The sequence below is a fragment of the Pseudophryne corroboree genome, chromosome 2 (genome assembly GCF_028390025.1).
Source record: "Pseudophryne corroboree isolate aPseCor3 chromosome 2, aPseCor3.hap2, whole genome shotgun sequence".
Taxonomy (NCBI): domain Eukaryota; kingdom Metazoa; phylum Chordata; class Amphibia; order Anura; family Myobatrachidae; genus Pseudophryne; species Pseudophryne corroboree.
Window position 1 is genome coordinate 761,295,226 of NC_086445.1, and position 144,179 is coordinate 761,439,404.

Consider the following 144,179-nt stretch of genomic DNA (forward strand, 5'->3'; position numbering starts at 1 on the left):
TATATATATTTTTTATATCATTATCATCTCTATACTAGCAGACGCAGTACGGTAGTCCACGGCTGTAGCTACCTCTGTGTCGTCAGTGCTCGTCCATAATTGTATACCTACCTGTTGTGGGGTTTTTGTTTTCTATCTTCTTCATACTAGTAGTTTAGGAGTCTGCTGACAGTGTCCAGCAGGTCCGTCATTATATTATATATACCTGCAGTAGTGATATATATATATTTTTTATATCATTATCATCTCTATACTTGCAGACGCAGTACGGTAGTCCACGGCTGTAGCTACCTCTGTGTCGTCAGTGCTCGTCCATAATTGTATACCTACCTGTGGTGGGGTTTATTTTTCTATCTTCTTCATACTAGTAGTTTAGGAGTCTGCTGACAGTGTCCAGCAGGTCCGTCATTATATTATATATACCTGCAGTAGTGATATATATATATATTTTTTATATCATTATCATCTCTATACTAGCAGACGCAGTACGGTAGTCCACGGCTGTAGCTACCTCTGTGTCGTCAGTGCTCGTCCATAATTGTATACCTACCTGTGGTGGGGTTTTTTTTTTCTATCTTCATCATACTAGTAGTTTAGGAGTCTGCTGACAGTGTCCAGCAGGTCCGTCATATTATATATACCTGCAGTAGTGATATATATATATTTTTTATATCATTATCATCTCTATACCAACAGACGCAGTACGGTAGTCCACGGCTGTAGCTACCTCTGTGTCGTCAGTCACTCGTCATCCATAAGTATACTAGTATCCATCCATCTCCATTGTTTACCTGAGGTGCCTTTTAGTTGTGCCTATTAAAATATGGAGAACAAAAATGTTGAGGTTCCAAAAATAGGGAAAGATCAAGATCCACTTCCACCTCGTGCTGAAGCTACTGTCACTAGTCATGGCCGAGACGATGAAATTCCATCAACGTCGTCTGCCAAGGCCGATGCCCAATGTCATAGTACAGAGCATGTAAAATCCAAAACACAAAATATCAGTAAAAAAAGGACTCAAAAATCTAAAATAAAATCGTCGGAGGAGAAGCGTAAACTTGCCAATATGCCATTTACCACACAGAGTGGCAAGGAACGGCTGAGGCCCTGGCCTATGTTCATGGCTAGTGGTTCAGCTTCACATGAGGATGGAAGCACTCAGCCTCTCGCTAGAAAAATGAAAAGACTTAAGCTGGCAAAAGCACAGCAAAGAACTGTGCGTTCTTCGAAATCACAAATCCACAAGGAGAGTCCAATTGTGTCGGTTGCGATGCCTGACCTTCCCAACACTGGACGTGAAGAGCATGCGCCTTCCACCATTTGCACGCCCCCTGCAAGTGCTGGAAGGAGCACCCGCAGTCCAGTTCCTGATAGTCAGATTGAAGATGTCAGTGTTGAAGTACACCAGGATGAGGAGGATATGGGTGTTGCTGGCGCTGGGGAGGAAATTGACAAGTAGGATTTTGATGGTGAGGTGGTTTGTTTAAGTCAGGCACCCGGGGAGACACCTGTTGTCCGTGGGAGGAATATGGCCATTGACATGCCTGGTGAAAATACCAAAAAAATCAGCTCTTCGCTGTGGAAGTATTTCAACAGAAATGCGGACAACAGGTGTCAAGCCGTGTGTTGCCTCTGTCAAGCTGTAATAAGTAGGGGTAAGGACGTTAACCACCTCGGAACATCCTCCCTTATACGTCACCTGCAGCGCATTCATCATAAGTCAGTGACAAGTTCAAAAACTTTGGGCGACAGCGGAAGCAGTCCACTGACCAGTAAATCCCTTCCTCTTGTAACCAAGCTCACGCAAACCACCCCACCAACTCCCTCAGTGTCAATTTCCTCCTTCCCCAGGAATGCCAATAGTCCTGCAGGCCATGTCACTGGCAATTTTGACGAGTCCTCTCCTGCCTGGGATTCCTCCGATGCATCCTTGCGTGTAACGCCTACTGCTGCTGGCGCTGCTGTTGTTGCTGCTGGGAGTCGATGGTCATCCCAGAGGGGAAGTCGTAAGACGACTTTTACTACTTCCACCAAGCAATTGACTGTCCAACAGTCCTTTTCGAGGAAGATGAAATATCACAGCAGTCATCCTGCTGCAAAGCGGATAACTGAGGCCTTGGCATCCTGGGTGGTGAGAAACGTGGTTCCGGTATCCATCATTACTGCAGAGCCAACTATAGACTTGTTTGGGGTACTGTGTCTCCGGTACCAAATACCATCTAGGTTCCATTTCTCTAGGCAGGCGATACCGAAAATGTACACAGACCTCAGAAAAAGACTCACCAGTGTCCTAAAAAATGCAGTTGTACCCAATGTCCACTTAACCACGGACATGTGGACAAGTGGAGCAGGGCAGACTCAGGACTATATGACTGTGACAGCCCACTGGGTAGATGTATTGACTCCCGCCGCAAGAACAGCAGCGGCGGCACCAGTAGCAGCATCTCGCAAACGCCAACTCTTTCCTAGGCAGGCTACGCTTTGTATCACCGCTTTCCAGAATACGCACACAGCTGAAAACCTCTTACGGCAACTGAGGAAGATCATCGCAGAATGGCTTACCCCAATTGGACTCTCCTGTGGATTTGTGGCATCGGACAACGCCAGCAATATTGTGTGTGCATTAAATATGGGCAAATTCCAGCACGTCCCATGTTTTGCATATACCTTGAATTTGGTGGTGCAGAATTATTTAAAAAACGACAGGGGAGTGCAAGAGATGCTGTCGTGGCCAGAAGAATTGCGGGACACTTTCGGCGTACAGGCACCACGTACAGAAGACTGGAGCAACACCAAAAACACCTGAACCTGCCCTGCCATTATCTGAAGCAAGAAGTGGTAACGAGGTGGGATTCAACCCTCTATATGCTTCAGAGGTTGGAGGAGCAGCAAAAGGCCATTCAAGCCTATACAACTGACCACGATATAGGAGGTGGAATGCACCTGTCTCAAGCGCAGTGGAGAATGATTTCAACGTTGTGCAAGGTTCTGCAACCTTTTGAACTTGCCACACGTGAAGTCAGTTCAGACACTGCCAGCCTGAGTCAGGTCATTCCCCTCATCAGGCTTTTGCAGAAGAAGCTGGAGACATTGAAGGAGGAGCTAACACTGAGCGATTCCGCTAGGCATGTGGGACTTGTGGATGGAGCCCTTAATTCGCTTAACAAGGATTCACGGGTGGTCAATCTGTTGAAATCAGAGCACTACATTTTGGCCACCGTGCTCGATCCTAGATTTAAAACCTACCTTGGATCTCTCTTTCCGGCAGACACAAGTCTGCAGGGGTTCAAAGAACTGCTGGTGAGAAAATTGTCAAGTCAAGCGGAACGCGACCTGTCAACATCTCCTCCTTCACATTCTCCCGCAACTGGGGGTGCGAGGAAAAGGCTCAGAATTCCGAGCCCACCCGCTGGTGGTGATGCAGGGCAGTCTGGAGCGACTGCTGATGCTGACATCTGGTCCGGACTGAAGGACCTGCCAACGATTACGGACATGTCGTCTACTGGCACTGCATATTATTCTCTCTCCATTGAAAGAATGGTGGAGGATTATATGAGTGACCGCATCCAAGTAGGCACGTCAGAGAGTCCGTACGTATACTGGCAGGAAAAAGAGGCAATTTGGAGGCCCTTGCACAAACTGGCTTTATTCTACCTAAGTTGCCCTCCAACAAGTGTGTACTCCGAAAGAGTGTTTAGTGCCGCCGCTCACCTTGTCAGCAATCGGCGTACGAGGTTACTTCCAGAAAATGTGAAGAAGATGATGTTCATTAAAATGAATTATAATCAATTCCTCCATGGAGACATTCACCAGCAGCAATTGCCTCCACAAAGTACACAGGGAGCTGTGATGGTGGATTCCAGTGGGGACGAATTGATAATCTGTGAGGAGGGGGATGTACACGGTGATGAATCGGAGGATGATGATGAGGTGGACATCTTGCCTCTGTAGAGCCAGTTTGTGCAAGGAGAGATTAATTGCTTCTTTTTTGGTGGGGGTCCAAACCAACCCATCATTTCAGTCACAGTCGTGTGGCAGACCCTGTCACTGAAATGATGGGTTGGTTAAAGTGTGCATGTCCTGTTTATACAACATAAGAGTGGGTGGGAGGGCCCAAGGACAATTCCATCTTGCACCTCTTTTTTCTTTCATTTTTATTTGCGTCAAGTGCTGTTTGGGGAGTGTTTTTTGGAAGGGCCATCCTGCGTGACACTGCAGTGCCACTCCTAGATGGGCCAGGTGTTTGTGTCGGCCACTTGGGTCGCTGAGCTTAGTCATCCAGCGACCTCGGTGCAAATTTTAGGACTAAAAATAATATTGTGAGGTGTGAGGTGTTCAGAATAGACTGAAAATGAGTGGAAATTATGGTTATTGAGGTTAATAATACTTTGGGATCAAAATGACCCCCAAATTCTATGATTTAAGCTGTTTTTTAGGGTTTTTTGAAAAAAACACCCGAATCCAAAACACACCCGAATCCGACAAAAAAAATTCGGTGAGGTTTTGCCAAAACGCGTTCGAACCCAAAACACGGCCACGGAACCGAACCCAAAACCAAAACACAAAACCCGAAAAATTTCCGGTGCACATCTCTATAAATAACTCCAGAAAAATAATGGGGAACAAAAGTTTTGAGGATAAAATAAGGAAAGATCAAGAACCACTTCCTCCTAGTGCTGAAGCTGCTACCATTAGCCATGACACAGACAATGAAATACCATCAACGTCATCTGCCAAGGCCGATGCCCAATGTGATAGTGGAGGGCATGTAAAATCCAAAAAGCCAAAGTTCAGTAAAAAGACCCAAAAAAATAAATTTAAATAGTCTGAGTAGAAACGTAAACTTGCCAATATGCCATTTACGACACGGAGTGGCAAGGAACGGCTAAGGCCCAGGCCTATGTTCATGACTAGTGGCTCAGCTTCACAGGATGATGGAAGCCCTCATCCTCCCACTAGAAAAATTAAAAGAGTTAAGTTGGAAAAAGCACAGAAAAGATCTGTGCGTTCTGAGATGGTATCACAAATCCCCAAGGAGAGTCCAAAGGTGTCGGCGGTTCCGATGCCTGACCTTCCCAACACTAAATGGGAAGAGGAGGCTCCTTCCATCATTTGCACACCCCCTGCAAGTGCTGGAAGGAGCACCCACAGTTCAGTTCCTGATATTCAAATTGAAGATGTCACTGTTGAAGTACACTAGGATGAGGATATGGGTGTTGCTGGCGCTGAGGAGGAAGTTGAGAATGAGGATTCAGATTGTGATGTGGTTTGTTTAAATGAGGCACCCGGGGAGACACCTGTTGTCTGTGGGATGAAGAAGCCCATTGTGATGCCTGGTAAAAATACCAAAAAAGCCACCTCTTTGGTGTGAAATTATTTCTCCACAAATCCGGACAAAAGGTGTCAAGCCGTGTATTGCCTCTGTCAATCTGTAATAAGTAGGGGTAAGGATGTTAACCACCTAGGAACATCCTCCCTTATACTTTACGTCACCTGCAGCGCATTCATCAGAAATCAGTGTCAAGTCGTAAAACTTTGGGTAAAAGTGTAAGCAGTCCACTGACACTTAAATCCCTTCTTCCTCTTGTAACCAAGCTCCTGCAAGCCACAGTACCAACTCCCTCAACGTCAACTTCCTCCTCAGCCATGAACATCAGTAGTCCTGCAGGCCATGTCACTGGCAAGACTGACGAGTCCTCTCCTAACAGGGATTCCTCCAGAGGATCCTTGAGTGGTACACCTGCTGTTGCTGCTGCTGCTGCTGTTGTTGCTACTGGGAGTCGATCGTCATCCCAGAGGGGAAGTCGGAAGACCACTTGTACTACTTCCAGTAAGCAATTGACTGTCCAACAGTCCTTTGTGAGGAAGATGAAATATGACAGCAGTCATCCTGTTGCAAAGTGGATAACTGAGGCCTTGACACTTATGTTGGTGTTAGACATGAGTCCGGTATCCGCCATTAGGTCAGTGGGATTTAGACAATTGATGGAGGTACTGTGTCCCCGGTACCAAATCCCATCTAGGTTCCACTTCACTAGGCAGGCGATACTGAGAATGTGCAGAGACGTCAGAAAAAGTGTCACCAGTGTCCTAAAACATGCGGTTGTATCCAGTGTCCACTTAACCACGGACATGTGGACAAGGGCAGACTAAGGACTATATGACTGTGACAGCCCACTGTGTAGATGTATTGCCTTCCGCAACAAAAACAGCAGCATCACCAGTAGCAGCATCTCACAAATCCATACTCTTTTCTAAGCAGGTTACGCTGTGTAAGAGGCACACCGCTAACAACCTCTTACGGAAACTGAGGGACATCATCGCATTGGCTTACCCCACTTAAACTCTCCTGGGGATTTGTGATATCAGACAACGCCACCAATATTGTGCGTGCATTACAACTGGGCAAATTCTAGCACGTCCCATGTTTTGCACCTACAATTAATTTGGTGGTGCAGAATGTTTTGAAAAATGACAGGGTTGTACAGGAGATGCTGTCGGTAGCCTGAAAAATTGCGGGCCACTTTCGACATTCTGCCACTGCGTACCGAAGACTGAAGCACCAGTAAAAACTCCTAAACGTACCATGCCATCAACTGAATCAAGTGTTGGTAACGAGGTGGAATTTAACACTCTATATCATTTAGAGGATGGAGGAGCATCAAAAGGCCATTTAATCCTATACATCCACCAACGATATAGGCAAAGGAGGGGGAATGCACCTGACTCAAGCGCAGTGGAGAATGATTTCCATATTGTGCAAGGTTCTCCAACCCTTTGAACTTGCCACACAGGAAGTCAGTTCAGACACTGCCAGCTTGAGTCAGGTTATTCCCCTCATCAGGCTTTTGCAGAAGCAGCTGGAGAAATTAAAGGAGGAGCTAAGGCAGAGCGATTCCGCTAAGTATGTGGGACTTGTGAATGGAGTCCTTCATTTACTTTGCCAGGATTCAAGGGTGGTCAATCTGTTGAAATCAGAGCACTAAATTTTGGCCACCGTGCTCGATCCTAGGTTTAAAGCCTATGTTGTATCTCTCTTTCCGGCAGACACAAGTGTGCAGAGGTGCAAAGACCTGCTGGTGAGTAAATTGTCAACTCAAGTGGAACGTGACCCATCAACAGCTCCTCCTTCAATTTCTCCCACCACTAGGGCTGCAAGGAAAAGGATAAGATTTCCTAGCCCACCCGCTGGTGGTGATGCAGGGCAGTCAGGAGCAAAAGCTGACATCTGGTCCGGACTGAAAAACCTGCCAACGATTACTGACATGTCTACTGTCACTACATATGATTCTGTCACAATTGAAAGGTGTACGAGCCCCGAAACGTTGGTTCATTTGCTGATGTGAATACACGGTTTCACTGCTTAAGTCTCTGAGTGCCGCAGGTCTTTTTTTACCACGTTTATTAACACGTTTCTTCTGGAGGCACCGGAGCCATTTTTCCACGGATGAGAGGAGTGCCGGTCCATGAACAAGTTTATATATATATATATATAAATCATAAGCAGATATGGAGCAACACCATAGCCCCTGTCACCATATTATGCCCCACAGTAATGCCCCTGACAACATAATATACCCCCAACATTAATGCCCTTGTCACTATAATATGACCCCCCCATTAATTATTCAGTACCTGCTTGTGGTGAAGGTCTTGCTTCTTGTGAGTATTCTGCTCTGTCAGTGGGTTCTCCCGCTGCAGAGCAGACTGATCGCGCCTGCCTGCTTAAATTGAAAACGTCCCTCCCAAAATGGCCGCCGCCTCAGAGGAGATTGTTATTAAAGATACTAGAGCCTCCTCTAGTATCTTTAATAACTGTCTCCTCTTAGGCGGCGGCCATTTTGAAAGGGACATTTCCATTCGATTGCTGCGGACGGCGGCGGCGGAAGACAGGGATGGGAGGCTGCGGCGGAAGACGAGGACGAGTGGCGGCGGGCGAACAGAGGTACAGGCAGCCCGGGCCCTCTCCTCTCTGTTAGAGAGGCCGGGCCCAGGACTGCTGTGCCCGCGGCACCCCCCTGATGGCGGCCGTGGGTAGAGCAGTAGACTACTGTACCATACTGATATAATACTGGTGGTCATTGGTCAGCAAAATTCTGCACTGTCCTCCTACTATATACCACAATGCAGCACAGATATGGAGCGTTTTTCAGGCAGAGAACGTATAATACTGGTGGTCACTGGTAAGTAAAACTCTGCACTGTCCTCCTACTATATAATACTGGTGGTCCCCAGTCCCCACAATAAAGCACACTGAGCACAGATATTTGCAGCACACTGAGCACAGATATGGAGCGTTTTTCAGGCAGAGAACGTAGATATTTTCAGCACACTGAGCACAGATATTTTCAGCACACTGAGCACAGATATTTGCAGCACACTGAACACAACTGAGAGAACGCTGCACGTCCTCTCCCTATCATCTCCAATGCACGAGTGAAAATGGCGGCGACGCGCGGCTCCTTATATAGAATACGAATCTCGCGAGAATACGACAGCGGGATGATGACATTCTGGCGCGCTCGGGTTAACCGAGCAAGGCGGGAAGATTCGAGTCTGCCTCGGAACCGTGTAAAATGGGTGAAGTTTGGGGGGGTTCGGATCCCGATGAACCGAACACGCTCATCTCTAGTATTTTTTCAACAAGGCCAAGCTCAAGAGCCTGGGGCTGGTAATGCTTTGGTAGGGACGTGGGCCCACTTAATTTTTTTAAATTATGATTAACTATTTCTAAGTTTTTTCTGACAGAAGCATGTGCAGACCTTGCTGATCTGTGCATACTTCTGTCAAACTCACCTATAAAAAGCTGCTCTACTGTATTTATAGGTGAGTTTTTGGTCATGTTTTAGGTCCAAGTTTAGAACTTAGACCCTATTAAATTGATTCAGTTAAATGTTTTTGTATAGAAAACATCTGGATAAGAGTTTGAACTGTGAGAGTTGCAGGAGACCCAAAAACAAGCGAATTTGCATGTTCTCGGACCACACTACTATGGTGAGTTTGTAAAATGTGCGAGTTTAGCACTAAAGTCCCACATTTTACAAACCCGGATCCTATTACATTTCCCCCATATATGTGTTTTCTGTCAACATTTCTAGAATAGGTGTAATTTATAGAAAGCAGACATTTTTCAGTTTCAAAGTTATTTTGTTCACTAATATTATTGCTTAGTTTCACACTAATGTAAGTTCACCCTAAACGCTGATGTTTTTCATCTGCCTAATAAATATGTAGATAACAGGTACTGCAGGGCCTCAAAAAACAAAACAAAAAACAGTGAACCAGAAAACATAAACATGATTCCTTTCTGCTACTGGAATAAAGAATGTTTCTTAAGGTGTATGGCTTAGCCGGTAAGCAGGGAGGACACAAGTCTGCTGAGCTCCAGCTGCTGGACTGTCTTCCCGGGTTTACACTATGGCCACTGTGTCTGGACATCCCTTAACCCTGACCATGGAGTGCTGAAGTGGTTCTTGGCCATGGCTTTGCATGCAGTCACAGGTCCATTGGCTTCTGGACTGACACACAAAGGTAAGCCATGGGCTTGATTTCAGGAATTGTGGATGCCTGCAGCTCTATCACATTGCTGCTAGAAGGGGTCTGGATACTGACATTGGCATCCAGACCACCAGTACGCCAGCAGTCAGGCAAGTGCTAGAAAACCCCTTGTGTGCTCGCTAAGCTCGCCACACTGCAGGTGCGGTAGCTCGCTGTGCTCACCACAGGTTATATTCTCCCTCTATGTGTGGACACCCACAGGGGGAGAATAGCCTGTGTCTCCAGTATTCCGCCGCAAGCATTATGCCGCTGTGTGGGATTTGGGCATTGGCATTGTGATCGCCAGGATCCTGTGTGGCGGTATCTTAACCGCTTCCTGCTGGAAGAGTTAGACACAGCACTTTATTAGCCTGGGACTTCCACAATGGCCTGAGGATTCCTGTGGGTAACTGTGGGGTCATTTAAATGAGTTTAGTGGACTGAGGCAGCCTTTTTTTTTTAACATAAAGACGGCCATCTCCTCCTGCCTAACTCTTCCTGTTAGTTGCTCTAGGGCTCTCATACAGTAGGTGCCAGATTATATATGCCCTGTACATGTTTGCAATACGTTCCATAAACTAGCCCTGGTTCCCTGCTACCATGAACCCTGCTGGAGTTCCCTTAGGATACAGTATATTTCGCTTTGTTTGGATGTTTTCTATGCATCTCTTTATGGTGTTCATATAGGGTCTTGTGACTTCACTCATCACTTAGTTATGGCCTAAAGCTCTATATTGACCTTAAATTCAAAGGTTTTGTGGCTTGTCTGCTACTGTGTTTTATGAGTCTCGCATTGGCTATACTGTGATGGCCCCTAAAAAGTAGATAGCTTTCAAATCTGTACTCTGAGTGAACCTTTTTAAACCTTTGCCACTGGTATCTGGTTTTGTAAAATCATGTACCAAATGGGATCAAACTAGGTGCAATACTCAAGCTGTTTGATTACCTCCCTCTATCTCCTCCACTGATCCAATGAAGTTCCCTGTGGGTGATGATAAGTCCCTCATAGTTGGGGCCATGAAACAACTTTTATTCTCTTATAAGTCTGATATAATGGTAGATTTTAACGCTACTCTCCAGTCTTGACAGCAAAGTTTGCTGTTTTGGGAGATCACAAAGACCATCTAGAGACCAAAGTGGTTGGATATCTTAACAAGTTAATAGTTTTTCTCATGTAGTTATTTGCAGAGATTGTGGCCTTGAGGGATAAAGTCAGTGACCTGAAAGACAGGTCACTTCGTAGCAATGTTAAAATACAGGGCATTCTGAAATCTGTCCCTTGCTTTTGGCTTATTGTAAGAACTTTACCACCGATTTTGTCAAGTTGCTCATCCAGTTACCCACATATGTGCTTCCTCAAAGATTGTATATACCAACTTTTAAGAGATAAGAGTGCCCTGTATGGGGCTCCTCGGGATATTCATATGCAGATGAATTACTTTCACATTCAGGATGCTATCCTTTGGGCTTCTTGACCCTCTAAGACTTCAAAGTTGACTTTGGGTGACCTTCAGGTCTTTGGTGACATCTCTTCATTAACATTACTCAAGCAGAGTTTATTTCAGTAAGTCATCAGAGCTTTGTGGAAGGTAAAGTTATTGTACAGAAAGGGTTTTAAACTATATTGATTGTGCTGCACAAGCATCCATGGTTACAGTTTCTTCTCTTGATGACTTTAAATTGCTCAGTAACTTTAATATTGCTGATTCCTCCCCTGGAACTGGGCTTCAGCAGGACTAAACCATGTTGGGATCTAATGGGTGATAGCCCTATTAGTTATTTTCTGGAATTTACACCTATAACATACAGTATGTACTCCATTGACTATTTTTTACTGTTTGCATTAACCTTCTTTATTCCAGTTAATTGAACTTTTTCAGTTTGCCTTAATGCTCTTGGACTGAGGCTGTCAAACAGTCCTTATGCACTTTCTGTGATATCCAGCAACCATTGGGACTCTGATAGGACAAACTCTGTTTCTGGAACACTTGGTGCTCTTTCTGTTATATTTTTCAGTGTACTATATGTCTCTAATCAATATACTGTATATGTTTGTGCTTATGCCTATCATGCAGCCATACAATATATACAGATGTAGCCACACTCATCGTTGCTTCTGCTGTGCCATACAGGCGTCCTAGTCGCGCCATATAAATAGCGCAGGTAGGCAAAGTAAGGTGTGATAAGGCACAAGTGGATCAACAGCATGCAATACACAGTTTCACCACTGGGTGGCGATTGTTCCACTAATGAAAACTACAGTACAGTGCTGAATAGCAGCGGATGGATATGGCACTACAGAATACTGAACACTGTAGCAAGCCTGACAAGCGGGCCAGTGCATATTAAATATAGTAGTTCTGTTTTAATACATTAATATTGCAGGGTGGAGTACAAAATCCCAAGAACGGTAGGCACCTCACAACTGTAAGTTCCCCTGGTGTGCTGTATAAAATGATCCCTACATTAAGTAGAAATTTGAACACAGAAAAAGATTTACTCAGCGTCTCCAACGCACTCAAAGCACAGTTCAGAGTTCTACACAGCTCTCCAAAAGAAACAAATCATTACAGTCAGCGATTGTACACACAGCACTATAATTTTTTTTTACAATGAGCGACATCACTATGTAACTGCAGGTGTCAATCAACTGTCTCCCAAGCTCCCTTGACATAATCGTATTCCTGATGGTTTCCATGCCCATGAGGTAGGGTTCAATTCCTGCAAAGGACACACTTGTATTGTATATTTGTGTAAAAATTAGCATCCACAGTTTTTTTTCTAATTTTGAGTGTATATCTGTGTGCATGTTTGAGTCTGCATACAAAGGGAAATTAGAAAAAACTGGATGCTAAATTTTACACAGTTATACAACACAAGTTTGGCTTTTCAAATTATGAGAATGTTATCTTTATGAGACTAAGTTTTGTCAAAGTCAGAAAAATATCTCTATGCACACTACCATATTTGCACCTCACACAGGTCCGTGCTGCGCGTGCGTACGCTCTCCCGTACGTGCGCATACTCACAGTCGCGGGCACCCGCAGGCGCACGGTATGCGTATTTACGGTAGAGTTTATGTGATCGTAGCGTGCGACTCAATCGTTACATATTTTCACTATATAATGTATTTTGTAGATCATGGTCCCTTTGATAGATTCTGAAAGTTTGGTTAATATAGAATGTTCGTGAACAGAGAAATCCCTCTTTGTTTGATACGAAGGGTCAGACTGGAGTAATACAGTGGTGTTTAGTACCCATCGGAAGAGTATTTAATTAGCAATATTCCGGTGTTGGTTTGAAGCGGATTAATCGCTCGTGCGAATAGTTATGGACATAAGAAGTTTATGAACATTTACTGTATTTGCACTTACTCATCCATGCGGCGGGAAACCCAGTTTCCCTCCCACCTGAGCTGTTGGAAATAGTCACGGCCCACCTGTATGAATCAACCTATGACCTTTTGTTATAATGCGAGGAGGAATTCCTGTGTCCAATGAACAATGAGATTGTAGGGACCATTGAATTGTATTGTGTGTGGGGCATAAATAGACAAGCCGATCACATCCAGCTCTCACTCTTCAACGGTTATCATTGCTGAAAATCGGGAGCTGGATGTCCAGAGGCGCATGCGATCGTTTCCTTTGTGCGTAAGTTTTTCTCCGCAACTATATTGATCTTCTTGTTATTGTGGGCCAATTTCTCTCTCTCTCTCTCTTCTCCTCTTTCTCTCTTATTTTCCCTTAAATAGTAATTGTATTGTATTTCCTGTGTAGTTATCTGGTTAGGTAGTCTATGTTATATTGTAGTGTATGATTTGTATTTGTATTAATTCTTTTGCAAGTATATCATTCATAATATATATATATATTAGGCGTTGGACCCTAAGCCCAGGTATCTGTGTATTTCTTATAGTGTTAAGTATTCTCAGAGCGTCGGTGACGCTAGAACAGCTAAAAAGGTAATAAGGTTACACTGTGTTGCATCTACACCCTATCATTACACTAAGGTTTTACTGCACAATGCATTGTTCATGGTTTAGATTTAAAGGTTTAACATAGTGAGCGTCAGCGCCGCTGGTGATCTCCTCGTGGTCCCGAGCATCCGCTACGCTATAGCGAATCATTAAGTTAGTCGGCAGCCAATAGCGTGCCTGCCTGTGATCTCTTGGCCGTGAGCGAACGTGACGCTTGAGCGTCTCGACCACGGCTAAGCGATCGTTACGCAACGAGCGTACCCTTACGGTACTCCATACGTAAATAGCGTACAGTGTTCTTAGACCTCACAAAGGGTTTTATATAAGATAAATATTTAGCTTTATCAATTGCGGGCTCGTCCTGTCCTTCACACATCTGCACTAGGTAATTTCAGCAGACATTATCCAGCAGCAAAGGGCGGGAGATCATATTCCTCATAGTGCTGTTTGGATAAGCGTCTGCTTCTCTTAGTAAAGGGTGCTGAAGGAATCCGGGAACCGGAGGTAAGAACAAAACGATAGTGTCCTTTTAAAAATGTTTATTTCTGTCTTGCGTACACACGCACGCACACATATATATCTGCATTTCTTTTCATTCGTGTATTTTCATATATCACTCTCCTGTTTGCTATTGTATAATTGATAAACGTGCTAAGAGAGATTTGCCGCTATTTTATAGTTTAAGAGTAAAAAGGTAATATAGTTAAAGTATAGACAAACACAGCTGTGCCTGAGAGACAAGGCGAAGTCAGTGTGGTGCGCGGTAGATGATAAAGGATCATCTACATTGATAAACGTATAAATTGTGTTACGGTGGATCTTTGCTTTGCGTACACGTGTCTCTAACAAAGGACTGAGACTTGCGTACGCAACCCAAGGGCCGACGCACGCAGCGTATATTACGCAACGGAGCGTACGGGTACGCCCACGTAACTCAAATCACAAGTGTTAAATTTTTTCAACGCGATAAATAGCGCAACGCGGTAAATAACGCAAGGCGATAAATCGCGCAAATCTATTTTAACATTCGAAATTTAAATTAACAGATCCTTCTCCTAATTTGTAACACATCTGGTCTAAAGAGAAATTTCTGCGCAGAAATAGAAATAGAAACAAAAGTGTATATGTGGTGAGTGAGTGTTTGTTTTTACAATTTTTGAGGTTGAACCACAAGAAAAGTCGAGTTCTCGTGAGGTACATACGTGTAAGTGACGTACATGGTGGCTAGGGAGGCATCCCTGGTTAAAACATACAATTTGAGCATTAGAGTGTAGCAGACCAGGAGGTCATACTGTAACAGACCAGGAGGTCATAGCAGACCAGCAGGTTCAGTTACAGTAGACAAGGAAGTCCGCTATACAGTCCACAGGCACAACACCTAAAAGGGTTGGTGCAACACCCATATAGGCCATACAAGCTCTGGCTGAAGGAATTCGCAGCCGTAATTTTCGATTCCGTTGGTCGCTCAGTACATAAGATTAGTTGCTTATGTGCTGAACGATTGTACCGCATGTAATTGTGTGCATTAGTAAACCTGACCGGTACTATTTGTGTACGAAGGTCATAAACGCTATTTGTACATTCTGACGTGATTTGTGTAATTTTTTATTTTTACAAAGGGAAGTTCGCTGGTCACTCAGGAACTATCCAACAACCGATACTTGCTGGGGAACGCGCCCCAGTAAATAAAGGTTCACAGGGGCCCTAGGTTGGGTACAACAGCTCTGGATACAGTGATTGTGTTACTGGCCAACGTGGGCGAGAAGTGAGTGGAGTACTCGGTAAACTTCACCGCCAGCCTGCCCCGGGCATCTTGGTTTTTGTAAGGGTTCGCTGAAGAAAAGCAACACCTGCAAGTTATGGGGGCCAGTTGTTCAGGTAGGGGGCGATCAACCTCGGTTCGGGTTGATTTAGTAAACCGACCAATCGGGTCGGCCAGGTATGTAATGTGTGAAAAATACGGTTCACACACAGAGGTTTTATGTGATGAATGGGAGAGAATGACTGTACATGACGGGGAGAAATTCCCAAGAATAGGTAGCTTTAGCCCAGAAGTGTTACTAAATCTAAAGAGAAGGATAGGTCTTATTGAACCAGCAAAGAGACGGATCAAACATTATGATTGTTTAAAGTTATGGCAACAGGAAAGTGAAATGCAAAAAGAGCTAACTGACATACCTGACTCTCATCTTGGGAGGAGAGATGTGGCAATGGAGAGGATTATGGTTGCGGAGAAAGGCACAATGTTGAACAATAAAAACGCACTTAGCAACTGTAGTATAGATGATAAGAATAAGTGTAATAAACATAACAATGATAATTGTAATGCTGTTAAATGTACAACTATTAACCCGTGCAAGTTGCACCCCATGTCAAACTTCCCTCAGGAATACGAGCAAGAAAGTGAACTCAACACGATGCCGGCACCACTTCCAGCAGCCATCACACAAGACATCCAGGTGGACGCGACCAAATCGGTAAAGGCAATAATCAAACCCCCTAACGGAGGGTCAGGTGAGGTCGTGTCCACAGGTACGTACAATATTTTATATCACGCACAAACAAATGTACCCCATATTGTAAGACCAAAACAAGGTGATGTAATTGAGTTTAGTCCTGTCAGGGTGATCACAGTCCCCAATGGGAAGACTGGCGATCAGGGAACCATTCCCGTCCAGGACAGTGCAATGCGCTGTCCCTGGTCCCGGACCGAATTGAGATCAATTATGTCCGAATTTCCTGATCAACGGAAAAATCTAGTCGCATGTCAAAGGTTCATTAAAGAACTAGGAAACTCAACAGAACCCACCAACAAAGATTGGCGGACAGTGCTGAGGGCATGTTTGCCCTCCGGTGTTGACTCTGCGACATTTATTACTGATTGTCAATTAGACACAGAAGTACCTCAAACGGAGGAACACAATCAGGAATGTATTAAGCAGATAAACCAACAGTTGGAAGTATATTTCCCTGCCGTTGTCAAGTGGAATGAAATCTTCTCCATAAGACAAAACGAAAGGGAAAGTATCTCCAGTTATTTCAATCGAGCACTGCAAGTAATGGCTAGGAACACTGGGATCACAGACATCAAAACATGCGCACAGCATAGAGAAATAGCGGTTAAGGTATTAATGAATGGTTTAAAGGAGGTATTGAGTACAAGGGTACAGACCACCAACCCAAACTGGAGAAATATCTCGGTGGCCGCATTAAGAGAGGCCGCTATTGATATTGATCGAAATATCACCAGATACAGAGAGTCACAAAGTGATAAATTAATGGCCGCAAGTATACAGGCCCTAACCACAAGACCACTCCAGCATAAGCCCCAAACCCCTGCAAGAAATTTAAATGTGGAAGTCTGTTACAATTGTCATAAAAAGGGACACTTTGCGAGAGATTGTAGATCAAGAAAAATACAAAAGTCATATCAATCCCCTAGACAACAACATAACCATGATATCCAAGGAAGCAGGGAAGCACAGGGAAAGCGGTTGATGGTGATGAGCATCCGAGCGTTTGAGGAGGCATCAAATCAACCAAAACCTCAGGTCACTGACACTTGGAAGAAGCCCCGGGTTTGTTTTATTTGTAAAAGAGAAGGGCATTATGCCAGCAACTGTAATAACCCACATAAAGTCAGACCCCCTAGACCAAGAAATGAGCAAAATTAAAACACACACAATTATAAACAGGGACCATATAGGAAGAATTTTGAACCACACCCATAATGTGCAATCAGGAAAGGTGATCATTAGGACTGATGGTAAGCCTGAGGTAATAGTTAATAAAATTGGGAGGTCATTCCCTGAAGACACAGGAATGACCGGGTGAAACGTTGTAAATGTATCTGTGAAATGTTTCTTTTTCTCTCTCCCCATCTCTGACGAATATTGGTAGGATTCAAACATTGCATATATACTTGGTCTTTGCAGAAGTCTACCAAACCCCAGCATGACCTATCCGCATCAATGTATTCTGGCCAGATACAGACAGTGGAATATGGAAGTGCTGGGGGGAGGGACTGCGCAAGGAAACCATTAGACATGTAGATATGACAGCCTGATGATCTGACAATGTTTTGAAATGTTTTAAAATGTTTGAAAACTGTTTGTTTGAAAAATGTTTTTTTTCCTGTTGTTGTTTATTGATGTGTTATGTTATATATATACATATATGAATTGTTCTCTCTCTCTTTTGTTTTTTTTTGCTGTTGTTGTTTTCTCTCTTCTCACTCATGCTTTCATGTTTTAAAGATGGTATGCCACACCTCAGTTAGGCAAATAGTAATGCAAGATTTTTTTGCTCCTTACAGAAAGATCGCTGGTTTGGAGGGAATATTGCATCACCGGAATGTTCGTTTGGAAGACTGAGAGACAGCACCTTTTTGAGATGACAGCAGAACAAGAAGAACAACAAGACTAGAGAACTTAATTATCGTAACAAGTTTCTCTCCCCCTCTAACTGTTTTCCTGTACCCCCATTACAAATTTCTTCTTTTCTCCTCCTGTAAGATGGACTTGCCCCAAGAGACTGTGATATGGATTTTCCTGTTGACCATGATGTTGACCAGAGCAGTCTGTTTCGGTGAGAGTATCAGTGAGGTCGAGAAAGGATCCAGAAAGGTCCTGATGATAAAGATGGAGGTGTAAATTTCCAATAACAACCCAATCACCAAGCAAAGGCGAGTACCGGAAACGATCCAGCAGCCATGTTATCTGTAAACATTTTCTTTTAAGGATTGTTAGCTGAAGAAAACTGTATCTGTAGGCTCTGTAACAATGTCATTGAGGATTGGTGCATTAAGAAATGCCAATCCAGTTTTAATATCCATATGGACCGGCATCCCTTGAGTGACTATCACTCTTTAGTGGGTAGTGTGTTGAATAAAACAGATTGTTGGGTATTTATTTATTTATTTATTTATTAGCAGTTTCTTATATAGCGCAGCATATTCCGTTGCGCTTTACAATTAGAACAACAATTATAGAACAAAACTGGGCAAAGACAGACAGACAGAGGTAGGAAGGCCCTGCTCGCAAGCTTACAATCTATAGGGAAATAGGCATTGATACACAAGGATAGATGCTACCAGTCACATAATGGTTCCCCAGGTTGCTAGGTTCTTAATGGGTTGTATATAATATGATCACCCAGCAATGTTGGAAGACAAAATGTGAGTTTATGTGGACTGTACAGAGGGGATGTAACTTGATAGGGAAGCTGTGAAGGTTATGTGTGTGGGTCTGAAATTTGGTAGGCTTGTCTGAAGAGATGAGTTTTCAGAGAACGTTTAAAGGTTTGGAGACTAGAGGAGAGTCTTATTGTGCGTGGGAGTGCATTCCACAGAGTGGGTGAAGCCCGGGTAAAGTCCTGTAATTTTGAGTGGGAACAGGTAATACATGTGGATGAGAGACGCAGATCTTGTGCAGAGCGGAGAGGTCTGGTAGGGAGATATTTTGAGATGAGTGAGGAGATGTATGATGGTGCAGTTTGGTTAATAGCCTTGTATGTAAGTAAAAGTATTTTATATTTGACACGGTAGAATACCGGTAACCAATGGAGGGACTGACAGAGCGGATCAGCAGATGAAGAACGTCTGGCGAGGAAGATTAGCCTCGCAGCTGCATTTAAAATGGATTGAAGTGGTGATAGCCTATGTTTGGGAAGACCAGTAAGGAGACTATTACAATAATCAATGCGGGAGATGATGAGTGCATGGATTTGAGTTTTTGCAGTGTCTTGTGTAAGATAAGGGCGTATTTTGGATATGTTTTTAAGGTGCATGTAACATGATTTAGAGACAGATTGAATGTGTGGAACAAAGGACAGTTCAGAGTCGAGGGTGACACCTAGGCAACGAGCTTGTGGGGTGGGGTGGATAGTTGCATTGTCAACAGTTATAGAGATATCAGGTTGGTAACTACTCTTAGCTGGTGGGAAAATAATTAATTCGGTTTTGGAAATGTTGAGTTTGAGGTGGCGAGATGACATCCAGGATGAAATAGCAGACAGGCATCCAGTGACACGAGCCAATACTGGTGGTGACAAATCTGGGGAGGATAGGTAGATTTGAGTATCATCAGCATACAAATGATACTGAAATCCAAAGGAGCTGATTAGTTTACCAAGAGAGGAGGTATAGATTGAGAAAAGCAGAGGACCTAAGACTGAGCCTTGCGGTACTCCAACTGATAGAGGTAGAGAAGAGGAGGTAGAATCAGAGAAGTGAACACTGAAAGAGCGATTAGATAGGTAGGATGAGAACCAAGAAAGGGCTGTGTCCTGAAGACCTAGGGATTGTAGTGTTTGTATGAGAAGAGAGTGGTCAACAGTGTCAAAAGCAGCAGAGAGATCTAGAAGAATAAGTAGTGTGTAATGGCCTTTAGATCTAGCAGTGACCAGATCATTCACTACTTTGGTCAGTGCCGTCTCTGTGGAGTGTTGAGCACGAAAGCCTGACTGAAGTGGATCCAATAAGTTGTGCGAGTTAAGAAAGTGTGTAAGGCGAGTGTAGGCAAGCCTCTCAAGTAGCTTGGAGGGACTGGGTAGCTGAGAAATGGGACGGTAGTTAGAGAGTGTGTTTGGGTCAGAGTTGTGTTTTTTTAGAATGGGAGTAATGACTGCATGTTTAAACAGAGAGGGAAAGATACCAGTAGAGAGAGAGAGATTACAGATTTTAGTTAAGGTTGGGATAAGCACAGGAGACAAAGTTTTACTGACCTGTGAGGGTATAGGATCAAGAGGAGAGGTAGTGGAGTAGGAGGAAGAAAAGAGTGTTGATACTTCATCTTCACTTGTGGGATCAAATGAAGAGAAAGTTCCAGAGGGTTCAGGTAGGGGATTGAGCAGGTCACTGGCTGAGTTAGAGCATACCATTTCATCTCGGATTTTATCAATCTTATCTTTGAAGTAGGAAGCAAGTTCTTGTGCACGGATAGTAGCTAGTGGGGGAGGTGAGGGAGGGTAAAGAAGTGATTTAAATGTATTAAAAAGTCGCTTGGGGTTGTTGGCATGATAAGAGATGAGAGATTGGAAATATGTTTGTTTGGCAGTGTCCAGGGCCTGACGATAGGAGTGGTAGGTAGTCTTATATGTGAGAAAGTCACTTGGATTCTGAGATTTCCGCCACTGACGTTCTACTTTACGTGACAGTTTTTGTAGGTGTCTTGTTGATTTTGAGTGCCATGGTTGGCATCTAAGCCTACGTGGAGTGTGATGGGTAGCTGGAGCCACTTCATCAAGGGCACTCTCTAGGGTCTGGTGCAGGTGTGATACAGCAGTGTCAGGTGTAGTAAATGTAGAGATTGGTGAGAGCAGTTGTTGCAGAGAAGTGGAAAGTTGTTGAAAATGTATATTGTTAGTATTTCTGCGGGTTAGAGGAGGCTTGCTTGGTTTTAGTGTCCTAGAATTTAAAGTAATAGAAGAGATTGTGAAGGTGATCAGGTTGTGATCAGAGAGAGGGAAAGGAGTGTTATTGAATTCGGAAACTGAGCAGAGCCTGGTGAACACAAGATCAAGGCAGTGGCCCTCATGGTGAGTAGAGGAGTCGGACCATTGGGTTAGGCCAAGAGAGGAGGTTAGAGAGAGGAGTTTGGATGCATGAACAGATTGTGGACTGTCAAGAGCTATATTGAAATCACCCATAATGATGGTGGAGATGTCAGAGGATAAGAAGTGTGGGAGCCAGGCAGAGAAATCTTCTAGAAATTGTTGTTTAGGTTGCCCAGGAGGGCGATAGATAGCTGCAACACGCAGAGAGAAGGGGGTGAAAATCCTGATAGATTGAACTTCAAATGAGGTGAATGCGAGTGATGGAACCTGAGGTAGAACAGTGTATGTGAAAAACTGTGACAGTAAGATTCCGACCCCACCACCTTTACTATTAGGCCTAGATGTGTGTGAGAAGTGGAAACCACCATGTGACAGTGCTGCAGGGGAGGCAGTGTCTGATTGTGTGAGCCATGTTTCTGTTATAGCCAGCAGATTAAAGTTGTGAGATATGAAGAGGTCATGGATGGATGTTAATTTGTTACAAACAGAGCGTGCATTCAATAAGGCACATTTTACTGATTTGGAGGGGGATGGGAGACACGTGATATTTATGAGGTTAGATGGATTTCTATGTTGTTTTGAGACAGCAGAGTGTGAGAGGGAAAGGTAGCTGGGGCCTGAATTTGGTGATATGTCACCAGCTAATAAAAGCAGAAGAGTGAGATAAATCTTGGTGGATGTTTGCGAGTGTTTGTACTGGTGGCCAATTGCGGTTGTCAAAGTACTTGCAGAGAGGAAAGTATAAATCTCATGAGTGTTTAGAAGAGGGGAGTGGAGAATAGAAGCTGTAATGTGTACAGAGGGGTGAGTTTCAGGGTGAGTGTAGAATGTGTTAAATTTGGTGAGAATTCCATGAATTGAAATTAGACACAGTAGTGTGATGAGCATGCTGAGGTTGTTTGTGTATTATGGGTTAAGTGGAGGTAGAGTAAGTTGTTAAAGTAAGTTACCTTTTCTTGATGTTTTTCAATGTTTGTTCAACTGTTTTTTTTAACTGTTCGGATAACACACTTATTAATTCCACACTTAAAAAATTCCAGCAAGCTACCCCCAGCAAGCTGACCCCTTAACTGTCTCTAAGGAAATACTGTCTCTGATTAGGAACAGGCCTACCTCTGAACATTTGGTCACCTGACTGAAATGCTAATTGATCATCAAACAAATTGCACAGGGTGGGTCAACAGACTAAAACTACTCTAGCTATTCACAATAAATTCAATCACATACATAGGAAATTACAAGAAAAACATCACATACATTCAAATATAAGATGTGGTTTGTACACAGCAACAGCATGTGTGTCAGTCTGAGCCTGGTAGCATAGTAGCAATGAATTCACATACATTCAAATATAAGATGTGGTTTGTACACAGCATGTGTGTCAGTCTGAGCCTGGTAGCATAGTAGCAATGAATTCTCTCAGGTGCCTCAAGGTCATAGCAAATCAGGACTAGTACCATTTCCTTTAACGTTAGGGGAGGTACTTGAGTTAAGTGGTGGGAGACCGGTGGACAGGAGGTTTAATATCTCCAGCCCTCCTAGTTTGAAGCTCCACCAATACCATGTGGATAGGTCCCTATTATGTTTTAACATCTCCAATCCCCGAAAGCCGGGAAATTGGGAAGTGTCATGGAGTAATCAAACCATGACCTTTTTGCATAGAGCAGATAGAATGCCGACAGATACAGAGCTTGTACGCCACATAGCCAGTAGAGAAAAATCTTTCCGGTATAGGTATACCTTAGGAAATAGGATTACGAGAGTTGGAGAGGTATCACCAGGATACTGTGCACATATCGTACAACCTGATACGTGTACTAAGCAGATGGAAGAATTAGGGTTAGGAGATTTCACATGGAAGGTGTGTAATATGGTCATGTCCTACTCCGTCCCATATGTTCTCCCCGATGATGCATATTTCATATGCGGGAGGAAGGCGTACAAGTGGCTTGCCCCAAACTCTGAAGGATTGTGTTATATTGGAAAAGTACTGCCTGAAGTAATGACTGTATCACATGACAAAATGAAAGACATACACCGTGTTGCCCAAACTCCTTATACTCACACCCATTACGAGCACGTAGTTAAACGGCACCTGATAGAAAGAACAGAGCATCCGGCCTCTGACATGATCCATGAATCCACCGGGATTCAGTTTCTAATCGCGTTAGACATCACTCGCACCGCTAGAGGAGTGTTGAATTATAAATACATATCTGCGCTCGCCAATTTGTTAGATAATATCACTGAAATGTATGATGACACGTTTAGGTATACTGGAAGAGTACTTCAGGCTTATAAAACAGAACTGGTACAGCATAGAATGGTTCTTAATTACCTCACAGCAGTGACAGGCGGATATTGTGTCACACTGGCAACACAATACGGCGTGAAATGTTGCACATATATTACGAATAGCACCGAGGACCCGGTCGAGGTCATAGACCAAAAGATGGACGATATTCTCCAACTGAAGTGGGAATTTTGCAGGAGACACAATCTCACTCTTGCTGCTGTAGGTAATGAGCTGACTGGTTGGGTGTCATGGTTGAACTCGCGAAATTGGTTCTCTGGTTTAGGAGACTGGGCTCAAGGAGTCATAATGGATGTTGGGAAGTTTCTCCTATGTATCTTAGGTGTTATCATAATGATCGGTTTGATATTTAGATGCGGTCAGGCTTTAATGAGGTGCAAACACCGTACCAGGGTAATGAGTTTGAGGAGTGAGGAAACTGTAATTCCAATGGACTTGATTTATGACCCAAATGTAGAAACAATGATGTGATGAAAATGCGATTTCTACGGTCCGTTTCTTTCACCTGTTTTTCCGTTTCCTCCAAGGTAAAAAGACCCACTTGGACGAGGAATTTGATGAGCCGATATACAGACAACAGAGGGATTAAAGAAGAAGTTTTGACAACCTGATACACAGATTTTTGATGAACTATGCCATGGATCCCCAGTTTCCCTAGAAATTTTAAAATTACGCTAGCCCAACACTTTTGTAAATCTATGGACATTGACAGCTTTTGCTCGCACCTTATGGGCAAAAGCACAAAGAAGACTGCATTCAACAGACACCAAACAAGACCTCAATCGACGAATGTACATTTACCTGACATAGAATACCACCGCATTTACCGTAATGATGTCTTTTCTTCATTTCTACAACCCTCAGGTAATGACACACATTGTCGATAGGGAATACAGGCACAGATATCAGCAATCACATATCTCCCCCATTCATGTATCATCAACTAAAATGTGCTCCCCCATTTTGTTACAACCAAAGCTGAAAAGAGCTCGGTAAAGTTTGACAGCCCATCCACAGACCCGTACCACGGGATAAGAAGGAATTCAAATGTATACTTCGCAATACCTCGAAGCTTGATTTAAAACACGTACGGCACGATGATACATGACCCCCAAGCACGGATTCATACACACATGCTTCTGCTATCTCACTAGGTCATACCCTTTTTCCTACCTTCTCCTCTCCTCCCCTACCCAACCATGTAAATGTATTAACCCCTGACATGTATTTTTCTCTTTTTGAAATGTTTTAGAAGGTGGCAGTTATTGTTGACTGCCAAAGGGTGGACTGTCAAAGTCAGAAAAATATCTCTATGCACACTACCATATTTGCACCTCACACAGGTCCGTGCTGCGCGTGCGTACGCTCTCCCGTACGTGCGCATACTCACAGTCGCGGGCACCCGCAGGCGCACGGTATGCGTATTTACGGTAGAGTTTATGTGATCGTAGCGTGCGACTCAATCGTTACATATTTTCACTATATAATGTATTTTGTAGATCATGGTCCCTTTGATAGATTCTGAAAGTTTGGTTAATATAGAATGTTCGTGAACAGAGAAATCCCTCTTTGTTTGATACGAAGGGTCAGACAGGAGTAATACAGTGGTGTTTAGTACCCATCGGAAGAGTATTTAATTAGCAATATTCCGGTGTTGGTTTGAAGCGAATTAATCGCTCGTGCGAATAGTTATGGACATAAGAAGTTTATGAACATTTACTGTATTTGCACTTACTTATCCATGCGGCGGGAAACCCAGTTTCCCTCCCACCTGAGCTGTTGGAAATAGTCACGGCCCACCTGTATGAATCAACCTATGACCTTTTGTTATAATGCGAGGAGGAATTCCTGTGTCCAATGAACAATGAGATTGTAGGGACCATTGAATTGTATTGTGTGTGGGGCATAAATAGACAAGCCGATCACATCCAGCTCTCACTCTTCAACGGTTATCATTGCTGAAAATCGGGAGCTGGATGTCCAGAGGCGCATGCGATCGTTTCCTTTGTGCGTAAGTTTTTCTCCGCAACTATATTGATCTTCTTGTTATTGTGGGCCAATTTCTCTCTCTCTCTCTCTTCTCCTCTTTCTCTCTTATTTTCCCTTAAATAGTAATTGTATTGTATTTCCTGTGTAGTTATCTGGTTAGGTAGTCTATGTTATATTGTAGTGTATGATTTGTATTTGTATTAATTATTTTGCAAGTATATCATTCATAATATATATATATTAGGCGTTGGACCCTAAGCCCAGGTATCTGTGTATTTCTTATAGTGTTAAGTATTCTCAGAGCGTCGGTGACGCTAGAACAGCTAAAAAGGTAATAAGGTTACACTGTGTTGCATCTACACCCTATCATTACACTAAGGTTTTACTGCACAATGCATTGTTCATGGTTTAGATTTAAAGGTTTAACATAGTGAGCGTCAGCGCCGCTGGTGATCTCCTCGTGGTCCCGAGCGTCCGCTACGCTATAGCGAATCATTAAGTTAGTCGGCAGCCAATAGCGTGCCTGCCTGTGATCTCTTGGCCGTGAGCGAACGTGACGCTTGAGCGTCTCGACCACGGCTAAGCGATCGTTACGCAACGAGCGTACCCTTACGGTACTCCATACGTAAATAGCGTACAGTGTTCTTAGACCTCACAAAGGGTTTTATATAAGATAAATATTTAGCTTTATCAGTTTAATGTACTTCTTCCTGGTCCTCCACATTGCTTTAATAGGCAGCCTCCTCCACCACTAATCCCTCCTTCAGTGAGACTCGTGAGTTCACGGACTAGGTGTAATGCTTAGTAAATGACAAACACAACATGCCCGGTACACTACTGCATGTAAATGAATGTCTCCTGCTGGCTTTGGTTGGGGGAAGGGAATCCAGAAGGCACATTCATTTGTAAGGCATGTTAGCATTGTGCATGCAACTAGAGATCGAAAGATGCCTAGCGTAAGTGAGCCATCATTTGCCAGGCAGCTCTGCAAACATCAGGCATCTTTTCTTGCCATATACACCTCACTATGCAAACAGGACTCACAATCAATTTCTGCTGATTAAATGATATGCAGCATGCCTATATTCAGTGTGAGACTATGGATGTATCTGATAACGAAATTCTACGTTTCAGTGTTTTCCGGGATATCACTGTATTGTAGCATTTCATATGCAGATACATCCAGACTCGCACACTGAATATAGGCATGTGCATATCATTTGAATCAGCAGAAGCTTCTTCCTATTCGCATAGTGATGAGTATAAGATGCATTTATGGCTAAAAAGGCGCCCGACATAAGCAGAGCTGCCTGGCAAATGACGGTTCACTCACGCCAGGCATCTCTCAATCTCTTTGTGCATGCAAAATGCGAATATGCCTTACAAATGGGCCTCCTGTGTTCCCTTCCCCCAACCAAAGCCAACATGAGCCATTCATTTACATACCGTAGTGTACTGGCCATGTAGTGCTTGTCATTTACTAAGCAGTACACCCAGTCTGTGAAATCACAAGTCTCACAGAGGGAGGGATTAGTGGTGGAGGAGGCTGCCTGTTAAAGCAATGGGGAAGCCCAGGAAGAAGTACGGTAAACTCAGTCTCATAAAGATAACACTCTCATAATTTAAAAAGCCATACTTGCATATCTGTGTAAAAAGTAGTATTATATCTGAGTAAAAAGTAGCATCCAGTTTTTTTCTAAATTTTCCCAAAACAAGTTCTGTCATACTTTGTATGCAGACTCAGACATGCACACAGATATACACTCAAAATTAGAAAACTGTGGATGCAAATTTTTACACAAATATACAACACAAGTGTGTTCTTTGCGGGAATCAAACCCTAGCATACTGGCATGGTAACCATTGGCGATACCATTATGCTAAGAGAGCCTTAAAGACAGGTGATTGACACCGTCAGTGACATAGTTATGTCGCTCATTGTAATTTTTTGTTTATAGTGCTATGTCCCAACTCTATCTCTGATTGTTATGATTTTTTTTCTATTAGAGAGCTATGTAGAACTCTGAACTTTTCTTTGTTTGCGTTGGAGACGCTGAGCCAATGTTTTTCTGTGATCACATTTCTAATTAATGTAGAGATCATCTAAAAAAACAACACCTGGTGGATAAACACCAGTATTGCGCCCAACGGAGACTTAATTCATTACACTGTGATTGAATATACACCACGCTGCAACAAGGCGCAGGCAAGCATAATGTGTCTATTTTTTTGCACTACATGCCATACGGAGAATAGATGAGCCTGGCTACATCTGTATATGGGCCACTTAACAGTTTGCTAATTACTGTATGCTGTTAATTGCTTGATTTTGAGTTATGAGAGAGACCTCTAACACCCACTTGCTCCTTGTTGCTGCTTCAGTTTACGGCCTTCTATAGATCGTTATAACAGCAATTTCAGTTGTATTCAGTGGTGTATCTATAATGGGTGCAGTGTGTGCTGTGCACACAGACCCCCAGGGTCCAGGGAGGCACACACCGCACACCTTGCACCCATTTTTTAAATACTCACCTCTCCAGAATCCCCCACCGGTAGCAGCATCTCTCAACAAATTTCCTGTAAATCTCTGGAAAAATGGGCACCACACCATTTCCCCAGAAATTTGCGCATGCACAATAGAGTCTGTGCCCCTCTAGTTCTCAGACTCTATTACACTGAGGAGGGTGCACAGTTGGAGGAGTATGGACATAGGCCTGGTCCTCTGTTAATATGCCCCTGGTTGTATTCCCTGGTTTTGTATTCTCCTTTCGTGATTGTAATCCCCCTTCCCTCCTTCCCCCTTGGGTCCACTACCCGTTTCCTCTGTCTATGATACGTTGCATGTTTGTTTGCAATGTCTTTATCACAGTATGTACAGTAACTTATAGTTAATGTATTATCAGTAAATGTAAAAGGTATGAAATCCCCAAATACAGATGTGTCCTCATACACCTGGGGTAAATTTACTAAAGGTTGATTTTTCTGCAGATTGATTTGAATTGATTTTAAATCAATCTAAATCAATGTTATGTTTCAGGGGCTTAATTTACTAACATTTAAAAATCAATATTAAACACAATTGTTTGAAAGTGAATGTGCATTTTTGCCCCTGAAGCAAAACTTTGATTTAGATCGATTTAGTTCAATTTAAAACTGATTAAAATCAGCCTTTGGTAAATTTACCCCTTAGCATGTATACAGTATGCCATATGACGCAAAATACCCACCACGACTGAGACACTCCAAGAGGTGTATTGGACATGTTTTTCTTTAAAAACTTCTTTTTTTTTTACCATCAAAGTATACCAGAGATGTTTGGGCTGTGATTTTAACCACACAAATTACAGTTGTTTTAAATATATATAGCCACAGATAAAGCGGGTGTGTAACGCGTTGCCGGCATTCGGGATCCCGGCGGTCAGCATCGAGATGCTGAGATCCCATCCGCAGAATACCGGCGCTGGGAGGGGTGGGGGCGAGCATAGCAAGCCCCTTGCGGGCTCGCTGTGCTCGCCACGCTGTGGACTCATTTGCAACCATTCTATTCCCACTCTATGGGTGTCGAAGACACCCACGAGTGGGAATAGTCCCTGCTGGTCCCCATGATGACTGTCGGGATTGTGAGGGGGCGAGATGATGGGGAGGTAGCCGGTCACATAACTACATCCCGATGAAGCACAATGGAACTTGGCATGAGAATAAGCTGCGAACATTGCATCCTCGCACTTTGTACACTGATTCAGATTAATTTGCACACAGTTGTACAAATGTCGCACACAGTTGTACAAATGTCGCACACAGTTGGTCAGTGAAATTTAGGAGAGTAACTTTGTCACTTCCATTTTTTTTATTTATGTAAACAAGACGCATTTTGAGTAAGAGAGACATTCGGCATGGCCGATTCGCCTGGGATGTGGCACATCTGCCACAATGTATGTGGACACAGCAGTAAGAGAAGAATGTTTCTTCAACCATATATACAATACACAAATGAAAACTAGTTGTTTTAATTGAAAATTAATCCCATATAAAATATAAGTATTTAAAATGTAAAAAAGACTTATACAAGTTTACATATCAATCTATCAACTTGCAGAACAGACATGCAATAAAGTTACCTGCAGTGGCAGACCACACATTACATGAGGGGGGTGGGCAGTTAACACATATAAACGTTCATGTAATGTTGTATGTAATACATGTGCTGGCAGCTTTACCTCGGCGATCAGCAACGCTGTGAGTTTCACTAATGCCAATGCACCAAGGACACAGCACTTAGCTTCACTTCTCCTTCCTAATTCTGCTCCCAGACTCCTATTGGCTAGGTTAACAGGAATCTTGGTGCAGGCTTATAGAGGAAAGACAAACTGAGTGCTGTGTACCAGGTGCAGTGGCTGCTCAGTGAAACACAGCGCTATTGATCTCCAGGGGAAGGCAGCCAGCACATATATTACATACAACAGAGGTTCTCAAATGCAGTCCTCGAGGCACCCCAACGGTCCAGGTTTTAAGATTATCCATGCTTGGCCACAGATGACTAAGGGGGGCATGTACTAAGCAGTGATAAAAGTTGAGAAGTGAGCCAGTGGAGAAGTTGCCCATGGCAACCAATCAGTATTGATGTAACATTTCTAATTTGCATACTATACAATTGTATGGAGCTGCTGATTGGTTGCCATGGGCAACTTCGCCACTGGCTCACTTCTCCACTTTTATCAATGCTTAGTACATGTCCCCCTTAATTAGCATCTCAGTCAATTTGATTTAACCATCTCTGCTAAGCCATGGACATACCTAAAATCTGCATAGTTGGGGTGCCTTGAGGACTGCATTTGAGAACCTCTGACATACACCATTACATGCATGTTTATATGTATTAACCCCCTCCCCATGCTACATGTGGGCTGCGCTGCAGCTTACGGGCAGGAGCCGCCACTGGTTACAAGTATTCTATATGTTATATGAAAGGTTTAGGGGATATCATTAGTCCTGAGAGTTTTTACAACATTTGATAAAATAATACAACAATCAAGCACAAGAACAGTTCCATTTTTAAATCTACTTTGGTCACAAGTTTATCAAATAGTAAGGTTGCCATTAATGGATTCTTAGCTCAACTGAACGACCTACAGCTAGAAAGCTTTACCTGTCCTGCCAAATGAAGTATAAACTCTGAACACAGCGAGTGTGTACAGAGCTATTCTTCACAGTTAAGTGTCAGCTCTTAAAGAATTGTGAAACACACTTACTGTATAACACTTCTCAAAGGGCCATAACAACAATGTTGCAACTGTTCTGCAAATGTTGAACTTCAGATTGTTTCACATATAGCCAAAATTAATATTGGCTCGATCACTGCACGGGTAGTATTCACATGAAGAAATAATATGCAAAACAAATGAAATCCTTATCTTTAACAGGATCCCAACGCACTTTTATATTTGAATTCTGTGGTGTATTTTAGGAATGGCATATGGATCTGTAATTTTCGTGATTTAAATAATTGCATCATCCATGAAATGGCTTTAACCAGAGAAGAATATTATTCAAAACAAAAAGGTTTAATAAGAACTTGCATCCGATAAATATTATCGCTAGTACACTGTAATATAACTGAAGGTATATAACAAATAGTTGAAAGTCTAAAGATTGCCAATAATAACACGTGACCATGGCGACTTCATTAATTAAGTGACAGCTGTAATTATACCCAGGCATGTTAATAGTGGCCATCAAACAGTATAGAATCATTATAGTCAAAGGGCCTATTCAGCAAGCCAAACTTATGTGCATTGTCCAGGAGGGCCCTCACTGCACACACTGCACCCATTTTTTAAATACATACCCCTATGGAGTCCTGCACCAATGTCAGCAGCACTCTGGAATCCCTGTGAAAATGGCCGCCACACCATTTTCCCAGTGATCTGCGCATGCGCAGTAGAGTCTGAGCCCTCTAGTGCTCAGACTCTCCAGCACTGTTGGCAGAGAGGAGGGGGCCCGAACGGAGGAGGCAGCAAATGGGCCTCCTCCTCCTCTCTTAGATCGCCCAGCCTGGGGGACATATGTAATAGGATCCGAGTTTGCCGGTGGTGTAGGGTGCCGGCCGATGTCAGCCATATTTTAAAGGGGCAATCATTTACAAGGCATAGTTTTGTCTTGTAAATGATTGCACCTTGAAAAGACATCCAAGATCTGCCGACAACACGCACCTCTGGCAAACTCAGACCCTATTACATATGTCCCCTTCTGTCAGATGAAAACTGTAGGGACAGATGGATTATTTTCCATCAGAACCTGAAGGCAAAAAAAAATGCTAATAATCGTGGTGATGATATTGACTGAAAATATTCAAGACTATATTATGATTATTGCTAAATAGACCCTAAAATATTCAGTCCAATATATGTACACCCTTGAGCATGTTTTTGATGGAAAAAAACTCTAATTGAACCGGCGCAATAACAGCTAAGTTCAATTTGATAAACTTGACACACTGCATACAATTTACATACTGAATCTTGCATGTTTCATGGAAACAAAATGAGAAAAACTAAATAGCATAGCATTTTTATTAGCAAATCAAAAAAGTTAGAAATTGGGCAAAACCATGTTGCACTGCTGGTCGGGCAGATGTAACATGTGCAGAGAAATTTAGATTTGGGAGGGTTATATTGTTTCTGTGCAGGGTAAATACTGGCTGCTTTATTTTTAGACTGCAATTAAGATTTCAGTTTGAATACACCACACCCAAATCTAACTCTCTCTGCACATGTTATATCTGCCCCACCTGAAGTAAAACATGCTTTTGCCCAATTGCCAACTTTTTTGGTTTGCTAACAACACTGAGTAATCCCCTGCAGTATGTTAGCAGTAATGTCATTAAGTTCAAACAGGATTTATTAAAATCGCTATTTAGCAATATGATTACATGGAAAATATCTAAAACATATTTGGTATTTTACCGTTCAGACCACAGGACTTAATAAAATGTTTTCTGAACAGTTTTATAGATACCTTGGCAATGTAAGGTTACAATAAAAAAACAACAAAAATATGTTGGATTGGAAAAAGGTAAAGAAAAAAATAAACAGAGAAACTAAAGCAAACTGTTTTCTTGTCGGTTGTAAAGTTAAAGAACTATTAAAATATATATATTATTCAGGCTTAGTTTTGCTCCCTCATTAAAAATATATTAACCCCAAGTAGAGAATCAAGATCAAATCTGATTCCAGATCAAATACTGCCTGAATGAGTAATGCTTTACATCATGTTGTGTCTCAGTGTAGACCCTTTGTGCACCACTGAACAGTTGTGATAGGAGTGCACTGTAATTACTTCAGTCCAAAGTAATTCTTGTATTTGAACACCAGGCTGTACATTCTGTTAAACCTTTGGGACTGGAACCCATTTCCCTTTAAATAAGACCCAAGACTTTTACCTGGATGTGTGCAGCACTCCGAGAATGGATACAACAAAGCAAGATAGAGTTTCACTCAAGGGTAGGATTTCTGAATCTGAGTCTTGGTGGAGTCAAACACATTTTGATCTTCAGTCTACTACTTAACTAGAGTCGTGTCAGTGCTCTGAAAAGCCTTAGTGTGAATATTCCACAGATCCAATTTCTAAAAACCAGAAGATCATAGACATTTAGGTAAGTGGTAAAGATGTATTTTTTTCATTGTACAGTATATTTCAAAATATGTGGTAATTATACCTATTTAACAGTAATGACTTTGGAGCACTGATAAAGTGCTGAAGCAGTTCTTCAATGTCTAGAGATATCAGCAGCATTTTACAGTATATTTGGTAACTAAACTCATTTTTAGATGGTATATGTGAAACAAACAGAATTTTGATGCAAGACATTAATGTAACAGCATTTTGGGCAATCTTAAAAGTTATGTTATGTATCTAAAAGGAAAAAGAAAATTTCCTAAAAATAAATAAATATGAAAAATAAACGTTTAGGCAAGAAACAGACAATATTAATCATAATAACATTGTTTTCAAGCAGGATTTATCTTGTTTAACTATAAATGCAATATAAAAACACATGTACAGAAAATTTTTACATTTTTCAAGGATACAGTAATTTTTATTTCTGTGTCTTCTACATCAGGAGAGGTCATTCCCTATAGGACTGTAAATGCAATATGTTACTGATTAGTTTTTTTGTGTGTCAAATATAATATCAATACCATTTCCTTTTTCTACTGTTATATGTTTGGATAACAATTAAACTAGTCAGCTTGTCTGTAGTATAAAGTGTTGCAATGAAAACCTTGTAGCAACTAAGTGGTACCTGCAGGTAACTACATCTGCCAAGACCTACTGTAGTGGGTAGTTTGGGGGTAGGACGTAGGATGTGAAGAGTGTATATACAGTGTGTGTGTGTGTGTGTATATATATATATATATATATATATATATACAGTTTACATCTATCTGCATATTTGTGTGTGTTTATATATGTGTGTGTGTGTATATGTATATGTATACATATATATATATATATATATATATATATATATATATGTGTGTAGCAAAGTGATACAGCGCCACTTGTGGGATATGATCTCAGTAATGAAAAGTTTACAAAAAAATGCTAAAAACACACAAAACCTCATTAGAGGTGTCTGCCACCCCTTAAGATTGCAACACTGGTACAGTACTGCTGAAGAAAGTATATAATGGGGGGATAAGGGTACCGGCGACTATTGTTGGTTAAAAGAACATATACTAAAACTTATAATTTATGAGCCAAAAAATATAAAATTAAACAGACAGTTTTTAATAATAATAATGCATAAAAAATGGGATAAAACATAAAAGTTTGCAAAATATTGATAAAAACATAAAGGTCAGATAAGGAGTTATAACTTAACTTAAAATAGGCAAGGGGGTCACTGCAGGGAACCCCTTGCCTATTTTAAGTTACGTTATAACTCCTTATCTGAACTTTATGTTTTTTCAATATTTAGCAAACTTTTATGTTTTATCCCATTTTTTATGCATTATTATTATTAAAAACTGTCTGTTTAATTTTATATTTTTTGGCTCATAAATTATAAGTTTTAGTATATGTTCTTTTAACCAACAATAGTCGCCGGTACCCTTATCCCCCCATTATATATATATACACTTTATAAATAAACACATAAGGATAGATAGATAGAAAGATAGATAGATAGATAGATAGATAGATAGATAGATAGATAGATTTGTATGCATATACATAGTATGTATGTATATATTCGCACTCTGAAGAAGGAAGTATATTTGCCACCTCTCGCAGCCACTCATTTTATATATATATATATATATATATATATATATATATATATATATATAGTAAACACACACACACACAAATGTATTTTTGTTTTGGGGATTTTAATGTATATGCAAACGGTCTCAAAGAGACAAATAACTTATTGGTGACATATACTATGCTGTAGTACTTGCATTGTCATACATCACAAAGCACTGATAGTAATGTCACTTTAAAACACTATGGGGTAAATGCAATTGCGGTCGAATTCCCGAAAATGTCGAAAAACGGGACATTTTCGGCAAAAAAAATAATTCGACAATGCAATACAGTACTTTTCGCCAAAAAAACAGCCATTCCAAATTCGACTTTTTGAAATTCGACATTTGTCAAATTCGACATTTCTGCAATGGTACAAATGCGGCATTTCAACAAAAGTATATTCAATTGAAGATTGTAAATTCGACAACAGTGCTTTTAGACAGTAAATTCATCATTTTCAATCTGCCACACTTTGCTGGCGGAATCTAATAAAAAAAATTAAAAACATGTTTTTTTTTTATTGGTAATAGCATATCTATTTATATTAGAAGGGATTAGGTACTTGGTTTGTCTATTTAGGAGGCACAAGTATTATTTATATATATATATATTTATTTTTTTATGGAATGGTGTAAAAATCAGAAAAAAAAATGCGTGGGGTCCCCCCTCCTAAGCATAGCCAGCCTCGGGCTCTTTGAGCCGGTCCTGGTTGCCAAAATACAGGAAAAAAATGACAGGGGATCCCCCGTATTTTAACAACCAGCACCGGGCTCTGCGCCTGGTCCTGGTGCAAAAAATACGGGGGACAAAAAGAGTAGGGGTCCCCCGTATTTTTTGTACCAGCACCGGGCTCCACTAGCTGGACAGATAATGCCACAGCCGGGGGTCACTTTTATCCAGCGCCCTGCGGCCGTGGCATTAAATACCCAACTAGTCACCCCTGGCCGGGGTACCCTGGAGGAGTGGGGACCCCTTCAATCAAGGGGTCCTCCCCAGCCACCCAAGGGCCAGGGGTGAAGCCCGAGGCTGTCCCCCCATCCAAGGGCTGCGGATGGGGGGCTGATAGCCTTGTTGAAAATGTAAGAATATTGTTTTTTGCAGAAGAACTACAAGTCCCAGCAAGCCTCCCCCGCAAGCCGGTACTTGGAGAACCACAAGTACCAGCATGCGCGGGGGGGGAAACGGGCCCGCTGGTACCTGTAGTTCTACTGCAAAAAAAATACCCAAATAAAAACAGGACACAGACACCGTGAAAGTATAACTTTATTACATACATGCCGACACACATACTTACCTATGTTGACATGCCGACTCTGGTCTCGTCTCCAATGTCGACGTCCGGGGTACCTGAAAATAAAATTATACTCACCTGATCCAGTGTCCAGTTCTTTTATTATAATCCACGTACTTGGCAAAACAAAAAAACGCATTTACCCGAACCAGACGGACTGAAAGGGGTCCCATGTTTAAACATGGAACCCCTTTCCCCGAATTCAGAGACCCCCCCGTGACTCCTGTCACAGAGGGTCCCTTCAGCCAATCAGGAAGCGCCACTTCGTGGCACTCTCCTGATTGGCTGTATGCGCGTCGGAGCTGTCAGACGCGCATCGCACAGCCACCTCCATTATCTTCAATGGTGGGAACTTTGCGGTCAGCGGTGAGGTCACCGCGGTCAGCAGCTGACTGCGGGTAACCCCACCGCTGACCGCAAAGTTCCCACCATTGAAACTAATGGAGGGAGCTGTGCGATGCGCTGTCTGCCAGCTCAGATGCGCAAAGCCAATCAAGAGAGTGCCACGATGTGGCTCTTCCTGATTGGCTGAAGGGACCTTCTGTGACAGGAGTCACGGGGGGTCTCTGCATTCGGGGAAAGGGGTCCCATGTGTAAACATGGGACCCCTTTCAGTCCGTCTGGTTCGGGTAAATGCGTTTTTTTGTTTTGCCAAGTACGTGGATTACAATAAAAGAACTGGACACTGGATCAGGTGAGTATAATATTATTTTCTGGTACCCCGGACGTCAACATTGGAGACGAGGCCAGAGTCGGCGTGTCAACATAGGTAAGTATGTGTGTCGGCATGTATGTAATAAAGTTATACTTTCACAGTGTCTGTGTCCTGTTTTTATATGGGTATGTTTTTTGCAGTAGAACTACAGGTACCAGCGGGCCCGTTTCCCCCCGCATGCTGGTACTTGTGGTTATCCAAGTACCGGCTTGCGGGGAGGCTTGCTGGGACTTGTAGTTCTTCTGCAAAAAACAATATTCTTACATTTTCAACAAGGCTATCAGCCCCCCATCCGCAGCCCTTGGATGGGGGGGACAGCCTTGGGCTTCACCCCTGGCCCTTGGGTGGCTGGTGGGGGACCCCTTGATTGAAGGGGTCCCCACGCCTCCAGGGTACCCCGGCCAGGGGTGACTAGTTGGGTATTTAATGCCACGGCCACAGGGCGCTGTATAAAAGTGACCCCCGGCTGTGGCATTATCTGTCCAGCTAGTGGAGCCCGGTGCTGGTACAAAAAATACGGGGGACCCCTACTCTTTTTGTCCCCCATATTTTTTGCACCAGGACCAGGCGCAGAGCCCGGTGCTGGTTGTTAAAATACGGGGGGTCCCCTGTCATTTTTTCCCCGTATTTTGGCAACCAGGACCGACTCAAAGAGCCCGAGGCTGGTTATGCTTAGGAGGGGAAACCCCACACAATTTTTTTTCGGGTTTTTTACCGTTTTTTGACCATTTTTAAAAATCGGATCAAAATCCGTCAAATCGCCCGTTTTTCGACAGTGGGACTGTCAAATTCGTTTTTTATTGAAAATGTCGAATTCCGGCACCAACCTGCCGGAATTCGACGGTCGAATTGTGTCGAATTTAAAAACGGTCGAATTCCACCCGGAATTCGACCGCAATTGCATATACCCCTAAATATTTGCAAATGTAAGTATATACAGCCTATGGGTATACACTTTGTAATACATATATTTCAAAGATGCTCAGATGCTCAGTAAGTTTTATCACAGTAGACAATGAAACATGTATTATGTAAAAACACTTTTATTTGGTTGATTAATTCAAGAAAATATTATACAGATTATATAGCGTAGCTGCTACTTTCCAGGGAATACCAAACACACATTTGAAAATTCTGGAGAAAAAAAAATATTATATGACATAAAGCATTATCTAGCAGCCCTAAATTTCTTCCTTCAGGTGTATGCAGTGTAAATGTTGCATTTTATATTTTTGTATGTATATGGTAGTGGTTCCCAAACTGGGTGACCTGGGGTGCCTCAGGGCACTTGCAGGGGTGATCTAAGTCGGACCAGTTCAAATTATTTTTAGTTAATGTTGTAGACAAAACCAGTGCTTGTGTCTTCCAATCATGAAATATGTGGACAAGCAAAAGTGAATCCTGTCTCTCACCACATAACTGAGCCTAAGGATGATGTATAAACACAATTTACTTCATTTAAAAAAAAATATTTCCCAACAAGAAAATTCTGGGCTAGGGGTGCCGTGAAATAAATTCTATCATTCTAGGGTGCTGTGGTTCCAAAAAGTTTGGGAACCACTGGCATATTGAGTCAAAATCTCATTACTGGTGCTGGATGAGGATGAGGAAATTCAAATGCAGGAGAAAAGTTGCTATACAGTATATTGTACAAAAGATTTTTTTTAAAAATCAACTATTTTACTCCAAGAAGTAACCTACCTGCTTTCAGTTTTGAAATGTTAAGTTTTGAACTGTACATAGTTTCCAGGATGTGTATATGATAAAAAAAAGCAATATGGGGGGAATTCAAATGTTTTAAAAGTCGGTTGGGTGTCTGTTTTTCCCTGTCTATAAGACAGGAAAAAACAGACACCCAACTGACTTTTCAAACATTTGAATTCACCCCCAAATGTTATCATTGTCATCGACTGTGATCTGCATACAGGATTTTTATTGTGTTACTGTTTTAATTTTAACCATTTTCACCTGTACAAATTTACTCACAATAGACCTTCAATTAAATTTGGAATCATTTAAATGTGCTGCACTCTAGGCAATTTATACAGCCAGCTTGATAGCTTTTACTGGCTTTTTATCTACTTGCTGCCATGTCCGAGCGATTGTCACAGAAATGTAAAAGCATATAAAGTATTTAAGCCACCTTTACAGACTCCTACTAAATTTATTTACAGATGCTCTATTCAGGACCATTCATTTTAGACACAAGGGGGTATATTTACTAAAAGTTGATTTGGGTTGATGTTGATTGATTTTTGGTCGATGTTGGGTCGATTTTGGATCAATTTTGTGTTTCAGGGTCTAAATCTCACATTTACTAACAGATGATTTTTTTTAATAGCCTTTTAAAAAAAATATGTCAAAAATTATCTGTTAGTAAATGTGGGATTTAGGGTATATTTACTAAAAACCGATCTGGGCCAATTTTTGGTCAATCTCTGGTTGATGTTTGGTCAATTTTGTATTTCAGGGTCTAAATTACATATTTACTAACAGATGTTTTTTTTTTAAATTATGTAAAAAATCATATGTTAGTAGATGAGTGATTTAGACCGTTAAACACAAAATTGAATACCCGAAGGCTACAGTCATTGGTCATTGAGTGAAGTCATCAATGTCTAATTGGCTACTACTATCTGGTTTAAAGGAATCTGCAAAATGTGTTCAGCCCTCTGTCACATGAGAGGAATATGCCAAAATCCCCCAAATTAAACCATTCTCAATGTCACATTAAGACATTCTCTACAAATAAAATAAATATTTTAACTACACTGAATAGTTTACACTCTCTAAACTAATCTATCCATCACATTAACTAAATTGATGCAAATACATAGACCTCTCAGACTCATCATGAATAGACCCCTCAGACTCAGTCACTCACATATATACAAAGGTAGCACATCAAATTGATCAGTACAAGCCAGTAATGTTGCTTTGTCACTCCAAGTTGTTTTAGTTAGGCAAATAAAATGCACATTTTGAGGGAGGAAGACACTCAGCGTAGCCGAGTCGCCCTGGGACCTTGAGTGCTTAGAGGTGCTATTTGGCATAGTTTGAACCTCAGTGTATGAGGACACACCTGTATTGGTCTGCAATGCAATATGAGGGAACACCGGGGAAACCTATGATTATTTTGTGGTTTCCCTCTTCTTAAATAGGAGGAAGCACTGAGCATCTTTTTTTTTTTTTTGGCAAGAACACAGCAAAGAGAAATTTCAGTGCTATGAAATAACAAAGTTCATTATATGCAAACACCAGGCCTGTTTCTTCACCTTCTGGTAATTTCTTCAGAAGATTATTATTATTATTATTATTATTATTATTATTATTATTATTATTACTATTATTATTATTATTATTAATAATAATAATAATAATAATAATAATAAAATGTTTACTTACACAGCACCAGTATATTCTATTGTGCTTTACAGTTAGGATCAAAACAGTAATGACAAACAGAAAAAGAGGTAACAGGAGCCACTTGCAAGCTTACAATCTACAGTTTAATTAACCACTTAACTGACGATTTTTCCCTTCAAAAGCGTTAACAACATTGTTTTTTAAAATATATTTTATTTAATAAAGTTGAAAAAGTATTTTTTAAAATATTTAAACATTATACTATGCACATCTGCAGAACGGATCTCCTCGTCAAAAATGGGGGGACAGGGTGGGACGGCGCAGTTGCATGAAATCTGACCATGCCAGTTAAGTGGAAGGATAGATGAACAGTATAATTGTACAGTACATATTGTAAATTGTCCAGCCAGATTGCAAATGTTCATTGTGGGCTAAGTGATCTAGTCACTCAAAAATGTTGGCCTGGGGGCAGTGGGTTTTGTGTGTGTAGAAAGAGAACATATGTAATGTTATGTATATTAGAGGGGAGGTAATTGGGTAGAATACCTTATGGAGATTAAGTGATTAGTACTGGAATTTGATAAGCTTGCCTTAAGTGGTGAGTTTTCAGGGAACACTTGAATGACATTCCACAAAGTGGAATCTGACAGAAAAAGGTCCTGTAATCATGAATGGAAGCAGGTAACAAGTGTGTATGAGAGACGCAAATCTTGTGGAAAGCAGAGGGTTCGAACTTTGCGATATTTATGTGGTGTAGTGTTGTTAATGTCAACAACAGTAGATGTATTTTATATTGGATTTGATAAGACACAGGCAAACAAGGAAGATACTGACAGAGAAAAGCGACAACAGCAGAACATTTTACAATGTAAATCAGTCTAGCCACAACATTCAAAATAGATTGTAGAGATGAAAGTCTGTTTAGAGAAAGATCATTAACAACGCTGCTGCAATAGTAAATTCAGGAGATATTGTTGGTGTCTAGTGTGAGATATGAGCATATTCTGGAAAAATTTCTAAGATGTTTATAATTGAATGGTTTATAATGGGATGATTGGATATGGGAATAAAGAATAGCTACAACCCAAGGATGACACCTAGGCAATGTGCTTGAGGAGTAGGATTGATTGTTGTGCTTTTAACCGAGACTAAAGACCAGTACTGATGGGAGAGATGTGTGCTGAGCGATTTTAACACAAACCGCTCAGCACACATCTCTCCCTCCAATCAGCACAGCGCGATGTGTGCTGAGCGAGAGGGACGGATGGGGGGCCGCTCAATTCACCCAGTGAGTGAAATGAGCGATGTGCTAGATTGAGCCTGCATGCAGGCCAATCTAGCACCGGCAATAGTGATGTGCAGGGCCGTGCATCGCTATCGCTGTGGGGGGTAACAATCTAGTCAGATTGTTTAGAATTTAAGCAATGATCTCTCCATGAGTACCCGCCTAAAGTTATCAGTAAGGTTGCATCTGTTGACTGATGGGAATATTATTAGCTCAGTGTTTTTTGATTGTTTGTTTGGATAGAGGACATCCAAGATGAAATGGCTGAATCACAGTCAGTGACCTGGAGAGATTAAGTACAGTAAATTTGGGTATCATCTGAAAAGAGATGATACTGTAATCCAAATGAGTTTATTAGGTTTAATGTATATTATATTTCATACAGAATATGTATGCAGATAGCAGCACATCCCTGTGAGTATAGTGCAGTAGAATGGCACTGACTCCTTGGGGAAGGAGGAGTTAATGGATATGAGCTGGTGTGATGAATTCCTGCATTCTGGCTGGCCTTTATTTATTGTTTTACAATATTTTTTTTTTTACTACAGACTCAATATTATTTTATTGCCAGAATTTGAAGCTACTTGTGATAGTAAATGGTTTTCCAAAACAAGGCTCCATCTCAGGAGATGGCTCCTGTACATTTATATAAGGACATGTCCATTATACTTAAATGACAGAGTAGGTAGTCTACTCCTCATATTTCAGTTTTATTGTTATCTGATTTCTTATTTTTGGTTGTCATATGGATTCTCCTGGTTTTTCCCAATACTGACTACAGACCAGAGCCACAACTAGACATTTTGGTGCCTTGTGTGAGAAAGAACATTGGTGTCCTCCCCCTGTCACCCAAAGCAGTCAGGGCATGCTGGGACTTCTAGTCCTGGTATTACTATACATTACAGTTTCATAGGTGAATGTAGATCTTACAGCAGCCACGTATTTGAATGCAGCTGCTGTACAAAAATATGCAAAAGCAGCAAGAAGCATCTTGTGTAAATGGATGCCTCCTGCATGCTTGTCCAAAAGCATGCTTGTCCGAATGCTTGCTTTTCCGAAGACCCAGTGATTGCTGCAGTTGACATGGCTCCCAGTGCGACTGGATTCTCATTATCCTGAGTGGCCCTGGGTCAACTGCAGCTGTCAATGGTGCTCAATTTTTGCAATACAAAAAAGGTGATATACAGATGTGTCCACTTACATCTTTGCCATTTTGCTCAATTTGGCACAACATGCAAAACACGGCAAAGCTGTTTTTCACGAATAGTGAGTGGATGGATTTTAAAATTTTTGTTTGCTGTAATAGAATATGTATACAGTAACATATTAAAGAAGCAAATGAAGAAAAATCACAAGGCATGGCTAAATCTCTGAGTCTATGGCATGCAAAACCATGCCATACATGGCGGGATATAGCAAAGATGTATGTGGACACATATGTATTGCGTGTATTCTGCATACCTCCCAACATCTCCAGGAGGGACAGAGAGGGAGATGTGTGAAAGTGCGCTGTGGTTCCCGCTGACCACAGCGCACCTTAAGGCAGCATTTAGCGCTGCATCCATATGTATGACCGGCGTGTTAGCACCGTATGCCCTGGCCACCGCGCGCCCGCGCCACTTACCGCTTCCCCGCAGTACTGGACGGGAGACGAAGAGCAGAGGCAATGTATGATTGCCACTGCTGTCCCTTATCGTCTCCTGAAGCCGCAGGTCCGGTTCGCCTCCCCCGACCAGGTGATATGTGTGGCAGCAGCATTCAGGGATGGTTTTTTTTTAAATTATTATTGTAAGTTTGAAACTAAAACTTTATTGATCGTGGACAATAGTCCCCGCCAGCGCCTCCTCCTCTGTGACCTTCCTAACACATCCGGTGCCGGCGAGCGCCCAGCCTAATCGCGCATGCGCCTCCGGCCACTAACGGCGCCAGCCGGGCGAAGGGCAAAAGGGCGCATGCGCAGAGAGCCAGCGGCAGTGCTACCAGCCCAGCCGATGTGGAAGGTGCGCTATCGCGGGACAGGTAGGGTGACGCCCTCCCACATCGGCGGGGGCATCAATAATACATTGTGGCGGCGGCTGCGGGCGTATCACCACGATAATGTGGTGATACGCCCCTGGACACATAACGTCCGTTAGGACGTTTTTTCATACATCACCCCCACTATGCTCTGCTCCTGAGCAGGTGATTGCCACCTGTGCTGAAACACCTTTCTTATCCATTAACCTGTTCAACACAGGTGCCTGCAATCATAAATTAAGAGAAAAGTCCAGAAACAGAGCATCTTGTTCCTTCTGGAGGGGTCATGTTGGGAGGTATGTACTGTGTATTATGGAAATAAAAAATAACGAAAATTTAATTAACATTGCAGAGCTAAACATGTCACTATAAGTTTGTTGTAGGTGAGTGTTTTTTACGATATTAAAAGATCAGACATATTAAACATATCTGATCATTTCAAGAAGACTATAACTCATACAATGAGTTGGTCGTGGAAATGCCTACTGTATTTATACTATTCTAGGCTAGTTCTATGTTTCCAATCACTTCACTCAGCAGTGTTTCAGAGACAGTGAAACAATTAACTAAATGAACTACATGAACAAATCTTTTGACACGGGCAGATAGCCATAGGGCTCACCAGGAAGATTCCTGGCAGGATGACGTGCCTGTGGGGCCGGTTTTGTGTGCTCTCATGTGACCCCCCCCCCCCCCACATGACAGGCAGCCCACCACACTCCGTACACTGCATTATCCCCATTCATTCTGTTATTCCATCTCTACAGTACAGCAACTCTGCCATCCAGTGATGCTGCCATGGCTACACGGTATGTTATAACTCTTATGCTGCCCATGTCAGGACACTTCTACAAAATTTTACAGGGCCACTTTTAGTTCCAAATACGCCCCTGGTCTCAGACACAACTGCAGCAAAGCACTCAAGGAATTTGCATACAATCAGGCCCTATGAGGGATCCCGCCCCCCTCAACAGACTGCATCCCCATTAGGGCTGTTTCTATACATTTCTTGGGCTGGATTTCCATCCCAATCCACCCCTGTCTTTTGAACTAATCTTTTGAGTGAATTAGATCATAATGAACTAGTCACCAGAATTAACTAGATTTCCCATCACTACAGTGTACTTCTCTTAGTCTGTCCCGCTCACTAATTCCTTCCTGTTGCTCTTCCACCTGCTGCTCACCAATTCCCACTCTGCCGAATGCAGCCATTTACCCACCCCTTAACTTGTGCTGTCATTAACCCAGGGACCTGTCTGTATTGGCTGGCACTGAGAGAGTGCTGCGGCTATGTCTGGTTCCATCCCAGGGCATACTGCACTCTGTGTGGCAGCACCAGCCGCACTACCCTAGTTACGGCCCTACTTCAGACTATCTTTTGACTGCAATTTACAGTTATTCATGTTGTTTGACCTTTACTTCATTATATCTAACTTTTTCTGTTTAGATCACATACATTTCTGGCTTTAAATTCCAGCAGTGTCACTGTTCAGCTGAATAATGTGCCGGCACCACCTTTTTCCTGTTCTGTACATGAGAATAAGCACTCTACACTACTAAAACATATGCCTTGTAAATGTATTCTTCTTTACATCTGCATTTGTCTATGAAGTACTCAAGCTCCAGCCTTTTCTAACGTTTCAAAATTAATTCCATCAGTGGATACACATAAGTTCATATACAGTATTTACAGTTACAATCACAACATCAATCTATGAAATACAGCAAGTGTTTAGAAACTCAAAATTTGTTTTGCTCATCTCATAAAGACAGAACTTAGAGGTAAGAGTATATTACACAGTGGAACATTTAGGAGATTATTATTAAGGCTGTTATGTTATATTGTGGTTTATTCTGGTTTAGTAGATAAAAAATGGAATTAAAGCTTCCTTTTTATGACATATTTTATGTACTGTAACTTTTACAAGTCTTGTTTTTAAAACCAAGATTGAGCACATACAAAAATAAAATGTAACATGCACAAGCCATTCTTACTTACTTTTTTCTGTGCTCCAGAAGATACATTAGGCCCAGGTGTGATTGGCATGTGAATCATTGTGTCCCTCCTCACTTCACTGGAGACTTTAGCGGGATGCAGGAGCGTTGTTTACTCTTATCGGGGCATCACAAATTCAGGGTTCTTAGAGATATTCTGGGAGAGTTGGTGAGTGTGTAACAAACATTTCAGTTATGAATCCCCTTACATTCTCGAGAGTATGTAGGTGGACACAGAAAGGGAAAGGGGAGCAAAGAACAGCATCAGGCTAGGAGAGGCAGTTTATGCAACAGGTCTTACATTTAATGTTAGAAGATGACATTGAGAAGAGAGGGGACTAATTGAAGGTGTTCAAGAAACTGCAGTCAAATTTCCTAGACACTTTTAAAACTTCGTAAGAAACTTGTACATACAGTAAGCATGTCAAACATACTTACTTTTCAGATTACAAAGTTCATAGCTATTTTTATCTTGCAGTTTGCCAGCTTACCATCTCCTACCAGTAAGTTCAATTCTAATTAGAGGTCAATCATTTTTTGGGAAAAAGTCTACTTATTTTTCATTTTACAGCAAAAGTCTGCACTTTTCTTGGGCGGGAGTACCATGTGTAATTCATCCTTTTTGGTTCCATGTCATTTAACATTTTGTGCAAAAATCAGAAAACACTGTAAAAGCTCTGCTACACTAAGGGCCCATACACAATTGGCGATAAAATGAGCGACGTCGCTCAATTTCCCCCTTCCTGAGAGACATCACTCATTTTGACGCCAGTGTGTATGCGGCCAGCATTGAACGATGAGCGGCCCTGCGGGTCGGCAATGATTGTCACTGTCGGCAGTGCATACAAGCTTGATCTGGACTGTCATCCAGGAGCTGCATGCACGGCACGCGGCTGCGTGATGTCACTGAGCGATATGAGCAGTCATATCTCTCAGTGTTTATGGGTGGCCGCCGACCGCCCGGCCTGGGAGGGGAAACACTAGATGACGTCACTCATAGAGCGACGTCATCTAATGTGTATGGACCTTAACTGTTGTACTAAGAAGGCAGCAATTTATACAGAAATATACTATTATAGAGAGACACAAGGGGAGATGTAGCAATCTTTTTAAAAAACAAAGATGAAGAAATTGCCCACAGCAACCAATCACCTTATAGCTATCATTTTATATAAGGAGTAAGGCCCTGTACACACAGGGGTGATGTGTGCTGAGCAATCTAGCTCAGACCACTCAGAACACATCTCTTCCCCTGCTCAGCACACAGCGGGATGTGTGCTGAGCGGGTGGGCGCTCACTTCACTCAGCAGTGGCCGCGCATCGCTATAGCTACGGGCATACACACGGAGAGATTCGTGCTTAATTTCTAAGAAATTTAGTCAGATTGCTTAGAATTTAAGCACGAATCTCTCCGTGTGTACCCCCCTTCAGAAAACCCAAGAGTTCAATATTTGTGGATCTCTGTAATCCCTTTTCTGCAGATGATGAGTCTCACATTAAAACCTCAGTATGACGAGTGGGACTTGTTGCTCACTGGTGGTGGTGGTGGTTTGGGTTGGGGGGTGCTAACATAACATTAAAGGCTTTATATATTCTGCTGTATATCTTCTCCAATTGTCCATATAACCAGTGGAGACACTACAGCAGCTGGAAGGGAGTCCTGGAATGCACATGGGCGATGATGGAACTGTAATGTAAAAGAGAAATTAATAATAAAGGTGGGAGGGACGTAAGTTACTCTATCTCCTACTATAGAAAGGGTGATAACTCTCTATCTCCCTTCCTATAGTACAGTGGGCACCCAATTAGAATCCCATGGTCATGGAATCAAATGCTGCAGAGAGCTCCAGTATGATTAGGATTTAACTGTCACCTCTGTCTCCTTGCCATCAGAAGATCATTAAGCATATATAGCAGGGATGTTTCAGTGCTAGGTTTTCTCCCGAGTCTTGACTGGAATGAATCATAAATATTATTGGTTGACAGGCATGTTTCTAGTAGGGATGAGCTGGTTCGTTTCTCAGAGAACTGAACCCCCCCGAACCTAGGGGTTCGGGGCGATCGAGCCACAGCTCGAATCTCCCTGCCAGCCCTGGATCCTTAATAGAGCCAAAACCTCAGGATACCGCTGTCAGATCCTGAGGTCTTGCCTTGGACTCAGGTCTCCATAGTAACCTATTGAAGACCGCTGATTGGCTGAAAGAGCTGTCTGTCATGGCTCTCAGCCAATCAACGTGTCCCCATAGGCTACAATGGCCAAGATGGATGTCCCACAGGGCTATTAGCGCTACCGCCTCCACTGCCAATACCGCCAACACTCCCTCACTGCCAGCACCCCTGCACTACCTGCACTGCCAACACTCCCTCACTGCCGGCACACTTGCACTGGGGACACTGCCACCACTCCTGCACAAAGGATACCGCTCACACTGCTGACACTGCCGGCACCCCTGCACTGAGGACACTTCAGGCACGCCCACACTGCTGACACTGCCAGCACACCTGCACTACTGCGCTGAGGACACCTCCAGCTCTCCTGCATTGCCGACACTGCCATCACCCCAGCAATGGGGACACTGCCAGCACTCCTGCACTGAGTACACCTCCCGCACTGCCGACACTGCTGGCACCCCAGCACTCCTGCATTGAATACACCTCTGGCATGCCCACACTGCCGACACTGCTGGCATCCCTGCACTCCTGCATTGAGGACACCTCCAGCACTCCCGCACTGCTGGCACTCTTGCACTGCTGACACTGTTGGCACCATCACACTTAGGACACCGCTGGCATCCCTGCGCTACCGACACTGCCGTCACCACAGCATTGAGGACACCGCTGGCACCCTGATCTACTGACACTGCCGATACCACCACACTGCGGACACCACTGTCATCCCTGCACTGCAGACGCTACTGCTCTAAGGACACCGCTGGCACCCCTGCACTGCCGACACTGCGGGCACCACCACACTCAAGACACTGCTTACAACCCTGCACTGATGACCCTCTGTCACAGTCAGTGCACTATTGGTGTATCTAACCTGCACTGTATCAGACCTGCACTGGTAACCCATGCTGTATTTGACCCACACTGTATCTGACCCACATTGTATTTGACCTGCACTGTAGCATACCCACACTGTATTTGACCTGTGCTGTGTGCAACCCCCACTGTGTCCGAACTGTGCTGTATCCATCCCACACTGTATTTGATCCGCACTGTAACCTGCACTTTATCCAGTCCATGCTGTATCTGTATCTCATACTGTATCTGACCTACACTGTATCGCGCACTTTATCTGACCTTGCACTGTAGTCAGCCCTCACTGTATGTGACACACAGTGTATCCAACCTGAACTGTAGCCTACACTGTATTCAGCCCATACTCTGACCTGCACTTTATCAGACCCGAACTGTATTCCGCACTGTATCCAACCTGCACTGTATCTCGTACTGTATCTGACCTTGCATTGTAGCCAACGTGCACTATATCCAACCCACACTCCGACCTGCACAGTATCCAACCCACACTGTATACGACCCGCACTGTGTGCAATCTGCACTATATACAACCCGCAATGAATTCCACCTACACTGTATCCGACCTGCCTTGTATCCACCTGCACTGTATCTGACCCACACTGTAACCTGCATTGTATCCGACTCGCTTTGTATCCAACCTGCCCTGTAACCCGCACTCTGTCTGAACCGCACTGTATCCGACCAGCACTGTAACCTGGTCAATATTTAACTGTGTGTCCCAAAGTATTCCGCACTGTACTATGCATGTACGCAATGCTGTCTTTTGTGATTGGGTAGAATTTGGGGAGCTGCTCGACAAAAAGGCTGATTGATCGAGACTTTACATGGGCACAGAGTGCCAGTCATCAGTGACCCAGGGCCCCCAGTAGGGAGGTACAGACTGGACACTGAGAATAGGCATGTGCTGGGGGCATGTGCAATTGTGTAGGGGGCATCAATGTCTGCTGTTGCTAGTTTACACATGGTTTCATTTTTTTTCTTTGCTGTTTCGTAACTACTTTAGAGCAATGATATTGTATACACGATTCTCAGGAAACTTCTGTGTTGGATTTTTTTCTATTGATAGTACTTGTGAGTTGGCTTGATTGGTTATTGCTAATACAGAACTAATTTGTAAAACATATTTAAACAAAAGCAACTGCCATGTGTTTGTGCCGCTGCTCTGTTGCTTAGTTTAGCCAGCCAGGCTTTGGCCTATGTTGGTGAACAATATTGTGAGCAGTGAGGTGGTCAAAATTGACTGCAAATGAGTGGAAATGAATGTTATTGAGGTAAATCATACTGTAGGATTAAAAACACCCCCCAAATCCTGTTATTTTAGCTGTTTTGATGTTTTTTTAAAAAAAAAATCCAGATCCAAAACCAAAACCAAAACCAAACCCTGAAAGGGTGGTTTTGGCAAGACCAATACAGATCCAAAACACGAAAGGAGATCCAGATCCAAAACCAAAACACAAATCTCGAAAAGTGTCGGTGCACATCTCTAGTTTCTAGTTGAGTTGCAGCCATTTTCTCAATAACCTTTCCTAGAAAAGGAAGGTTTGATACCAGTCTGTAGTTGGTTATACATTGGGGGTCATACAGCCAACAGATAGATCGATGGGTCAATTTCTTTAGTGGTTCAGGAAAAATGCCTGCCTGCAAGATAATTTTTGCAAATACAGGTTAAATTGCAGTACAGTATGTCTATAGGAGCTTGGTTGAGGCAGGATCGACATCATAGGTGGTGGGACAGAAGATTAAGGCAATTTCAGCAATGTGTTTTACATCCATTGGGTAAAAGCTGTTCCATGGATGCTTACATTGACAGGCTTGGTAGTTTGGCACTACTTCTTTTACGGCAATGTGGGGATTCCAGCCCGGAGGGAGGTTACTTTAACTGCAGACTATAACTGAAACTGTTCACACAAAAAATAATTTTCTACAGATGGGGGCTCTAAAGCCAAGATCTAATCCATCTTGTGTGAAATAAAAAAGAGGTCTCCTTATTTAATGCGGTATTTAACTATTTTTAAAAAGGTTGGTCTTAGAGGGCTTGCATATTATTCCTACAAATAGAGAGAGCTTAAGTTGAGATAGAAAAAAGGTGCAAAAAAAAATCATTTTTTTCAAGTGCATCCTGTTAAAACCTTCTGTAAACTACTACACTATATGCAAATAAAAATTAAATGACCGTACCATATGGCAACCATGTACACAGAAATAGGAATTTGTAATAATTATCAGTGAACAGGGGGTACTGTAATGTGGCATAATATGAACTGGGGCACTGTATGTCTTAATTTTAATTGTGGGTACTGTGTGTACTGGCAGCTCTATAATGTGACATAATGCAAAGTAGGGAACTATGATGGTTCATAAATAAACTAGGGCACTACCATATACAGTAGTATACTGTAATATTAACTAGGGCCCTTTTATGGGTCATAAATTTAATAACTGCTGTGGACAGGTGTCTCTCAAGAATCATTAGGGACATGGGCCCCTTCAATATGTTGCTATGAGGCCCACAAAGTTCTTGTTATGCCCCTGTACATTGGCAGAGTACAGCTTGGGTGGAGGATTGCCTTATTCAACCACATTCTCAGTAGTTGCTGCATTTGAATGGAGTGCTGATTTTTTAAGAAACATCCGGAGATATAAGAAACTTGTATGAGACACTTTTACATAGCAGGAGAAATATTTGTTTTCCCCAAATTATTACAGTACACGTTTGATGTGATGACAGCCAGCCTATACCTTCACAGGATAATTATTGATACCCATCAAGCTGAAATGTATTATATTCTGGGGATGACAGTTTCCGGGACTAGTGAGAAAAAGACACTGGTTCTGGAATAGCTTCCCTATGTCAGTTTTCAGGGATCTCACTAATATTCGCAGGATTAGAAAAATTGCTATCATTTTAGTGCAGGGATTAGTTATCAAATCTTATTCATTAATATATTTTACATAATATATTTATTGTTCTGGACATGTTAGAACTATTTTAATAAATGCTTGATTTTATTTTTCTTATGTGTATAAGGGGATGTAGTTAAAATGCGGCTGTCGGAATCCCAAATGACGGCAAAAGGCCAGCATCAAAAAAACGTCACCCGGAGTCCTGATCATTCTGACAGCTTGCGTTCTGCCGCCAGGGGGGTGGTTAGGTTTAGGCATTAGAAAGGGGGGTTAGGGGGCAGGGATGTGAAGGTTAAGGTTAGGTACTGTGGAGAGGGGCTAGGGTTAGGCACTTGGAAGGGGAGGTTAGGGTTAGGCACCAAGCGGGGAGGGTTAGGTTTTAGCACCTGGGAAGGGAAGGTTAGGGTTAGGCACCATTGGGGAAAGTTAAAGTTAGGCACCTCCTGGCAGGGTTAGGGTTAAGCACCCACAAGGGAGGGTTAGGGTAAGGGAGGGTTAGGGTAGAGGGCAGAGGGTTAGGTACTTTTGGTGGGATTCTGATGTCTGGGATGCCGCTGTCGGTATTCTGACCGCTGGCATCCCGTCCATCAGGATATCATACTGAATCCTGTATATGTATTAATATCCATAGACCCAGTGTTTTTTTTTAGTCTGTTTAGCAATAATATAAAGATCCGGTTATTTCTCCGGAGGTGCAGCAGAGTGGTGGATGCATATACTCTTTTGAGAACTGTATGAGCATCTCTACCCAGATGTTAATTTAATTCATATTATATATACTTTATTGATGTACAGTACTGTGTCTCTCATCAGTTGTGTCTGATACAGCCATATTATTGAGACAGTACGTGGTTTTGTAGGTCTGCATCCAAAGGTCTCACTAGATCATGAAGTTTTTTTTTCTCTCAGGTACATTATAAGGCTGATACTTATGTCTAGCTACACCCTAGAACTGATTCTGGTGTTGTAGAGATGAATCCAACCTTGAGTCCCTTTTTTGTTGACTTATCAGACTGGACTGGTATATGTTTGTTTAAGATAGTTGACGATCTAGTCTATGAGCTTAAGAATGTTTCACATTCCACATGGTGGGACACCTTTCACATTTTCGTACTCCTTTCCAGTGTTGATCTGTGTAGGCACCATTGCCTGCTGGCCCTTCAACTAGAAGTGCTATTATTCCTCCTATGCAGTTACAATCACTACCAGCATGGAGAAAGCAAGGCTAAAGAGGGACATAAAGTGGTTGTAAGAAGCAGAAGATGGCAACTTTATTTGTCCTTAAAAGACTAATGTGTAAACACTTTCATTTATAGGGGGAGATGTATCAAACATTGGAGAAAGATTAAGTGTAGAGAGATAAAGTACCAACCAATCAGCTCGTAGCTGTCATTTTTTAAAAGAGGCCCAGATTTATCAAGCATTGGAGATTGGTAATTTGCACGGTGATAAAGTACCAACCAATCACCTCCTGTCATTTTTCAAACACAGCCTGTAACATGGTAGTTGGTACTGATTGGTTGGTACTTTATCACTGTGAAATTTAATCACTCTTCAAGGCTTGAGAAATCTGGGCCAGAGCCTGTGACATGGCCGTTAGGAGCTGATTGGCTGGTACATTATCTCTCTCCACTTTACCTACCTCCAAGCTTTGTTACATCTCACTCATAGGGGAAGATGTATTGAGCCTGGAGAAGGGATAAAGAAGTGATAAACCAGTGATAAGCGCAAGGTGATAATGCACCAGCCAGTCAGCTCCTAACTTTCAATTTTCAAATCTGTAATGATTGGTTGGTGCGTTATCACCTTGCACTTATCACTGCTTTATCACTTCTTTATCTCTTCTCCAGGTTAATACATCTGCCCCATAGATTGTTAAATCTGTGATATGGGCCCTCATTCCGAGTTGTTCGCTCGCAAGCTGCTTTTAGCAGCTTTGCACACGCTAAGCCGCTGCCTACTGGGAGTGTATCTTAGCTTAGCAAAATTGCGAATGAAAGATTTGCAATATTGCGAAAAGACTTTTCTGTGCAGTTTCTGAGTAGCTCGAGACTTACTCTGCCAGTGCCATCAGTTCAGTGCTTGTCGTTCCTGGTTTGACGTCACAAACACACCCAGCGTTGGCCCAGACACTCCTCCGTTTCTCCAGCCACTCCCGCGTTTTTCGCAGAAACGGCAGCGTTTTTTCAATCACTCCCATAAAACGGACTGTTTCCGCCCAGAAACACCCACTTCCTGTCAATCACATTACGATCACCAGAACGAAGAAAAAACCTCGTAATGCCCTGAGTAAAATACCTAACTGCATAGCAAATTTACTTGGCGCAGTCGCAGTGCAAACATTGCGCATGTGCAGTTAGCGGAAAATCGCTGTGATGCGAAGAAAATTACCGAGCGAACAACTTGGAATGACCACCATAGTTGGATCCAAACATCTGCTACTTGTTTTGTATTAGCACATACAGTATATTGCCCTTATTTTTTCCACCAGTTGAAGTTGCTATTTGTTCATGAATCTCAAAATTACAGTTTGTAGAAATAAGTAGATTCAAAACAGTGCATTCAATATCTTATGACCATAGTTTTGTTACAAGTAGGTTTTCTTAGAAGTTCTTGTTTTCCTGTGCAGGCCAGTGAGAGTGGTGATATTCATTAAATTCCTCTTAATTATGGTATAAAGAAAAGAAAGGATCATACAGTACCTTAGGGCAGTCTTATACTGTATATGCTAGTGTAGCACATTTCAGAAAAGTGAATGCAAATTGGGGGGTAGATGTATAAACCTGGAGAAGGCATAAGGAAGTGATAAACCAGTGATAAAGCAGTGTTAAGTGCAAGGTGATAATGCACCAGCCAATCAGTTCCTGTTAATTTACATATGGGAGCTGATTGGCTGGTGTGTTTATCACCTTGCATTTGTCACTTCCTTATGCCTTCTCCAGGTTAATACATCTACCCCAGTATATATTCACTGCTCACCATAAATTAGGTGACAAATGGATACCTCCGTTTGGCAGATCTGGGGGCAGATGAATTAACCTGGAGAAGCCATAAGAAAGTGATAAACCAGTGATAAGTGCAAGGTGATAAACACACCAGCCAATCAGCTACAATATGTAAATTAACAGTTAGGAGCTTATTGGCTGTTGCGTTTATCACCTTGCACTTATCACTGGCTTATCATTTCCTTATGCCTTCTCCAGGATAATACATCTGCCCCATTGTTCCTTGAGCTTGTCTCTAAGGTCCTCTTTACCAGTATGTATTCATTTTTAATGTTGTATTGGAAGCTACACAATCCCATACTTAAGATACACCATTATACATTTTTACAGGCAATTTCTGGTATTCCAGCATGTTAACAATTGTGAATGTTGACACTCAATTTTTTTTTTACAATTTTAAAGTTAGGGTTAGGATTGGAGTTAGGATTAGGGTTTGTCAACCTTGTGGATGACAACTCTTGACATGTCCACCTCCCATAAATATAGACATTCTGGTGTTGACATTTTGAATGTCTATTTCATGAATGTCTATATTTTGTACCACATCCCTCACTGTGAATCATTTCTGTAAGAGGCAGCCAACAGCCACTGTGCTAAATTTTTTGTTATACTTTTTGAAATGTCAATGCTTTAGCCTATCCCTACTCCTATCCCAACAATACTCTGAAGTTTGCATCTCTGTAAAATGGCTTGTTCCACCGTGTAACTTAAATAGCATACAAGTTGCACACTAACTTTTTCTTGTATACCACATAACTTGTTAGAGAAGAAATCTGGTTGAAATGTACTGCTTTAACAGTTTGATGGCATTAGACTTCTCTAACGGCTAGCTGTGGTCATTTTATTCACAATTTGTTTTGCAGTATTTCATTTATTTATTTTATGTATTTAATTATTGATTGATTGATTGATTGATTGATTGATTAATACACTATTATTAATTATATTCAGTCTCTCAAATTCAGGGAAATAACATTAATAGTTCAACACATGGAGATAGCCAAGCAGCATCAAAGGTTGAAGGCAAAGTATAATTACCGGTAGGGTAGGGGATCTTAATAAAGTGGCAAGCCCTTTTAACAATTATATGCTCTAGAATACTGTAGGAAATAATTTAATTATAAAATGTAAGGTGTGGACCAGTGCATATCCCAAACACTGCATATTCAATACAATAACATACAGTACTAGGACAAAGACACAAATATTAGGAAATATTTTCAAGCACGATTTGATTGAAAGAAATGTGTTTCCATGCAAAGTACTATACAGGGGAAAAATGAAAAAAACTTTCATTAAACATTTAAATAGTGAAAGAGTAGAAGTAGAGAATCATTAAGTGAATCATTAGTCTTGTACAGTGCCAACATTTTTTTTCTTACATTGTATTGTTCATTGCACCTGTCTCCTTAGAAAGTGTGTGATGTCTACCAGATGGTGTCTGTTTAATTGGAATATATTACTCAGTGCTAGTATAACATTTAGATCATGTACAGTATACTCTACAATACATGTGTGAATCACCAAAGTAATAAACAAAGCCTGATGAAACGCTTGATCTCTCTACAGACATGTTACAGTATCTTAGAGAAGAAAAAATGAAAGAGTACATCCAAACAATGATTTTGATGGCTGTGTGTGTGTGTGTGTGTGTGTGTATATATATATATATATATATATATAAAAGCATATATATATATATATATATATATAAATAATATACAGTATATACTATTATGGAAACAGTTTATGGGGTTAAATTATGCTATTTCCAAAAAATAACACAATTTTGGGAAACAGAGACAACTGTTGCACCAACTTTAAAGCTTGTTGCCAAGCAGTACTTTGACTAGGAACTAGCAAAGTTTTGATTAATGGCACAAGTAATAGTCTTAGGTCACAGCTATTGCAAAATACAGTTCATGCCTACTGTATGTATTTGTTTGTCATTTGGTTTCCAGGAATTTCAATAAAATAATAACCATATGAAGAAAACTGAACTGTCTCCTCACAGCCCAAATTCCATTTTGTAATGCCATGTGCCTATATTTGCACATATTTTAATTGACTTCTGAATCTACATAATGACATGTAAATGAGGTGCAAGATTTTTGTAGAGTAAAGAGGTAAACCTGAAACAAAAGTGCACTTTATTTTATTAGACACTTACACATGTTAATGTTAGTTCATATTAGAGTATAGTTGGCTGATTAAGCCTGGCTGATTGATCCAGGGTGTAGGACTCTAAGGGAGTAGGCTCAAAGGGAGTAGATATATAATTTTAATATCAAAGCCTGGACTTAGTCTGGTCTTAAACTGGACAAAAACTGAAAGAAAACCTCAAACAACACAAACAACAACAGATGAACTACTTATCAATATCAACTGTACAGTATATGCAAAATTATCACCCTCCAACTTTCACTCTGTGAACACTATGCAACCCATTTGCAGAAAGGAACATATATAAGATCAAGTTTCCATCCATAATCAGGATCACAAAGATCTTCTTTGGGACAATTGTGAGTTCATCTTCTCATCTACAAACACTTAAAAAAATCGAACAGAATTACCATTGCTTCTTAACCCTCTCACAATTCTTTCATTTCTTACAGCCCAAATACATTTCTGCACCCACTTTATCTATGCTTTTGACTAATTTCATACTAAATCTACACCCATTGAGCCTACACTGCTTTTCTCACCTGCATTTCTGCAATTCTTCTGCTCTGATTCCCTTACAGTCTCCACTCCTACTTCCACTTTTCCTCAACCTATTTACCTACTTTACACTATGTCAAGGCTTTCTTATACTCCCCACATCACTCAGTGTCTACCTAATAATGTATCTTTATCTTTCCACCCTAGTCTCCTACACCTCCTCCTCTGTCTCCCCTCCATCCCTCTGTTTCCTTCCCCCTCCTTTCCTGTTACCCCACTTTCATTCACCTCTGTCCCATGGTCCTGCTACCCCACAACTCAGCCCTGCTCCCTCTCTCCCTTCCCTGTTACCTCCCCACACCCCCATCCACATCACACTGACCTCTCTCCCTGCCCACCTCCTGCAGTTTCCCCTCCTAGCTCAGGCACCCGTACCATCACTACTCTCTCATCATCCCTGCCCTTAAAGTTAATCTCATCTCCTCGCTACAGAAACCCTGATTATCTCATTCACATCTCTCCCACAAACTCATACCCGGATTCTATATAAGCAGCCGCGCGTCGCCGCCATTTTCACTCGTGCATTAGAAATGTTAGGGAGAGGACGTGGCTGGCGTCCTCTCCGTTTTTATTCATTGTTGATACAAATATTTGTGCTTGCTTTGTATTATTAATATAGGAAGAGTACAGTGCAGAGTTTTGCTGATCAGTGACCACCAGTTTTATCCGTTCTCTGCCTGAAAAAAATGCTCCTTATCCGTTATCTGTGCCCAGTGTGCTGCATATATCTGTGCTCACACTGCTTAATTGTGGGGACTGGGGAGCAGCAGTATTATATAGGAGGAGTACAGTGCAGAGTTTTGCTGACAGTGACCACCAGTATACGTTGTCTGCCTGAAAAACACTCCATATCTGTGCTCAGTGTGCTGCATATATCTGTGCTCACACTGCTTAATTGTGGGGACTGGGGAGCAGCAGTATTATATAGGAGGAGTACAGTGCAGAGTTTTGCTGACAGTGACCACCAGTATACGTTGTCTGCCTGAAAAACACTCCATATCTGTGCTCAGTGTGCTGCATATATCTGTGCTCACACTGCTTAATTGTGGGGACTGGGGAGCAGCTCTATTATATAGGAAGAGTACAGTGCAGAGTTTTGCTGACAGTGACCACCAGTATATAATATATAGCATTACGGTACAGTAGGCCACTGCTGTACCTACCTCTGGGTCGTCAAGTATACTATCCATCCATACCTGTGGTGCATTTCAGTTTTGCACAGTTTGCTGACCACCAGTATATAACATATAGCAGTACGGTACAGTAGGCCACTGCTATACCTACCTCTGTGTCGTCAAGTATACTATCCATCCATACCTGTGGTGCATTTCAGTTTTGCACAGTTTGCTGACCACCAGTGTATAATATATAGCAGTACGGTACAGTAGGCCACTGCTCTACCTACCTCTGTGTCGTCAAGTATACTATCCATCCATACCTGTGGTGCATTTCAGTTGTGCGCAGTATATATAGTAGTAGGCCATTGATATTGATACTGGCATATAATTCCACACATTAAAAAATGGAGAACAAAAATGTGGAGGTTAAAATAGGGAAAGATCAAGATCCACTTCCACCTCGTGCTGAAGCTGCTGCCACTAGTCATGGCCGAGATGATGAAATGCCATCAACGTCGTCTGCCAAGGCCGATGCCCAATGTCATAGTAGAGAGCATGTAAAATCCAAAGAACAGAAGCTCAGTAAAATGACCGAAAAATCGAAATTGAAAGCGTCTGAGGAGAAGCGTAAACTTGCCATTATGCCATTTACGACACGGAGTGGCAAGGAACGGCTGAGGCCCTGGCCTATGTTCATGGCTAGTGGTTCAGTTTCACATGAGGATGGAAGCACTCATCCTCTCGCTAGAAAAATGAAAAGATTTAAGCTGGCAAAAGCACAGCAAAGAACTGTGCGTTCTTCTAAATCACAAATCCCCAAGGAGAGTCCAATTGTGTCGGTTGCGATGCCTGACCTTCCCAACACTGGACGGGAAGAGCTTGCACCTTCCACCATTTGCACGCCCCCTGCAAGTGCTGGAAGGAGCACCTGCAGTCCAGTTCCTGATAGTCAAATTGAAGATGTCACTGTTGAAGTACACCAGGATGAGGATATGGGTGTTGCTGGTGCTGGGGAGGAAATTGACAAGGAGGATTCTGATGGTGAGGTGGTTTGTTTAAGTCAGGCACCTGGCGAGACACCTGTTGTCCGTGGGACGAATATGGCCATTGACATGCCTGGTCAAAATACAAAAAAAATCAGCTCTTCGGTGTGGAATTATTTCAACACAAATGCGGACAACAGGTGTCAAGCCGTGTGTTGCCTTTGTCAAGCTGTAATAAGTAGGGGTAAGGACGTTAACCACCTCGGAACATCCTCCCTTATACGTCACCTGGACCGCATTCATCAGAAGTCAGTGACAAGTTCAAAAACTTTGGGTGACAGCGGAAGCAGTCCACTGACAACTAAATCCCTTCCTCTTGTAACCAAGCTCCTGCAAACCACACCAGCAACTCCCTCAGTGTCAATTTCCTCCTTACACAGGAAAGCCAATAGTCCTGCAGGCCATGTCACTGGCAAGTCTGACGAGTCCTCTCCTGCCTGGGATTCCTCCGATGCATCCTTGAGTGTAACGCCTACTGCTGCTGGCGCTGCTGTTGTTGCTGCTGGGAGTCGATCGTCATCCCAGAGGGGAAGTCGGAAGACCACTTGTACTACTTCCAGTAAGCAATTGACTATCCAACAGTCCTTTGCGAGGAAGATTAAATATCACAGCAGTCATCCTGCTGCAAAGCGGATAACTGAGGCCTTGGCAGCCTGGGCGGTAAGAAACGTGGTTCCGGTATCCACCGTTAATTCAGAGGCAACTAGAGACTTGATTGAGGTACTGTGTCCCCGGTACCAAATACCATCTAGGTTCCATTTCTCTAGGCAGGCGATACCAAAAATGTACACAGACCTCAGAAAAACAGTCACCAGTGTCCTAAAAAATGCAGTTGTACCCAACGTCCACTTAACCACGGACATGTGGACAAATGGAGCAGGGCAGACTAAGGACTATATGACTGTGACAGCCCACTGGGTAAATGTATTGCCTCCCACAGCAAGAACAGCAGCGGCGGCACCAGTAGCAGCATCCCGCAAACGCCAACTCGTTCCTAGGCAGGCTACGCTTTGTATCACCGCTTTCCATAAGAGGCACACAGCTGACAACCACTTACAGAAACTGAGGAACATCATAGCAGAATGGCTTACCCCAATTGGACTCTCCTGGGGATTTGTGACATCGGACAACGCCACCAATATTGTGCGTGCATTACATGTGGGCAAATTCCAGCACGTCCCATGTTTTGCACATACATTGAATTTGGTGGTGCAGAATTATTTAAAAAACGACAGGGGCGTGCAAGAGATGCTGTCGGTGGCCCGAAGAATTGTGGGCCACTTTCGGCAATCAGCCACCACGTGCCGAAGACTGGAGCACCACCAAACATCCCTGAACCTGCCCTGCCATCATCTGAAGCAAGAGGTGGTAACGAGGTGGAATTCAACCCTCTATATGCTTCAGAGGATGGAGGAGCAGCAAAAGGCCATTCAAGCCTATACATCTGCCCACGATATAGGCAAAGGAGGGGGAATGCACCTGAATCAAGCGCAGTGGAGAATGATTTCAACATTGTGCAAGGTTCTGCAACCCTTTGAACTTGCCACACGTGAAGTCAGTTCAGACACTGCCAGCCTGAGTCAGGTCATTCCCCTCATCAGGCTTTTGCAGAAGAAGCTGGAGACCTTGAAGGAGGAGCTAAAACAGAGCGATTCCGCTAGGCATGTGGGACTTGTGGATGGAGCCCTTCATTCGCTTAACCAGGATTCACGGGTGGTCAATCTGTTGAAATCAGAGCACTACATTTTGGCCACCGTGCTCGATCCTAGATTTAAAACCTACGTTGTATCTCTCTTTCCGGCAGACACAAGTCTGCAGAGGTTCAAAGACCTGCTGGTGAGAAAATTGTCAAGTCAAGCGGAACGTGACCCGTCAACATCTCCTTCTTCACATTTTCCCGCAACTGGGGGTGCGAGGAAAAGGCTAAGAATTCCGAGCCCACCCGCTGGCGGTGATGCAGGGCAGTCTGGAGCGAGTGCTGACATCTGGTCCGGACTGAAGGACCTGCCAACGATTACTGACATGTCGTCTACTGTCACTGCATATGATTCTCTCACCATTGAAAGAATCGTGGAGGATTATATGAGTGACCGCATCCAAGTAGGCACGTCAGACAGTCCGTATGTATACTGGCAGGAAAAAGAGGCAATTTGGAGGCCCTTGCACAAACTGGCTTTATTCTACCTAAATTGCCCTCCCTCCAGTGTGTACTCCGAAAGAGTGTTTAGTGCAGCCGCTCACCTTGTCAGCAATCGGCGTACGAGGTAACTTCCAGAAAATGTGGAGAAGATGATGTTCATCAAAATAAATTATAATCAATTTCTCCGTGGAGACATTCACCAGCAGCAATTGCCTCCTGAAAGTACACAGGGACCTGAGATGGTGGATTGCAGTGGGGACGAATTAATAATCTGTGAGTAGGGGGATGTACACAGTGAAAGGGGTGAGGAATCGGAGGATAATGATGAGGTGGACATCTTGCCTCTGTAGAGCCAGTTTGTGCAAGGTGAGATTGATTGCTTCTTTTTTTGGTGGGGGCCCAAACCAACCAGTCATTTCAGTCACAGTCGTGTGGCAGATCCTGTCGCTGAAATGATGGGTTCGTTAAAGTGTGCATGTCCTTTTTATACAACATTAGGGTGGGTGGGAGGGCCCAAGGACAATTCCATCTTGCACCTCTTTTTCTTTCATTTTTCTTTGCGTCATGTGCTGTTTGGGGACAATTTTTTTGAAGTGCCATCCTGCCTGACACTGCAGTGCCACTCCTAGATGGGCCAGGTGTTTGTGTCGGCCACTTGTGTCGCTTAACTTAGTCACACAGCAACCTTGGTGCAACTCTTTTTTTCTTTGCATCATGTGCTGTTTGAGGACAATTTTTTTGAAGTGCCATCCTGCCTGACACTGCAGTGCCACTCCTAGATGGGCCAGGTGTTTGTGTCGGCCACTTGTGTCGCTTAGCTTAGTCACACAGCGACCTTGGTGTGCCTCTTTTTTTCTTTGCATCATGTGTTGTTTGGGGACAATTTTTTTGAAGTGCCATCCTGCCTGACACTGCAGTGCCACTCCTAGATGGGCCAGGTGTTTGTGTCGGCCACTTGGGTCGCTTAACTAAGCCATCCAGCGACCTCGGTGCAAATTTTAAGACTAAAAATAATATTGTGAGGTGTGAGGTGTTCAGAATAGACTGAAAATGAGTGTAAATTATGGTTATTGAGGTTAATAATACTATGGGATCAAAATGACCCCTAAATTCTATGATTTAAGCTGTTTTTGAGGGTTTTTTGTAAAAAAAAACACCCGAATCCAAAACACACCCGAATCCGACAAAAAATTTTCAGGGAGGTTTTGCCAAATCGCGTCCGAATCCAAAACACGGCCGCGGAACCGAATCCAAAACCAAAACACAAAACCTGAAAAATGTCCGGTGCACATCACTACATGCAATGCATCCCTTACTTCTGCTCTTGACTCTGTTGCTCCACCAATCACTATTCACCCTCGCAAATTAACACCTCAACCCTGGCACACCAAATGCATCAGATATCTGCAAAAATGCTCACATACTGCTGAGCGACACTGGAGGAAATCACGCTCTAAGGCAGACTTCCTCAATTTCAAACGTATGCTCTCATCCTTCAGTGCTGCCCTTTCTCTTGCTAAACAGTCATACTTCAAGAACCTCATCTCCTCCCAGTCTTCCAACCCCCAGGCGCCTCTTTGCCACTCTCAACTCATTCCTCTGCCCACCTCCACCTTGTCTCCCTTCCTTACTCTCTGCTCTTGACTTTGCCACTTACTTCAAATCCAAAATTGACTCCATACGTCAGGGCATCACATCACACCAGACCATCAGTAACCAGCCTTCTCCCAAACCCCTTACCAACCCTCCCCATCCCTCACACCTAGTTTGACATCTTTCTCCCATGCATCTGGAGAGGAAGTCATGGCCCTCATTCATTCCTGTCCCCTCACCACCTCCCCACTTGACCCTATCCCTTCCCGCCTCCTCCGCTACCTCTCTCCTTCTGTTTGTTCCCATCTTTCCCACCTTCTCAATTTCTCCCTCTCATTAGGCACTGTCCCCTCTGCCTTAAAGCATGCACTTATCTCTCCTATTCTTAAAAAACCTACCCTTGATCCAAACACTCTCTCCAACTACCGACCCATCTCTCTCCTCCCTTTTGCCTCCAAACTCCTTGAGCGTATTATCTACAACCGCCTTACTTCCTATCTTTCCTCACACTCACTGCTTGACCCATTCCAGTCTGGCTTCCGTCCTCTCCACTCCACTGAAACTGCCCTTACAAAAGTATGCTATGACCTCCATGCTGCTAAATCTAAGGGACACTAGTCTCTACTTATTCTACTTGATCTCTCTGCTGCTTTTGACACTGTGGACCATCCTCTCCTACTGCAAATCCTTCACTCCATTGGTCTGCGTGACACTGCCCTCTCTTGGCTGTCCTCCTACCTTTCTGACCGTTCATTCTCTGTCTCCTCTCATGACTCCACCTCCCCCTCACTTCCACTAACTGTAGGGATACCCCAAGGTTCTGTCCTTGGTCCTTTTCTCTTCTCTCTCTATACGTCCTCACTAGGTAAGCTCATTAGTTCTTTTGGTTTCCAATATCATGTCTATGCTGATGACACCCAAATCTATCTTTCCTCTCCAGACCTCTCCCCTGCTCTCCTCACTCGTATCTCCAACTGTCTCTCTGCTACCTCTTCCTGGATGTCCCAGAGCTTTCTTAAACTTAACATGTCTAAGACCGAGCTGATCATCTTCCCTCCCTCCAGCATAACCTCACCTCCTACAATCTCATTATCTATTGATGGCACTACTATCTCCTCTAGCCCCGAAGTGCACTGTCTTGGAGTAATCCTTGACTCCTCCCTCTCCTTCAAACCACGCATTCAGCACCTCTCACAAACCTTCCGTTTTCATTTAAAAAATATTTCCAGGATCAGACCCTTTCTGACCCAGGATGCTACTAAGACTCTTATCCACTCACTGGTCATCTCCAGACTGGATTACTGTAATCTCCTCCTGACTGGCATTCCTGACAAATACCTGTCTCCAATCCAATCTATCCTCAATGCTGCTGCCCGGCTCAGCTTCCTCACCAAACGCACTATGTCCACCTCTCCTCTCTTACTAGACCTTCACTGGCTCCTCTTCCCTTTCAGAATCCATTTCAAGCTTCTCACTCTCGCTTACAAAGCCCTCACCCACTCCTCTCCCATCTACATCTCTGACCTTATCTCCCTTTACACTCCCACCCGTCCTCTTCGCTCTCTTTAATGCACGCCGACTCTCCTGCCTACGGATTACTTCCTCCCACTCCTACCTCCAAGATATTTCACGTGCTGCACCACTTCTCTGGAATTCCCTACCTCTCCCTCTCAGACTCTCCACCTCTCCACAAAACTTCAAACGGGCTCTCCAGACCCACTTCTACTCCAAACCCAGCCAAATCTCATCCTAATCCTCTGTTCTACGCTCTCTATGTACCCCATCTGTGTCACCCCTGTCTGTCTACCCCTCCTCTTTAGAATGTAAGCTCTCACGAGCAGGGCCCTCTTCCCTCATGTGCTTATCCTTTCTTACTTTAATAATCTTCAACTACACCAAATCCAGCAGTCTTCTGCCACCTGATACATATTCCAGTGTCATCTACTGATGTAACTATGTTTATTTACCCTGTACTTGTCCTATACTGTCATCAACTGTAAGTTGCTGTTTTCCTGTTTGATTATTTGTTTATGTACTCTGTAATTGGGCGCTGCGGAACCCTTGTGGCGCCATATAAATAAAGGAAAATAAATAATAATAATAGACATATTCACTCTTTCTGCAATATGTTTTTCCAGTCAACCCCACAAAATTAAGTGCAGAGTAATTTTCAGAATATGTTCTGGAAAGCACAATGTTCTGTAGGTTCAGTATTATATGTATAGGACAGATTAACAGGTACATTACATTTAATAGCAATATATTGCCAGGGCTCATTTTTGGCAGTTAGTTTCGGGCAAGAGGTCATATAACTTAATTTGTAGTAATAAGTTAACCTACACGCTGTTACTTAAAACATACAGCTGAGACAAAAGGAAGTGAGCATAAAAAGATGAGATGAAAATATGAAAATGCCAAATGACCACTTAAGAACCTCTACTCACTGAATCACTATACTTGAAAATGTTTGTTACTGTATCTCTTTTATACACTATCTATTTTAATCAGTGACAGCTCCAAATTTCAAGTAGGGGAGGCTCACTAACTGCCACCAACAATCATCCCGAACTGTTTCAATAGCAGTTGGTTTGGCTCCCCTATTTGAGTTTTGGTCTGTGCTGCAGCCCCACCTCTGGAGCCGCCATTGCTGGTTTTCCACAAGGTTATAAACTGTTCCCCATGATTTTTGCCATATACATGCTATCACAGGGGGGAAATAATCAGGTGCCATGGCCTGGTCTACCACTGCTATGCAGCTGATACACAACTGTACCTGTCATTTGCTCAGTGTACTTAGAACCCAATAACAACTATAAATGGCTGTCAAGGATGAGGCCAGGAGTGGATGAATTCTAATTGACTGTGACTGAATCCTGATAAAACAGAGGTCTTTATGATAGGACCTTAACATCAAAGGACAAGACTGCAGAATAGCCAGCAAACTGGATTTACACTTCAAGAGTTCAGCTTCTTCTCCGCTCAGCACTAGTTAGTATGTAGCAAGCTTAGTAGGTAAATATGTGGGACCCTGCTAGAGCCACTAGAGGAGACAGCCGCATGCTTCTCCTGTCCAAACATATACATATTGAGCAGTTAAGTCTTTGAGCAGTCAGCATTTGTTAATATGCAGCAGGCTGAGGGGGAGGTGTACTAAGCCTTCAAAAGTGATAAACTGTATGGTAATAAAGTACCAGCCAATCCGCTCCTGACTGCCATGTTACAGGCTGGGTTTGAAAAATGGCAGTTAGTAGCTGGTTGGTTGGTACTTTATCACTGTACAATTTATCGCTTTTCAAGGCTTAGAACACCTGTCCATGAGTGACAGTAGAGCTCTCTATCTACGGAGCATTCATGGCAGCTCTGAACATTGCCGCAGGCGGCTCACCATTGAGACAAAGACAAAGCTTTCTCCATCTACAAAAAAAATCCCCTTGATCTGTTCCTGGGTATTTAGAATCATCCCCACCCCCCGTGTGTGCCACTTGAGTTTGTGTAACCAATTACTTGTTGTTTATTCTTATGTAGGTTGTCTATCCTTTTGTTCATTAGACCACAGTGTGAAAGCAATGAGATTACAGTGCCTCCTTACATGTACTGTACATTGAGCAGTTGGGAAATGATGAAAACTGTAATTACTGTAGAATTACATAGGATAGATTCATGGGCATAGCTACAGTACCATAAGTTGTGCAGCAGCTATGGGACCATAAGGAGTGCCATAAGGAGTGCAGCAGCTATTGGTCCCAGAGCTGGGAGCAGCCCAGGGGTGCTTACAAACATTTGCCTTGTGGCCAACAATATACAGTATCTAGTTATGACCCTGGACCTGCTCCATTGTAGTGTGGTATAAAGTGAACTGGAGGGCACTACATTGTTACATAATTTGAACTGGGTCACTGGAATGTGGCATAATATAAACTGGGTCACTATGATGTGGCACAATGTGAAGTGGAGGCATGATAGTGTGGAATAATATGAACTGCGGATACTGTATATCATCATGTGAATTGGGGTACTGTGTTGCATAATGCGTACTGGCAGCCCTATACTGTGACATAATGTAACTAGGGCACTACGAAACTTCATAAAATAAACTAGGGCACTACTGTGGGGCAATGCAATTGAACTGCTGAGGAGAAGAAACGCTATAGAGCCCACAAAGTTCTGGATACACCCCTGAATAGATTCCTATATGTGCAGTAGATGAAACAGTTTTGTGATGTATTTTGAAATTTAAAAAAATATATATTTTATTGGCTATATTTCATTGTGACATTTAAAATACTGTTTTTATTTTGTTTTTATAGAATGGATGATGATGATAAAGAGGCAGCATTTGTATCTGCTCTTCAGAAACCTCCTCATTGACAGAGACAGACAGGTAAGTGCTGTAGATATTGACCGACAAAATCAATTGAAAACGGAGGAACACCATGTAAATGTAGGCAGTTCACTATATAGGCAAATTGTTTATCCAAATGGAGAACTCCAATGGTGTCATAACATTTTTGAAATGTACCTCAACAAATTCCAGATGTACGAACGAAAACTGTTTTAAGGAATACATTTACTTTTAGCTATAGAACTAGCTGAAGTACCCGGCGTCACCTAGGTTTACATTTTCCAGTTATTAAGTTACCAATGATTTGGATGTACTGTACTGTCTACATATTAAAAATAAAAAGTAGCTTAATAAGTCTTCCAACACTAAAATAAAAAGTAGCTTAGTAAGTCTTCCAACAATTCAAGAGGTGGCTGCCTAGTGTCATTTTTTTTTTTTTTTGGGGGGGGGGGGGGCTTTTCTTTCTGTTCAGTTTTATAATCGCTTTTCCATTGCAAGACGGGTTTAAAGTTTCCTTCTGTTAACAATGTTGCTATTCCAAGGCTTTCAGGTACACAACAATTTTTGTCTTCCCACCTCAGTTTCTGTCAGTTATTTTAGTTAATTGATTTATGGTTATTTCAGTCAGTTATTTCAGGTCATTAAATTATGGTCATTTCTGTCAGTTATTACAGTTCATTAAAGTTTACATCCAAATACATTCAGTGGAAGGGCAAGAATAGGCTCCCAGTATTAAAGTTCTTCCCAGCATACACCAACGGGCGGTTCAATCAGGAACCCCAACCCCCTAGTATGTCTTCTGGAATCCAATATTACCACTCTGTGAAGTTTTCCGCTAAATACATTTAGTAGAAGGCCCAGAACAGGCTACATGGTTTAAAGTTCTGCCCAGCATACACCAACGGGAGTTCCAGCTGGGACCCCAACCCCCTAGTATGCCTTATGGGATCCAATGTTAGCAGTCTTTGAAGTTTTCTTCCAGATCTATCCAGTGGCAGGCCCAGAACAGGTTCCCTGGGTCAAAGTTCTGGACAGTGTACATCAACAAGAGGACTAACTGGGAACCCAACCCCCTAGTATGTCTTCTGGCATCCAATGTTACCAGTCTGTGAAGATTTCTTCCAAATCTATCCAGTGGCAGGCCCAGAACAGGCTCCCTGAGTCAAAGTTCTGCCCGGCGCTTTCCTTCATGATGTCCATCCGGGACAATGAATATTTAAGAATTGCAAGAACTAATTAAGTCTCCCATATAAGACATGCTTGGGACCAGAAGTATTTTGAAAATCAGATTTTTCCATATTTTAGAATATTTGCATACTATAATGAAATTTCTTGGTGATGGGACCCAAGTTTAAACACAGAGGCCCTCATTCAGAGTTGTTCGCTCGCTAGCTGCTTTTAGCAGCAGTGCAAATGCTAAGCCACCGCCCTCTGGGAGTGTATCTTAGCTTAGCAGAAGGGCCAACGAAAGGATCGCAGCACTGCTACAAAAAAAGATTGTGCAGTTTCAGAGTAGCTCGAGACTTACTCCTAGCTAGCGATAACTTCAATCTGTTTAGTTCCTGTTTTGACATCACAAACACGCCCTGCGTTTGGCCAGCCACGCCTACGTTTCCCCAGCCACTCCTGCATTTTTATCTGGCACGCCTGTGTTTTTACACACAATCCCCGAAAACGGTCAGGTACCACCCAGAAACACTCACTTCCTGTCAATCACTCAGCGGCCAGCAGTGCAACTGAAAAGCGTCACTAGAGCTTGTATAAACCTGCATCGGCTTTTGTGAAAGTACGTCATGCGTGCGCAGTGCGTACCATATGCATGCGCAGAAGTGCCGATTTTTAGCCTGATCGCTGTGCTGCGAACAACGGCAGCTAGCGATCAACTCGGAATGAGGGCCAGAATGCATTAATCTGGCACATAGCCGAAGGTAATTTTATCTACTATATAAAAGTGAAAAATTTTCTCCGTCTTGCTATACAAATCCACAGTTTACAAGCGAAGATCGTGAAATTTGACATACAAGCATGTTAAAACACCACGAAGGCAACTAAAAAAAAATTAGAAATTCCTAGCACCCCTAGGGAGGGAGACAACAGCGCAGAGTGTATCAGGAGACAGCATAACTCCGGAATTGCTGTAGCCATGTGCTCACAAATTGGTACACATATGCCTCACTGTCTGGGAACAAACACTGTGGCGGGAAAACACCCCTAGCACCCCTAGGGGTGAGGCAGCAGAACTGAATATTTCAGCAGACAGCATAACTCTGGAATGCCTGAAGCAATTTACAACAAACTTGGTACACATATGACTTTCACTCTGGAAACAAACACAGTGGGGGTCAGACACTCATAGCGCCACTAAGGGGGAAACAGCAGCACAGAGTATGTCAGCAGAAAGCATAACTTTGGAAGGCCTGGAACACTTTACACCAAACTTGGGACACATCTGACTTACAATTTGGGAACAAACTCTGTGGGGGTTAGACACCCCTAGCAGTGGGCCTGCAGCACAGAGTATTTCAGGATACAGCATAACTCACAAATGCCTAGACAAATTTTAAACAAACTTGCTACACATATGATTTACAATCTGGGAACAAACACTGTGCGGGTAACACACCACTAGCACCCGTAGGGGTGGACCAGCAGCACAGACTATTTCAGGACATGCATAATATGTCAGTGATGATTTACAAAATGTTCTATTGTTTTGAAGTTAAAAAAATAAAATGCCACCAAAGAAAACAGCTACAAATGGTGTAAATAAAAACAATTCCACAAGGAATAAAATGTTAGCGGCAACCTGTGTGTTTAATCTTTACATTGGTTTTTGTAAACAAACATTCTTAAAATCCCGGGCAACACTGGGTACTCCAGCTAGTACAATATATCTAATATTTTTTGAGCCTAAAACAAAGATTGCATACATACACAAAATTCATTTATGTTTTATATACACCTTTTACAAATAGCCTGAAGGTAATTTTATACAATATTTTTAATAGTTTTGTACATGAAACAAACTTTGTGTAGAAATCAAAGGTGTTATTAAGTCACACTTAAAAATATTGGATTTTTTAATATTTCAATTTCAATACGGGAGACTAAACCTGTATATAAGTTCTGGGAAAAACAATAAAAATTCTCTTAGTTTTAAAAAAAATATATAATTTATTTGGTTCTAATTTAATAGTAAGGGGGAAATTCAATTAACAGTGGGAAATGTAAAAAAAAGAGCGGCGCAGTTTTTCCCCACAGCCGCAAGATTACTGTATGATTTTCAATTGCAGGACTGAAAGGACTGCATCTTTTTTCAAACACCCCCAGCGTAAGTCTGATTTTTCCTAAAATCATTAATTTCAGGAAAAAATACTGGAATTGCTCTGGCACCCCGGCGGCACACCTATCCCCCTGATGACTAAATGAACAATTGAAAGTCTCCAATTAGCTTAATTAGTCAGTAATTACTCACCATCTTCTCCTCCAACGTTGGGATCCGGACTCCTGCACCAGCGTTGAGTATGTGAGTGTATAGTAAGCATATCTGAATTAGATGTGCGGAGGACACTTTTCAGGTTTTGCGTTTTGGATCTGGATCCCCGCTCGTGTTTTGGATCTGGATTGATTTTGTCAAAACCACCCTTTCGGGTTTTGGTTTTGGCTCTGGATGATTTTTGAAAAAAACATAAAAACAGCTAAAATCACAGAATTTGGGGGTAATTTTGATCCTATGGTATTAATAACCTCAGTAACATTCATTTCCACTCATTTCCAGTCTATTCTGAACACCTCACACCTCACAATGGGGGTCATTCCGAGTTGTTCGCTCGCAAGCTGCTTTTAGCAGCTTTGCACACGCTAAGCCGCCGCCTACTTGGAGTGAATCTTAGCTTATCAAAATTGCGAACGAAAGATTAGCAGAATTGTGAATAGACACTTCTTAGCAGTTTCTGAGTAGCTCCAGACTTACTCGGCATCTGCGATCAGTTCAGTGCTTGTCGTTCCTGGTTTGACGTCACAAACACACCCAGCATTCGTCCAGACACTCCTCCGTTTCTCCAGCCACTCCCGCGTTTTTCCCAGAAACTGTAGCGTTTTTCCGCACTCACCCATAAAACGGCCAGTTTCCGCCCAGAAACACCCACTTCCTGTCAATCACATTACGATCACCAGAACGAAGAAAAAACCTCGTAATGCCGTGAGTAAAATTCCTAACTGCATAGCAAATTTACTTGGCGCAGTCGCACTGCGGACATTGCGCATGCGCATTAGCGACTATTCGCTCCGTTGCGACAAAAAAATAACGAGCGACCAACTCGGAATGACCCCCAATATTGTTTTTAGGCAAAAAGGTTTCACCGAGGTAGCTGGATGACTAAGATAAGCGACACAAGTGGGTGGCACAAACATGTGGCCCATCTAGAAGTGGCACTGCAGTGTCAGACAGGATGGAAGATTTAAAAACTAGGCCCCAAAGAGCACATGATGCAAAGAAAAAAAAGAGGTGCAAGATGGAATTGTGTTGGAGACTCCCACCCACCTTTATGTAGTTTAAACAGGACATGCACAGTTTAATAAACCCATCATTTCAGCGACAGGTGGTCCCCCTGGAAAAAGCTCGCCAAGTTATCCGAATCATAGCTAGCTAAAAACATACCACCTCCATATTTGATGACTTTTCACATTAAGAGAACAGTGTCAAGAAGGTGATTAAAAATTAGAGAGGCACATGCAATCAGGAACAACACACAGGCTTTCACCTCCACTCCTATATTGGTGTGGAACAGGAGAAAGGACTTTAACCATGCAAATATACAATTATTAATCACCACATTACTGGACAGAGGGAAAAACTAGCAGTCAAAGCCTCCAAATTTGTACCCCCTTCTCCATTTTCAGGGATTAAGATAATCTCGGATTTAATGCTGGGATGCAAATAAACTGGTATATACCACAGGATCAAGATTGGATATTTTCCCCTCCACAGAGTCTGGAGACTTATGTTGCAAAAATCTCATGGGTTTCTTTTTTTCCATTTTTTTTAATTCATTTTTATTTACATATTTTGTGGCAGATGTCTTATTAATTTTTTTCACAGCTCCCAGTTACACACATGTCAGCATACCTGTATGCCCCAGTTACACGCATGTGAGCATACCTGTGTGTTTTGTTTATTTTATTCATATTTTATTTTTAAATATAATAGCAGCCCCTTAGATGTTTAAGCAGCCCCTGCTGAGCCCCCCACAGCAGCTCCGGATGGCAAGTTGAGTTTGTGTGGGTTCGGTAAAGTACTAAGCACGACTGTGCAGTAAATATTTTGGTTATTGCGCCCCTGCCTTAGTGGAGCTTACCACTCTACAGTCGAAACTCATTTCATACTATAAGTAGGACTGTGGGAGGAAGCAATGCTAACCTCTGTGCCCACAGCATGCCTCAGCCTGGCAAGCCAGACATCTTCCTGGCTGTAAGCCACCATGAGACTCCATACTGGGCTTTATTCAGTAACTGTTTGTGCCTCAAAAGAGCTCCTGGCCCATCTAGTGCTGCAGTGCAATGGAAAGCTGATGCAAGGCAAGATCACTGAAACTCTGTTTTTCTAACACTGCAAGGTCTTCCGATAACCCTATGCATCCCTTAGGAAAAGAAGATCCCTGTACAACAAATGTGCATCTTCTAAATAAATAATCCCAAAATGTGGAACATCAATAATAAATCAAAATTAATGTTGACTAATTGGACCCATTCATTTGAGTGAGTCCCTAACATGAAATAATTGAGAAGAACCTCTCTCTCCAAATCTCCGGCAGAAAATCTCACTTTTACCACTCTGACAGTTGTGCTGGATTATGCTTCAGTTTCTTCTGAATCACACTGACTTTGCCCACAATTGTGGTGTCTCCTCACTTTACTTAAAAACACTTCAGCAATTTCCATTTCCACCTTTGCGGCTAGTTTTCACAAATCTGTCTGTGATGTTGAAGCTTGTTTTATATCTTCTCTAGGCTTTCATTTAAACCTAGGATCAAGTACAGCAGCACCCCTGGAATTATACGGCAGCACCCCTGGACTTATACAGCATAGGCAGCACCCCTGGAGAATTACACAGCATAGCAGACAGGCAACAGCACCCCTGAAATGGCAGTGGGGAAACATTTCTAGGCTGATAGGGCACCCCATATAAGGCAGCACCCCTGGAATGATGTGGCAAAGAAAAGACATGCAAGATTGAATTGTCCTTGGGCCCTCTCACCCACCCTTATGTTGTATAAACAGAACATGCACACTTTAACAAACCAATCATTTCAGCGACAGGGTCTGCCACATGACTGTGGCTGAAATGATTGGTTTGTTTGGGCCCCCACCAAAAAAGAAGCAATTCATTTCTCCTTGCAAAAACTGGCTCTACAGTGGCAAGATTTTTTCCTCATCCTCTGATTCCCCCCCTTTAGTGTTTACATCCTCATCCTCACAGAGAAATACTATTCAAACAAACAAATCACATCATTTAGGTGTCAGTGGACTGTTTTCGCTATTACCTTAAGTTTCTGAACTTCACAATGACTTATGATGAATGTGCTGCAGGTGACGTATAAAGTAGGATATTCCTAAGTGGTTTACATCCTTACCTCTACTAATTATGGATAGACAAAGGCAACAGATGGCTTGACACCTGTTGTCCTGATTTGTGGAGAAATAATTTCACACTGAAGAGGTGGCTTTTTTGGTATTTTGCCCAGGCATGACAATGTGCTTTTTCATCCTATGGCCAACAACTGTCTCCATTTGTGCCTTATTCAAACAAACCACATCACCATCAGAATCCTCATCGTAAATTTCCTCCGCTGCGCCAACTACATCCATATCCTTCTCATCCAGGTGTACTTCTACAGTGACATCCTCAATCTCATTATCAGCAACTGGACTGGTGTAGCTCCTCCAAGCACTTGCACGGGGCGTGCAAATGGTGGTAGGAGCCTCCTCTTCCCACACAGTGTTGTGAAGGTCAGGTCTAGACATCGCAACCACGGACAGTGCCAGCACCCCTGTATTTTTACAACATCCCTGTATTTTACAGCATACAAGACAAGGCCAGTGTACATTTATTTTCACTGCACCCCTGTATTTTTACAGCATACAGGACCAATGTACTTTTATTTTAACAACAGCACCCCTGAATTTTTACAGCATACAGGGCGAGTGTACATTTATTTTCACTGCACCCATGAATTTTTACTGCAAACAAGACAGTGCTAGTGTACATTGATTTTCACTGCACCCTTGAATTTTTACAGCTTACAGGGCCTGTGTACATTTATTATCAGTGCACCGCTATATTTTTACAGCATACAAGACCAGTGTACTTTTATTTTAACAACAGCACCCCTGAATTTTTACAGCATACAGGGCGAGTGTACATTTATTTTCATTGCACCCAATAATTTTTACAGCATACAAGACAGTGCCAGTGTACAATGATTTTCACTGCACCCCTGAATTATTACATCATACATGACAGGGCCAGTGTACATTGATTTTACTGCACCCCTGAATTTTTACAGCATACAGGGCCAGTGTAATATTATTTTATCAGCAATACCCCTATATTTTTACAGTATAAAGTACCAGTGTGCTTTTAATTTTTAACAACAGCACTCATGAATTTTTACAGCATACAGGGCCAGTGTAATGTTATTTTAACAGCAGCACCCCTTTTTACAGCATATAGGAGCAGTGTGCTTTTATTTTTTAACAACTGCACCCCTGAATTTTTACAGTATACAGGGCCAATGTAATGTTATTTTAACAGCAGCACCCCAATATTTTACAGCATACAGGAGGACAGTGCCCCTGATCCCTGTACAACACAGTGACAGCCAGGACAGCAACACCCATGTTCAGCTGCAGCACCCCTAATACAGCACAGATACACCACAGTGACTGCAGCAGCAACCCTACAGAGCACACACTTTCCCCACCTGATGCCAGCACCCACAGAGAGACAGAGGTCTATCTCCCTTACTCTCCAAGTCAGGAGTAAAAATGGCGGAGGTGCATGGCTGATTATATGGAGTCCAAAACCCGTGATAATCTGACAGTCCCAAGCCAGTTTCGGATACTGGCTCGGAGCGTGAAGTTCAGGGTGGGTGGGTAGGGGGTTCGGTTCTCAGGGAACCGAACTGGCTCATCTCTACTCTGAATGTGTGTAATGTGTATGAGTGTGTGTGAGTGTATGTATGTGTGTAAATGAGTGTGTGAGTGACTCCCACTGTGTGTGAGACCCCTCCCCTTGTAGTGTAATCCCCCCTGGAGCCAGCGGCTAGGAGAACTACATTTCCCATTATCCATTGAGCTTCCCAGGAGCCACAAAGCCTTCCAGCAGCCCTGGAGCTTCCCAGCACCAGCAGCACCATCCCCAATGTAAAGCCGGGGGAGACCACTGTGAGCCGCAGAGACCACCAGACAGGTGAGTATCTTTTTTTTTTTAAATCTTGCCACAGACTTTTCATAGCTGACCATTTTTTTAAATTGGTTACCACAGGTACTGGGAGCACACATACTCACAGCAATACAAGATTGATTTTTTTTAACCTTGCTAAACCTCTTGCCCAACTGAACTCCCCCCTAAGACTCTGTAGAATCAGTGATTGAAGACATGAGCAGATTAAGCCTTGGGGGTGCCCGGGGCACTTAAGACAGGTTCTCTGCCTGCACTGTACTGTCCTGCTTACATTCTAGCTGCCTGGTTCTATTGCCTCATAAGAAAGAAAGCTAGTGATGTCAGTATCCTCTTGCTGGGGGGGGTCCCCTGACAAAAGGGGGCCTGGGATACAGATTGCCCTGTACACCCCTTCCTTCCCTCTCTCACACACACACACACACACACACACACACACACACACACACACACACACACACACACACACATTTAAACTGAAACTGCGGAGCCATACCTACACTTTTCCAACAGGTTTAATTGTAAAACTATCAAATTCTATGCACTTAAATTTTCTATACCTTAATTTTCTACTTTGACTACTAGATAGAATAATAATATTTCCTGTTTGATTTAATAGTACCTTCTTTACAATTAATGCAGATCAATGCTTCCTATTCTAATAGGCTATATACAGTAATGCTGAATTTATATTTAATGACAAGAAGTTATTTGTTTTATACAGCCACTAGTTTTAGAAATGTGAAGTGATGCAGTTTATATCAATAAAAAAATATATTTTTACTTATAAAATCTACATAAAGCATCATTTCTTGTCATTTACCTGTATTTTAGAGAATGTAATGTGAGTTAATCTCATCAAACGAAAGTACATACTGTAGCTATATTTTGAATAAAGTTGGTAAGTGAAACAATTGTCATACTTTTGGGTGTATTCTACCCTCTAAATTAAAATGAAGACTATTTTCTCATAATAATATTTCTATGGAAGCTACATAACAACTATCTTAGTTTGTCATTTGCTTGGTTTATGTATTTTCTATAATCTAAGGTTCTACAACACTGTGAAAAGTGAAATGCTACCAAAAAATCAAAATGAAAGAAAAACTTGAATAAGGCATTCGATGTTCATTATGGGGTATATTCAATTAATCCGACAAGTCGGAAACCACGTGAATCTGCGGATTAGCCACGTATCCGCGGATTTTGACGGGTTTTTAGCCCGTTTTCAACAATGCCGATTCGACTTAAAAAAAGTTGGATCGGCATAGTCGGAAACAGGCAGAAACCTGTCGGAAATGCCCGCAAATTGAGTAGTGAAGTGTCAGACTAATTGAATACACCCCTATGTCTAAATCTCCGCAATAAAACGTGAGATGTAAAATAGTACAGAAAAGCTCTTTTTTCTGTATGTTCTAGGATGTGTTGGGCACTGCGGTGATATAATAGCATCAGGTTGACATCTGAAAGTGAGAAGTCAGTAGAGTTTATTTTTTTCTCAATTTGCAATATGGATTACATCCATTACTGTTGATAGAGATCCAGCGTGCCGGAGGATCAAGAGTGGGAATTTATCAAACAGAAGAGGACTGCATCTTAACTGTAATTTTTCTTCGTATAGTGTAGGTATATGGTGTCTTAGCTTACTGTACTTCTATAAATAAAGGATGAACATGGTGGCACTTTGAGATCCTGCTGCCTAATGTTCCTGTGCTGTTCTGGGAAACAATTCATTTAGTGAGCATTCATACTGAACACTTTGGAATGAAATGCAGAAGCAAATGTACCTCACTGGAAATGCCTCTAGAAGATAAATACTCACAATAATAAACCTGCTTTGAATTAAAGCAATATAATTTAAGTGTAAAATTAAAGTCATCAATAAAAATATACTACGTAAAATGCATTTTTGAAAATACTGTACATTGGGTCTAATTCAGAGGCAATCGCTGAAATGGCAGTGATAGCATTCTGTTGTCTTTTGGGGTGTGCGCACACACAGCGGGCGCACTGTGCGTGGGCACTTTCGCAACTCACTGGTGCAATCGTCTCTGCCTGATTGACAGGCAAAGGCGGTCACAGAGCAGGAATGGGAATGCCAACAGCATTAGAATGCCATTGGGCAGGCACAGTCTGGACAACGCAGGTGTGGGGCGGGCCATGGCGGCTGCGACCCAGAACATGGTGGAAAGCTGCCTGTTGCTGCAGCTAGGCTGTGCAGGCAGGGAGCTACTCGTGGGTGCACCTGTGCGGGGGAAGGGGGGTAGGGCCTGACATGCGGGGTGGACTAGCCCTGTGCTGAGCGTCCCCCCGCATGTCTGAGAATCTGATCGTAGATGTGCTAAATTTAGCACATCTACGATCAGGTCTGAATCACCCCCATTAACCCTTAGTATACCAAGGGGGGTCTTTTGAGGATCCTAGAATATTATTTTTTGTGATATAGCCCTACCTATAACAACTATTTTACTCCTGATTTTTCTATGTGTCCAGCATTGGATTAAGATAAATACTGTGTAATTAGGCTTATAAAATGTTCTTCCAAAAAATGTAAATAATAAAAAAACACTATACTGTACTACGTTACAAACGCAGAATTTTTAAATGTGAGAAACACAGGAAAACAACCACCACTGTGACATGTGCTAAGGACTGTAGCGATGGCAAAATACATGAATTGTGATGTATTGTTACCGTAGTAAAATGATATAACTTTTTACAAGAATATACAGTATCCAATCGGATGTAAAAATGTACACACTGTAATGAAGAAGAATATATGGCTTTAATTTCACAATATAAGGGGTGTGAGGTGAATGACTGCGCTGTAATGGATCTTTTAGCATCCTAAGAGAATGCAGGAGTTCCCCAAGAAGGCTCCCAACAAAAATGTGAATCACAAGAAAAAGTAGATTCTCCCTATAGGCGCTAATCCTTGCTTGCAAAAGGGTCATAAGGATATAATAAACCTTATAGAATTGCTGGATACCAATTGAAGTTCACCAAATGTTGGACTACTATTGTAATATATTTTACACAAAATTTATTGTACAAATGACAAATAAAATGATGTAGCAATGGAAATAGATCCTACCAGTACAGGTAGAAGGAGCCGCAGGTGTTGTAATGCAGAGTACCCTAGGAAATACCCTGCATTGGCTTCCAGTTATTGTTTCCCAAAGCAATACAGCGTCCAAAAGTCCAGTAATCCGTGATGGCACAAACAGGATAATGCCTACACGTTTCGGGTCTCCAGGTCCCTTTGTCAAGGCTGAATTACCTGTGTGCCCAAAGTACCTATATTTAAAAGGAAGTCTTGGCCATTCAAAAGTGTCCACATGTGGGATCTCCTTCACTTCCTGTCCGGACTTTACTGGAACCAGAAGTGACGTCGAAAATGCGTTCCACCGCTGACCAGAAGTGCGTTCCACCGCTGACTGGAAGTGCATTCCACCACTGACCGGAAGTGCGTTCCAAATGCCGGGACCAGATATAATTGCGATGTAGAGCTAGAAGTAAATGCGTTCCACTGTGGATCAAGGACGTATTTCCCCTGGTGAAACCGAAAGTGGTTGAGCTGTAGAATTCACTTTTGTCCAACAGACATGGTTCTTACTCCGGATCAGGAGGGAATTTCTTTGTCATGGATATTTTATGGAGCCGGTATAATTTCCACGGTGCTCAAGTATAAAAATTAAAAATAGAAAAAGACACAATTAATAATAGTGAAGTTTAAATGTAAAAAAGCATAAAAAAGCATAATAGGCATTTAGCTTGATGAAAGGGAAATAATTATTAAGTTAATAATAATTAATTGAATGGATGGAGGGGCTGTAAAAAACACTTTATCTCAAAGTCCTGATTGAGACCATTCGGAGAGAGAGTTTGCAGATCAAAAATATTCCTCATTTCTGCCTTTGCTAAGCGGGTTTCAAGGTTCCTGTTTTTCCTGGTGGCTTTAATATGAATAAGGCCTACAAAATATTTTATTGAATTTGGTAAACATTGATGTTCACCTATGCGCGTTTCAGAGCACGTGAAGTCTTGCCAACATAGGACTTCCCACATTCACATGTAATCAAGTAGATGACATTGGTGGTATTGCACGTGAGCGGTGCCACATCTATAAAAGCACCAACCCAATCAGGACAGCTGGTTTTCATAGATGTGGCACCTGCTTAGGATGCAGAAACATCAAAACTGATAAATCCAAATATACAGAAATTTCTGTCAATGGGACAACCATGAAAATACGTGACTTCATCACGTGCAATACCACCAATGTCATCTACTTGATTACATGTGAATGTGGGAAATCCTATGTCGGCAGGACTTCATGTGCTCTGAAAACGTGCATAGGTGAACATCTACGCAATATCAGAAAAGGACTCACGACTCACCATCTCTCAGAACATTTCAAGAATAAACATCAATGTTCACCAAATTCCATAAAATATTTTGTAGGCCTTATTCATATTAAAGCCACCTGGAAAAACAGGAACCTTGAAACTCGCTTAGCAAAGGCAGAAGTGAGGAATATTTTTGATCTGCAAACTCTTTCTCCGAATGGTCTCAATCAGGACTTTGAGATAAAGTGGTTTTTATAGCCCCTCCATCCATTCAATTAATTATTATACATTTAATAATTATTTCCCTTTCATCAAGCTAAATGCCTATTATGCTTTTTATATGCTTTTTTATATTTGAACTTCATTATTATTAATTGTGTCTTTTTCTATTTTTAATTTTTATACTTGAGCACCGTGGAAATTATACCGGCTCCATAAAATATCCATGACAAAGAAATTCCCTCCTGATCAGGAGTAAGAACCATGTCTGTTGGACAAAAGTGAATTCTATAGCTCAACCACTTTCGGTTTCACCAGGGGAAATACGTCCTTTATCCACAGTGGAACACATTTACTTCTAGCTCTACATCGCAATTACATCTGGTCCCGTCATTTGGAATGCACTTCCGGTCAGCGGCTGAACGCACTTCTGGTCAGCGGTGGAACGCATTTCCGACGTCACTTCCGGTTCCGTTAAAGTCCGGACAGGAAGTGATGGAGATCCCACACGTGGACACTTTTGAATGGCCAAGACTTCCATTAAATACAGGTACTTTGGCCACACAGGTAATTCAGCCTTGACAAAGGGACCTGGAGTCCCAAAACGTGTAGGTATTATCCTGTTTGTGCCATCACGGATTACTGGACCTTTGGACGCTGTATTGCTTTGGGAAACAATCACTGGGAGCCAATGCAGGGTATTTCCTGGGGTACTCTGCATTACAACACCTGCGGCTCCTTCTACCTGTACTGTTAGGATCTATTTCCATTGCTACATCATTTTATTTATGTCATTTGTACAATACATTTTGTGTAAAATATTTTACAATAGTAGTCCAACATTTTGGTGAACTTCAATTGGTATCCAGCAATTCTGTAAGGTTTATTATATCCTTATGACCCTTTTGCAAGCAAGGATCAGCGCCTATAGGGAGAATCTACTTTTTCTTGTGATATGGCTTTTATTGGCTAACTACTCTTGAAATAAATAAACAAAATATTTTATGCTAACTGTCGTACCCTTACTAGAATGTATCACTTCAGAAACCCCCAAAACATAATTTTAGTAATTTACTGCATCAAACAGTTGAGAATTAAGACAAAAATCCGTGGGGTCCTCTGAAGACCCCAGCTTGGTAAAGTACAATGATGAGTTAGGTTTGGTATATTAAGGGTTAAACAATCTATTTATTATTGCTGCCAGTGGGCAGTGGTAACTATTTTTATGTGTTGTTGAAAAATGCAGTAACATACTGTATAATGTATTATGTATTATAACCTCTATGTACAATGATATTTGTGTTTTATTTTCTAAATTCAAAGTGATTCACTCCTCTTTGGCATAGGGTAAAGTTACTAAAATGCAGCTTTTGTAAGCCTCCACTTCTCCACTTCATGTTTAACATTTATAATGACTATTAAAAGCAAAACAGAAGATAGTAGTAAAGGTAGTAAATTTACCTCTAAATCTACTTTTGTGTCTGGTGGTAACCCACTGGTTTAAAAAAAATCCCTTATTAACAAAAAGGAACTTGCTCCTTGTAGATCTGCAAAGCACAGGACCATTCTGTAAATATCTCATCCAGAATTACTTTACAGGTTTACTTATGAGAAAATGAATCTGATTGGCTATTTGTGGTTTTATGACATTCCTTTTTTAAAAGAGACTTAGCAATATATATTTATCAATACAATTTATTGTATCAATAGTAAAATGAAATGCATAATAATACAAACATCTGATTATTGATGGCTTACTAGGTCTGTGCTCCGTCTGTAGGAACTATTGTAGTAAAATTAGCTTCCACATATTAGTAAGTCATGCAATAATCATTGTGTCTTTTAAGTAGTTCTGCACCACCTAAAATGTTGACTTACTGTATACCCCTTTTCCATTGCCTAAAAAACCAGGGTAATTGGCGTGTCTAGTCTACCCAGGACGCTGCTCAATGGAAGTGGCTCCAAGGAAAAAATATTAGGTCTACTGAACCAGGATTTTTTCTCGGTTATTGAGCAGGAATTTTAGTGGGTAAAACCCAGTAATTCTGCAGTGGAAACAGCTCTTACCCGTGTTTTTTGACCCGGGTAATTGCAGAAGCTGCTGATTTGTTCTCCCAGGCTCCTCGCTGCTGATGTAATCACCCAGACAACAGCGGAGACATGTCCACATCCTGGGTGAGGCTGTTTATGTGCGCACTCAGATGATATGGGCAGAGAGCGGGCCTTGAGGGAGAGTTGGGTGCACACACACTGGGCACAGAGCGGACCTGGAAGGAGAGCTGTGCACTGGATGTTTGACACAGTCCTCACCCCTCCCTTTTGTTCCCTTTTCTGCGACCTCATCTTTGTGAGACTGAATTAAGGCCACTTTTAATGTCATCCACAGGTTTTACTGTGCTCAATTGGGTTCAGTGGAAATGGAGGTGACTGGGGAAAAACCCGGGAAAATGGGGTCTAAGCTGGGTACTATATACCAAGGTATATTGGCCCTCATTCCGAGTCGTTCGCTCGGTATTTTTCATCGCATCGCAGTGAAATTCCGCTTAGTGCGCATGCGCAATATTCGCACTGCGACTGCGCCAAGTATCTTTGCTATGAAGAAAGTATTTTTACTCACGGCTTTTTCATCGCTCCGGCGAACGTAATGTGATTGACAGGAAATGGGTGTTACTGGGCGGAAACACTGCGTTTTATGGGCGTGTGGCTGAAAACGCTACCGTTTCCGGAAAAAACGCAGGAGTGGCCGGAGAAACGGGGGAGTGGTTGGGCGAACGCTGGGTGTGTTTGTGACGTCAAACCAGGAACGACAAGCACTGAACTGATCGCACAGGCAGAGTAAGTCTGGAGCTACTCTAAAACTGCTAAGTAGTTTGTGATCGCAATATTGCGAATACATCGGTCGCAATTTTAAGATGCTAAGATACACTCCCAGTAGGCGGCGGCTTAGCGTGTGTAACTCTGCTAAATTCGCCTTGCGACCGATCAACTCGGAATGAGGGCCATAGTCGGGCGCTAGAATGGGATGTTTTCCTAGCTGCTGTATAAGGGAGATAGTCAGTCTCCTTACATGTACATAGAGTAAAGAAAAAAGAAAACAGTGCTAAAATCAAATTCCTAAACACATTTAATATAATGGTGTTAAAAAGCAACTTTAAAATTCAATTGAACTAACAAATCTCACATGAGAATAAAATGTCCATTGACCATGGGGATAATAAGACTGGCTAAAAACTGCCACTACTTTGCAACACCTTATGACCGAGTTACTGATTAGTTTGCCAGATTCACACATGAGGACTTTTTTCCTTGCCATCTCACTCCTATCTGGTTTTATACTTATCACTTTATACCTGTAATGATTTTTTAAAGGTATTATGTAAACAAACAGAAATAATCATTCCTAAAATAGATTAGTTAAATAATATAAAAATTAATATTTATTTATTTGGTTTTGATTTATATATGTTACTATTTAGCATTTCTTGTAACATATCTGCTTTGGAAGTTATACAATGAATACCGTGAAGCATTCGGATTCCTTTTATATAATTCGTCTTATTTGTAATGGAGGTATCTGGTGAATATATTGTATACCTTTTCATTATTAGAAATGGGCCTTCTTGATTCCTTTTCGAACAGCCCCTATTATTAGTCATATAAAGTGTATGTTCTACTAAGGGCAAAATTGCCCATACCTTAAATGGTGATTTTGCAGTTTGGGGTTGAACACTAACCCATAACCAATCAATGCTTATTTGGGTCCGGTCATGTGACCAATTAAAAATCTGGTTGTATCACAGGGTATTGTTCCCATCTCTGAGTGGTTTGTGGAGGATCATGCAATCACTTTTATAATTAATTTCAGCTGTATGTTAATTTTCACGGCCCCAAGGCCCTCTATGAACTCCGGACATGTGACCGTACACGTGACATGTCACATGAGCGGACACTATTATGTGACTTTTCATTTCGGTAGTTGAATTCCGGACATGTGACCGCACACGTGACGGGTCACGTGAACGGACACCATCATGTGACTTTTCGATTCGGCCGTTTATAGGCCGAACGAGGTCATGCGGTCCCATGATCCTTTGCTGATTTTAGACATGTGACCGCATATGTAATAGGTCACGTGAACGGGCACTAACTCGTGACTGTCGATTCGGGCTTTTACACGCCGAATGAGGTCACGTGACCGCTACGATGTCATTAGTGGGCGTTACAAAAAAATGCCACATGTCTTATTCCAACCAATAAATTGAATGAAATATGTTCCCATTAGATATAGTCCGGTCATGTGACCCGGACCAATTATAAACAAATTATAAATACTATTGTACTAATACACTATCCAACCAGTTTAAATATATTTTAAACAATCGTTTTGCCTCCTTTATTGTCTAAGATGAATATTTAAATGTTTCTAGTGTGTGTTAAATTGATTAACTTGTTTAGTGTTAGCCAATAGGATGTAAGCATGTTTAGATGTACCATACATATATAAAGGGGATCAGGGCAGTTCATGCACACCTTTGATAAAGCTACCTAGAGTAGCGAAACGCGTCAGAGGAAAACCAACTGCTACATACATCACTACACCAAGAAAGACCTGGAGTTTTACTGCTGCCCTTACAAGATTTTGGAGGACTTTCCCGGTAATTCATCAATCCGGTTCCATTTCCAAGCTTTTCAAGCCCTCTGTGGACCAGGATACCAATAAAATTGCGTGGAGTCTAGCTGCATTCAGACACCATCGCCACGGATCCCTACATAGGAACACAAGGCTGGTAACAATGGACACTCTGTCATACTAAAGTCCTCATGTGTGAATCTGACAAACTAATCAGTAACTCGGTCATAAGGTGTTGCAAAGTAGTGGCAGTTTTTAGCCAATCTTATTATCCACATGGTCAATGGACATTTTATTCTCATGTGAGATTTGTTAGTTCAATTGAATTTTAAAGTTGCTTTTTAACACCATTATATTAAATGTGTTTAGGAATTTGATTTTAGCGCTGTTTTCTTTTTTCTAAGCTGGGTATTACCCAGTAAAATGCCAGGTAATAAATCCCGGGACAGACCCGGGATTTTGGTGGAAAAAGGGTATCATTTGACAATTTAATAAAAATGTATTGTAGGATTACTTTTATAGTTCCTCAATTTCTGCATAAAAATGTGTATATATTGGGCCTGATTCAGCTGGTGCATCTATGTATGCAGGAGCTGTTCTAAAATATGCAAAACTGCAGGAGTCATCTTAAGCAAAAAGATTCCCACTGTCAGTTTCCCTGATTCAATGCTGCATTTGAAGATGCAGCCATTGAATCAGCTGCATAACCATCAAGCATCTGAGTTCATGCTGCTGGAGTACAGATTTGCAAACACCGGAGATGTAAGGAGAAATCTAATTTCCATTGCTCACTGTGTGAAACATACGTAAAATATTCAAATCTGACCATTAGCTCTCCCTGACTTTAAATGGTAAAGAAGCGACTGTTTAATCCTGGACTACGGTTTTAAAATGGCATTTCCTGGCACTGTGAACATCAGTAAATTAACTTTCAATAACAGCCTGGGCATCTAGAGAAGGGGTAACAAAATCAGTGGCCCTGAGAGGGAGAAAAATCTCTTTACTCTGGCCCGTTGTGGGGGCCCGCAGTGGGCCCAGGTCCTGCTGCCCTACCCCTTCCCCATTGCTGACAGCCACACGTCAGGTGGGGAGCAAGGACTGACTGCTGCTGCAGTAGTAGACTCTCTCCCAGGCCAGCAGACAGCACACACTGGCGTGTGCTGGGGAAATAGGAAGCTGCAGTTGCGGCCAATCCTCTCTCCCTGCATGATGAAAGGTAGGGGAATGGTCACGCCTGCCTGCCGCTGCCCACCATTTTGCGACCACATTTAGATTGTATTTTTTAATATTTTGAAAGGAGCAGTCTGGCCATGCCTCCCCTCTTTGGCTACGCTCCCTCTCATGACTGGGTTCCCAGCAAAGCAGTCGGTGCCCCTAAACAAAATCACAACATATAACATTCAAAGTAAATGCTATTTGCTGAGTAGAGATGAGTGAAATTGCAACAAAGCCTTGTTCAAACTGTACTGGCTTTTTCGCAGATGTGCAAAACCACCAGCAATACCACCTTGAGTTCTGACTTTGGCCCAGATTTATCAAGCCTTGGAGAGTGATAAATTGCAAATTGATAAAGTACTAACCAATCAGCTCCTAGCTATAATTTTTCAAACCCAGCCTGTAACATGGTAGCTAGGAGCTGGTTAGCTGGTAATTTATCACGTGCAATTTATTTCAGAATTATTTGTATACCATTCCTCACTTTACTTGTAAATTCACATTAATGGGGTTTGTAGCCTATGAATACAGTCAGAACGAGGACAGTGAGTTCCTTCTGATATGTTGGGCTGGCATTCTGGGACACTTAACGTTAACTTACCCCAGCAAACAGTGTGAACTTTTGTGGCCAAATGCAGAGATAGGTAAAATATTTTGTGCAATGGCTTTATAAATATTTATGGGGTCTATTTACTAAGCCTTGGATGGAGATAAAGTGGACGGAGATAAAGTACCAGCCAATCAGCTCCTAACTGTCATATCACAGGCTGTTTTTGAAAAATAACAGGAGCTGGTTGGTTGGGACTTTATTTCCGTCCACTTTATCTCCATCCAAAGCTTATTAAATAGACCCCTATACAGTGTCTCTATGCATGTCTGAACAGAAGTTCCTCCTAGATTACCTAGTGGATGCAGTATACACTAGAATCTTTAGTTGGGCAAGAGGGGAACCATTATAACAGAAACTTGGCATGTTAATAATAAAAAAAACTTAAAGGTGAAAAGCAAAAAAAATGCTACATCTACAGCGCTGGGATGCCATGAATGAACATACATTAATACTGTATGAAGTGCATAAGGATAAACTATTTTTTGGAAGGGTATGTCAAGGTTATATATTTATATGTGTGATTACATTTTTGATTGGCTATAATCTGTTTATTCTCATAATAACTTTTAGTGGTGTTGTGTGTGTTTATGGGTCTACCCATATGTGTATAGGTAAAATATGTTTATATATTCAGTTGTGTATTAATAATAATACCACATCTGTTAATTGAAGTGCTTCTGTTTTCCATTCACTCACTTCACCTGTCATAAGCTAATTTTATCACTGACAAATAGAAAGGATGTTTCCCTTATAATGAGTAGGAAAAGGAAAGCAGATAGAGGGAATGGAAGACTGTCATGTAATGTAAATGTCACAGTTTGTGTTCTGTTTCATGCTTATGTAATGGAAGCCAAAACCATACTTTGATTCCTCACCTTTATATTCTTGTCCTAGAATATTTCACAGTTAGGATTCAGCACTAAGAATATTTGTATAATTTACCAAAGGTTTGTTGGAAATAATAATTTAAAAAATATATTTTTATTATACATTATGAAATGCTTAATTTGGTTTTCCATTACAGAAAATGGAAGTTGTCTAGCCTTTCAAAGGATGACCTTCATCTGACACTTTGCTCCAAGATCACAACATGGACACCCTTCATAAGGTTCTGCCAAACTCCGAGGAGGCTCATACCACTGTTTATACAGATTTAACAAGTACCAAAACTGGGGGAGATGAAAGTCCAAGGCTTGCAAATCAAAATTCCAACTTTAAGCTGCTTATTAATGAAACCTTAAATGAAGCAGACGTTTCCAGATTTTCTAAGGAATGTCATGAAAATCTAGTAACTGAACAACTGAGACTGGAAGAAGGGAACCAGAGGGTCTTCATCAATATAGCAGGTCTCAGATATGAGACAAAACTTAAAACTCTTAGTGAGTTTCCTGACACACTCCTTGGAGATCCTCATAAAAGAATTCATTATTTTGATTCCATGAGGAATGAATATTTTTTTGATAGAAACCGTCCAAGCTTTGATGGAATTCTGTATTTTTACCAGTCTGGTGGGAAAATACGACGTCCAGCAAATGTCCCAATAGATGTGTTTGCAGATGAAATAGTTTTCTATGAGCTTGGAAATGAAGCATTAGATCAATTTCGAGATGATGAAGGTTTTCTTAAGGATCCAGAAATACCATTACCAAATAATGATTACCATAGACAATTCTGGTTGCTCTTTGAATATCCTGAAAGCTCCAGTGCAGCAAGAGGAATGGCATTGGTTTCAGTTTTGGTCATTGTCATCTCCATACTTATATTCTGTTTAGAGACTTTGCCAGAATTTAGAGAAGAAAGAGACTTTAGCTTATTCAAAAATTCAGGCAATAATACTGAAGGCATGGCATACCTTACCACCTTTACAGATCCTTTCTTCCTGATAGAGACGACTTGCATAATATGGTTTTCGTTTGAGCTTTTGGTTAGGTTTGCCGTATGCCCAAGTACTTCTGAATTCTTTCAGAATATTATGAATATAATTGATGTTGTGTCTATCATTCCATATTTTGTAACACTTATTACAGAACTTGCGCAGCAAACAGAACCCCATGGACAACAAAACATGTCATTAGCCATTTTAAGAATTGTCCGGCTTGTCAGGGTGTTCAGAATTTTTAAGTTGTCAAGACATTCGAAGGGACTTCAGATATTAGGACAAACCCTGAAAGCCAGCATGAGAGAATTGGGTTTGCTAATATTTTTTCTTTTCATAGGTGTCATTTTGTTTTCTAGTGCAGTATATTTTGCAGAAGTTGATGAGCCTCATTCTCAATTTATCAGCATCCCAGATGGCTTTTGGTGGGCAGTAGTAACCATGACAACTGTTGGGTATGGAGATATGTGCCCTATCACATTAGGTGGTAAACTTGTAGGTACTCTGTGTGCTATTGCAGGTGTTTTAACTATTGCCCTTCCAGTTCCAGTAATTGTATCAAATTTTAATTATTTCTATCACAGGGAAACAGACAATGAAGATCGACAAACATTACCCGCGGATGTAGACAAAACTAGTTTAAATAATTTAACGAGATCAGGAAGTACTTCTTCTCTAAAGAAAAATAATGGATCCTGCATAAGTGACAAAAATGGCAAAACTTAAACCTGGCTGTTATTTCTTTTTAATGCAAAGTTCATAGATTTTTTTTATATCGATAAACACTGTATTGCATAATGTTTGTGGCTCATAATTAAAAAGAAAATGAAAAGTTATTTTCCACCACCATGTACAATTATGCTAAATACTTGTATAATATGTTAAAATGTAATTTATTTGTATGTCATTGTCATATATGAAATGTATGGTTTTTTTTTTATAGGAAAATTGTAAAAGATGTTACTAAAATCCAGGGCCGGCTCTACCATTAGGCAGCTTTAGGCAGCTGCCTAGGGGGCCAGCCTCTGAAGGACGCTACTTTATTCATCTAGCAAAAAACTGAAGTCTGTCTCTGTATGTGGCCTCCTCCTTTTATACTGCGCTGGCTGCTACTGCGTTTCTAATCAAGTGCTGCCGCCGCTATCAAGCTGCACCACATAGTGTCTCAGCGCTTAATCCGTGATTACACGTGTAGCATCAAGTCATGTGAAGGCACATAGGGGTAGGATGTAACTATTGCTCCCGAGGGGTGCCACAACGGCTGCTTCTCATAGCCCTGATGCACCTCCTCCAGGCCCTTGTATCCCGGCTCTCCAGCAGCAAGCAGCACCTGACTACATGTCTGCACCCAGCAGCGTTGCTGTAATGCTGCTGCCACTTGTAAAGGGAACTCTGCTGATTACAAGGGAAAACAAGGAAACATCTTAGGGGGCGCTAAGCTGAAGCTTTGCCTATGGTGCAGAGAGACCTTGCACCAGCCCTGCTAAAATCCTGTTCTCTAGTACTATCACAATAATATAATGAAGCTCCATAATTACTGACCTTGCCCCCACATAGCTATATTGTACCTCCCAACATTTGCTGAGGCTGATTCGGGAAAGGCAATGTGTCTAAGGCATCTGCGTGCCTTGCTTACAGTATATCTCCTCCCTCCAAGTGGGTATGGACACACACTACAGAGATATATCTGCTTGGACATTAGAGGTAACATCTCTATAGTTGGTAATCATGTGGGATAGGGAAAGTTATACTGTATTACCAGCTATCCTGGATTTATCACATCTCTCTCATTTGCTGTATGCAGCATGTTAATCAAGTTCAATGATATGTATGTAAATTCCCTTTACTTTATCTCAGAGATCAAAATGAGGAAGGGGTTTCTGTATGATACATACAAATCAGTTGATCATGCTGTCAGTGGTATATATTTGGTATGAACTATAGTTACCTGTTTCCTTATGAGAAAAGCATTTACAGTATGCAGCATGTTACCACAGATAGATTTAATTTAGTGTATCACTAAGCAATCTCAACAATACAAAGAACATAAATTCATTAATTACAATTATTAAAAAACACACATTTGCTTCCGCCTACAAAATAGAAAAATTTTAAGGAAAAAAATTAGCCAGCATGAATATTGGAACACCCGCACATTGCTGACTGACCAACGCTGCTCCCACATGACAAATTAATGTCCCACTGAAGGCGGAAGGTAGACACCACAGGAATGACAGGTAGGAGCCGCCACTGACCACAAGATAAGTCACATAAAAATACCACATTTACATCTTTAGGGTTTGTACTTTCCACAAATTAATTTGGTTCAAAATTTCAGGTTCCAATTTATGCATTGGAAGTGGAACCTTAATGCATTGTCTTAAATTGTAATAACAATAGCTGATATTTTCAATGTGTTCAGTCAACTTGTATATGTTAAGAACACAATATTATGGTATGCTATTTTTGTGGTTTAGGGAACTCTCTTAAGGTGCATATACACTGGGCGTTTTTGCCCAGCGTGTATGTACAGCGATGATTGCTGACATTGATGGGCTGAAAATCGCTCAGTGCATACCCACTGAGCGATTTTCCCCCCTGCCCAGCAATGTCAGCAGGGTGAGCGGCTTTACATAGCAGGACGCTATGGAAAGCTGTCCACCCCGACGTTCATCTGCTGGTAATACCAGCAGATGAACAGCTGCCGCCGGCGAAGAAGTGGAAGTGCACATCAGCGCTCATCGCTCATTGCCGGGGCATACACACTGGGTGCAGAAATAAAATGATACGTGAACTACCACTGGACCAGCGCCTCACTTCTCATGGACAGATATATCCCAACCTCCGTATAACTCCTATTATGGAGAAACTTCCGGGAACATTTTCAGGGATTGTGCCATGAAAAAGAAATGGTATGCAGACATAGTGTGATACTGTATAAAAAGGTGACAGTTTAATACATAACACACATCACATGACCAAACATGACATTTAAAAACAATTAAGAACACAAAAAACCACACTGTGGTGGTACAGAAATTCACTGTTATAACTGGCCTCCTAGGCAAAGATGTTAAGAATGGCTGATTACCGGCTGTAAGTGAGAACTGGCTCACACCAGTTCTAAAAGCATGAATAAATCAGATTAAATCACCAAGCTGCAGCATAGGGATTCCCTGGTCTCAGAACTCCTTTACTCGCCAGATCAGTTCTTTATGCCTTAGCGTCCACACAGGAGGTCAGTCAGAAGAGCACCCACGCGTTGCAACCCTCCTCGGGTCTTTCTCAAGGTCAGCTCCCTGTACCACCACAGTGTGGTTTTTTGTGTTCTTAATTGTTTTTAAATGTCATGTTTGGTCATGTGATGTGTGTTATGTATTAAACTGTCACCTTTTTATACAGTATTACACTATGTCTGCATACCATTTCTTTTTCATGGCACAATCCCTGAAAATGTTCCCGGAAGTTTCTCCATAATAGGAGTTATACGGAGGTTGGGATATATCTGTCCATGAGAAGTGAGGTGCTGGTCCAGTGGTAGTTCACGTATCGTTTTATTTCTGCATTTTGTATTGGGAGGTGGGAAAAGCCTCCCTTGTGATATACCACATTACTAGCTGCCTCTGCGCACTGTCTGGGTTCTTCATACTATCTACATACACACTGGGTGACTTTGAGCTGAAAGCAGCTCAACACACCAAAAGTGAATAATAATAATAATAATAATAATAATAATTTTATTTATATAGCACTCTTTCTCCAATAGGACTCAAGGCGCTTAACAGATACATAGCATAATATAGTACAGAAAATAATTAAGTACATTTTCATAAAATATAGAAGCATGGAGATACTAAAGGGACAATTATGGAAATGCTTGAGTAAACAGGAAAGTCTTGAGTCTACTTTTGAAGGATTCTATAGTTGGGGACTCTCGCACTGTCCGGGAAAGTGAGTTCCATAGAGTCAGAGCCGCATGACTAAAAGCTCGACCCCCAGATGAATTACAGGAGATTCTAGGTACTGCTAAAAGTCCTTCATCTACAGATCGCAGTAATCGAGTGCAGGGTCAGAAGCTGCTTCAGGTACCTTGGGCCCTGGTCATGTAATGCTTTGAAACTCAGTAAGCCAATCTTGAAGATGATTCACCATCTTACAGGCAGCCAGTGAAGTAAGTAGAGGATGGGTGTTATGTGGCTAGAACGGGGCTGGTTGGTTAACAGCCTGGCAGCTGTGTTTTGCACCAGCTGTAAGTGTTGCAATTATTTTGCTGGGAGACCAAGGTAGAGGGCATTACAGTAGTCTAATTGAGATGATACAAATGCATGTATGACTTTTGGCAGATCATCTGAGGGAATTTAGTGCTTGATTCTGGCTATGTTCCTCAGGTAAAAGAATGAGGATTTGATTGTGGCTGATATCTGATGTTCAAGTGTCAAGCAACCATCCAGGACAATGCCAAGATTCCGCACACGATCAGTGGTCTGTAACTCTGAATCCCCGAGTGTAAGTCCAGTTGGTTGGCTATGCTGCAGTCTTGTCCTTTGATGTTGCGGTCGTATCATAAGGACCTCTGTTTTATCCGGGTACAGTCGTAGCCAACTGGCGCTCATTCACTACTGTAGCTCAGCTAGACAGCCTTTTAGGGTTGCTATTGGGTTATCAGTGCCCGGAGCAAAGGACAAGTACAGTTGTGTATCATCTGCATAGCAGTGGTAGACCAGGCCATGGCGCCTGATTATTTCACCCAATGGGAGCATGTATACTGCAAAAAGCAAGGGGGATAGTATAGAACCTTGTGGGACACCACATGGCAATGGCACTGGTGGTGATGAGTATAATCCAGATGATACTTTCTGTGACCTGCCTTCAGTGAGCTGCTTTCAGCTCAAAATCACCCAGTGTGTATGGGCCTTTAGATTGCATATATTAATAGCCAATTCTATTAATTTTATACGTAAAACCTGACAGACACATGGTAGCGAATTAGCTATGATTCCTCTCATATTTAATTTCATATAAGTTAAACCTTTGAAATGTTCCAACATTTTAATTGTTTCTTCCACTATTTATGAATATACAATAAATGTGCTGCACTCGAGACCTGACATATGACATTTTTCATAAATAAAGGTACATTTTAGCTTCTTCTCTTTTCTTCAAAATAATATATTGTTACTGCATAGAGGTACCAGGATAGATTTAGAAAAAAAAAGTATAAATAGGGGACTGGGTGGTATAAGGGGATGTAGTTACAGTGACTGTAGTTGGGATACCAGTGGTCAAGATACCAACGCCGGAATTCTGACCACTTACAATGCCGACAGCCAGAATCCCAGATAACTGGCTATCCCCACTCATCCGTGTCCACAACACCCATATAGTGGGAACAGAACCTGTGGTGAGGGCAGCGAGCCACCAAGTCCACAGTGTGGCAAGAGCAGCGACCCCGCAAGGGGCTTCGTTGCGCTCGCCCCCTGCTGGCATTTAGGTTGCCGGGATCCCAGCGTCAGTATGCTAATTGCCAGGATTCCTGCTGCCGGCATACCATACCCAATGCGGTATAAGCATGTCATGCTGTAATGATTGAGGAAATATATGTGTAGTTTAAGTCAACTGAGTACTTCCGTATTGTGTTTTCCATTACCCAGTTATGCTTTTGTTGTTGCGTAATTCCACATTGCTAAAATTAGAGCCCTAAGGTTCCTTCTGTGGAATTGTAGGGTGGAGCAAGCACTATAAATGCTAAAAAAAAAATAGAAACATGAAAATATGTATACACTACAGTTTAAATCAATTTAAGGAGCAGGTATCAGGAAATTTGAAAAAGTAGGTGTGACATTTTGAGAGATAAAGATAATATTGGATTCTCAAAACACCACTCTTGACCATTCCTCCTTCTTTAACTAATGCATCTCTCTCATCTCTTCCCCTTCAAAATACTTCAGTAGCTTGCCTACAAACAGTGCATCATATACCTATATGGTAACTTCCTTCTTGTTCCTTTCCAACCTGGCTTCTATACCATTCACTCCTCGAAAATTTCCAATGATCTGCTCTCTAACAAGTCCAAAAACCACTCCCTACTTATCCTTCTGGACATTTCTGTGTCCTACAACAACGTGAACCACCCCTCTTACTGTACTACATTCAGTACATTGATCTTTGTGACATTGGACCTGATTCTGAGTTGGGAATAAAGTAAGAAAGAGCAGGAAACTGGACACCTCAGTAAAACTATGTAGCACTCAGTTGTGGCAGCTTTAAAATGTGAAGAGAGATTTAGATTTGTGAGAGACATGTCTAAACACAAATGTAAAATGCAGTGCAAAAATAAACCTGTCAGGCATTTGTTTGCTTCATGCATAAGTATCCAGTATTTATCCCACATGTAAAAAAATATGCACCCCTTGCATTGCAAAATGGTTTGTCCACATATCCAGTTACTTGATCTTTCTTGCTTTACTCCCAACTCAGAATCTGGGTCACTGTTCTCTTTTGGTTTATATTCTACCTTTCTAACCATTCTTTTTCTATTTCCAGCTCTGCCAAAATGCCAACTTCAAACAGGAGTTCCTCAGAAGTCCATTCTCAATCCTCTGCTCTTTTCTCTGCTTGTATCATCCCTTAGTGGACTTATCAGTATCTTACTTATCAAGTATTATCTCTATGCTTTAGTTATCTAATATCATCTCTATACGTAAATTAACTTTCCTCTCCCGACCTCTTACTCTCCATGCTCTATTAAGTGTCCAGTTGCCTCTCTTCTACATTCTGGTAGATGTCCTAACATTAACATTTCCATCACAAATGATCTCTTCCATCCCACATATCAGCTACCTGGGTGTCATCTGTGAATTTTTTTTCTCTTCTTTCTCCATCACCCAGTCATTTTAAATCTTTCTTCCATTTTCGCAACATTATTAGAATCAGACCCTTCCTCTTTCTTTTTATACTGCCAAAACTGTCATCTATGTTCTCATTATCTCTAACCTGAATTATTGAAACTTTATTATGTCTGATCTATCCTTAATTCTGCAGCAAAATTGACCTTCATTAAACTTTATTTCTGTATCCTCTGCCAACCCTACATTGACTCTTTCTTTTTTACAGCATATTCCAATTTAAAATCCTTGCCCTCATGACCTTACTTCCCCCATTACCACATCCCGCTCCTGTTTCCAAGATACTGGATCCCCATACTGCTTCTCACCTCTGGCAGGCTCTCCTCCATCTTTCAGACTCTCCTCCATTCTGCAAAGATTTCAACAATTCCTTAAAAACCCTCATATTCATGAAAGCCTACTACCTAACCCCTTCACACAATCTCTCTTCTTGCTGTGTCACAACCTATTAGATTGAAACTCCAGTGAGGCTCTCCATATTTTTTTTGCAAGACCTTTTCCCCTCTCGCCTTCATGCATCATTATTATGATGTTATCTGTGTTCCATGTACAGTATTTTGCTTCTTCCAGCTAGCAAATTTTCTCTTTTGTCTATACAGCTAGCTAATTTTATTTTGCTGTACATTGCTGCAGGTCCCTCTTGACTTTCATCATGTCTGCACTCTGCACTCAATCATGTAACCCGTTATCTGATACACCTGTAGTGTTGTTTCTAGGACTTGTCATGTTATAGTATGTCACGATGTCATGGCCATTACATCAGGATATATTGTCATGTTGTTTACTCATTTTATGTTAATGAAGGGGAAAACAAAAGATTTTCATATATGTGACACTAGTTTATTGGACCCAGTTAAAATAATTTAAGAATTTTAAGAAAAGTTGAGATACAATCCCAGTTGATTGATTTGAAACATAGTCAACAAACACTAAACAAATGCTAACTGAAATCACACAATTTTAGAGGTTTAAAAAACTACAGAAATGACTTTCCTACAACTCTATAATCGTGATTTGTGTTTTGGTTTTGGTTCTAATTCCCCGCTCGTGTTTTGGTTTTGGATTGGTTTTGCCAAAACCACCCTTTTGTGTTTTGGTTTTGGATCTGGATGATTTTTGAAAAAAACATAAAAACGGCTAAAATCACAGAATTTGAGGGTAATTTTGATCCCACAGTATTATTAACCTCAATAACATTCATTTCCACTCATTTCCAATCTATTCTGAACACCTCACACCTCAGAATATTGTTTTTAGGCCAAAAGGTTGCACCAAGGTGGCTGGATGACTAAGTTAAGCAACTGTCTGATCGTATAAAAGATGAGTTGGCAACCCGAGATCTCCCAGAGCAACTGGAAGCTTTAATTTCCCTATGTGTGAATCTAGTCCTGTGTTTACGCGAAAGAACCAGTGAACGTTCTCGAAGTGACCCTCGCAAGCATCGGGCTATGCCTCAAGTACAGTCCCTACCCACTAATTCTGATGAGCCTATGCAAGTGAATAGATCCTGTTTAACCCATGAGGAACGGTCAAGAAGGTTACGGGAGAAACTGTGTCTATATTGTGCTGCTGCTGGTCACATGATTGGTTCCTGTCCTTCCCGTTCGGGAAACGACAGATACTAACTTGCAAAGGAGGAGTCAAGTTAGGAATTTCAGCCAAAGCTCCTTCTTCTCGAGATCTTATCCTCCCTGTAACATTGGAAACACAGAGTGGATTACATATCTTTTCTGCTTTAGTAGATTGTGGTGCTGCTGGGAACTTTATTACACAAGCTGCAGTTGATAAGATCCATCTACCTGTTTTAAAGTTGTCTTGCCCAGTCTACCTCACTGCTGTGGATGGTAGTCGTATTGCCGAGGGTTCCATCAACCAGCAGACTAAGCCAGTGGTCCTAGGAGTGGGCTTCCTCCATTCCGAGTTCATTGAACTTTTGGTCATCCCTAAAGCTACTCATGAGATCATACTGGGCATGCCCTGGCTTCAAATATACAACCCACAAATCAACTGGTTCACACTACAGCTTACAGCATGGAGTCCTTCTTGTTTCCATTCCTGTTTGGCTCAAATCTGTCCCGTGAGATCTTCAGGGTTAAAACCCCAGTCTGGACTTCCTCGGGCCTACAAGGATTTTACTGACATCTTCAGTGAAAAGGCCGCTGATGTTCTGCCTCCCCATTGAGAATGGGATTGTCCCATTGATCTTCTCCCAGGGAAATGCCCACCCAAGGGACGCACATATCCTCTCTCCGTTCCTGAGACCCTCGTTATGAGTGAGTACAAAAGAGAAAATCTGCAGAAAGGGTTCATCCATCCTTCCTCATCTCCATCAGGAACGGGATTTTTCTTTGTCAAGAAAAAAGACGGAGGATTACGCCCCTGCATCGATTACCAAGGACTAAATGACATCACTATTAAGAACAGTTCTGCCATTAATCATGGAACTATTTGACAGAGTCAAAGGTGCCAGTATATTCACCAAGCTAGATCTCCGCGGGTCTTATAATCTCATCAGGATCTGAAGTGGCGATGAGTGGAAAACCGCCTTCAACACTCATGATGGCCACTACGAATATCTAGTGATGCCCTTCGGCCTAAGTAATGCCCCTGCGGTATTACAGAACTTCATAAATGAAATATTCCAAGACATCTTATACAAGTATGTGGTAGTCTACCTCAAAGACATCCTGATCTTTTCCCATGACTTGGCATCCCATCGCCAACAAGTGAAAGAGGTTCTTCGATGTCTTCGACAGAATCATCTTTATGGCAAACTGTCCAAGTGTACTTTTGAAACTTCTTCAATGCCCTTCCTAGGGTACATAATTTCCGGTTCTGATCTTCAAATGGATCCAGCCATCCACAAACGAATGGGCAGACAGAGAGAGTAAACTAGGAGCTTGAGACCTTTCTAAGACTCTATATCTCTTCCTTGCAAGACGACTGGGTGGATTTGTTACCCTGGGCTGAATTTGCTCACAACTTCCGTTATCATTCAGCCACCGATACTACTACTTTCTTTGCAGTTTATGGTCAACATCCCAGAATTCCAGATTTTTAAGATCTTCCAGTTGTTGATGTACCCGCTGCTTCTTCAGTTCTTCAGCAGTTCTCTCATATTTGGAAATAGATTCACCTTTCTCTCAAGAAAGCATCTAACCAGTACAAAGTCTTTGCAGATCGGAAAAAGCGAGCAGTTCCAAGTTCAAAGCCAGGTGATAAAGTATGGTTATCCACCCATAACCTCCATCTCAGAGTTCCTTCTATGAAGTTTGCTCCACGGTTCATTGGTCCATTTCCTGTTGGACGTGTCATCAATCCAGTGGCATACAAGCTGAAGTTACCTCCTTATTTAAAAATCCCGAACTCATTTCATATTTCTCTCCTCAGACCTTTGATTCTTAACTGTTTCCAGAAAGCTCTTCCAGCAGCTCCAAAAGTTCATACTCATCAGTGGATCTTGGATTCCCGACATCGGTATGGTCACCTACAGTATCTGATTGACTGGTCAGGGTATGGACCTGAAGAGAGGAGTTGGATTAACAACAATGATGTACATGCTCCATGTTTAGTCCAAGCTTTTCATATACTTTTTCCTTCCAAGCCTCGTGGGTGTTTGGTGCCCACCCATAAAAGGGGGGGTACTGTCAGGAATCGGCGTTCAGTGGCATCTCACTTACAAGCGTGCTGGTGTGCAGGCCTCCAGAGGTCACGGCCCCAGTCTGCAGCTGCATGAATGCTCTGTCCGCGGGCATTGTGCCCATTGTCATTGTGCCCATTGTCATTGTGTACCCCTGAATTCCATTTAGTGTGTACCCACCATCTGTGCAGCATGGGTACCGCCATGACACTTGCGGTCAGCTGCTCTGCAAACACCCAATCCTGCACTGTGTCTGCACACCTGATTCAAGCATCCAATGCCTGCTGACTAGGGAGGTATAAATCCAGAACATCGTCTCAGTCTCATCGCCTTGAACAACGCGTCACATCCAGTCTACAAAATCTCCTGGCTCCAGTCTCCTGTCTCCAGTGATTTCCTTCTCCAGTGTCTCCAGGAAACTACAGGATCCAGCCATCCTGCTCTGTTATAAATCCTTCCACAGTCAGCTTTCACCTCTGCATGCAGTAAGAGACTCTCTCCAGGTGCTACTTATCATTCTCACCTGTGTGTTGTTTATCTGCATTCAGCACTGTGCTATTCCATCTGGCACTTAAAACAATCAGCCTGCAATTTACAAACTGTCTCTTGTTTTGGCCTTGCTTGGATTTGTGGACTTGTGCATATATACAGACTGTGTGAATATACTGCTGTTGGTTTCCAGACCAATCTCCGGAGTTACTATTGCCTGTGTTCGATGTTATCAGCTGCATTACTATCGTTTGCATATTCGATCCTGTTACCATCGACTTCCAAGTCGACCATCAATGTTTGCCATTGACTTCCAGGCCGGTCATCACTGTTATTAATTTCAATGGTTTACAGTAGAGATGTGCGGTGGGCACTTTTCGTGTTTCATGTTTTGGTTCTAATTCCACTTTCGTGTTTTGGTTTTGGCTTGGTTTTGCCGAAACCACTCTTTTGTGTTTTTGGTTTTGGTTTTGGATCTGGATGATATTTGAAAAAAACATAAAAACAGCTAAAATCACAGACTTTGGGGGTAATTTTGCTCCTATGGTATTATTAACCTCAATAACATTAATTTCCACTCATTTCCAGTCTATTCTGAACACCTCACAATATTGTTTTTAGGCCTAAAAGTTGCACCGAGGTGGCTGTATGACTAAGCTAAGCAACACAAGTGTGCGGCTCAAACACCTGGCCCATGTAGGAGTGGCACTGCAGTTGCAGACAAGATGGCACTATTCAAAAACTAGTCCCCAAACAGCACATGATGCCAAGAAGAAAAAGAGGTGCAATTAGGTAGCTGGATGGCCAAGCTAAACGACACAAGTGTGCGGCACAAACACCTGGCCCATCTAGGAGTGGCACTGCAGTTACAGACAGGATGGCACAAAAAAAACTAGTCCCCTAACAGCACATGATGCAAAGAAGAAAAAGAGGTGCAATGAGGTAGCTTGATGGCCAAGCTAAGTGACACAAGTGTGCGGCACAAACACCTGGCCCATCTAGGAGTGGCACTGCAGTTGCAGACAGGATGGCACAAAAAAAACCTAGTCGCCAAACCGCACATGATGCAAAGAAGAAAAAGAGGTGCAATGAGGTAGCTGGATGGCCAAGCTAAGCGACACAAGTGTGCGGCACAAACACCTGGCCCATCTAGGAGTGGCACTGCAGTTACAGAGAGGATGGCACAAAAAAACTAGTCCCCAAACAGCACATGATGCAAAGAAGAAAAAGAGGTGCAAGATGGAATTGTCCTTGGGTCCTCCCACCCACCCTTATGTTGTATAAATAGGACATACACACTTTAACAAACCAATCAAGACTGTGGCTAAAATGATTGGTTTGTTTGGACCCCCACCAAAAAAGAAGCAATCAATCTCTCCTTGCGCAAACTGGCTCTACAGAGGCAAGATGTCGACCTCATCATCATCTTCCAATTCCTCACCCCTTTCACTGTGTACATCCTCCTCACAGATTATTAATTCGTCCCCACTGGAATCCACCATAACAGGTCCCTGTGTACTTTCTGGGGGCAATTGCTGGTAAAGGTCTTCCCAGAAGAATTTATAATTAATTTTGATGAACATCATCTTCTCCACATTTTGTGGAAGTGACCTCTTACACCGATCGCTGACAAGGTTACCGGCTGCACTAAACACTCTTTCGGAGTACACACTGAGGGGGGTCAACTTAGGTAAAATAAAGCCAGTTTGTGCAAGGGCCTCCAAATTGCCTCTTTTTCCTGCCAGTATACGTACGGTCTGTCTGACATGCCTACTTGTATGCGGTCACTCATATAATCCTCCACCATTCTTTCAATGGTGATAGAATAATATGCAGTGACAGTAGACATGTCAGTAATCGTTGGCAGGTCCTTCAGTCCAGACCAGATGTCAGCCTTCGCTCCTGACTGCCCTGCATCAGCAGGTGGGCTAGGAAATCTTATCCTTTTCCTTGCAGCCCAGTGGCGGGATAAATTGAAGGAGGAGCTGTTGACGGGTCACGTTCCGCTTGAGTTGACAATTTACTAACCAGCAGGTCTTTGCACCTCTGCACACTTGTGTCTGCTGGAAAGAGAGATACAACGTAGGCTTTAATCCTAGTATCGAGTATGGTGGCCAAAATGTTGTGCTCTGATTTCACCAGATTGACCACCCTTGAATCCTGGCAAAGCGAATTAAGGGCTCCATCCACAAGTCCCACATACTTTGCGGAATCGCTCTGTCTTAGCTCCTCCTTCAATTTCTCCAGCTGCTTCTGCAAAAGCCTGATGAGGGGAATGACCTGACTCAAGCTGGCAGTGTCTGAACTGACTTCACGTGTGGCAAGTTCGAAGGGTTGGAGAACCTTGCACAAGACGGAAATCATTCTCCACTGCGCTTGAGTCAGGTGCATTACCCCTCCTTTGCCTATATCGTAGGCAGATGTATAGGCTTGAATGGCCTTTTGCTGCTCCTCCATCCTCTAAAGCATATAGAGTGTTGAATTCCACCTCGTTACCACCTCTTGCTTCAGTTGATGGTGGGGCAGGTTCAGGAGTGATTGTTGGTGCTCCAGTCTTCGGCATGCAGTGGCAGAATGCCGAAAGTGGCCCGCAATTTTTCGGGCCACCGACAGCATCTCCTGTAAACCCCTGTAATTTTTAAAAAAATTCGGCACCACCAAATTAATTGTATGTGCAAAACATGGGACATGCTGGAACTTGCCCAGATGTAATGCACGCACAATATTGGTGGAGTTGTCCGATATCACAAATACCCAGGAGAATCCAATTGGGGTAAGCCATTCTGCGATGATGTTCCTCAGTTTCCGTCAGCTGTTTGCCTCTTATGGAAAGCGGTAATACATAGCGTAGCCTGCCTAGGAATGAGTTGGCATTTGCGAGATGCTGCTACTGGTGCCGCTGCTGTTGTTGCTGTGGGAGGCCATACATCTACCCAGTGGGCTGTTACAGTCATATGGTCCATAGTCTGCCCTGTTCCACTTGTCCACATGTCCCTGGGTAAGTAAACACTGGATACAACTGCATTTTGTAGGACACTGGTGACTCTTTTTCGGACTTCTGTGTACATTCTCGGTATCGCCTGCCTAGAGAATTGGAACCTAGATGGGATTTGATACCAGGGACACACTATCTCCATCAATTCTCTAAGTCCCACTGAACTAATAGTGGATACCGGACGCACCTCTAACACCAACATAGCTGTCAAGGCCTCAGTTACCTGCTTTGCAAAAGGATGATTGCTGTCATATTTCATCTTCCTCACAAAGGACTGTTGGACAGTCAATTGCTTACTGTAAGTAGTACAAGGGGTCTTCCGACTTCCCCTCTGGGATGACGATTGACTCCCAGCAGCAACAACAGCAGTGGCAGCAACAGCAGGCGTACCACTCAAGGACCCTATGGAGGAATTCTGGTTAGGAGAGGACTCCTCAGTCTTGACAGTGACATGGCCTGCAGGACTACGAACGTTCCTGACTGAGGAGGAAGTTTACGTTGAGAGAGTTGGTGGTGTGGCTTGCAGGAGCTTGGGTACAGGAGGAAGAATAGATTTAGGTGTCAGTGGACTGCTTACGCTCTTACCCAAAGTTTCACAACTTGACACTGACTTCTGATGAATGCGCAGCAGGTGATGTATAAGGGACGATGTTCCTAGGTGGTTAACATCCTTACCCCTACTTATTACATATTGACAGAGGCAACAGATGGCTTGACACCTGTTGTCCGGATTTGTGAAGAAATAATTCTTCACCGAAGAGGTGGCTTTTTTGGTAGTTTGCCCAGCCATTACAATGGGCTTCTTTGTCCCAAGGACAATAGGTGTCTCCCCCGGTGCCTGACTTAAATAAACCACATGACCATCAGAATCCTCATCGTCAACTTCCTCCTCAGCGCTAGCAACACCAATATCCTCATCCTGGTGTACTTCAACAGTGACCTCTTCAATTTGAATATCAGGAACTAGACTGTGGGTGCTCCTTCCAGCACTTGCAGGGGGCGTGCAAATGGTGGAAGGAGCCACCTCTTCCCGTCCAGTGTTGGGAAGGTCAGGCATCGCAACCGCCGACACACTTGGACTCTCCTTGGGGATTTGTGATACCATCTCAGAGCTCACAGTTCTTTTCTGTGCTCTTTCCAGCTTAACTCTTTTAATTTTTCTAGCTGGAGGATGACGGCTTCCATTGTCATGTGAAGCTGAACCACTAGCCATGAACATAGACCAGGGCCTCAGCCGTTCCTTGCCACTCCGTGTCGTAAATGGCATATTGGCAAGTTTACGTTTTTCCTCAGATGATTTAAATTTCTTTTTTTGGTTCTTTTTACTGAACTTTGGCTTTTTGGATTTTACATGCCCTCTACTATCACATTGGGTATCGGCCTAGGCAGACGACGTTGATGGCATTTTATCATCTATGTCATGGCTAGTGGCAGCAGCTTCAGCACTAGGAGGAAGTGGTTCTTCTTGATATTTCCCTCAAAATTTTTGTTCTCCATTATTTTTGGGGAGTTATATGAGACAATGGCCCTCATTCCGAGTTGTTCGCTCGCAAGCTGCTTTTAGCAGCATTGCACACGCTAAGCCGCCGCCTACTGGGAGTGAATCTTAGCTTCTTAAAATTGCGAACGAAAGATTCGCAATATTGCAAAAAGACATCTCTGTGCAGTTTCTGAGAAGCTCGAGACTTACTCGGCATCTGCGATCAGTTCAGTGCTTGTCGTTCGTGGTTTGACGTCACAAACACACCCAGCGTTCGCCGAGACACTCCTCCGTTTCTCCAGCCACTCCCGCGTTTTTCCCAGAAACGGTAGTGTTTTTTCCCACACGCCCATAAAACGGCCAGTTTCCACCCAGAAACACCCACTTCCTGTCAATCACACTCCGATCACCAGAACAAAGAAAAAGCCGTGAGTAAAATACCTAACTGCATAGCAAATTTACTTGGCGCAGTCGCAGTGCGGACATTGCGCATGCGCACTAAGCGGAAAATCGCTGCGATGCAAAGAAATTTACCGAGCGAACAACTCGGAATGACCACCAATATACGGCACAGGAATGACTGGAATGACTGATGAGATAGGGCACTACCACTGGTCTGATGCAGCACAACACAACAATACTGTAAGAGACTTGTGGTTGTTATTATTATTATTATTATTATTAATATTATATGGCAGCAGTGGACATATAGCAGCAGCGTATATCGTCACTGGAATGACTGATGAGACAGGACACTACCACTGGTCTGATGCAGCACAACACAACAATACTGTAAGAGACTTGTGGTTGTTGTTATTATTATTATTATATGGCAGCAATGAACATATAGCAGCAGCATATATCGTCACTGGAATGACTGATGAGACAGGACACTACCACTGGTCTGATGCAGCACAACACAGCACCACTTTATACAGCTACACTGGATATATGGCAGCAGAGAACACCAACACTGTGTCTGGCTGGACTGATGCAGCACAATACACTGACTACACTGGAGTTAACAGCACAACACAGCACCACTTTATACAGCTACACTGGCAGGAGAGGACACCAACACTGTGACTGCTTGGACTGATGCAGCACAATACACTGTGACTACACTGGACTGGACTGAGCAGCACAACACAGCACAAGACTTGCCACCCCACTTTCCCACCCCCACACAGACACTGGAGGACGGAGACACGTCCTCTCACTACACTCTCCGAGACTGGAGTGAAAATGTCCGTGACGCATGTCTCCTTATATGGAATCCAAATCCCGCGAGAATCCGAAAGCATGATGATGACGTTTTGCTGCATTCGGGTTTCCGAGTCAGGCGGGAAAACCCGAGCCTGACTCGGATCCGGGCTCGGAAAGGCAAAGTCTGGTAGGGTTCGGTTCTCTGAGAACCGAACCCGCTCATCTCTAGTTTACAGAGCATCACCTGTGACTGTTGTTATACCTCTGTCAGCTTCTTTACTCATACCATCAGTATTGTTATTGTGCTTCAGTGACTGTTCATTCATCTGTGTGCTAAATAAATATCATCGTGCACATGCGCAGGAATCTTCTACAGCCTCCTTGTTTCCTCTACCTCACCACCACCGACCTACTAGTGCCCCCTCCGGGTACAGACACAGTTACAGACCTGACACAATGATTTCAACAACATAACTGGAGATGTGACCGCAGCCAGTCAAGCTTTCTCTAACATGGTCACATCCCACGCACGCCATCTTGTTGTGTCCCCAGTGTTTTACAGAGGAGATCCATTGTGCACCTGTTCAGAACAGATATCCTTTGTCTCCCCGGCTCCCAGGCAGTATTGTAGCAGGCTGTGACCACCAGTAAAAAATACTGGAGGATATGGGTTTTTTAATTTGACACGAGTAAATGGGGGAGGAAGAGATAGCGGTATGTGGAAAAACATGGACCTACTACACTAGCGCGGGGGTCTTTTCACAGCTGGGGATCTATAACCATAAAGGGTATGTAAGTAATGCTAATAGAGAACAATTTTACCTGGGGTGATCCATTGCCATTATTGATGGAAGATCATTTTAGAGTGGGGACCTATGGACACAGGGTTGTGCAGAACAACCCATAAGATAATTTTTCTCAATAAAATATTTTAATTAATTTTTAAAAAAATAGGTATTTAACTTAAATTTAAAAAAATCTGGACTACTGTAATCTGCTACTCTCTGGTCTTCCTCTGTTCCACCTGTCCCCTCTCAAATCTATCCTCAATGCTGCTTCTCATCTTTCTACCTGAACTTTTTTCAACCTCTCCTTTCTTTCAACACCTTATGTTCCCCCTGTCACTACAGAATTCATTTTAGCCTTTGAACCTAACCACAATCACTCCTTCCCCTCCTACTTATCCAACCTCTTATCATTTTACACTTCCACTTGCCCTCTCTGCTTTTCCTCTGATTGCAGCCTTACCTACTCACTGATTGTCTCCTCTCATTCCTGCAAACATGGCTTCTTTTATGATGTGCCATTCTTCTGTAATTCACTCCTCTATCCTAACAGAACATTAACCAGCCTGCAATGATTTAAACTTGATACAGAATGCTGGTTGCTATATCGATTTATTGGTCCACCTCAGATGCATATAAGGGAAGGGCTAATCTAGACAACAAAAAAGAAACAATAAATTACCCAAGTACACTACAAAGGACCAGAAAATGAGATATAAATACTGCATAATAATAGCAATGCAGAGATCTCAGTTGCATATATTTGCAAATATATGGTAAAGCCACCAGCCATGTCAAAGCATCTCTGCTGTTGGTGGTCCCATCATAATAACACCTATTATGGGTCCTACTTTTGAGTATTTTCTTCTGATAATATCATATGCATTTATATGTAAATATAAAACCACAGAACTCGCCACCTCAGAAGTGGGGTGCAATGTCAGCACTCACCACTCATAGGGTGGGGTGCATGTAGCCCAAGGCCACCTATTTAAATATATGCAAACAGAAAATTCAGAACTCACCATAGAAACTCACTTATCCTCAAAACATCAATAAATAAATGATGGAGGTTTAGTTAGTGAATTGGCCAATGAACGGAAGCCTGCAAACCGATCGCCAAGGTACCCCTTGCGATGTTGTGAGGATAAGTGAGCTTGCCATGGTGAGTGCTGAATTTTCTGCTTGTATATATATATTGATAGATAACTCATCTGGAGGCATCCCAGGATCTTCCAAAATGGCACTACATGGACCAACATGCCCTATAACTGCTGATCCCATTTATGCCTCTCAGAACAGTGATATAGAATGGTGAAATTATTCAAACCTGCCCTGAAACAGATTTGTTCATTAAAACTCAGTCCTCTTCACACTGTTGATAGACATCCAAAGTCTCTCTCTTGATCTCTTTCCAGTTTACTTCCCTGTTTTACCACTAAGACTGTAAACTATCAGGAGCATGGCCCTCCACTACTCTGGTCCTCCCCTGCATTACCTTGTCTCCAATGCACTCCCACTTACATGTAATGACTGTTAACCATTCTGATTGCCTTGCCTAGGAGCTGGGTTACTTTATGTTACTGTTAATAAATGTGTCTAATTTTGTTGTATGGCTATCTCAGAGTTGATGTTTGCCAGTACTATTTGACTCTTTTAATATTGTATTGTTGATTTATTCTACTGTAATTCTCCATGTTTGACGCTGCCGATACTAAGGGGGGGGGGGGTACACATTAGGGTAACCGCAATCGGGCCGATGGTCAGGGAGATTTTCAGTTGCCTTGCACCATGCCAGCTTGGCGTTGACATGAACAACAATAGCCCATTGAAATTAACAACAGACTGAATCTCATTCCATCCTTTATTACACTGCACTGGATTGCATGCAATATCTTCCAGTTGGCTGTGCAGCAGGGCTGACCCACGGGAAAGCGCAATTTTGCATACACACTGAACTATGTAGACGATTTGTCGTGCTGATACGGAAAATCATGCTGAAAACATAATAAAATAATAATAATAAGGAGAAGAATACACTGTTTCAATTATGATTTTAGCTGCATAAAATATTTTTCTTTATTTACTTACTAAACCAAATGTACATGTAAAATCATTTATGTACAAAAATAACATTTGAATATATTTTATGTATACAGGGGCTGATTCGGAGGTGGATGCTAATTACACGCTGTATGCAGCAGCAGCAGTGTGAAAATATACAAAAGCTCAGGGAAGTGTCTTGAGTTACAGGCTTCAATGACCATCTGACGATGAAGCATCGGATCAACTGCGTAACCATCGCATGTCTGAGTAACCTCAGGTTACTCAGGATATACGGTGTTATCATACTGCAGAGGCCAGTAAATCTGTCAGAAGATGCAGACCCTGGCCTCAGCATGCCTATTGAACCAGGCAGACTTGCCACAATTTTGTGAAACACTCCCAATCGGGTGGTCTTCAGTTTGTCAGCTGTCGAGATCCCGCCGCACAGTATACCGGTGCCGGAATCCCGACAGCCGGCATACCGACACCTTTTCTCCCTCTTGAGGGTCCCTAATTCCCCTGGAGGGATAATAGATAGCGTGGCATGTGTAGCGCACCACAGTGCCCGCAGTGTGGCGAGCCACCGTGCCTGCAGCGCGGAGAGCGCAGCGAGCCCGCAAGGGGCTCATTTGCGCTTGCCCAGCTGTCGGTATGCCGGCGATCGAGATTCTGGTGCCAGTATGCTGGCCGCCGGGAGCCCAGCCGCCAGCATACCCTAATACACCCCTCCCAATCACCATATCCATCCTGCCACCAAACGCCCACAGCCTGTCAATCAGGCTTCGGATCCAGGGGACAATGTCGCAGAATGAGATTTGCACATGTGCAGTGCTACTGCTGCGCAGATCACAAGCCACCTGAGATGTGTGTTAATATCGAGTTAACACATACAGTATCTTTGAATCAGGAACACAATCAGTAAGTAGTATGGCTGCTTTAATATATAATAAACCAAAGTGAATTTTAAATAAAAATTATTATTTTAAGAAACATTAAAATATCTCCTAGCAATATATAGAAAATAATTCATGGTAAACACTATAAGTTAAAGTGGCAACTGTAATAAAAAGTATTTGGTTAAGAGTAAATGCTCATACTGTGGCTCTTTGGAGAAAACTTTAAGGGAGCGGGTGACAACGTAAGTAAACTCAGGTTTGTCCGATGTTAAGACTGTCCCTGACTTTCCCTACCTAGAACAAAATTGACAATAAACCATAGCATTATTTATGGATTATGTTGGACAAGTAATTTGTCCCTCACAGTAAGTCTTGTTTCCTTTAGGGTAACATGAGTTCAAGGGGAGATCTTGAACAGTACTCTACTGTTCTTAATCTGACAAAACAAATGTGCTGGAGCTTTGATGATTTGCATAGTTTCCTGGAAAATCTGTTAGGGATACTCAAATTACACATAGATGTCCAGCATGCAACAGGTGTTATATGTCAATGTTCAGACGCTCTTACAAGGATACTTTGATGATCATGTGTTTAGTCATATGAATCTAAACTATGTAGTGTTAGCCCTGTGAAGCATTCTGGAATGAGATTCTGTCCCTAGTCTTTCTAGCATACAGCATGTAAGAGAAACTTTCTCAACGTAATTAACCACTTGGCAACAACAGTCACAATGAACTTCTAAAACAGTGTTTTGGAAAACCTGCTATTTACACTTATTTTTTGGGCACTGTATCACTTGAATGCCTTACATTTAATTAAGATGGAATATGAATCACTTCTGTGCGTCACAACCATGCTAGGTCCATAATCCAGAAACTAACAACTAAAGGTCTCTGCATAGTTGGAACAAAATGTAAATCCTGTGTTAGAAATGTAAAAACAAGTATCGGAGTGGTTGTCTTAAGATTCAATAACTGTAATGCAATTTGGATGTAAATAAACCTTACACAAATGCAATAAATGCAATTGCAAATAAATTTCCGGAAGCCACCTTCAAAGGCAGAAAAACATCATGCGTTGAGTGCATTACTGTCATGCCTATAATCTATTTTTAATGCTGCCACTGGACTGGTTTTCTGCACCAAAGGTTTATCCCTAGTTCACCCTGCCAGTCCCTACATACTATTTTTTTCTATACAAACAAAGCAAATATAAATAATAATAATAGTTTAATTTATATATAGTGGTCTAAAGTCCAAATTAAACATTAGCTTTGAATGATTAGTGTAGATTAGCCCCTGTAGGACCCTACGCTGTTGCTGTGGCCCCATTGAAGGTTGGTCCATTGGTAGGGAGCACAGGAGCCCCTGTACACACACTGCCAGATGTGGCAGCTGTTGCTAACATCCCTGTGCAGTGGGGTGGAGGGTGTCTGGTGGCAGCTGGAGAGAGGGATCACTGATTGGTTATGTAGCATGGCTCTAGAATAGGGAAGCAGAGTGGCCTGAAAGTGAGTGTCGGTATGGTTAGCCACTCTGTTCTTACCTCCCAGGAACATGCAGGCAGCAATATGGCAGCCACTACCCATTCCCAGTACTCGCCCCTTTCTGCCAATGGTGTTTGGTCCTGAAATTGCCCCCACCCAGCACTTATTCTGGATAGAGTTTCGGTGACCTTCAGCTCCAGCTGGATGGCATCAGTGCCACTGTAGGCCCCATGCATGGAAGGCCCCAGCATGGCCGTGGGAAAGGTGACCGTGGCTTCAACTTCCAAATCAGAGATAAGGCAGATTTATGTGGGATGTGTACTCTCAGTGACCCAGGTGGCTAGCTCCCAATGCCTATTGCTGGCTGTGAGGTGCATCAGAGCCCAGTTGGATGGTGAAAAACTGGGGGGTGGTTGGGTTTGACGAGCTCACCCAAAAGACTATACACCTTTTGTCTCATACTATTTACCGATTAAATCCTTCTGCTCTTCCCAAGATCTGCACCTATCATCCTTATTGTCACAGTTCTAGAAATCTTTAGATCTGACTCGGGACCCTAGGTATGAGCTGAGACATACACAAATTGGGGATGCTTGCTATTACTTTGACTTATAGGTTTTACAGGCGATTAGGTACATTAGTGACAAATAGGAACCACGGACTGGTGATGTGCAAGAATACAGAAATGAAATCAAGAGCCAACAAGTCAACAGACCTAATTAGTCTCACCTAATGATGAATAATGTCCATTTAGGCCAGAGACTCACTACAGAAGCAAGACAACCCCTGGAACTCAAAACAGTATAGTACTGACAGAATGGAACTGGAATCCAAATCAAGAATTGGAGTCTTATGTAATCAGGGAAAAGCTTGAGGTAGGTATATACCTGGTACTGCTCTGAAGAAGACCTGGTCCCAGAATCCAGATGAGGAACTCAGAACAGAGAAACAATCCAGGCAAAACAGTACTGACACCAAAGTAAATAGACTGTAACCTGATCATGCACTCCAGCCCACAGCCCATGGAACCTGCACTCTAAACTGCTAGCCCAAAACAACAGCACACAGTACTGGGAAACCGATAGTAATCAGCTAGAGAATGCCGTAACCTGTGTGAACTACAGAGTATACAGTAGGTAATACTTGCAAACACAGTCCATAAAAGTATCTGGCACAACACAGAATGGAATCCATGAGAATGGAAAATGGTAGGTACAGTAGCAGATGAGATGAACTGCAGGTATACTGGCTGGACTGGAGATGTAGTGTTGGAAGTGTCTGTGTAGTGTGGAAGCCACAGTACTGATAGATGTTACTCAGTGGTAATGAGGTACAATGAAGGTTGGCAGCATGGAAGCCATGGCCCTATTAGATGTTACTGCAGCAGCATGTGGGATGCAGGTAACGGCAGTAGTACACAGAGGAGCAGAATAATCATTGGAACAATCATAATATACATTGGAGCCTAGACCAGTGGTTCTCAAACTCGGTCCTCAGGACCCCACAGAGTTCACATCACATAGCGGGAGCACAGGTGTATTCATTACAATTACACATTTTAAAACATCCACCAGTTGGTGCTCACTATTTCACTTGTGATTCTGTGAGACCTGGAAAACATGAACTATTTGGGGTCCGGAGGAATGAGTTTGAGAACCTGTGGCCTAGACCGATCCTTAGGAAGGAAGACAGTTGTTCAGGCAATGAGCTTTTCCGTGAGTAAGGTTGGTATAGAGAGTGCGGTCAAGTCATTGGTCTAGCTGACAAGGTGAGCAGTGAGGTGAAAGGTAATCACTGAGAAAGTCTTCAGGGATATTTGGACACAGCAATGAATGAATGTTAACCCTGTGAGGATGTCTATCACCATGATTCATGAAACTTACTAATTTCTTGCATTAAATCTCATTGGTGTGGTACGATATGTCAACAGTAATCATGTCAATATGAGAATATTGGCAAAGTCATAATGTAAAAATTGACCATGTTAACATTCATAAAGTAGACAGTACTGAAATGTCAACATGTTAGAGTTTTGACATATTGTCCATTGTGGCCAAGCAACAACTTACCCACTTCTGATGGCTGCAGGGGCTCTCGCGTAACTTCCTGGTCCCGTTGGTCATGTGACTATCACGTCCAGTTCAGACCACTGTGTTCCGGTAAGTATTTTCCCCCATCACTAACCATAATCTCTAGCAGTAACTTTCCCTCTAGAGTGTAATTCTATCCTCCCAAAGAAGCCTAACACTCATCCCAAAGACTATTCCTCCACCTTACTGCCTATCCCTAATGTCAACATTCTGACAATGCCAACATTTCATATGTCGACATTATAACAATGTCAACACATTGTTTAAAGATGAACAAAGTTGACATCATAACTATCAATGTTGTGATGTTAGCCTTATGAATGTAGACACTGTAAACATTGAGCTAATGACTACAACCCTTCCTGTAATATTAAATTTTCCAGGCTACACCCAATGTTTTTTCTTAGAAGATTTTATGATAACCACCAATTCTTTAAGTATACCCTAACAAAAAACACATCAAGCCATCTATGAATTTTTACATCCACGGTCCAGCTTCCAAAATAAATAAGGGAATAAACAGCATAACCCTGCATTTAGGACTCTATCCAACTCTGCATAGCTGATAATCACATTGAAATGCACCCACTGAACAATGCCTAAGTGATAATTCCCAGATAAACCCTTCAATCGCAAGAGGAGATGCAAGTAAAAATGCTAATGACTCTGCATCACCCATATTTGCGTATGCTTGGAATGAAAATACGCAAGAAACACTCTGCCAAAGAACTTGTGTTCAAATCTTCATCAGCCCCTAGGTATATATATGTGAGTATCATAAAGGTTTGGTAATGTTTTCAATGTCTGTGCCCATTACAAGATGCTTTGAATGCTTGTCTACCACCTGAATTAGTAAAGCGACACTGTGCCCAAATTTCTCATTAATGAGCAATTATTGGGGCGGATACAGTGGAGGATGGTGACTTTATGCAAAAGCCATAACAAAGCTCTTTTGTAGGCATTGAAATACCAATTGATGCATCTTTAGATACACCATTGGTCGCACCATCGAAACTTACACCAGCACTATGGCAGGTGCAGATTTTTCCGCCTAAGCATTGCCTCCTCTGTGAGCAGTGTAGCATCTGCATACACAATCAATTTCCCCGACACATCAATGGCACTCCCATAACACAACCAATATATAGGACCACCAATAAGCATGCGCTAATGCACCTCTCAGTCACCGCCCAGGAACAAAATATCAATAAATGAGAAACCTAAGTTGCACTAAACACAGCAGCCTTAAACTTCTTTAATCTTACAATGACATCAACATTCCAAAGAATTCAACCACAAAAAATGAAAGGAAAGAGTCATATTGGTGCTTGAAAAAAGTAATACGTCCCTTTTATGATTCAAAGGATGATTTCCATATGTAAAAACACTACTCCCAATTACATTGAAAACCAATGTTGAGTGAAGAAATGTATTTCCAGTCTGCCACCCTCTGCATCAAACTACCAAGTCAATGAATCCTAAACCAAATACTCCAAAGTAATATGGAATTTTGCCCCGCCACTGTCTTAAAATGTACATAACTTTATCAAGACATATCTGATACCGCGTCTGAAATTGCAATAACAGCACTGTGTGACACATATGCCATAGGAATTTTTAAGGATTTTTGCACATGTACAGTATCAAAAATCCAGAGTCGTAACTGTTCGCTAACCTGTGCCAGAAAAAAAATTGCACCCCCCCCCCCCCCCCATTTTTGCAGTAGGTACATAAAGAGCATGCCTCTTAGGCAAGAGGCATGACAACATTGATCCCAGAGAAAGCCCATGCTATGATGCCCCTTCCCACACATATATATGGGTTGGGTATGTGTGGCCAGTGGTCAGGTGGGATCCCGGCATTGAGATAGCTGGTGGGGGGGGTGAGTGCAATGAAGACCCTTGTGAGCTCACTGCACTCACCACGCTGCACTCGCCACACTGCGCTCGCCAGACTATGCGCGCCACAGGATCCATTCTCACTCTATGGGTGTCGTGGACACCCACGAGTAGGACTAGTCCCTGTTGGTCAGCATGTTGACCATTGGGATAGTGAGTTAGCTGGATGTAGGTGGCGGTATTTATATATATATATATATATATATCTATATATATATCTATATCTATCTATCTATCTATCTATCTATCTATCTATATATATATATATATATATATATATATTAGAGATGAGCAGGTTCGGTTCTCCGAGATCCGAACCCCCCCGAACTTCACCCATTTTACACGGTTCCGAGGCAGCCTCGGATCTTCCCGCCTTGGTCGGTTAACCCGAACGCGCCCGAATGTCATCATCCCGCTGTCGGATTCTCGCGAGATTCGTATTCTAAAATATCTACGTTCTCTGCCTGAAAATGCTCCATATCTGTGCTCAGTGTGCTGCAAATATCTGTGCTCAGTGTGCTTTATTGTGGGGACTGGGGACCACCAGTATATAATTATACTTATAGTAGTACAGTACAGTAGGCCATTGCTGTATCTTGCAGCTCTGTGTCACTGCAAGTATCCATTCCATATCTGTGCTGCATTTTTGTGAGCAGTATATATAGTATTACAGTGCAGCATTTTGGTGACCCAGCAGTATATAATTGTCTACTGTAGGCCATTGCTGTATCTTGCAGCTCTGTGTCACTGCAAGTATCCATTCCATATCTGTGCTGCATTTTTGTGAGCAGTATATATAGTATTACAGTGCAGCATTTTGGTGACCCAACAGTATATAGTTGTACAGTAGGCCATTGCTGTATCTTGCAGCTCTGTGTCACTGCAAGTATCCATTCTATATCTGTGCTGCATTTTTGTGAGCAGTATATATAGTATTACAGCGCAGCATTTTGATGACCCAACAGTATATAGTTGTGTACAGTAGGCCATTGCTGTATCTTGCAGCTCTGTGCCACTGCAAGTATCCATTCCATATCTGTGCTGCATTTTTGTGAGCAGTATATAGTAGGACAGTGCAGCATTTTGGTGACCAGCAGTATACATATATAGTACAGTACAGTAGGCCATTGCTCTATCTTGCAGCTCTGTGTCACTTCTAGTATCCTGATCAGTGCTCAATATCTGCTGCATTGTTGTGACCAGTATGTATATTGTACTATGCGACTTGTGTTATACACCTGGTGATTATACATCCTGTAATCTGTTCTGAGCGATGTGTGAGATACACCTGGGGATTATACACCCTATATACTGTACTGTGTGATGTGTGAGATACACCTGGGGATTATACACCCTATATTATTATTATTATTATACTTTATTTATATGGCGCCACAAGGGTTCTGCAGCGCCCAATTACAGAGTACATAAATAATCAAACAGGAAAACAGCAACTTACAGTTGATGACAGTATAGGACAAGTACAGGGTAAATACACATAATTACATCAGGAGATTACACAGGAATAAGTATCAGGTGGCAGAAGACTGCTGGATGTGGTACAGTTGAAGATTATTAAAGTAAGACAAAGGATAAGCACATGAGGGAAGAGGGCCCTGCTCATGAGAGCTTACAATCTAAAGGGGAGGGGTAGACAGACATGGGTGGCACAGATGGGGTACATAGTGAACGTGATACAGAGGGTTAGGATGAGATTTGGCTGGGTTTAGTGAAGAAGTGAACCCCCAGAAAGCACAAGTCAATATTTAACATTGCAACATTTTACTGGGCTATGCAGGAAAAAAAAAAAAAATAGAGGAAAAAAAAAAAAAGAATTGATAACTTCTACCACTTTCAAAAAGGTCAATGGAAGCTGAAATAATGGACAACTACCTCATGGAAGCCAGATACAGTATACCAAACAGTACTTAGCAGAGTTAGGAATGAGTGCTTATGAAATACAGTAATATTTTGTCATAATATTTCAGAAACTGCATGGCTGGTCTCTTGCACTCTTTTGCTCTAAAACACCACCTGCTTTAGGATTTATATTCAAAAACATTATGTCTCCATAATCCCAAAAATGTCAGTCTTCTTGGAAAGTGGTTTGTTCCTTTGTAAGGGAAAGAGAACAAATGTTCTCAAACAACGGTTTCTCAATTTCTTTTTCCTCTGGGAAGGGATTGTGGATTCATAGGAATATCTGAGCATTTCTGTAATCAGAAAGCAGCGACTTTCTACAAATGTTTACGAATAATTCCAGTGATTTTGTCATTTTCTTCCAGTGATTTGGACCAATAATACCATTGATTAGAACAAATAATTCCAGTGATTTTGTCATTTTCTTCCAGTGATTTGCACCAATAATACCATTGATTAGAATGAATAATTCCAGTGATTTTGTCATTTTCTTCCAGTGATTTGGACCAATAATACCATTGATTAGAACAAATAATTCCTGTGATATTGAGGTGTTTATGTCGCTTAGCTTAGCCGTCCAGCGACCACAGTGCACCTATTTTTCTCTTTTCTTTGCATCATGTGCTGTTTGGGGCCAATTTTTTTAAGTCAGGGACGTGCAGTCAGGGGAGGCAGGGGAGGCAGTGCCTCCCCTGTTATTAATTATTAAAATAATAAAAAGAAGATACTTATGACACATATTCTGTGTCATAAGTATCTTCTTTATTTTATTCTAATAATTGTAATTCCTTAAAGTTCTTTGGGAGGCACTGATAGCAGTGCCTCCCGTGGATAATGGGAACGGGACAGAGCGGGGGGCGGGGCCAAGCCCTGGGAAAGCGGCACTTAAACAAGTGCCTCGCTGACAGGGACACCACCCCCATGTCAGTGAGGCACCTGTGATTGGATAGCGGATCCAGGGCTGGATCCGCTTGTCCAATCACCCACATGCGGCGCTGGAGGCGGCGGTCTCGGCGTTGAGCCTGCAGTGTGTGCGGCTCTCCCCCCGCCCTCCTCCGCTGGATCCCGCTCCCTCACAGTCGGTGGCCCTGCGGAGCGTGCAGCTCTCCCCCCGCCGGCTCCGTCCTACTCACATGACAGCCAGCAGCGGGCCCTGCAGCACATGCTTCTCTCCCCCATCCTTCTCCGGCCTCCAGCAGCAGGTTAGTCTCACAGTCTCTCCCTCCCCCGTTCTTCTTCGTCCTCCAGCAGCTGCAACAGATTCTCTCTCTCTCTCTCTCAAAAAGCCGCAACTCTGAATGAAGCCCTTAATGTTTGAAGAGTGATTACATGCTGTATACATGGTAGCAGTTAGTCACAATGAATCAAATGCAGCACACAGCACAAGTATTAGCTGCTGGAGAACGTGGGGGGAGGGTGTCACTGGTCACAGCGCCTTGAATATATTCACAGACCTGTCACTCAGGGTAGTGTGACCCTAATCGCCGACCCAACAGAATGCTGGGCGTGGAGGGCGGCAAGGGTGTTACAGGGAATTAATCAATGTTCTAAGGTTCTTCTCGAATGGTAACTGGAGGGACAGGATGGGAGGAAGAGCGGGGACAGGTGATGCAGGTGAATATATGTGACGAGCGGTGAGCAATGACGACACCCGGACTACAGACACAACCACACCACCCATGTGCAGCATGCGAGTGTTATCAGTGAATGTGAGAGCCTTGCTGTAAGCTACACAGGAAAGATGAGAAAGACCCTATACAGCCCACTATCATTATTTCTCCAATTCCCCCTACATACACTATAGTCACTCAGGTGTTCCATAAGTACAAGACTCAGCATACACCAACAGTGGGATGGTAAGGAATGCTGGAATCTGTAGTTCCACAACTTGTCTCCCTTGGAAACCTCTGTTGTACAGTCTCCTATAACTAAACAGTAGAATGTGCACTAATCGCTGTCATCTTACCTCTATTACTGGAAGTACTTCTATCACTGAGAGTCCCATCAGTGACAGCTTATTACACAAATTGTAAGGGATCATGCAGTGGTTTTTGTTTAATCACTAACCACATACACTCCCCAAATACAATGCAAAAGTGTCAATATAAATACAAATTGATGTATCTCCTATCATCACTCATCAGACAGATAGATCAACAGTCATCACTCATCAGCAGGACGTATCTCCCGCCATCGCTAACCAGCAGGAAGTATCTCCCACCATCACTAACCAGCAGGACGTATATCCTGCCATCACACATCAGCAGGACGTATCTCCCACCATCACTCACCAGCAGGACGTATCTCCCACCATCACTCACCAGCAGGACGTATCTCCCGCCATCACTAACCAGCAGGACGTATCTCCTGCCATCACACATCAGCAGGACGTATAATTCCCCCCATCACTCATCAGCAGGACGTATCTCCCCCCATCACTCATCAGCAGGATGTATCTCCCGCCATCACTAACCAGCAGGACGTATCTCCTGCCATCACACATCAGCAGGACGTATCTCCCCCCATCACTCATCAGCAGGACGTATCTCCCCCCATCACTCATCAGGAGGACGTATATACCGCCATCACTCATCAGACAGATAGATCAACCGCCAACACTCATCAGCAGGACGTATCTCCCGCAATCACTCATCAGCAGGACGTATCTCCCCCCATCACTCATCAGCAGGATGTATCTCCCGCCATCACTCATCAGCAGGATGTATCTCCCGCCATCACGCATCAGCAGGATGTATCTCCCGCCATCACTCATCAGCAGGACGCACCTCCCGCTATCACTCATCAGCAGGATGCATCTCCTACCATCACTCATCAGCAGGACGTATCTCCCACCATCACTCATCAGCAGGACGTATCTCCCGCCATCACTCATCAGCAGGACGTATCTCCCACCATCACTCATCAGCAGGACGTATCCCCTGCCATCACTCACCCTCTCTCTCTCTCTCTCCTATTGTGATGTCATTAGATAAGTGATCCATTGTCCCCAGTGTTGCCTGGATTTTCTTACCTCTCCTGTTTCTCTCACTCTTCACTGTCTGTGTGTGTGTGTGTGTGTGTGTGTGTGTCTCTCTCTCTCTCTCCCCTGTGGATGTGTAAGTGTTATGTTCATTTTTATAGGTCCCCCTACACTATTGGATTCTATTAGACAAGTGGACGTGACCGGCGTGGGATGTAGGTAAGTATGTGTGAGTGTGTAAGTGTGTTATAATAAAATTTTACTTTCACGGTGTGTGTGTGTTGTGTTTTTATTTGGGTATTTTTGTTGTTGTAGAACTACAGGTACCAGCGAGCCCGTTATTTCCCCGCATGCTGGTACTTGAGGTTTTCCAAGTACCATCAAGGGGGGAGGCTTGCTGGGCCTTGTAGTTCCACAACAAAAAACAATATTCTTTTTTACACACATGGCTATCAGCCTGGCACCCACTGCCCAGGGGTGCTGGGGACAGCCTTGGGCTTCACCCCTGGCCCTTGGGTGCCTGGAGGGGGGGACATTTTGATTTAAGGGGTCCCCACTCCTCCAGGGAACCCCGGCCAGGGGTGACTAGTTGGGGAGGTAATGCCACGGCCGCAGGGACCAATATAAAAGTGTCCCCCGGCTGTGGCATTATCTCTCTGGCAAGTGGAGCCCGGTGCTGGTTTTAAAAATACAGGAGAACCCTACATCTTTTGTCCCCCGTATTTTTGGAACCAGGACCGGACTAAGAGCCCGGTGCTGATTGTCTAAATACGGGGAACCCCTGTCCAATTTTTTCCCAGTATTTAAACAACCAGGACTGGCTCAAAGAGCCCGAGGCTGGTTATACTTAGGAGGGGGGACCTCACACATTTTTTTTTTACCCATTCAGACCCTTCTCCATTAAGTTAATGGAAGCCCTGAACAACAAAATTGCATTCATGTCCTCCTCCCACTCCCTTTCCAGTCCCAAACACTAATTTTCATTTCTTTTTTTTTCTATAAAAATGTACAATATATCACAAGTATGATGAGCAGGCAGGCAGCGGGCATTGGCAGCATCGGAGTGAGATGCAAATTAGTGGCAGAAGGCTGGGTCAGTTGATGGTGGGCGAGATTGTAAGCCATTGGCGGTGGCAGCAGGCATCGGCTCAGAGGCAGTAGCGGGCATTGGCTCAGCGGCGGTAGGGGTCAGTGGCAGGATTCGGCGGACTTTATGGCTATAGTGCCTCACCAGCCACTGACCTCACCGCACGCCACTGTTTTAAGTGCCATCCTGTCTGACACTTCCGTATATGTCCAGTGGTACTTCCATCTGATATAATTCCCGATATTACTGCCATTTAATTCCAATGATTTTGTCATTTTCTTCCAGTAATTTGGGCCAATAATACCATTGATTAGAACAAATAATTCCAGTGATTTTGTCATTTTCTTCCAGTGATTTGGACCAATAATACCATTGATTAGAACTAATAATTCCAGTGATTTTGTCACTTTCTTCCAGTGATTTGGACCAATAATACCATTGATTAGAACGAATAATTCCTGTGATATTGAGTTGTTTGTGTCGCTTAACTTAGCCGTCCAGCGACCACAGTGCACCTCTTTTTCTCTTTTCTGTCAGGATCCAGGTAATTCCTTATCAGTATTTACCTTCCAAATGCCTCCTGAGACTGTCCCAGCGTTCCAAGCCTGGATTCCATCTGCACTGTCTGTGTGCAGCACGCTGCATCTCATTGTCTCAAATGTCTTCCCTGTGATTCTGGCAGCATCAGGGTTAAGTTTCACATTCAAGTTACAAACAATCTTTCCCTCCAAAGTTAACATGGGCACAGCCATGTTTTCCTAGTCACATGTTACCTTTCAGCCTATCAGCTGCACTCTCGTCTCAGCCTAATTATCCAGCAGCTGCACTCTAGACTCTGCTTAATAAGCCAGCCAATCCCTGCTTTCCAGCAGGTATAAATATCCTGTTCCTAGGGTGGAAAGATGTCAGTGCTTCAATTGTCTTCAGTGATTCCAGTGTGCAGTCCTCCCATGGACTTTCTCTGCAGTACAGCCTGACTCTGCAGTGTCTCATCATTGCACCCTGTGACTGGCAGTTACCCGATACCGGTGCTCTGCCCTGCCAGTAACCATCGGTGTTCCGCCATCGATCTCCAGTAACCATTGGTGTTCCGCCATCGATCTCCAGTAACCATCGGTGTTCCACCATCGATCTCTAGTAACCATCGGTGTTCCGCCATCGATCTCCAGTAGCCATCGGTGTTCCACCATCGATCTCCAGTAACCATCGGTGTTCCACCATCGATCCCAAGTCACCATCGGTGTTCCATCATTGATCCCAAGTCACCATCGGTGCTCTGTCATCGATCTCTAGCATCACCAGTGTTTCTGCGTCTGATCTTCCATTACACTGGTATCTGACACCATTTCACAGCTCACCACCTATGTCGGTTCTATCTGGCGTTTGCCGGCAGTTCAGTCATCAGCTTCTGTTTCCCAACAGCTACACACTGCATCGGTGTTGGTAAGGACATATCATCTCCAAGTCCTTCAAGACTGTGCTTAATTATACCACACATAGAGACTGCCTATATGCACTCGGGAAATGTGACTTATATGCTGTTCTTAATATTGCTAACTGCCGACATATGCTTGTGAGCTGAGTTTCAATAAAACCTTTGAACTTTCCTTTGTTGTCGTGGTCACGCCTTTGGGCATCTGTGGTAAAGGTTCCCTGCATGTCTAAGAACCCTGTACTGCCTCCCAGGTTCACATATACCTCAGCACCTACAATTGAGACTTCCCCTGGTCAGCACCAGCCCTCAGTTGTGACATTTTCTTTGCATCATGTGCTGTTTGGGGACAATTTTTTGAAGTACCATCCTGTCTGACACTGCAGTGCCACTCCTAGATGGGCTAGGTGTTTGTGCCGCCCTCTTGGTTTGTGCCGCCCTCTTGGGTCGCTTTGCTTAGTCATCCAGCGACCTTGTTGCAAATTTTAGGACTAAAAATAGTATTGTGAGGTGTGAGGTTTTCAGAATAAACTGGAATTGAGTGGAAATTGTGGTTATTGAGGTTAATAATACTATATGATCAAAACTACCCCCAAATTCTATTATTTAAGCTGTTTTTGAGGGGCTTCTGAAAAAAACACCCAAATCCAAAACACACCCGAATCCGACAAAAAATTTTCAGGGAGGTTTTGCCAAAACGCGTCCGTATCCAAAACACGGCCGCGGTACCGAATCCAAAACCAAAACACAAAACCCGAAAAATTTCCGGTGCACATCTCTAATATATAATAAGATTTTACTCACCGGTAAATCTATTTCTCGTAGTCCGTAGTGGATGCTGGGGACTCCGTAAGGACCATGGGGAATAGACGGGCTCCGCAGGAGACTGGGCACTCTAAGAAAGATTTAGTACTACTGGTGTGCACTGGCTCCTCCCTCTATGCCCCTCCTCCAGACCTCAGTTAAGGAAACTGTGCCCGGAAGAGCTGACATTACAAGGAAAGGATTTTGGAATCCAGGGTAAGACTCATACCAGCCACACCAATCACACCGTATAACTTGTGATAAACTTACCCAGTTAACAGTATGAACAAACAACAGAGCATCAACCAATGGATGCCAACATAACATAACCCTTTATTAAGCAATAACTTTATACACGTATTGCAGAAAGTCCGCACTTGGGACGGGCGCCCAGCATCCACTACGGACTACGAGAAATAGATTTACCGGTGAGTAAAATCTTATTTTCTCTAACGTCCTAGTGGATGCTGGGGACTCCGTAAGGACCATGGGGATTATACCAAAGCACCCAAACGGGCGGGAGAGTGCGGATGACTCTGCAGCACCGAATGAGCAAACACAAGGTCCTCCTCAGCCAGGGTATCAAACTTGCAGAATTTTGCAAATGTGTTTGAACCCGACCAAGTAGCAGCTCGGCAAAGCTGTAATGCCGAGACCCCTCGGGCAGCCGCCCAGGAAGAGCCCACCTTCCTTGTGGAATGGGCTTTCACTGATTTTGGATGCGGCAATCCAGCCGCAGAATGAGCCTGCTGAATCGTGTTACAGATCCAGCGAGCAATAGTTTGCTTTGAAGCAGGAGCACCCAGCTTGTTGGATGCATACAGGATAAACAGCGAGTCAGTCTTCCTGACTCCAGCCGTTCTGGTTACATAAACCTTCAAAGCCCTGACTACGTCCAGCAACTTGGAGTCCTCCAAGTCACGAGTAGCCGCAGGCACCACAATAGGTTGGTTCAAATGAAAAGATGACACCACCTTTGGCAGAAATTGCGGACGAGTCCGCAATTCTGCCCTGTCCATATGGAAAAACAGAGAGGGGCTTTTACATGACAAAGCCACCAATTCTAACACCCGCCTAGCCGAAGCTAAGGCCAACAGCATGACCACTTTCCATGTGAGATACTTTAGCTCCACGGTCTTAAGTGGCTCAAACCAGTGGGATTTCAGGAAACCCAACACCACGTTAAGATCCCAAGGTGCCACTGGTTTCACAAAAGGGGGCTGAATATGCAGCACTCCCTTAACAAACGACTGAACCTCAGGAAGTGAAGCCAGTTCTTTTTGAAAGAAAATGGATAGGGCCGAAATCTGGACCTTTATGGACATTAATTTTAGGCCCATAGTCACTCCTGACTGTAGGAAGTGCAGGAAACAGCCCAGCTGGAATTCCTCTGTAGGGCCCTTCCTGGCCTCACACCAAGCAACATATTTTCGCCGTATACGGTGATAATGCTTTGCTGTCACGTCCTTCCTAGCCTTTATCAGCGTAGGAATAACTTCATCCGGAATGCCTTTTTCCGCTAGGATCCGGCGTTCAACCGCCATGCCGTCAAACGCAGCCGTGGTAAGTCTTGGAACATACAGGGCCCTTGTTGCAACAGGTCCTGTCTGAGAGGCAGAGGCCATGGGTCCTCTGTGAGCATTTCTTGCAGTTCCGGGTACCAAGTCCTTCTTGGCCAATCCGGAACAATGAGTATTGTTCTCACTCCTCTTTTTCTTATGATTCTCAGCACCTTGGGTATGAGAGGAAGAGGAGGAAACACATAGACCGACTGGAACACCCACGGTGTTACTAGTGCGTCCACAGCTATCGCCTGAGGGTTCCTTGACCTGGCGCAATACCTTTTTAGCTTTTTGTTGAGGTGGGACGCCATCATGTAAACCTGTGGCAGTTCCCATCGATTTGCAATCTGCGTGAAGACTTCCTGATGAAGTCCCCACTCTCCCGGGTGGAGGTCGTGTCTGCTGAGGAAGTCTGCTTCCCAGTTGTCCACTCCCGGAATGAACACTGCTGACAGTGCTTGCACGTGATTCTCCGCCCACCGAAGAATCCTGGTGGCTTCCGCCATTGCCACCCTGCTTCTTGTGCCGCCCTGGCGGTTTACATGGGCCTCTGCAGTGATGTTGTCTGACTGAATCAGCACTGGTTGGTTTCGAAGCAGAGGCTCCGCTTGACTCAGGGCGTTGTATATGGCCCTTAGTTCCAGGATATTGATGTGCAGACAAGCCTCCTGACTTGATCACAGACCTTGGAAGTTTCTTCCCTGAGTGACTGCCCCCCATCCTCGGAGGCTTGCATCCGTGGTCACCAGGACCCAGTCCTGTATGCCGAATCTGCGGCCCTCGAGAAGGTGAGCACTCTGCAGCCACCACAGTAGAGACACCCTGGCGCTGGGTGATAGGGTGAGCAGCCAATGCATCTGAAGATGCGATCCGGACCACTTGTCCAACAGATCCCACTGAAAGATCCTCGCATGGAACCTGCCGAAGGGAATGGCTTCGTATGACGCCACCATCTTTCCCAGGACTCGCGTGCAGTGATGCACCGACACCTGTCTTGGTTTTAGGAGGTCTCTGACCAGAGTCACGAGCTCCTGAGCATTCTCCACCGGGAGAAACACTTTCTTCTGGTCTGTGCCCAGAATCATGCCCAGGAAGGGCAGACGCGTCGTAGGAATCAGCTGCGACTTTGGAATATTCAGAATCCAGCCGTGCTGTTGCAACACTTCCTGAGAGTGTGCTACGCTGATCAGCAACTGCTCCCTGGACCTCGCCTTTATGAGGAGATCGTCCATGTATGGGATAATTGTAACTCCTTACTTTCGAAGGAGCACCATCATCTCCGCCATTACCTTGGTAAAAATCCTCTGTGCCGTGGACAGGCCAAACGGCAACGTCTGGAATTGGTAATGACAGTCCTGTACCACAAACCTGAGGTACTCCTGATGAGGTGGATAAATGGGGACATGCAAGTAAGCATCCTTGATGTCCAGAGACACCATAAAATCCCCCTCTTCCAGGCTTGCAATGACCGCTCTGAGCGATTCCATTTTGAACTTGAACTTCTTCAGATAAATGTTCAGGGATTTTAAATTTAAAATGGGTCTGACCGAACCGTCCGGTTTTGGTACCACAAACATAGTGGAATAGTAACCCCTTCCCTGTTGAAGGAGGGGAACCTTTACCACCACCTGCTGGAGATATAACTTGCGAATCGCCGCTAACACTACCTGCCTTTCCATGGGGGAAGCTGGCAGGGCCGATTTTAGGTAACGGTGAGGTGGCGTCACCTCGAATTCCAGCTTGTATCCTTGAGACACAATTTGTGTAGCCCAAGGATCCACCCGTGAGTGGGTTCCACTGATGGCTGAAATTTCGGAGACGCGCCCCCACCGCTCCTGGCTCCGCCTGTGGAGCCCCAGCGTCATGCGGTGGATTTAGTGGAAGCCGGGGAGGACTTTTGTTCCTGGGAACTAGCTGCATGGTGCAGCTTCTTTCCTCTACCCCTGCCTCTGGCAAGAAAGGATGCACCTCTGACTTTCTTGCTTTTTTGTGAACGAAAGGACTGCATTTGGTAATACGGTGCTTTCTTTGGCTGTGAGGGAATATATGGTAAAACATTTGACTTCCCAGCCGTAGCTGTGGAAACTAGGTCCGAGAGACCGTCCCCAAACAATTCCTCATTCTTGTAAGGTAAAACCTCCATGTGTTTTTTAGAGTCGGCATCACCTGTCCATTGCCGAGTCCACAGGACCCTTCTGGCAGAAATCGACATTGCGTTTATTCTAGAGCCCAGCAGGCAAATGTCCCTCTGGGCATCCCTCATATATAGGACAGCGTCTTTGATATGTCCTAGGGTCAGTAAAACAGTCTCCCTGTCCAGTGTATCTATCTCCTCAGACAGAGTATCTGTCCATGCTGCCACAGCACTACACATCCAGGCCGAAGCAATAGCTGGCCTCAGTAGAGTACCAGAATGTGTATAAATAAGACTTCAGGATACCTTCCTGCTTTCTATCCGCAGGATCCTTTAGGGCGGCCGTATCCTGTGACGGCAGGGCCACCTTCTTAGATAAGCGTGTCAACGCTTTGTCTACCCTAGGGGAGGATTCCAAGCGTAACCTGTCCGATGGCGGGAAAGGATACGCCATAAGTAATCTTTTGGAAATCAGGACTTTCCTATCAGGAGAATCCCACGCTTTTTCACATAATTCGTTTAATTCATGTGAAGGGGGAAAAGTCACTTCTTGCTTTTTCTCCCCAAACATATAAACCCTCTTGTCAGGGACAGGGTTTTCCTCCGATATGTGCAATACATCCTTCATTGCTATAATCATGTAGCAGATGGCTTTAGTCATTTTAGGCTGCAACTTTGCATCATCGCCATCGACACTGGAGTCAGAATCCGTGTCGATATCTGTGTCAACAACCTGGGATAGTGGGCGCTTTTGAGACCCTGACGGCCTCTGAGCTGTAGGATCAGACATGGGTTGAGACCCTGACTGTCCCAATGTGTCAGCTTTATCCAACCTCTTATGCAAGGAGTTCACGTTATCATTTAACACCTTCCACATATCCATCCAATCAGGTGTCGGCACCGTCGGCGGCGACACCACATTCATTTGCACCTGTTCTGCCTCCATGTATCCTTCCTCGTCAAACATGTTGACAAACGTACCGACACACCGCACACACACAGGGGATGCTCTAAATGAGGACAGGACCCCCACAAGGTCTTTTGGGGAGACAGAGAGAGAGTATGCCAGCACACACCCCAGCGCTATATAACCCAGGGATTACACAGCAACTTAGTGTTTACCCAGTAGCTGCTGTATAATGATAAATGCGCCTATATTTATGTGCCCCCCCCCCTCTCTTTTTTACCCTTTTTCTACCTTGAGACTGCAGGGGAGAGCCTGGGAAGCTGCCTCTCAGCGGAGCTGTAGAGAGAAAATGGCGCTGGTGAGTGCTGAGGAAGAAGGCCCCGCCCCCTCAGCGGCGGGCTTCTGTTCCGCTTCTGTGTAAAAATAATGGCGGGGGCTCGTACATATATACAGTGCCCAGCTGTATATATGTGCCTTTTTGCCAAGCGGTATCATAATTGCTGCCCAGGGCGCCCCCCCCTGCGCCCTGCACCCTACAGTGACCGGAGTGTGTGGGTAGTGTGGGAGCAATGGCGCACAGCTGCAGTGCTGTGCGCTACCTCATGTGAAGACAGGAGTCTTCTGCCGCCGATTTCGATGTCTTCTTGCTTCTGCCGGCTTCTGTCTTCTGGCTCTGCGAGGGGGACGGCGGCGCGGCTCCGGGAACGGACGACCAAGGTTAAGATCCTGTGTTCGAACCCTCTGGAGCTAATGGTGTCCAGTAGCCTAAGATGCGCAACCTAGCCGCAGTTAGTAGGTTTGCTTCTTTCCCCTCAGTCCCACTTAGCAGAGAGTTTGTTGCCAGCAGAAGCTCTCTGAAAATAAAAAACCTAACTAAAATACTTTCTTATTAGCAAGCTCAGGAGAGCTCACTAAAAGCACCCAGCTCTGGCCGGGCACAGATTCTAACTGAGGTCTGGAGGAGGGGCATAGAGGGAGTAGCCAGTGCACACCAGTAGTACTAAATCTTTCTTAGAGTGCCCAGTCTCCTGCGGAGCCTGTCTATTCCCCATGGTCCTTACGGAGTCCCCAGCATCCACTAGGACGTTAGAGAAATATATATATGTATGTTGGTGGGTTTTCCAGGAGGGCACCAAGACACAGTTGATGTGAGAAGCAAAGGAGTGCCAGCTAGACCAAATTCTTTATATATATATATATATATATACACACACACACACACACTAGGGATGAGCGGGTTCGGTTCCTCGGAATCCGAACTCGCCCGAACTTCATGTTTTTTTACACGGGGCCGAGCGACTCGGATCTTCCCGCCTTGCTCGGTTAACCCGAGCGCGCCCGAACGTCATCATCCCGCTGACGGATTCTCGCGAGGCTCGGATTCTATCGCGAGACTCAGATTCTATATAAGGAGCCGCGTGTCGCCGCCATTTTCACACGTGCATTGAGATTCATAGGGAGAGGACGTGGCTGGCGTCTTCTCCGTTTATAGAGAAGAGAGTGAGACAGTAGAGAGAGACACAGTAGTAATTTTGGGGAGCATTAGGAGGAGTACTAGACTAGTTACTTGCTGAAGTGATAGATAGTGTGAGTGTGACTGTATTATCTGACTTGTGGGGGAGACACTGACAGTGGGGAGCAGTTAGAGTCTGAGAGCAGGACTCAGGAGTACATATAATGTACAGTGCACACTTTTGCTGCCAGAGTGCCACACTGCCATTGTGACCACACTGACCACCAGTATAATATATATTGTGATTGTCTGCTTAGGAGTACTACTTGCAAGTTGCTGATAGTGTGACCAGTGACCTGACCACCAGTCACCACCAGTTTAATATATATATATATATATGTATATAATTGTATATAATATATATATAATATTGTATACCACCTACCCGTGGTTTTTTTTTTTCTTTCTTCTTTATACATACTACTATAGTAGCTTACTGTAGCAGTCTGTGGTGCTGCTGAGCTGACTGTGTCCAGCAGGTCCGTCATCAGTCATTACATAATAAATATATATACCTGTCTGGCTGCAGTACTAGTGATATTATATATATATATATTGATTTCATCTCATTATCATCCAGTCTATATTAGCAGCAGACACAGTACGGTAGTCCATGGCTGTAGCTACCTCTGTGTCGGCAGTCGCTCGTCCATCCATAATTGTATACCACCTACCCGTGGTTTTTTTTTTTTCTTTCTTCTTTATACATACTACTATAGTAGCTTACTGTAGCAGTCTGCGGTGCTGCTGAGCTGACAGTGTCCAGCAGGTCCGTCATCAGTCATTACATAATAAATATATATACCTGTCCGGCTGCAGTACTAGTGATATTATATATATATATATATTGATTTCATCTCATTATCATCCAGTCTATATTAGCAGCAGACACAGTACGGTAGTCCACGGCTGTAGCTACCTCTGTGTCGGCAGTCGCTCGTCCATCCATAATTGTATACCACCTACCCGTGGTTTTTTCTTTCTTCTTTATACATACTACTATAGTAGCTTACTGTAGCAGTCTGCGGTGCTGCTGAGTTGACAGTGTCCAGCAGGTCCGTCATCAGTCATTACATAATAAATATATATACCTGTCCGGCTGCAGTACTAGTAATATTATATATATATATATTGATTTCATCTCATTATCATCCAGTCTATATTAGCAGCAGACACAGTACGGTAGTCCACGGCTGTAGCTACCTCTGTGTCGGCAGTCGCTCGTCCATCCATAATTGTATACCACCTACCCGTGTTTTTTTTTTTTTTTTCTTCTTTATACATACTACTATAGTAGCTTACTGTAGCAGTCTGCGGTGCTGCTGAGCTGACAGTGTCCAGCAGGTCCGTCATCAGTCATTACATAATAAATATATATACCTGTCCGGCTGCAGTACTAGTGATATTATATATATATATATATTGATTTCATCTCATTATCATCCAGTCTATATTAGCAGCAGACACAGTACGGTAGTCCACGGCTGTAGCTACCTCTGTGTCGGCAGTCGCTCGTCCATCCATAATTGTATACCACCTACCCGTGTTTTTTTTTTTTCTTTCTTCTTTATACATACTACTATAGTAGCTTACTGTAGCAGTCTGCGGTGCTGCTGAGCTGACTGTGTCCAGCAGGTCCGTCATCAGTCATTACATAATAAATATATATACCTGTCCGGCTGCAGTACTAGTGATATTATATATATATATATTGATTTCATCTCATTATCATCCAGTCTATATTAGCAGCAGACACAGTACGGTAGTCCACGGCTGTAGCTACCTCTGTGTCGGCAGTCGCTCGTCCATCCATAATTGTATACCACCTACCCGTGTTTTTTTTTTTTTTTTTCTTCTTTATACATACTACTATAGTAGCTTACTGTAGCAGTCTGCGGTGCTGCTGAGCTGACAGTGTCCAGCTGGTCCGTCATCAGTCATTACATAATAAATATATATACCTGTTCGGCTGCAGTACTAGTGATATTATATATATATATATATTGATTTCATCTCATTATCATCCAGTCTATATTAGCAGCAGACACAGTACGGTAGTCCACGGCTGTAGCTACCTCTGTGTCGGCAGTCGCTCGTCCATCCATAAGTATACTAGTATCCAATCCATCTCCATTGTTTACCTGAGGTGCCTTTTAGTTGTGCCTATTAAAATATGGAGAACAAAAATGTTGAGGTTCCAAAATTAGGGAAAGATCAAGATCCACTTCCACCTCGTGCTGAAGCTGCTGCCACTAGTCATGGCCGAGACGATGAAATGCCAGCAACGTCGTCTGCCAAGGCCGATGCCCAATGTCATAGTACAGAGCATGTAAAATCCAAAACACCAAATATCAGTAAAAAAAGGACTCCAAAATCTAAAATAAAATTGTCGGAGGAGAAGCGTAAACTTGCCAATATGCCATTTACCACACGGAGTGGCAAGGAACGGCTGAGGCCTTGGCCTATGTTCATGGCTAGTGGTTCAGCTTCACATGAGGATGGAAGCACTCAGCCTCTCGCTAGAAAAATGAAAAGACTCAAGCTGGCAAAAGCACCGCAAAGAACTGTGCGTTCTTCGAAATCCCAAATCCACAAGGAGAGTCCAATTGTGTCGGTTGCGATGCCTGACCTTCCCAACACTGGACGTGAAGAGCATGCGCCTTCCACCATTTGCACGCCCCCTGCAAGTGCTGGAAGGAGCACCCGCAGTCCAGTTCCTGATAGTCAGATTGAAGATGTCAGTGTTGAAGTACACCAGGATGAGGAGGATATGGGTGTTGCTGGCGCTGGGGAGGAAATTGACAAGGAGGATTCTGATGGTGAGGTGGTTTGTTTAAGTCAGGCACCCGGGGAGACACCTGTTGTCCGTGGGAGGAATATGGCCGTTGACATGCCTGGTGAAAATACCAAAAAAATCAGCTCTTCGGTGTGGAAGTATTTCAACAGAAATGCGGACAACATTTGTCAAGCCATGTGTTGCCTTTGTCAAGCTGTAATAAGTAGGGGTAAGGACGTTAACCACCTCGGAACATCCTCCCTTATACGTCACCTGCAGCGCATTCATAATAAGTCAGTGACAAGTTCAAAAACTTTGGGCGACAGCGGAAGCAGTCCACTGACCAGTAAATCCCTTCCTCTTGTAACCAAGCTCACGCAAACCACCCCACCAACTCCCTCAGTGTCAATTTCCTCCTTCCCCAGGAATGCCAATAGTCCTGCAGGCCATGTCACTGGCGATTCTGACGATTCCTCTCCTGCCTGGGATTCCTCCTATGCATCCTTGCGTGTAACGCCTACTGCTGCTGGCGCTGCTGTTGTTGCTGCTGGGAGTCGATGGTCATCCCAGAGGGGAAATCGTAAGACCACTTTTACTACTTCCACCAAGCAATTGACTGTCCAACAGTCCTTTGCGAGGAAGATGAAATATCACAGCAGTCATCCTGCTGCAAAGCGGATAACTGAGGCCTTGGCATCCTGGGTGGTGAGAAACGTGGTTCCGTTATCCATCATTACTGCAGAGCCAACTAGAGACTTGTTGGAGGTACTGTGTCCCCGGTACCAAATACCATCTAGGTTCCATTTCTCTAGGCAGGCGATACCAAAAATGTACACAGACCTCAGAAAAAGAGTCACCAGTGTCCTAAAATATGCAGCTGTACCCAATGTCCACTTAACCACGGACATGTGGACAAGTGGAGCAGGGAAGGGTCAGGACTATATGACTGTGACAGCCCACTGGGTAGATGTATGGACTCCCGCCGCAAGAACAGCAGCGGCGGCACCAGTAGCAGCATCTCGCAAATGCCAACTCTTTCCTAGGCAGGCTACGCTTTGTATCACCGGTTTCCAGAAAACGCACACAGCTGAAAACCTCTTACGGCAACTGAGGAAGATCATCGCGGAATGGCTTACCCCAATTGGACTCTCCTGTGGATTTGTGGCATCGGACAACGCCAGCAATATTGTGTGTGCATTAAATCTGGGCAAATTCCAGCACGTTTCATGTTTTGCACATACCTTGAATTTGGTGGTGCAGAATTTTTTTAAAAACGACAGGGGCGTGCAAGAGATGCTGTCGGTGGCCAGAAGAATTGCGGGACACTTTCGGCGTACAGGCACCACGTACAGAAGACTGGAGCAACACCAAAAACGCCTGAACCTGCCCTGCCATCATCTGAAGCAAGAAGTGGTAACGAGGTGGAATTCAACCCTATACAGTATATGCTTCAGAGGTTGGAGGAGCAGCAAAAGGCCATTCAAGCCTATACAATTCAGCACGATATAGGAGGTGGAATGCACCTGTCTCAAGCGCAGTGGAGAATGATTTCAACGTTGTGCAAGGTTCTGCTGCCCTTTGAACTTGCCACACGTGAAGTCAGTTCAGACACTGCCAGCCTGAGTCAGGTCATTCCCCTCATCAGGCTTTTGCAGAAGAAGCTGGAGACATTGAAGGAGGAGCTAACACGGAGCGATTCCGCTAGGCATGTGGGACTTGTGGATGGAGCCCTTAATTCACTTAACAAGGATTCACGGGTGGTCAATCTGTTGAAATCAGAGCACTACATTTTGGCCACCGTGCTCGATCCTAGATTTAAAACCTACCTTGGATCTCTCTTTCCGGCAGACACAAGTCTGCTGGGGTTCAAAGACCTGCTGGTGAGAAAATTGTCAAGTCAAGCGGAACGCGACCTGTCAACATCTCCTCCTTCACATTCTCCCGCAACTGGGGGTGCGAGGAAAAGGCTCAGAATTCCGAGCCCACCCGCTGGCGGTGATGCAGGGCAGTCTGGAGCGACTGCTGATGCTGACATCTGGTCCGGACTGAAGGACCTGACAACGATTACGGACATGTCGTCTACTGTCACTGCATATGATTCTCTCCCCATTGAAAGAATGGTGGAGGATTATATGAGTGACCGCATCCAAGTAGGCACGTCACACAGTCCGTACTTATACTGGCAGGAAAAAGGCAATTTGGAGGCCCTTGCACAAACTGGCTTTATTCTACCTAAGTTGCCCTCCCACAAGTGTGTACTCCGAAAGAGTGTTTAGTGCCGCCGCTCACCTTGTCAGCAATTGGCGTACGAGGTTACTTCCAGAAAATGTGGAGAAGATGATGTTCATTAAAATGAATTATAATCAATTCCTCCGTGGAGACATTGACCAGCAGCAATTGCCTCCACAAAGTACACAGGGAGCTGAGATGGTGGATTCCAGTGGGGACGAATTGATAATCTGTGAGGAGGGGGATGTACACGGTGATATATCGGAGGATGATGATGAGGTGGACATCTTGCCTCTGTAGAGCCAGTTTGTGCAAGGAGAGATTAATTGCTTCTTTTTCGGTGGGGGTCCAAACCAACCCGTCATTTCAGTCACAGTCGTGTGGCAGACCCTGTCACTGAAATGATGGGTTGGTTAAAGTGTGCATGTCCTGTTTATACAACATAAGGGTGGGTGGGAGGGCCCAAGGACAATTCCATCTTGCACCTCTTTTTTCTTTAATTTTTCTTTGCGTCATGTGCTGTTTGGGGAGTGTTTTTTGGAAGGGCCATCCTGCGTGACACTGCAGTGCCACTCCTAGATGGGCCAGGTGTTTGTGTCGGCCACTAGGGTCGCTTATCTTACTCACACAGCTACCTCATTGCGCCTCTTTTTTTCTTTGCGTCATGTGCTGTTTGGGGAGTGTTTTTTGGAAGGGCCATCCTGCGTGACACTGCAGTGCCACTCCTAGATGGGCCAGGTGTTTGTGTCGGCCACTAGGGTCGCTTATCTTACTCACACAGCTACCTCGGTGCAAATTTTAGGACTAAAAATAATATTGTGAGGTGTGAGGTATTCAGAATAGACTGAAAATGAGTGGAAATTATGGTTTTTGAGGTTAATAATACTTTGGGATCAAAATGACCCCCAAATTCTATGATTTAAGCTGTTTTTTAGTGTTTTTTGAAAAAAACACCCGAATCCAAAACACACCCGAATCCGACAAAAAAAATTCGGTGAGGTTTTGCCAAAACGCGGTCGAACCCAAAACACGGCCGCGGAACCGAAACCAAAACCAAAACACAAAACCCGAAAAATTTCAAGTGCACATCTCTAACACACACACACACACACACACACACACACACACACACACACACACACACACACACACACAGATAGATAGATAGATAGATAGATAGATAGACAGACAGATAGACATTTTATAGAACACTGCAAGAAAAATGGATTTGGACACAAATCCTCTTCATACCACAATTATGCGCTCAACCTGAGAGCTTGCCGCCATTCAGCCACAATACCCTTCATTAAATAACACATTTCAATAAACTGTCACAACCAGGATTCAAACCCATAACCTGCTGCCTCCCAGCCAAACATCCCAACCACCAAGCCACTTGATCCCACATAAAAACTTTGAGATTTCTAACTTTATTAAACTACCTGTACCCCGTAAAAAAATAAATAGCACCATAATCAAGCAGATCCATGCAGTGTGCAGCCGCACATCCAATCCCTTGCAGCCACACACCACATAGATCTGCCCAGTCGCTAAATTGATCACCCCTTCACAAAGTACAAGGTAAGCTTCATAAAGTTAAAACTCTCCAGCTTGGATTTCTCTAGCTTTCTATGCAAGGTCAGATAGCTCAATTAATATAGGGCCTAATTCTGAGTTGATCGCAGCAGCAAATATGTTAACTGTTGGGCAAAACCATGTGCACTGCAGGGGGGGACAGATATAACATGTGCAGAGAGAGTTAGATTTGGGTGGGGTGTATTCAAACTGAAATCTAACTTGCAGTGTAAAAATAAAGCAGCCAGTATTAACCCTGCACAGAAACAAAATAACCCACCCAAATTTAACTCTCTCTGCAAATGTTATATCTGCTCCCCCTGCAGTGCACATGGTTTTGCCCAATTGCTAACAAACTTGCTGCTGCGATCAACTCAGAATTACCCCCATAGTGTAAAACTGCAGTGTTATTGACAACAGGTTTGAAGATATGTATTAAACCTTGGAGGGAGAGAAAGTACTAACCAATCAGCTTCTGTTATTTTACAGGCTTTGTATGAAAAATGACAGTTAGGAGCTGATTGGTTGGCAATGTATCTCTCTACTTTTGCAACCAATCAGCTCCTGTCTATTTTATCACTCTCCAAGGCTAAGTACATACATTATGCACCTGTGTCTATTAACTTCTATGTATGTGTAATGTTATGTATTATATAACCTTGTATGACTTTTTACATGTCAACATGCAGAGCCACCTGTACTTTGTTTTGTTTAAGATATGTTTCTCTGTGCATCCAGCAGGCACAACACTGGTTCACTTTGTGCAACCCACAAAAATGGCAAGACATTGTGCTTACAATGTGTGTGAGGATGAAGAGTGTGTCTCAGGTATCAAAGTGACTGACATCAAGAAATTGTTGTATTGGAGTTTGAGTAAATTGCAGTGTGGTGAATCCCCCTTAAGAATGTTCTGAATAACAACAAGTATGAATGGCTGGTGCTACCCTATAGTGACAAATGTACGTTGACTTTACTGAATCATTTATGGGGTCCATTTTTCTGGTGGTTGAGATGGATGTCTTGCTACAAATGGCCTAATGTATTAACTATGACTCCTACACAGGGGCGTAGCGAGGGTGGAAGGAGTGGAGCTTGAGCTCCAGGCGTCACTGGGGACAGAAGGTGATGACTCTCTGTAACATAGCTGAGAGCCGGGGATCTTGGGGTAGGAGGAGAGATGACTGGAAGTGAGGGAAGGGGTGGCCACCACACTGCCTGCATGTTCCATGTCACTGATTGCAGTGCAGAGAGTCCAGACCAATGTGGTGTGGTGTGTTGTAAGGGAAGAGGGGAGGTTTGAAGACTTGTCAGAAGAACCTTTCTGGCTGTCGGGTATCTGCATTCAGTGATATGAAACATGCAGGCAGTGTGGTGGCCATCCCTTCTCTTTCCTCAGTCCTTTCCTTCTATCCAGGGAGGTCAATCACATAGAAGCTCCACCCCTCCAGTCTAGCATGAGGAGCTGCTCTGCTACTGCCCTCTTGATGAGAACTAATGTATGTATACTGTGTTCTTGGGCTGTCTTGCATGAACTGCACGTTTGAGATCTCCCCAGAGTGGCTCAATGATATTGAGGTCAGGAGACTGAGATGGCCACTTCAGAACCTTCACTTTAATCTGCTGTAGCCAATGACAGGTCGACTTGGCCTTGTGTTTTGGATGATTGGCATGTTGGAGCGTCCAAGTACGTCCCATGCGCAGCTTCCGGGCTGATGAGTGCAAATTTTCCTCCAGTATTTTCTGATAACATGCTGCATTCATCTTGCCATCAATTTTGACCAAGTTTCCAGTGCCTTTGTAGCTCACACATCCCCAAAACATTAGCGATCCACCTCTGTGTTTCACAGTAGGAATGGTGTACCTTTCATCATAGGCCTTGTTGACTCCTCTCCAAATGTAACGTTTATGGTTGTGGCCAAAAAGCAAACTTTTGGTCTCATCACTCCAAATGACTTTGTTTCAGAAGTTTTGAGGCTTGTCTCTGTGCTGTTTGGAGTATTGTAAGCGGGATGCTTTGTGGCATTTGTGTAGTAATGGCTTTCTTCTGGCGACTCGACCATGCAGACCATTTTTCTTCAAATGCCTCCTTATTGTGCATCTTGAAACAACCACACCACTTATTTTCAGAGAGTCCTGTATTTCAGCTGAAGTTATTTGTGGATTTTTCTTTGCATCCCGAACAATTTTCCTGGCAGTTGTGGCTGAAATTTTTGTTGATCTACATGACCGTGATTTGGTTTCCACAGAATGCCTAATTTTCCACTTCTTACTTAGAGTTTGAACACTGCTGATTGGCATTCTCAATTGCTTGGATATCTTTTTATATCCCTTTCCTGTTTTATACAGTTCAATTAAATTTTCCCGCAGATCCTTTGACAATTCTTTTGCTTTCCCCATGACTCAGAATCCAGACACGTCAGTGCAGCACTGGATGAAAGATGCAAGGGTCTTTCAGGAGTCCAGAAACTTACTGACCTTTTATACACACACACATGTCAACATGCAGAGCCACCTGTACTTTGTTTTGTTTAAGATATGTTTCTCTGTGCATCCAGCAGGCACAACACTGGTTCACTTTGTGCAACCCACAAAAATGGCAAGACATTGTGCTTACAATGTGTGTGAGGATGAAGAGTGTGTCTCAGGTATCAAAGTGACTGACATCAAGAAATTGTTGTATTGGAGTTTGAGTAAATTGCAGTGTGGTGAATCCCCCTTAAGAATGTTCTGAATAACAACAAGTATGAATGGCTGGTGCTACCCTATAGTGACAAATGTACGTTGACTTTACTGAATCATTTATGGGGTCCATTTTTCTGGTGGTTGAGATGGATGTCTTGCTACAAATGGCCTAATGTATTAACTATGACTCCTACACAGGGGCGTAGCGAGGGTGGAAGGAGTGGAGCTTGAGCTCCAGGCGTCACTGGGGACAGAAGGTGATGACTCTCTGTAACATAGCTGAGAGCCGGGGATCTTGGGGTAGGAGGAGAGATGACTGGAAGTGAGGGAAGGGGTGGCCACCACACTGCCTGCATGTTCCATGTCACTGATTGCAGTGCAGAGAGTCCAGACCAATGTGGTGTGGTGTGTTGTAAGGGAAGAGGGGAGGTTTGAAGACTTGTCAGAAGAACCTTTCTGGCTGTCGGGTATCTGCATTCAGTGATATGAAACATGCAGGCAGTGTGGTGGCCATCCCTTCTCTTTCCTCAGTCCTTTCCTTCTATCCAGGGAGGTCAATCACATAGAAGCTCCACCCCTCCAGTCTAGCATGAGGAGCTGCTCTGCTACTGCCCTCTTGATGAGAACTAATGTATGTATACTGTGTTCTTGGGCTGTCTTGCATGAACTGCACGTTTGAGATCTCCCCAGAGTGGCTCAATGATATTGAGGTCAGGAGACTGAGATGGCCACTTCAGAACCTTCACTTTAATCTGCTGTAGCCAATGACAGGTCGACTTGGCCTTGTGTTTTGGATGATTGGCATGTTGGAGCGTCCAAGTACGTCCCATGCGCAGCTTCCGGGCTGATGAGTGCAAATTTTCCTCCAGTATTTTCTGATAACATGCTGCATTCATCTTGCCATCAATTTTGACCAAGTTTCCAGTGCCTTTGTAGCTCACACATCCCCAAAACATTAGCGATCCACCTCCGTGTTTCACAGTAGGAATGGTGTACCTTTCATCATAGGCCTTGTTGACTCCTCTCCAAATGTAACGTTTATGGTTGTGGCCAAAAAGCAAACTTTTGGTCTCATCACTCCAAATGACTTTGTTTCAGAAGTTTTGAGGCTTGTCTCTGTGCTGTTTGGAGTATTGTAAGCGGGATGCTTTGTGGCATTTGTGTAGTAATGGCTTTCTTCTGGCGACTCGACCATGCAGACCATTTTTCTTCAAATGCCTCCTTATTGTGCATCTTGAAACAACCACACCACTTATTTTCAGAGAGTCCTGTATTTCAGCTGAAGTTATTTGTGGATTTTTCTTTGTATCCCGAACAATTTTCCTGGCAGTTGTGGCTGAAATTTTTGTTGATCTACATGACCGTGATTTGGTTTCCACAGAATGCCTAATTTTCCACTTCTTACTTAGAGTTTGAACACTGCTGATTGGCATTCTCAATTGCTTGGATATCTTTTTATATCCCTTTCCTGTTTTATACAGTTCAATTAAATTTTCCCGCAGATCCTTTGACAATTCTTTTGCTTTCCCCATGACTCAGAATCCAGACACGTCAGTGCAGCACTGGATGAAAGATGCAAGGGTCTTTCAGGAGTCCAGAAACTTACTGACCTTTTATACACACACACTGATTACAAGCAAACAGATCACAGGTGAGGATGGTTACCTTTAGTAGCCATTCAAACCCGTTTGTGTCAACTTGTGTGCATGTTATCAGGCCAAAATCTCCAGGTTATGTAAACTTTTGATCAGGGTCATTTGGGTAGTTTCTGTTGTCATTATGATTTAAAAAGAGTAAACACAGTTGTTTGACAATAAATGGCATCACCCAATCACTAACCATGAGTGAAAGAAAAGTTTGTGAGTTATCATTCATATTCTCTGACAAATGGCCAGAAAATCACAAATTCTGCTTGGGTATGTAAACTTATGAGCACAACTGTATGTGTGTGTTTATGTATGTCTGTGTGTATATGTGTATATATGTGTATATTTGTGTGTTTATGTGTATATGTACATGTGCATATATCTGTGTATATGTGTATGTCTATGTGTATATGTCTGTGTATATGTATGTCAGTGTGTGTATATGTGTGTGTATATTTGTGTGTTTATATGTGTTTGTACAGTATATGTACATCTGTCTGTGTATATGTGTGTGTTCATGTATGTATGTGCCTAAATGTGTGTGAATCTATATATATATATATATATATATATATATATATGTTGAAAGAAACGATGTACAGGTGCGCTGGTGTTCATTCAATTGAGCATCCACAGTTAACAGGTAGTGAAACCTTATGCTGTTAGCACTGGTGTGATGAACACCGCAACAATTCCCCACAGGCTCAGAATCCCTTTGAGCAGAAAGATACCTGGAAAAAGAATTCAGGAGAATGCGCCCATAGTGCAGATCATTTTTTTTATTTTATGAATTCATCATTAGACATAAGCAAGTAAAAGGTAAGTGTGTTCCCGTACCAAATAAGACCCACACTTTGGGCCAGTTTAAAAACATAAAACCATCCACCAGGCAAACCTCCACCTCTGTGTACAGACGCCAGGACCATGCACCGCGCCGACACTCCGGACCCGTCTGGCCACTCGCAACGGACACAGGGAGAAGAAGGCAGAGTGAAAAGAAGCACACACGTCTGGCAAGCTCCGCTCCAACGCGTTTCGTGGATACTTTGTCAGGAGGCTGGCCTGTCAAACGTCAGCACACTATTTTAAAACCCCATCGTAATTTAACACAGGAGGTATTAATCATCATAGGTAATTTGTGTCTCCAGAGGACTTAAGAAAACAGTTTTAACATACATGTATTACAAATGGGTTCAGGTAATGTTGGTAGCATCTACATAAAAAATATATATATACAGACAAACTGTATGGTTATATAAAACACAGTAATAATAATAATGCATCATGAACAAACACGTAATGAGCAAAACACATAATAAAAAAGAATTTAATTGACTGCCGAATGGAACATTACTTCAGACATTTATAGTGGTTTCCCATGGTAACCTGAGTGCACGTGTATTTCATTTCTACAACCTCCACGTCTCTCTCTTTTTATAAGTTTGTCACTATTCCTATCAGGAGAAGGAAATCCCAATCTATGGGGTCTTATAATTTAAATTCAAACAGGCATATATTTTATTCTCCATTTTAGAAGATTTTTTTATTGTTTTTTTATTAAATATATATATATCTCTATGGGCAAGGATATTTTTCTTTTTTTGACCATTGGAATAATGTCTATGGTCAGAAAAGATTTAAAAATAAGTGACTATATTCCCTGTGTTTAAAGGTATAGAAATATAGCCCAAGAGGCAAAAGGACAAGGAGACAATTATCAAATGCCGCATAGCTTTAAATTAACGGATAGTAACTCTCCCATTTTTTTTTAATAAACATTTCAAAAGAGTTCTAGAAATAAGCCCAAAAAGTCCACACCTTCTCTTATTAGCATGATTACCCACATCAGTTGGAAACATTGGTTGTAAGTTTGGTCAGAGCCACAGACTGAGCAATGTTATCAGAAACAAGAGCATTAGGTGCTTACATGAAACTAGAGAACCCACGATTCACTACCGTTCCCTATTGAACGGGGTGATCTCATAATTCTCGTTTAAGCCACATGGCGCCAACGTATTCAAAGTCAGAATCCAGAAGGTTTGCCTTCTGAGAAGACGTTCTTCTCTATTTCCACCATCTTTACCTGCCAGTACATGTTCAATGCCCGCAAATTTTAAAAAGTGAGGGATCAGCATTATGTTTCTCTGCAAAGTGTCGTGGGACACTGTGATTCAGAACCCGGTTTTTGATGTTTCTACCGTGCTCTAAAATTCTGATCTTTAGCACCCGCTTGGTCTTGCTGACATACCCAAGCCCACAGGGGCACATTAGTATATAAATGCAAAAGGTGGTGTTGCAATTGATGAAAGATTGAATGGGGATGGGACGTGTGGTGATCTTTCCTGCTATGTTTTTTGCACATTTATCAGCCCAATTACAGACTTTACAGCTCCCACATTGAAAGAAGCCTTTCATGGGTACCAGAAATTGATGGTCACTTCTATCTGTCTGCCTTTTTTGTAGCTTACTCTTTGCTACCATCGATTTGACAGTTTTTGCCCTTCTATACCTCTGTTTTTTTTGGGAGTTCCGGACCCAATATAGGATCAAGTTGTAAGATGTGCCAATTTTTTGGGGCTATTTTTTCTAGCTCTTTATACCCTGTGCTGAACTGTGTGACAAAGGGACAAAAGGTTTTTTTAATAGTCATATTGTCCCTGGTCTTTTTCTTATAAACTAACAGGGATTCTCTTGGTTTTCCTCTAGATTTAAGCATAGCATTTTTGGTTAGTTCCTTCGGATACCCTCTCTCCAGAAACCTATCTGTATAGATCTCTGCCTGTTCATCAAATTTCAGGAGGTCTGTACAGTTCCTCCGTAGTCTGGTATATTTAGAATAGGGTATGTTCTCTTTCCACTGCGGGAGATGGCAGCTCTTAAATTCCAAATAGCTATTGCTATCAACTTTCTTAAAAAACATATGTGTTTCTATCTTACCCGTTCTCTCAAAATTTTCCATAGAGATTACTAGATCAAGGAATTCCAGCTTATTACTCCAATTATTATTCCAGTGGGCAAAAAAAGAAAAATATCCTTGCCCATAGATATATATATATATATTTAATAAAAAACAATAAAAAAAATCTTCTAAAATGGAGAATAAAATATATGCCTGTTTGAATTTAAATTATAAGACCCCATAGATTGTGATTTCCTTCTCCTGATAGGAATATTGACTAACTTATAAAAAGAGAGAGACGTGGAGGTTGTAGAAATGAAATACACGTGCACTCAGGTTACCATGGGAAACCACTATAAATGTCTGAAGTGATGTTCCATTCGGCAGTCAATGAAATTCTTTTTTATTATGTGTTTTGCTCATTACGTGTTTGTTCATGATGCATTATTATTATAACTGTGTTTTATATAACCATTAGAGATGAGCGGGTTCGGTTTCTTTGAATCCGAACCCGCACGAACTTCACTTTTTTTTTCACGGGTCCGAGCGACTCGGATCTTCCCGCCTTGCTCGGTTAACCCGAGCGCGCCCGAACGTCATCATGACGCTGTCGGATTCTCGCGAGACTCGGATTCTATATAAGGAGCCGCGCGTCGCCGCCATTTTCACACGTGCATTGAGATTGATAGGGAGAGGACGTGGCTGGCGTCCTCTCCATTAGAATAGATTAGAAGAGAGAGAGAGAGAGAGAGATTGTGCAGACAGAGTTTACCACAGTGACCAGTGCAGTTGTTGTTAAGTTAACTTTTATTTAATATATCCGTTCTCTGCTATATCCGTTCTCTGCCTGAAAAAAACGATACACAGCAGTCACACAGTGTGACTCAGTCTGTGTGCACTCAGCTCAGCCCAGTGTGCTGCACATCAATGTATAAAAGCTTATAATAATTGTGGGGGAGACTGGGGAGCACTGCAGGTTGTTATAGCAGGAGCCAGGAGTACATAATATTATATTAATTTAAAATTAAACAGTGCACACTTTTGCTGCAGGAGTGCCACTGCCAGTGTGACTAGTGGTGACCAGTGCCTGACCACCAGTATAGTAGTATATTGTTGTATACTATCTCTTTATCAACCAGTCTATATTAGCAGCAGACACAGTACAGTGCGGTAGTTCACGGCTGTGGCTACCTCTGTGTCGGCAGTCGGCACTCGGCAGGCAGTCCGTCCATCCATAATTGTATAATTATATACCACCTAACCGTGGTATTTTTTTTTCTTTCTTTATACCGTCGTCATAGTCATACTAGTTGTTACGAGTATACTACTATCTCTTTATCAACCAGTGTACAGTGCGGTAGTTCACGGCTGTGGCTACCTCTGTGTCGGCAGTCGGCAGGCAGTCCGTCCATCCATAATTGTATTATTATAATATATACCACCTAACCGTGGTTTTTTTTTCATTCTTTATACCGTCATAGTGTCATACTAGTTGT

General features: G+C 42.9%; 1 protein-coding gene across 1 annotated transcript; it reads left to right on the top strand.

The window, feature by feature from the left end:
- The first annotated feature begins 32,932 nt into the window (after window positions 1–32,932).
- Window positions 32,933–91,161, top strand: KCNA10 (potassium voltage-gated channel subfamily A member 10). Its single transcript, XM_063957304.1, has 3 exons — window positions 32,933–33,021; window positions 67,227–67,300; window positions 87,770–91,161. Exon 3 carries the CDS (start codon window positions 87,836–87,838, stop codon window positions 89,345–89,347), a length of 1,512 nt encoding a protein of 503 aa, XP_063813374.1. The 5' UTR covers window positions 32,933–33,021; window positions 67,227–67,300; window positions 87,770–87,835; the 3' UTR covers window positions 89,348–91,161.
- Window positions 91,162–144,179: the final 53,018 nt, after the last annotated feature.

Excerpts from the sequence above, each read along its gene's own strand:
- KCNA10 (XM_063957304.1), top strand. The coding sequence starts at position 87,836 with ATGGACACCCTTCATAAGGTTCTGCCAAACTCCGAGGAGGCTCATACC.